At 39.8% G+C, this 144,179-nt stretch overlaps 1 protein-coding gene across 1 annotated transcript; it reads left to right on the forward strand.

Annotated features, from left to right (window-relative positions):
* Positions 1 to 15,620: 15,620 nt before the first annotated feature.
* On the forward strand, positions 15,621 to 84,587 carry TDRD6 (tudor domain containing 6). The gene is made up of 5 exons (XM_053711139.1): positions 15,621 to 21,027; positions 25,345 to 25,449; positions 30,017 to 30,100; positions 80,763 to 81,335; positions 84,286 to 84,587. Exons 1-5 carry the CDS (start codon positions 15,621 to 15,623, stop codon positions 84,585 to 84,587), a joined length of 6,471 nt encoding a protein of 2,156 aa, XP_053567114.1.
* Positions 84,588 to 144,179: the final 59,592 nt, after the last annotated feature.

Here is a 144,179-nt window from a genome sequence, read left to right on the forward strand (position 1 = left end):
ACTGGAGGGAAAGGAACTTTTTTACCACAGGATAAAAAATCTAAAGGTAAATTTAGGTCTAATAATCGTTTTCGTTCCTTTCGTCACAACAAGGAACAAAAGCCTGATCCTTCATCCTCAGGAGCGGTATCAGTTTGGAAACCATCTCCAGTCTGGAATAAATCCAAGCCTTTTAGAAAACCAAAGCCAGCTCCCAAGTCCACATGAAGGTGCGGCCCTCATTCCAGCTCAGCTGGTAGGGGGCAGATTACGTTTTTTCAAAGAAATTTGGTTCAATTCCGTTCACAATCTCTGGATTCAGAACATTGTTTCAGAAGGGTACAGAATTGGCTTCAAGATAAGGCCTCCTGCAAAGAGATTTTTTCTTTCCCGTGTCCCAGTAAACCTAGCGAAGGCTCAAGCATTTCTGAAATGTGTTTCAGATCTAGAGTTGGCTGGAGTAATTATGCCAGTTCCAGTTCTGGAACAGGGGCTGGGGTTTTATTCAAATCTCTTCATTGTACCAAAGAAGGAGAATTCCTTCAGACCAGTTCTGGATCTAAAAATATTGAATCGTTATGTAAGGATACCAACATTCAAAATGGTAACTGTAAGGACTATCCTGCCTTTTGTTCAGCAAGAGCATTATATGTCCACAATAGATTTACAGGATGCATATCTGCATATTCCGATTCATCCAGATCACTATCAGTTTCTGAGATTCTCTTTCCTAGACAAGCATTACCAGTTTGTGGCTCTACCGTTTGGCCTAGCTACAGCTCCAAGAATTTTTACAAAGGTTCTCGGTGCCCTTCTGTCTGTAATCAGAGAACAGGGTATTGTGGTATTTCCTTATTTGGACGATATCTTGGTACTTGCTCAGTCTTCACATTTAGCAGAATCTCATACGAATCGACTTGTGTTGTTTCTTCAAGATCATGGTTGGAGGATCAATTTACCAAAAAGTTAATTGATTCCTCAGACAAGGGTAACCTTTTTAGGTTTCCAGATAGATTCAGTGTCCATGACTCTGTCTTTGACAGACAAGAGACGTCTAAAGTTGATATCAGCTTGTCGAAACCTTCAGTCACAATCATTCCCTTCGGTAGCTTTATGCATGGAAATTCTAGATCTTATGACTGCAGCATCGGACGCGATCCCCTTTGCTCGTTTTCACATGCGACCTCTTCAGCTCTGTATGCTGAACCAGTGGTGCAGGGATTACACAAAGATATCTCAATTAATATCTTTAAAACCGATTGTACGACATTCTCTGACGTGGTGGACAGATCACCATCGTTTAGTTCAGGGGGCTTCTTTTGTTCTTCCGACCTGGACTGTAATTTCAACAGATGCAAGTCTGACAGGTTGGGGAGCTGTTTGGGGGTCTCTGACAGCACAAGGGGTTTGGGAATCTCAGGAGGTGAGATTACCGATCAATATTTTGGAACTCCGTGCAATTTTCAGAGCTCTTCAGTCATGGCCTCTTCTAAAGAGAGAATCGTTCATTTGTTTTCAGACAGACAATGTCACAACTGTGGCATACATCAATCATCAAGGAGGGACTCACAGTCCTCTGGCTATGAAAGAAGTATCTCGAATTCTAGTATGGGCGGAATCCAGCTCCTGTCTAGTTTCTGCGGTTCATATCCCAGGTATAGACAATTGGGAAGCGGATTATATCAGCCGCCAAACATTACATCCGGGCGAATGGTCTCTTCACCCAGAAGTATTTCTTCAGATTGTTCAAATGTGGGGTCTTCCAGAAATAGATCTGATGGCTTCTCATCTAAACAAGAAACTTCCCAGGTATCTGTCCAGATCCAGGGATCCTCCAGCGGAAGCAGTGGATGCGTTGTCACTTCCTTGGAAGTATCATCCTGCCTATATCTTTCCGCCTCTAGTTCTTCTTCCAAGAGTAATCTCCAAGATTCTGAAGGAATGCTCGTTTGTTCTGCTGGTGGCTCCAGCATGGCCTCACAGGTTTTGGTATGCGGATCTTGTCCGGATGGCCTCTTGCCAACCGTGGACTCTTCCGTTAAGACCAGACCTTCTGTCACAAGGTCCTTTTTTCCATCAGGATCTCAAATCCTTAAATTTAAAGGTATGGAGATTGAACGCTTGATTCTTAGTCAAAGAGGTTTCTCTGGCTCTGTGATTAATACTATGTTACAGGCTCGTAAATCCGTATCTAGGGAGATATATTATAGAGTCTGGAGGACTTATATTTCTTGGTGTCTTTCTCATCATTTTTCCTGGCATTCTTTTAGAATTCCGAGAATTTTACAGTTTCTTCAGGATGGTTTGGATAAAGGTTTGTCTGCAAGTTCCTTGAAAGGACAAATCTCTGCTCTTTCTGTTCTTTTTCACAGAAAGATTGCTAATCTTCCTGATATTCATTGTTTTGTACAAGCTTTTGTTCGTATAAAACCTGTCATTAAGTCAATTTCTCCTCCTTGGAGTTTGAATTTGGTTCTGGGGGCTCTTCAAGCTCCTCCGTTTGAACCTATGCATTCTTTGGACATTAAATTACTTTCTTGGAAAGTTTTGTTCCTTTTGGCCATCTCTTCTGCCAGAAGAGTTTCTGAGTTTTCTGCTCTTTTTTGTGAGTCTCCTTTTCTGATTTTTCATCAGGATAAGGCGGTGTTGCGAACTTCTTTTAAATTTTTACCTAAGGTTGTGAATTCTAACAACATTAGTAGAGAAATTGTAGTTCCTTCATTATGTCCTAATCCTAAGAATTCTAAGGAGAAATCATTGCATTTTTTGGATGTAGTTAGAGCTTTGAAATATTATGTTGAAGCTACTAAGAATTTCCGAAAGACTTCTAGTCTATTTGTTATCTTTTCCGGTTCTAGGAAAGGTCAGAAGGCTTCTGCCATTTCTTTGGCATCTTGGTTGAAATCTTTAATTCATCATGCTTATGTCGAGTCGGGTAAAACTCCGCCTCAGAGGATTACAGCTCATTTTACTAGGTCTGTTTCTACTTCCTGGGCATTTAGGAATGAAGCTTCGGTTGATCAGATTTGCAAAGCAGCAACTTGGTCTTCTTTGCATACTTTTACTAAATTCTACCATTTTGATGTGTTTTCTTCTTCTGAAGCTGTTTTTGGTAGAAAAGTACTTCAGGCAGCTGTTTCAGTTTGAATCTTCTGCTTATAATTTAAACTTTATTTTGGGTGTGGATTATTTTTCAGCGGAATTGGCTGTCTTTATTTTATCCCTCCCTCTCTAGTGACTCTTGCGTGGAAAGATCCACATCTTGGGTAGTCATTATCCCATACGTCACTAGCTCATGGACTCTTGCTAATTACATGAAAGAAAACATAATTTATGTAAGAACTTACCTGATAAATTCATTTCTTTCATATTAGCAAGAGTCCATGAGGCCCACCCTTTTTTTGTGGTGGTTATGATTTTTTTGTATAAAGCACAATTATTCCAATTCCTTATTTTTTATGCTTTCGCACTTTTTTCTTATCACCCCACTTCTTGGCTATTCGTTAAACTGATTTGTGGGTGTGGTGAGGGGTGTATTTATAGGCATTTTGAGGTTTGGGAAACTTTGTCCCTCCTGGTAGGAATGTATATCCCATACGTCACTAGCTCATGGACTCTTGCTAATATGAAAGAAATGAATTTATCAGGTAAGTTCTTACATAAATTATGTTTTTTTGAGGACGTACCCTGCACGTCCTCGGTCGTTAAGGGGTTAAACAACATTTGATTTGACTTCTATTATCTAATTCACTTCATTCTTTAGATATCCTTTGTTGAAGAAATAGCAATGCACATGGGTGAGCCAATCATAGGAGGCATCTATGTGCAGCCACCAATCAGCAGCTACTGGGCCTATCTAGATATGCTTTTCAGCAAAGGAGATAAAGAGAATAAAGCAAATTAGATAATAGAAGTAAATTAGAAAGTTGTTTAAAATTGCATGCTCTTTCTAAATCATGAAAGAAAACAAAATTGGGTTTCAGGTCCCTTTAACAAGCTTACCCAAAATATATAAATCTCTCACAGACAGTTCACCAACACTCCCCTCTTGCCAGATAAGATGTTGTGTGGAAGCAGTCGTCTCTACTAAACACTTATTTATTTGTGTATGGAATCATGAACATTTTCCTATCCATTACACATGTCCCTATAAATCTGTGGTTAAGAAAAATTTCTGCCATCAAGAATACTAAGCCAGTCCCATTACTTATTAGAAGCCAGACAACTGTGTTAATGTATGGATTTACATAGAATTCAACATGTTATGAGCCAAAAGTAGATTTAAAATCTACAGAGTGATTTGTCAATAAGACATACAAACAAATCAATATTTAAAGGGTCAGTCTACTCCTGAATTCTTACTGTTTAAAAAGTTAGATAATTCCTTTATTATCCATTTCCCAGTGTTCCATAACCTCTGAGATTACATTGTGTCTAAAGCTTCTGAAGACTGCCTCCTTATCTCGGATCTTTTGAATGACTTGCATGTCATGCAATAAATGTGCTTACTCTTAAATAACTTCATGAGCGTGAGCACAATGTTATCTTTATGACACACATGATCTGGCCCTATCTAGCAGTGAAAAGCTGTCAAATGCATTCAGTTAAATGGCGGCCTTCAATGGTTTATAAATTAGCATATGAGCCTGCCTAGGTTTAGCTTTCAACTAAGAATACCAAAAGAACAAAACAAATTAGATGATAAAAGAAAATAGGAAAATTGCATGCCCTATCTGAATCATAAGTTTTTATTCTGACTTGACTGTCCCTTTAAGTTTTGCATGTTTTCTTCTGTGCTTCAATAGGGGTGTCATATTTTGCTTAAAGGGACAGTATACTGTAAAATTGTCTTTCCCTTAATGTGTTTCCAATTCCTTTTTTTTTTTTTACCAGCTGCAGAGTATAAAATGTATCAGATTTGTTTTTTTAAGACTAATTTGTGTATATGAATTAGCTGATTTTGTGTTTTTAAGCCACAACCTAATAAAATGGGTAGGTATAATCAGATATCATTACTTTATCACATTGTGTACATATACATGCTTCTTTATCTTATATCTGTTCATAAACCAATCACCAATACTTGGAGAGAACAATGGAAAATTAACATTTTATTACCTTGTCTCTTCTATAACCCACTGGGAGTGTAATCTCTTCTACTGGCTGTGGTAACATAGTTTGGCATTGAGGCCAAAAACTTTCAGGATGGGTAGGGATACCACAGGCTAAATAAACTAATTCAAATGCCAATATAAGGTTAATGGAGATGAACAAAAAGTCTCAAACGAGTTAGTACAACTGTCCATTCTACTGGAGTCAAGCTATCAGACAGTTTAAAAATCCAAGTCAAGCTATCAGACACTGTTTTGGAGCTATCAGACAGGTTTAAAACAGTAGTCAAGCTATCAGACACTTATTTGTTAGTACTTTCTTAAGACTATTAAAGGCTGTACCATACATATATGCTAATAAGAAATGTTTTAATGAATACCACAAGCATTTTTGTTATGTCACTCAAATGTAAAAAAAAAGTCATATTCCAGCATTTCTCTAAGCGTTAAAAACAAAATTCCCCATTGTGCCACTACATTTTCACCACAGCTAGTTCAAACAATGACCCCACTAAGATATCACAAAGTATGGAAACTTTTTAGTGTGGAATTTTAAAAATATAGGGCCCCAAACGTCTAAAATTGCAAAAATCATCACTTTCAAGCAATTTCACTTAGGGATAAAAGCAAAATCTCCCATTGTGCCACTACATTTTCACCACAGCTAGCTCACACAATGACCCCTCTACGATATCATAAATTTTGGAGTGTTTTTACTGTGGAATTTTAAAAATATTGGGCCCCAAATGTCCCTCGAATTGCATAAATTGGACCTTTTCAGCAAATTCACTTAGGAATTAAAAAGAAATCTCCCATTGTGCCACTAAAATTTCACCACAGCTAGATCACACAATGACCCCTCTACGATATCACAAATTTTGGAGACTTTTTACTGTGGAATTTTAAAAATATTGGGCCCCAAATGTCCCTCAAATTGCAAAAATAGGCACTTTCCAAAAATTTCACTTTGGGATAAAAAAGAAATCTCCCATTGTGCCACTAAATTTCCACCACAGCTAGCTCACACAATGACCCCTCTACGATATCACAAAGCATTGGGTGTTTTTACTGTGGAATTTTAAAAATATTGTGCCCCAAATGTCCCTCAAATTGCATAAATAGGCCATTTTCAGCAAATTCACATAGGGATAAAAGCAAAATCTCCCATTGTGCCACTAAATTTCCACCCCAGCTAGCTCACACAATGACCCCTCTACGATATCACAAAGTATGGGGTGTTTTTACTGTGGAATTTTAAAAATATTGGGCCCCAAATGTCCCTCAAATTGCAAAAATAGGCACTTTCCAAAAATTTCACTTTGGGATAAAAAAGAAATCTCCCATTGTGCCACTAAATTTCCACCACAGCTAGCTCATACAATGACCCCTCTACGATATCACACATTTTGGAGAGTTTTTACTGTGGAATTTTAAAAATATTGGGCCCCAAATGTCCCTTGAATTTCATAAATCTTCCCTTTTCAGCAAATTCACTTAGGAATAAAAAAGAAATCTCCCATTGTTCCACTAAAATTTCACCACAGCTAGCTCACACAATGACCCCTCTACGATATCACAAAGTTTGGAGACTTTTTACTGTGGAATTTTAAAAATATTGGGACCCATATGTCCCTCGAATTGCATAAATAGGCCTTTTTCAGCAAATTAACTTAGCAATAAAAAAGAAATCTCCCATTGTGCCACTAAAATTTCACCACAGCTAGCTCACACAATGACCCCTCTACGGTATCACTAAGTTTGGACCATTTTTACTGTGGAATTTTCAAAATATTGGGCCCCAAATGTCCCTCAAATTGCAAAAATAGGCACTTTCCAAAAATTTCACTTTGGGATAAAAAAGAAATCTCCCATTGTGCCACTAAATTTCCACAACAGCTAGCTCACACAATGACCCCTCTACGATATCACACATTTTGGAGAGTTTTTACTGTGGAATATTAAAAATATTGGGCCTCAAATGTCCCTCGAATTGCATAAATCGGCCCTTTCCAAAAATTTCACTTTGGGATAAAAGCAAAATCTCTCATTGTGCCACTAAATATCCACCACAGCTAGGTCACACAATGACCCCTCTACTATATCACAAAGTTTGTAGACTTTTTACTGTGGAATTTTAAAAATATTGGGCCCCAAATGTCCCTCGAATTGCATAAATAGGCCATTTTCAGCAAATTCACTTAGGAATAAAAGCAAAATCTCCCATTGTGCCACTAAATTTCCAGCACAGCTAGCTCACACAATGACCCGTCTACGATATCACAAATTTTGGAGAGTTTTTACTGTGGAATTTTAAAAATATTGGGCCCCAAATGTCCCTCAAATTGCAAAAATAGGCACTTGGCCTATTTCTGCAAATTCATGGGACATTTGGGGCCCAATATTTTTAAAATTCAACAGTTAAAAGTACCCATACTTTTTAATAGCCTAGCGAGGACATTGTGTGAGCTAGCTGTTGTGAAAATTTAGTGGCACAATGGGAGATTTTGCTTTTATCCCTAAGTGAATTTGCTGAAAATTACCTATTTTTAAAATTCAAGGGACATTTGGGGACCAATATTTTTAAAATTCCACAGTAAAAAGTACCCATACTTTGTAATATCATAGAGGGGTCATAGTGTGAGCTAGCTGTGGTGGAATTTTAGTGGCAAAATGGGAGATTTCTTTTTTATCCCAAAGTGAATTTGCTGAAAATGCCCTATTTATGCAATTCGAGGGACATTTGGGGCCCAATATTTTTAAAATTCCACAGTAAAAAGTCTCCAAACTTTGTGATATCGTAGAAGGGTCATTGTGTGAGCTAGATGTGGTGGAAATTTAGTGGCACAATGGGAAATTTTGCTTTTATCCCTAAGTGAATTTCTGAAAATGGCCAATTTATGCAATTTGAGGGACATTTGGGGCTTTCCACAGTAAAAAGTCACCAAAATTTGTGATATTGTAGAGGGGTCATTGTGTGAGCTAGCTGTGGTGGAAATTTAGTGGCACAATGGGAAAATTTGCTTTTATCCCAAAGTGAAATTTTTGGAAAGGGCCGATTTCTGCAATTCGAGGGGCATTTGGGGCCCAATATTTTTTAAATTCCACAGTAAAAAGTCTCCAAAATTTGTGATATCCTAGAGGGGTCATTGTGTGAGCTAGCTGTGGTGGAAATTTAGTGGCACAATGGGAGATTTCTTTTTTATCCCAAAGTGAAATTTTTGGAAAGTGCCTATTTTTGCAATTTGAGGGACATTTGGGGCCCAATATTTTTAAAATTCCACAGTAAAAATGGTCCAAACTTAGTGATACCGTAGAGGGGTCATTGTGTGAGGTAGCTGTGGTGAAATTTTAGTGGCACAATGGGAGATTTCTTTTTTATTCCTAAATTCATTTGCTGAAAAGGGCCTATTTATGCAATTCGAGGGACATATGGGTCCCAATATTTTTAAAATTCCACAGTAAAAAGTCTCCAAACTTTGTGATATCGTAGAGGGGTCATTGTGTGAGCTAGCTGTGGTGAGATTTTAGTGGAACAATGGGAGATTTCTTTTTTATTCCTAAGTGAATTTAGTAAAAAGGGCCGATTTATGAAATTCAAGGGACATTTGGGGCCCAATATTTTTAAAATTTCACAGTAAAAAGTCTCCAAAATGTGTGATAGCGTAGAAGGGTCATTGTGTGAGCTAGCTGTGGTGGAAATTTAGTGGCACAATGGGAGATTTCTTTTTTATCCCAAAGTGAAATTTTTGGAAAGTGCCTATTTTTGCAATTTGAGGGACATTTGGGGCCCAATATTTTTAAAATTCCACAGTAAAAAGTCTCCAAACTTTGTGATACCGTAGAGGGTTCATTGTGTGAGTTAGCTGTTGTGAAATTTTAGTGGAACAATGGGAGATTTTTTTTTATTCCTAAGTGAATTTGCTGAAAACGGCCGATTTAAGAAATTCAAGGGACATTTGGGGCCCAATATTTTTAAAATTCCACAGTAAAAATGGTCCAAACTTTGTGATACCGTAGAGGGGTCATTGTGTGAGCTAGCTGTGGTGAAATTTTAGTGGAACAATGGGAGATTTCTTTTTTATCCCAAAGTGAAATTTTTGGAAAGTGCCTATTTTTTCAATTTGAGGGACATTTGGGGCCCTATATTTTTAAAATTCCAAAGTAAAAAGTCTTCAAACTTTGTGATATCGTAGAGGGGTCATTGGGTGAGCTAGCTGTGGTGAAATTTTAGTGGAACAATGGGAGATTTCTTTTTTATCCCAAAGTGAAATTTTTGGAAAGTGCCTATTTTTTCAATTTGAGGGACATTTGGGGCCCAATATTTTTAAAATTCCACAGTAAAAATGGTCCAAACTTAGTGATACCGTAGAGGGGTCATTGTGTGAGCTAGCTGTGGTGAAATTTTTGTGGCACAATGGGAGATTTCTTTTTTATTCCTAAGTGAATTTGCTGAAAAGGGCCGATTTATGAAATTTAAGGGACATTTGGGGCCCAATATTTTTAAAATTCCACAGTAAAAAGTCTCCAAACTTTGTGATACCGTAGAGGGGTCATTGTGTGAGTTAACTGTGGTGAAATTTTAGTGGAACAATGGGAGATTTTTTTTTATTCCTAAGTGAATTTGGTGAAAACGGCCGATTTATGAAATTCAAGGGACATTTGGGGCCCAATATTTTCAAAATTCCACAGTAAAAATGGTCCAAACTTTGTGATACCGTAGAGGGGTCATTGTGTGAGCTAGCTGTGGTGAAATTTTAGTGGCACAATGGGAGATTTCTTTTTTATTCCTAAGTTAATTTGCTAAAAAGGGCCTATTTATGCAATTTGAGGGACATATGGGTCATAGTATTTTTAAAATTCCACAGTAAAAAGTCTCCAAACCTTGTGATATCGTAGAGGGGTCATTGTGTGAGCAAGCTGTGGTGAAATTTTAGTGGAACAATGGGAGATTTCTTTTTTATTCCTAAGTGAATTTGCTGAAAAGGGCCGATTTATTAAATTTAAGGGACATTTGGGGCCCTATATTTTTAAAATTCCAAAGTAAAAAGTCTCCAAACTTTGTGATATCGTAGAGGGGTCATTGGGTGAGCTAGCTGTGGTTAAATTTTAGTGGAACAATGGGAGATTTCTTTTTTATTCCTAAATGAATTTGCTGAAAAGGGCAGATTTATGAAATTCAAGGGACATTTGGAGTCCAATATTTTTAAAATTCCACAGTAAAAAGTCTCCAAAATGTGTGATATTGCAGAGGGGTCATTGTGTGAGCTAGCTGTGGTGAAATTTTAGTGGAACAATGGGAGATTTCTTTTTTATTCCTAAGTGAATTTGCTGAAAAGGGCCGATTTATGAAATTCAAGGGACATTTGGGGCCAATATTTTTAAAATTCCACAGTAAAAAGTCTCCAAAATGTGTGATATCGTAGAGGGGTCATTGTGTGAGCTAGCTGTGGTGGAAATTTAGTGGCACAATGGGAGATTTCTTTTTTATCCCAAAGTGAAATTTTTGGAAAGTGACTATTTTTGCAATTTGAGGAACATTTGGGGCCCAATATTTTTAAAATTCCACAGTAAAAATAGTCCAAAATTAGTGATACCGTAGAGGGGTCATTGTGTGAGCTAGCTGTGGTGAAATTTTAGTGGCACAATGGGAGATTTCTTTTTTATTCCTAAGTTAATTTGCTGAAAAGGGCCTATTTATGCAATTCGAGGGACATATGGCTTCCAATATTTTTAAAATTCCACAGTAAAAAGTCTCCAAACTTTGTGATATCGTAGAGGGGTCATTGTGTGAGCTAGCTGTGGTGAAATTTTAGTGGAACAATGGGAGATTTCTTTTTTATTCCTAAGTGAATTTGCTGAAAAGGGCAGATTTATGAAATACAAGGGACATTTGGAGCCCAATATTTTTAAAATTCCACGGTAAAAAGTCTCCAAAATGTGTGATAGCGTAGAAGGGTCATTGTGTGAGCTAGCTGTGGTGGAAATTTTAGTGGAACAATGGGAGATTTCTTTTTTATCCCAAAGTGAAATTTTTGGAAAGTGTCTATTTTTTCAATTTGAGGGACATTTGGGGCCCAATATTTTTAAAATTCCACAGTAAAAATGGTCCAAACTTAGTGATACCGTAGAGGGGTCATTGTGTGAGCTAGCTGTGGTGAAATTTTTGTGGCACAATGGGAGATTTCTTTTTTATTCCTAAGTGAATTTGCTGAAAAGGGCCGATTTATGAAATTTAAGGGACATTTGGGGCCCTATATTTTTAAAATTCCACAGTAAAAAGTATCCAAACTTTGTGATATCGTAGAGGGGTCATTGGGTGAGCTAGCTGTGGTGAAATTTTAGTGGAACAATGGGAGATTTCTTTTTTATCCCAAAGTGAAATTTTTGGAAAGTGCCTATTTTTTCAATTTGAGGGACATTTGGGGCCCAATATTTTTAAAATTCCACAGTAAAAATTGTCCAAACTTAGTGATACCGTAGAGGGGTCATTGTTTGAGCTAGCTGTGGTGAAATTTTTGTGGCACAATGGGAGATTTCTTTTTTATTCCTAAGTTAATTTGCTGAAAAGGGCCTATTTATGCAATTCGAGGGACATATGGGTCCCAATATTTTTAAAATTCCACAGTAAAAAGTCTCCAAACTTTGTGATATCGTAGAGGGGTCATTGTGTGAGCTAGCTGTGGTGACGTTTTAGTGGAACAATGGGAGATTTCTTTTTTATTCCTAAATGAATTTGCTGAAAAGGGCAGATTTATGAAATTCAAGGGACATTTGGAGCCCAATATTTTTAAAATTCCACAGTAAAAAGTCTCCAAAATGTGTGATATCGTAGAGGGGTCATTGTGTGAGCTAGCTGTGGTGAAATTTTAGTGGAACAATGGGAGATTTCTTTTTTATTCCTAAGTGAATTTGCTGAAAAGGGCAGATTTATGAAATTCAAGGGACATTTGGAGCCCAATATTTTTAAAATTCCACAGTAAAAAGTCTCCAAAATGTGTGATATTGTAAAGGGGTCATTGTGTGAGCTAGCTGTGGTGAAAATTTAGTGGCACAATGGGAGATTTCTTTTTTATCCCAAAGTGAAATTTTTGGAAAGTGCCTATTTTTGCAATTTGAGGGACATTTGGGGCCCAATATTTTTAAAATTCCACAGTAAAAATAGTCCAAAATTAGTGATACCGTAGAGGGGTCATTGTGTGAGCTAGCTGTGGTGAAATTTTAGTGGAACAATGGGAGATTTCTTTTTTATTCCTAAGTGAATTTGCTGAAAAGGGCCGATTTATGAAATTCAACGGACATTTGGGGCCAATATTTTTAAAATTCCACAGTAAAAAGTCTCCAAAATGTGTGATATCGTAGAGGGGTCATTGTGTGAGCTAGCTGTGGATGAAATTTAGTGGCACAATGGGAGATTTCTTTTTTATCCCAAAGTGAAATTTTTGGAAAGTGCCTATTTTTGCAATTTGAGGGACATTTGGGGCCCAATATTTTTAAAATTCCACAGTAAAAATAGTCCAAAATTAGTGATACCGTAGAGGGGTCATTGTGTGAGCTAGCTGTGGTGAAATTTTAGTGGCACAATGGGAGATTTCTTTTTTATTCCTAAGTTAATTTGCTGAAAAGGGCCGATTTATGAAATTCAACGGACATTTGGGGCCAATATTTTTAAAATTCCACAGTAAAAAGTCTCCAAAATGTGTGATATCGTAGAGGGGTCATTGTGTGAGCTAGCTGTGGATGAAATTTAGTGGCACAATGGGAGATTTCTTTTTTATCCCAAAGTGAAATTTTTGGAAAGTGCCTATTTTTGCAATTTGAGGGACATTTGGGGCCCAATATTTTTAAAATTCCACAGTAAAAATAGTCCAAAATTAGTGATACCGTAGAGGGGTCATTGTGTGAGCTAGCTGTGGTGAAATTTTAGTGGCACAATGGGAGATTTCTTTTTTATTCCTAAGTTAATTTGCTGAAAAGGGCCTATTTATGCAATTCGAGGGACATATGGGTTCCAATATTTTTAAAATTCCACAGTAAAAAGTCTCCAAACTTTGTGATATCGTAGAGGGGTCATTGTGTGAGCTAGCTGTGGTGAAATTTTAGTGGAACAATGGGAGATTTCTTTTTTATTTCTAAGTGAATTTGCTGAAAAGGCAGATTTATGAAATTCAAGGGACATTTGGAGCCCAATATTTTTAAAATTCCACAGTAAAAAGTCTCCAAAATGTGTGATATCGTAGAGGGGTCATTGTGTGAGCTAGCTGTGATGAAAGTTTAGTGGAACAATGGGAGATTTCTTTTTTATTCCTAAGTGAATTTGCTGAAAAGGGCAGATTTACGAAATTCAAGGGACATTTGGGGCCCAATATTTTTAAAATTCCACAGTAAAAAGTCTCCAAAATATGTGATATCGTAGAGGGGTCATTGTATGAGCTAGCTGTGGTGGAAATTTAGTGGCACAATGGGAGATTTCTTTTTTATCCCAAAGTGAAATTTTTGGAAAGTGCCTATTTTTGCAATTTGAGGGACATTTGGGGCCCAATATTTTTGAAATTCCACAGTAAAAATGGTCCAAACTTAGTGATACTGTAGAGGGGTCATTGTGTGAGCTAGCTGTGGTGAAATTTTAGTGGAACAATAGGAGATTTCTTTTTTATTCCTAAGTTAATTTGCTGAAAAGGGCCTATTTATGCAATGAGGGACATTTGGGGCCCAATATTTTTAAAATTCCACAGTAAAAAGTCTCCAAACTTTGTGATATCGTAGAGGGGTCATTGTGTGAGCTAGCTGTGGTGAAATTTTAGTGGAACAATGGGAGATTTCTTTTTTATTCCTAAGTGACTTTGCTGAAAAGGGACGATTTATGAAATTCAAGGGACATTTGGGGCCCAATATTTTTCAAATTCCACAGTAAAAACTCTCCAAAATGTGTGATATCGTAGAGGGGTCATTGTGTGAGCTAGCTGTGGTTGAAATTTAGTGGCACAATTGGAGATTTCTTTTTTATCCCAAAGTGAAATTTTTGGAAAGTGCCTATTTTTACAATTTGAGGGACATTTGGGGCCCAATATTTTTAAAATTCCACAGTAAAAATAGTCCAAAATTAGTGATACCGTAGAGGGGTCATTGTGTGAGCTAGCTGTGGTGAAATTTTAGTGGCACAATGGGAGATTTCTTTTTTATCCCAAAGTGAAATTTTTGGAAAGTGCCTATTTTTGCAATTTGAGGGACATTTGGGGCCCAATATTTTTAAAATTCCACATTAAAAATGGTCCAAACTTAGTGATACCGTAGAGGGGTAACTGTGTGAGCTAGCTGTGGTGGAAATTTAGTGGCACAATGGGAGATTTTGCTTTTATCCCTATGTGAATTTGCTGAAAATGGCCTATTTATGCAATTTGAGGGACATTTGGGGCACAATATTTTTAAAATTCCACAGTAAAAACACCCCATACTTTGTGATATCGTAGAGGGGTCATTGTGTGAGCTAGTTGTGGTGGAAATTTAGTGGCACAATGGGAGATTTCTTTTTTTATCCCAAAGTCAAATTTTTGGAAAGTGCCTATTTTTGCAATTTGAGGGACATTTGGGGCCCAATATTTTTAAAATTCCACAGTAAAAAGTCTCCAAAATTTGTGAAATCGTAGAGGGGTCATTGTGTGAGCTAGCTGTGGTGAAATTGTAGTGGCACAATGGGAGATTTTGCTTTTATCCATAAGTGAAATTGCTTGAAAGTGATGATTTTTGCAATTTTAGGGACGTTTGGGGCCTTATATTTTTAAAATTTCCACACTAAAAAGTTTCCATACTTTGTGATATCTTAGTGGGGTCATTGTTTGAACTAGCTGTGGTGGAAATGTAGTGGCACAATGGAGAATTTTGTTTTTAACGCTTAGAGAAATGCTGGAATATGACTTTTTTTTTTTTTTTTACATTTGAGTGACATTTATAACAAAAATGCTTGTGGTATTCATTAAAACATTTCTTATTAGCATATATGTATGTTACAGCCTTTAATAGTCTTAAGAAAGTACTAACAAATAAGTGTCTGATAGCTTGACTACTGTTTTAAACCTGTCTGATAGCTTGACTTGGATTTTTAAACTGTCTGATAGCTTTTCTCCAGTTCCATTCTCTAGTATAAAATAAAAAACATCGTTTCAAACAAATGAACAGATATTAACCCTTTAATCTTCCAGTTTAGTTTATGCGGAGGCCTTACAGGGACAGGTAACAAATACTTTAGAAAAACAGTAAATTGGTACGAAAAATGATGACATACAAGACACCATATAAAAGTAAAACAAACCATATAGTTTTTTGTCCCTGGGATTTCTGAGAGGTTCTGATTCTAAGTAAATCAGCCGCTATCACCCAAGTGTGGGAACAAATCATAATATTCATTCAGGTCACTACTAACTAGTAACTAGAACCAGCCAGCCCTCGCGCCGCCACCTAATTAACGCGCACAGCTACGTCAGACCGTGGCGGGAATTCCACAGTCTCCAGTTTTTGCGCAGCAACGTCATCAACATGAACCGCGACACCGACTTCCCAGTACCCGGTACTGCTCTTAAGCTACAAGTGTCATTCGTTGAAGGCATTGCAGAGTTTATACTTGTGTGGGGGAGCACTGCATACCGGCGGGATGAATACCAGCGGCTGAATAGCAAGATACAAGAAATCGCGGAGCAAAAATCCGAGCCCGTTAAGGGGAAAGCTGTTCTAGGAGAATGCTGTTTGGTGAAGGTTAGCAATAATTGGTTCCGCTGCAGAGTACTACACGGTCGTGTAGGCGAATCCAGGGCGTTTCTGTTGGACAGGGGCTGCACTCTGTTAGTCGAGCCGCGCTGCCTTAGAGAGGCCTCGCCTGAACTTTTCCAACTACCCCCTCAAGTGCGGGCATTTATTCTGTGGAATCTTGTGAGCAGAGCTAGTGATAATTGGACCGCACAGACCCTGACAGTCCTAAATTCTATGAAAAACCTTGAGGTAGTTGGTACAGTCAAAACACTACTTCCGCAAGGCCTGGTGCTTTTAGACCTGCCTGCGCTTAGTACGCAGCTGTTGGAGCTTGGACTAGCCAAAGTATTACCCGAGTCATCATTCCGTGCTCTTCTTGACAAGTGTCTGTCCACAAAAGGGTACACCCTGCAGAAACCTGACAATATGTCCTTTCCACCTTTCACAAATCTTACCCATAGTGTGGAGGCACGAGTAACTCCACGCCCTTGGAACATGGATTATTTCTACCCTCAGCTGCAGATTGGAGTTACAGAGCCAGTGCTGGTCACACAGGTGACAGATCCCCAGAGGATCTTCTGCCAGTTGCGAAGTCTTTCTAATGAGGTCCAGAGACTTTCAGAAAGCATGTACCATTATTATGAACTTCAGAGCAGCTGTGGGGAGCCAGACTTCTCTCGCCAGCCCTTGGTTTTGGGTCAGCCTTATGCATCTCGTGGCTCTGATGGGCACTGGTACAGGTCACTTCTGCAGGAATATTTTCCAGACAAGCAACTTGCCTTGGTCATCTATGTAGACTGGGGTCGAAGAGATGTTGTGCCTGTGAACTCTTTGCGTTTGCTAGTGGCTGATTATTTTCGCATGCCTGTGGTGACATTCCCCTGCTCACTGTATGGTGTGTCAGATGTAGGAATTGGCTGGGAACCTTCACAGATCTTTGAACTTCGGTCTTTGTTGCAGGGGAGACACTTTAATGCTAAAATAGAGTTTTATAACCCATATGAGCATGCATATGTTATTACACTGTTTGGAGAGGATGGATTAAATTTAAATTGTTTTTACGGTATGCAAGCACAATCTTTGCGTAAAGATAACAAACCAAAAGCAGAAAATCTAGTTTCATATCCAGCAGTGGAAAACACAGCCAAGGAAGACCCATCTAAAGCAAAAATAATTCCCCCCCAAAAAATTATTCCAAACATTTCGATTGTCCAACTAAAGGTATCAACATTCTATGATGCTTTAGTAGAGTATGTGCATGATCCCTCCAATTTTTGGATCAGGACTGCAGAAAATGCTACAAAATATTGTGAAATGATGGAGGCTATTAAAAATTTGTACTCTCAAGGATCTAAGCTGGATGGCATTATAACAAAGCCTCAGAAGGGACAGTTGTGCTGCACTAAGTTCAAAGATGATCAGTATTACCGTGCTGCAGTTTTGTGCACACATGGAAAATTAGTGGACGTGTATTTTATTGACCATGGCAATACAGAGATGGTAGATTGGTATAATATTAAAGAGTTACCTGCAGCATTTAAAGAAATGCCAGGCTTGGCTATTCATTGCTGTCTGGCAGACTTGTTTCCTCTAGGAGAAAGCTGGAGTCAGGAAGCTGTCCTTGCCTTTAAAGTGGCTGTTGTAGATAAGAAACTTGTTGTTTATGTAGTTTCCAAAGAGGCTGATAAATACATCATAGACCTTCTGGATCATTCCAGAATAGAAGAGCGAAATGTAGGTAAAATATTGGCAGCTTCTGGGCATGCTAAATATGAAGAATCGGATATTGTTAGTGCTGAAGTTCAGTTTCCTCATATTGTACCCACTTCAAAAACTGGCATTACTCCAAATATTCAGACAATATTAGATCATGTTGGTGTAGATAAGAAGTCTTTTTGCAAAAACAAAGAAACTCCTGTTCATGTAATGAAAAATAATGCTGATCATGTAATGCACTCTCCATATAAAGAACAATTATTTGAGCCAGGTACTACAATAAGTGTTGTTGTGTCTTCTATAGATAGTCCTGGTGTCTTTTGGTGTCAAAATGCTTTACATATGTATGAGCTGAAATTGTTAATGGTTGATATTCAAGAGTATTGCACAATTTCAAATTGTCCTTATGAATGCAGTACCCCTGCCTGTATTGCAAAGTGTTCAAGTGACGGGAAATGGTACAGAGCATTGATAACTGGATCCCCCTCTGCTACTCCTAATCAAGAAACAGTTGAAGTTTTTTTAGTTGATTATGGAAGAAAGAAAAATGTTCCAGTACAAGATCTCCGCTCTATAAAGGGGGGTTTGTTGCAGGTAAAATCCTTTGCATTTAAGTGCAGTCTTTATAACTTAATTAGTCCACTAAATAGCAATCCTTTAAATTGGAGCAAAAGTGTAACTACTGTTTTTCAAGAATTTGTTAACAAATCTTCAAAAAATTTGCCAGAATTTTATTGCACTGTTTTTGGTCAAGCATCCTTGCATGAAGAACGGTTCAATATTGTTGACCTATTCACTCCATTTAAAAGCATTTGCTGTTTACTAGTAGAAACAGGATTTGCTTTACATTTGGCACACAAAAATTTGATACCATCGGTGCAGCTACATTCTTTCTATTATTCAATGCATGACATTAAAACAGGTAGTGAAGAAGAAATTTATATCACTCATGTTAACTCTTCTTTGGAATTTTTCTGCCAACTTTCCAAAAATGTAGACACTGTTAACTTAATTTCTTCTGCCATTGCTAAGGTATGCAAGAAAGCAAAACAGTCAAAAGCTTGTGAAAAAACTGTGCCACTGTGTCTTGCAAAGTTTACTGACAAACAGTGGTATCGTGGATTTGTTGCATCTCGAGGGCCTCAAACAGAAGTGTTTTTTGTAGATTTTGGAAATACTGAAAAAATGTTAAAGGAAGACTTAATTCCTATTCCAAGTGATGCATACGAATTGCTTCTATCTCCAATGCAAGCGATAAAATGCTCTCTTTCAGATGTTCCTCAAAATGTCCCAGATGAGGTTGTGTCTTGGTTTGAAAATACTGTCCTGGATAAAGCCTTAAAGGCTTTAGTGGTTGCCAAAGAATCGGATGGGAAGCTAATTATTGAGCTTTATGATGGTAATCTGCAAATTAATGCAAAGCTCAAAACCAAGTTGGGAGTGGATCAAAAGAATACTACAAATTCTCAGTCAGTTGTCCTGTCCAGCTTTGGTGTGAGAGATCAGAAGAAAACTGTAAATTCTCAGACATTTGACCCCTCCATCAGAATAAGAAAGGATTCAGGAAAGCATTTGAGTTATGAAAGTAAAGATTCAAAGTCTCTTGAGGTGCGCTGCCAGCAAACCAAGCAATCTACAGTTTTGCAGTCTGTTTTTCAAAGTGACCAATTGCCCCAGAAAATGGCAAAGCATAGTAATATAAGCAAAGAATTTCCTTGTGAAAGAAAGCAAAATTTGGATAGAAAAGTTACAAAGAAACCTTCAAGGTTTGAGGAGAGAAATAATCACAAGGCAATTCCTCAACTTCACAAATTAAGTGACTTGCCCAAGAGGGAGATATTTTCAGGCTCACAAGTACTGGTATATGTTTCCCACATCAACTCAATATATGACTTTTATGTTCAAGTAGCAGAAGATTCACAGCTTGATCATATCTCTGATATATTAAATAGTGATAAGAGATCATCTGAGGCACTTGATGAAAAAGATGTTAATTTGGGAGATTTGCTTTGTGCTTTTTTTGAGGACGATGAGTACTATTATCGTGCTGTTGTTACAGAAAAACTTTCCAATAGATTACGTGTTGAATACATTGATTATGGCAATACTTCAATAATAAATGCTAACAAAACCTACATGCTGGAAAGCAGTTTATTATCTATTCCTTCAATGAGTATCCATTGTTATCTAAGTGGTATTGATTGTTCAAAAAATGTGTCATGTGCAGATGAATTGCTTCAGAAGTTTAATGAAAAAACAAGAGAGAACCAGTTGAACTGTGAATTTGTAAAAGAGGATAAACTTAAATGGGAGATTATTCTTCATGATCAAGACTGCTGCATAAATAATTTATTAACTTCTTCCTTTGAAAACCCTTTAGAACAGTTTGAAAAATTGTGTTTAAATGATGCTGAAAAGACAATTAAAGAGGAAGAAATAACATGCTTTCAGTGGATGTTACCACAAATTGGTGAAACTGTAAAAGCTTATGCTAGTTCCGTTGATGGCCCTGAATACTTCTGGTGTCAGTTGGTCACATCTGAAATTGACTCATTGGCAATCAAAGTACAGGAGGCTGGGGAGCTTTCAAGTACTGATATCAATCTAGATTTGAATATTGAAATTGGCAGCCCTTGTAATGTAAAATATAGTGAGGATGATAACTGGTACAGGGCTGTTGTTACTAAAATTGAGGCAGATATTGTAACTGTGAGGTTTATTGACTATGGAAATGAGGACACTGTACATAAGGAACGTGTTCAAAAACTTCCCAATCGGCTATTGACAATACCCCCACAAGCGTTCCCCTGCTGTCTTTCTGGATTTGACTTTTTAGAAGGCTGCTGGAATTCAGAAGGACTCTCATTCTTCTGTGACAAAGTAACTGAAGATATTTTGGAGATCATGTTACTTAAAATTCAAGAAAATATAGTATGCAAAATGCCTTTGGTGTATGTTAACATACAATATAATGGAATGTCTATTAATGATGAAATGGCACAATTCTGGGAAGTAAAACAAAAAGCATCAACATTTGTAGGAGAAACGTCATCAGACCTAAAAACACCCCTTGAGGTGGATATTGGATTAGAAAAAGAATGTGTTATAAATTTGGGACAAGAGAATGGATTACAGGAATCTATAAATGCCAAAGAGGAGGTTTCAGAAGATCTAAATATTGTTGAAACTATGCCAACAGAAGAGAAATTTAATTCAAGTGAAAATTTGGAGGAACAGGTCCTGAAAATAAAAATTGATACCTTTTCTGAAAGGGCTACATTGAATTCAAGCCAGAATTCTCTGCAAAACAATGTTAGTCCTTCAGAGACAGATCATCCTGTTGCTCAGACTTCAGAAGAAAGCGGTACAAATATGGATTGTCTTGTGACCTTTGACAAGGAAATGAAAAACGGTGACTATGGAGAATTTGCTGATGAAAATTATGTTGCAGTCTCTGATGAGCTTACAGATATTTATAAAGGTGTGTAGCTTTTTTATTCACAACCGTTGCTAAGTATTGTGGTATTTTTAAAAACACTGATTTACCAAGGGCGTTAGATATTTCATTGTTGGTGAAAAAATTGTTTCTGCTTTATTATTAAATGCACACAAATGGAGTAGAATTGTAACATTCTGTTAGTCAACCCTGTAAGGATTTTAAGGGCAAAGCTAAAGCCACATTATTGCCTGATGTATGCAAAACCTTGCAGTTATTTTAAAGGGACTTTAAAACAAAATACATTTCATGCACCTTACTCTAATTTATAGCTGCCACCATTTTGGAACTTTTTTTAGATCGCAGGTACCTGGAGGAGACTTGCTGCACATTAACAAACATGCTAGCACTAGAATGCAGTGGAATCTCTTGTTTTTATCATGGCAGAATCCGTGACACGAGAGAGGTGGGGAATAACCTCAATGCTATGATTATAAAATTGACTGTTTTAATGTGATCTTATTCACATATTCAGCAGCACAAAGTGAAGCGGGTGTGTGTGTGTTTTTTTTTTATCTGCTTACGTTAAAGAGATTTCAACACAAGTTTCAATAATACAGCAAAATGTTTATACATTGTAACATTTACAATCTATTATCTTTATTACATACTGTCACTGTAATATAAATGTGCAAATTGAACCCCCAGGGAGAATGGAGGTCTGTAATATATACTGTTATCCTGAGGGGGCCCCCAGTTTCCACATTAGAGCTGCCGCTGACTGACCATAGTATAGGAAACCCAAATTTCATCAGACATTGGAAGCTCTAGTTCTCTCATTTAAAATATTTTTGTTCGTAGCCTTTTTTTTTTTTTTTGGTTTTGCTTAAAACGACAGCAAAATTAATCTTTTATGATGTGGATAGAGCATGCAATATTTAAACTATTTTCCAGTTTACTTCTGTTTTCAAATTTGCTTCCTTCTCTTGGTATCCTTTTGTTGAAGAGTAAACTTAGGTAGGTTTGGGAGCATTAAAGGGACAGTCAACACCAGAATTGTTGTTGTTTAAAAAGAAAGATAATCCCTTTATTACCCATTTCCCAGTTTTGTATAACCAACACAGTTATAATAATACACATTTTACCTCTGTGATTACCTTGTATCTAAGCTTTTGCAAACTGCCCCCTTATTTTAGTTCTTTTGACAGACATGCATTTTAGCCAATCAGTGCTGACTCCTAGGTCACTTCACGTGCATGAGCTCAATGTTATCTATATAAAACACATGAACTAATGCCCTCTAGTGGTCAAAATGCATTTAGATTAGACGCAGTCTTCAAGGTCTAAGCAATTAGCATATGAACCCCCTAGGATTAGCTTTCAACTAAGAATACCAAGGGAACAAAGCAACATTGGTGATAAATGTAAATTGGGAAGTTGTTTAAAATTACATGCTCTATTTAAATCATTAAAGTTTTTTTGGGACTTGACTGTTCCTTTAATGTACTGCTGGGAGCTAGCTGTTTGGTGGCTGCACATATATGCTTCTTGTCATTGGCTCACCTGTGTTCATCTAGCTCCCAGTAGTGCCTTTTTCCCCTTGAGCCTTCTTAGGTTTATGCTTCAGCAAAGAAATTTGATAATGGAAGTTTAAAATTGCATTCTCTATCTGAATAATGAAAGTTGGTTGTTTTTTTTTTTTTTTTTTTTTTTTTTTTAGTTTTGACTTTACTATTCCTTTTAAAGTGACAGTAAAGCAAAAATTAAACTTAAATGGGTTTGATAGGGCATGCAATCTTACAACTTTTCAGTTAAAGGGACATTCCGGTCAAAATGTAAATGCACATAGATGAATTACATCTTTGAATAGAAACATATTTACAATATACATGTATTGGCAAAAATGCTTCTAGTAAAAATTATTACTGTTTTTGTGTTAACATTTTTCTGTGCATGTGAGGCATAGCTAGATATTCTCAGTGCATCAGCTTTTAAACACTGCAGCTGTCAGTGGGACTTGTATCGTAAAATTAAAGGGACATAATACTCAAATGCTAAATCACTTGAAACTGATGCAGTATAACTGTAAAAAGCTGACAGGAAAATATCACCTGAGCATCTCTATGTAAAAAAGGAAGATATTTTATCTCACAATTTCCTCAGCTCAGCAGAGTAAGTTCTGTGTAAAAAGTTATACTTCACCTGCTCCCAGCTGCAGGTAAAAAAAAATAAAAGAAGAAATGAACAGTGGCCAATCAGCATCAGCAGTGCTGAGGTCATGAACTCTTTTACTGTGATCTCATGAGATTTGACTTAACTCTCATGAGATTTCATAGTAAGCTTCCTTTACCTGATTGGTGAAATAATATGAGAGTTCACATGGCTCATCCCCTAAGATGTCCCAGGACAGACGCACTAAAATGCTGCTTAGAAATCCTTTACAATGGGATGTGGCTACTGAGGAACTTTTGAGGTAAAATATCTTTCTTTTTTACATAGAGATGTTCAGGAGATATTTTCTAGTCGGCATTTTACACCTATTCTGCATCACTTTCAAGTGTTTAAACATTTGGGTATTATGGCCCTTTAATTAACAAATTGAGTCATTACTAGATGGTACAAGCACCTTAGGCTCTCTGAGCAAGTGCAATGTTTAAAATGCTGGTGCATGGTACACAGTGAGTGTCAATTTTGATGCTAAAGTTTTTAAAAATTCGATTAAAAACGGGGGCTCTTTAATTAATCAAAATTTACATTTCATTCCTGTTGTGAAAAAAAACTTACCTTTTAATCTTCACAGCTGCTCCAGCTTCCTCCGGTCGTCGCAAGCCATTTCTGACGTCAGTAATGATGGATAGGTCATCCTCCAATCACGGCTTCCCCCCCGGGGGAATCGGTGTTTGATTCAACGCGGTGATTGGAGGAAGTCAGATTCCTCATTTTAGACCCAGGAAGAGGCTTTGCGATGGGTGGAGGAAGCTGGATCGGCTGTCAAATTTTTTTTTTTTTTTTTTTTTTCTCCTTCACAACAGGAGTAAAATGTAAATTTTGATGAATTAAAGTGCCCCTGCTTTTAAAATTGACATTCACTTTAAATACACTTTTGAAACGGCTATAGCTTTTATTAGAAGCATTTTTGCTAATGCATGTATATTGCAAACATGCTTTTATGCAAAGCTTAATGCATTAAGCAGTAATCTTATGTGAGCTCAGGAGCGTACATGTGTCTTTATCCCATTTAAAGCATTGTTTGCAACAGTGTTTATAGCAGTGTTATACATTGTCGCCAGTACTTTGACTGCTAAAGATGTGCACGCTCTTGTCATCCTACCTAGGTTTACTTTTGGCATGTGGCACATTTCCTCCTGTTAAATGGTTTAGTGCCAGGGGTATCTGTTCACCATTGTCTGTTCTTGATTAGTAATAGTGGTGTAGGTTAGCAGGTTGCTTGTATGATAAGCAGCAGACTACATATCTTTTAGAAAATAAGTTTGCGTTAATATTATAATAGAGGAAAAACACCATATGGAATGCAAAAAAGTAAATACAATTGCGGGTCCATTTTTTACTACACACCATCTTACTATTAATGCAGAAGATTAATATTCAGAAAATGCATTAATAAAAATATTAATAGCTACATGGATCTATAAGCCCCATCTTGATAGCTATAAGAACCTCTTGTTTGAATTGTGGGACTTCTTTCAAATATGGGGTGGTACTACATATTTATATGGTGAGGCAGTAACACAAGCTGCTTTAAAAATCGCCAGAGCCTCTAAAATAGAACGAATGCTGAGAGGTTTTTCTCATGGTTAGGAAAATTAGTTAGCGGCTGAACAGGCGCAGAACCACTTAATAAGGATAACAGTTTTCAAATAGGGGGTTTCAAGTGAGTCTATGTATGGGGGGGGTACATAAGGGGATATCCCAACCCCTGATCCATTCATATGGTTCTGTCAGGTGATCACTGATAGCCACCTGGGCATATGACCCATTCCTCCTTTGATAAGTGTCACTTGCCCTGTTGTGCTCATTTTGTGTCGCTAAAATCTTTTATAGCCCAGAGGACCATACAAGGAACCTAGTATACAGGTGATTGCTATTTCTCTGGCAATAATCTGCTATTTAAAGGGGCATGGGACCACTAATTTTAAAATGCATTTGTTGGATTTTAGATAGAGATATGAGTTATATATTTTCAGACAGCCTTTGTTGATTCCTAATTAATAAATAAATAATCTTTGTTGCTTCTAAGTTTTCAAATGTGTTTCAGCTGTTGCAATAACTTTTTTTTTTTTTTTTAATTGCATTTTAACCAATTTATGTTTCTTGATGCCTTTTCTCTACGTCTCTAAACAGAGCCTAGAGACGAGTATTGTTATGAAGACGATCAGCAGGATGATCTTCAAGCCATCCCAGATCAAACACATAAAGTTCTTGATTCACAGGATGACAATTTGCAAGGTAAAGTAAAAGCAGATATTGGGGTTTGTCTCAATCTGTTAGAAAAGCTGTGCAACATGCTTTGCTCAGATTTTTGAGGTTTACAAAACAAAAGTATTGTGCATTTTTTTTTTTCCGAGTGTGGGTTTGCACCACATAAGCTCAGTCAATACTTTATATTTAGAAAATTCAATAGTGCTGATCACAATTCATCAGAAAACACTTTAAGCCTCTTTTTATGCATGCTTTTTTTAAACTAAAGGGATACTTGACCCAAATTTTTCCTTTAAAGGGATAGAAAAGTCAAAATTAAACTTCCATGATTCAGATAGAGCATGTCATTTTAAGACACTTTTAAATTCACTGCTTCGTTCTCTTAATATCCCTTGTTAAAAAAATTAATACACACATATCATATACACTAGTGGGAGCTGCTGCTAATTGGTGTCTGCACACATTTGTCTCTTGTGATTGGCTAAATAGATATTTTCAGCTTCCTGTCAGTAGTGCAATGCTGTCCCTTCAGCAATGGATATCAAGAGAATAAAGAAAATTTGATGATGGAATTAAATTGGAAAGTTGTTTAAAATTGTATGTTCTATCTGAATCATAAAATTTTTTGGGGGGGTTTACTATCCCTTTAATGATTCAGATAGAGCTAGAGCATGCAATTTTAAGCAACTTTCTAGTTTACTCCTATTAATTTTTATTTGTTCTCTTAGTATCTTTATTTAAAAAAGCAGCAATGTAAAGCTTAGGAGCAGGCCCATTTTAGGTTCAGCACCCTGGATAGTGCTTGCTTATTGGTGGCTATATTTAGCCACCAATAAGCAAGTATAAACCCAGGTTCTGAATTAACAATGGGCCGGCTCCGAAGCTTTACATTTCTGCTTTTTAAATAAAGATAGTAAGAGAACGAAGAAAAATGTATAATAGGAGTAAATTAGAAAGTTGCTTAAAATTGCATGCTCTATCTGAATAATCATTAAAGAAACAATTTGGGTTTAGTGTCCATTAAGTCTTCACTGTTTGAAAATCACAATTTGGCTTTTGAACATTTTTTTTTTTCATATGTTAAAGGTATGATATAAAACCCCAACATTTTCCTTCATTAGTGCATACAATTTTAAATAACTTTCCAATTTACTTCTATTATCTAATTTGCTTACTTCTCTTGGTATTCTTTATTGAAAATCATAACTAGCTAGGTTCAGGTGCTGGTAGCGAAATTCTGATTGGTGGCTCCACATATATGCCTCTTGTCATTGGCTTACCGATGTGTTCAGCTAGTTTCCAGTAGTGCATTGCTCCTCTTTCAATGAAGGTTTCCAAGAGAATGAAGGAAAATTAAAATTTTGCTTTGTACCTTTTCTATTCTTTGTTAAAGAGTAATTCTAGATAAGCTCAGGGGCTTGTATATCTCTTTAGCCATCTGTCAGCAGAATTTGCAACAATGTTTATAGTAATGTTATACATAGTTGCAAAAATTGCTGCTAAAGACACGTGCACACTCCTAAGTTCCTATGAGCCTACCTAGATGAACACTTCAATAAAGGATACCAAAAGAACAACACATATTTTGGTAACATAAGTAAATTGGAAAGTTGTTTTATAACTGCATGCTCTATCAGAATCCTGAAAGTTTAATTTTTACTTTACTGTCCCTTTAAAAAAATGATTAGGCAGTGAATCATTTAGCCACCATGTTTTCCTTTTACACTCACCACTTACAGCGCTTCTGTTTTGGTGTGAAGAAAAGCAGCTATAGAAAATCTTCATCTTTGTAACCGATTTGAGTGTTTCCATACATATTTTTTATTTTTTGCATTCATAATTTGGTTGGCTTAATGCGCTGTAAAAGTGCAAAAATAAAAGGCTACAATGTATTGGCATATTTTTAGTGCACTATTGCTTGCGTATAAAGTGTTACATTTCTACATATTGACTGGTTAAAAACATAAAGTCAGCTTGTAGGTAGTAATGCATTACTTGGAGATAACTGAACACATCTAGTAAGCCAAAAGGTATATGTGTGTAGCCACCAATCAACCTACTAGCTCCCAGTAGTACATTGCTGATACTGAACCTTCCTAGGTATGCTTTTCAACAAAGGCTACCAAGAGAACAAATTCTATTTGATAGTAGAAATAAATTTAATACATCTCTAAAATGTGTATACTCTATCGAAAAAATAAGTTTTAATTTTGACTTTCAAGTTTAACAAATTTAGACATTTGACTGCATTGCTAATTCTAATTTAAAGGGACAGTACACTGTAAAATTGTTTTTCCATTAATGTATTTTCAGTGACTTGTTATACCAGCTGCAGAGTATAAATATTTGAGAAATTGCATTTTCAAGTTTATTTGTGTATATGAAGTATCTTGTTTTGTGCTTAGAAACCACAGCCTATTACAATGGGATGAACTTAAAGGGACAGTTAAATTATTCCCAATGATCCTTTTTACCTGCTAGAGTGTATTAAATTGGTTGCAAGTAGCTCCTTTACTCCTATTTCAACATTTGAAATAGCTGATTTAGCTCGTGGTTTCCCAACCTATACTGAAAGTTTTGATACTGGCGTATACGCTATTGACAAGCCTAAGTAAACACAGCCAGCAGAAGAAGTTACACACTCAGTGGGATACAGGATAGTTAAGTAATAAAATGATAATTTTCCATTGTTCTCTCTATGTATTGAGCTTTGGTGTTCCAGACAAATATAAGATAAAGAAGGAAGTCTGTGTACATAAAAGTGATAATATAATGAGATCTGATATTACCTGAAGCTCAACCCATTGTAATAGGCTGTGGTTTCAAAGCACAAAACCAGCTACTTCAGGTACACAAATAAACCCAAAAAATGCAATTTCTCAAATATTTTATACTCTGCAGTTGGTATAACAAGTCATTTAAAATACATTTATGGAAAAACAATTTTACATTGTACTGTCCCTTTAAAGGTAATATCAGATCTCATTATGTTATCACTTTGTGTATACAGACTTGCTTCCTTATCTTATATTTGACTGGAACCCCAAAGCTCAATACATAGAGAGAACAATGAGAAATTATCATTTTATTGCTTAACTATCCTGCAGCCCACTGAGAGTGTAACTTCTTCTGCTGGCTGTGTTTACTTAGGCTTGTCAATAGCATATACTCCAGTATCAAAACTTTCAGTATAGGTGGCTATAACACAGACTAAATCGGCTATTTCAAATGCTTAAAAAGGAGTAAAGGAGCTAAACTATTTAATACACTCTAGCTCAGAGCTTTTCATGTTGGTGACACACTTTTTAGACCTACATCCTTTCGCGACACAGTAATTCAGCTGTACTAGCAAACAGGAGGTTAAACTAACTTGTTTTAAGAGATACGGACACAAACATAAATGTACAGTATGTGCCAGAATTAAAAAAAAAAGTTTAATAACACCAATAGCTACTTACTATTTGATGGGATGAACACAGTTTCTAAATATTTAGTGGAATATTAAAGACGCTCGCATTTCATCAAGAATTTTTAAGCTTCCACTTCATATCCATATATCAGAAGCAGGAGCAGCAATGCACTACTGGGAGCTAGCTGCAAAAAAAAAAAAAAAATACTTTGACTTCTGACTTCAGCTCAGCGTTTAAGCTGCTGCCCTCAGAGCACTGCAAGTCCGACTGACTACTGCCCGTGCTTCAAACACACTGCTGTCCCACTCACTGACTACATGTGCAGTCACGAGCAGATTGAGGAGTCTACACGTGCAGTCAGGAGCCAATATGCCACCAATGGGAATAGTTTCAGTTCCCGCTAAGCTGCGCCAATAGGTTACGATGATCTGTGACCCACTAGGTATCTATCACGTGTCAACCACGTGATAAGCGTAGCAGGCCTGTGCAAAGTCGGAACCAAAAAAAAAAAAAAAAATGTAAAAAGAATTTTAAATTTAAAAAAAAATTGTGTTGAAGCAGGGACACACCTACACACTGGTGCCGACACACTGTGTCACGACACACAGTTTGGATAGCACTGCTCTAGCAGGTAAAATAGATCATTGGGAATAATTTAAAAGGAAAGAATATTTTTGGGTGAACTGTCCCTTTAATGCTCGCTCTCTATCTTCTCAAGTAAATTTTTCTGTGAGTTTAAGGTCTGAATTGTTCTCCAATCAGCGCTCTATCTACAACAAAAGTGCCATATGTGGAGAGCGCTGAATGGACAACAGCAAAATGTAGTAGGCACGGAGAACGGGGAATTTTGAATTTCATATCTATATTAAAAAGTAAGTTATAGCGCCTCTTCATTATAACTGATGAATTAAACTCCATCTAAAATATCACTTACAGATCTGGTTTTATAACGGGGAGAGTTTACCATCACTTTAATGTATTGGCTTAGAATTATTTTCCAAAACGATATGGAATCCAGGAATAATAGTTTTAAAGCTTTTACTTTTTATACTTTTTTATAATATTATTAGAACATACAAATTCAAGATGGTGCTAATTTATTTTTGCAAAGTGTTCTATAAAGTGTATCTGATCTTTAAAAAATCATAATGGTCATTTTTGTTTATACTTTGTATATATTGTAGAGCCAGCATCTGATAATATGGATCTTTGTGACCCAGAAGATGAAATGAAAGTTGACGTAAGCAAAATTCAAAGCTGGGTTGAAGGTAAGATGCATCAAATGTTGTGCAGGAAATAGAATTTGTGTACACGCCAAATAACATTTAAAAGCAATTGTTTAATTCAAGCAGCCTACTGCAGGGTAAAGAATTTTAAATGAAAGGGACATGAGCATATATTTGCAGCCACCAATTATCAGGTAGATCCCAATAATGCAATACCAAAAAAAGAATATGTAAAAAAAAAAGTAACTTTAAGAAACCATCCAAAAGAATACTCTTATACATGATTAAATGTGCCAACGTTAAAACCTATCATTCCTGATATGCAATATTAAAACAGGAAAGAAATATAAAACCAGTTAAAACAAGGACACAACTTATCACTATACCCCTGTGTTTCTAAACTTTCCTATACATGAATATATTTATAAATCCACAACTATCACATGTGCAAGCACAAACTAGATAGTTATCCCCTTTGAGACGTGTAACAAGAGGAGCTTCATTTGACTGCACATGACCCGTCAATTATCCTACGCTTCTTTTGTTTTAATTGTTGTCTTGATGGTGTTTATCTAATGGTTTTGTGATCGTATGCTACAACAGAGTTGATATGGGCTCACACGTGAAAACCCTGGCACAGGCAAGCACAAGTGCATTGAATGGCCAATCCCAATTTCCCTTTGTGGGATTCAATAGACACTAAGGGCTCGATTTATCAAGACCTTTGCTCCTCTGCGACTGCAGGTTCTCACAAGAGAACCTGCAATAACAATTTATTTTTACTTCCTAGCCACTTCTCCACCTCTTAGGTGGAGAATTTCAGTCTTTCCGGTCTCGTCTGACCAGGAAGATTGGCGGCTTCTGCCTGCGCATGACGATTGGCTTTGCGCGGGCAGGGGCGACATTGCATGCGAGCGCAAAATGGCGCTTGCGCGCAATGTTAAATTCCGCCAGGGGAATCCAGTAAGCCAGGGGCGAGCTGTGGCATACAGGGGCATATGTACGCCTCTGTCTGCTGTAGCTTGATGAATCAAGCCCATAATAGGCAGTACAGTTAAGGATGTTTTGTTCTCATGTTACACAGGTCAATGGGGTCAATTACCTAGTTTGTGCTAGCCCATGTGAAAGTAATGGATCTATACATGAAGTACATATATTTATAAGTGTATAAGGTGACAGAGGGGAGTGGTGTGGGATTTTAGACTTGGTTTTTAACTGACTTTATATATTATTTTATTAATAAAAGTTGTTTTAACTTTGGTGTGTTTACAGCTGTGTTAGAGATGGTTTGTTTAATGCGTGCTTATGTTTATTTATTTTATTTTTTTGTGTGTGTGTTCACTATGTGTTTTACCCCTTTGCAGGGTTTAAAGGGACACTAAACCCGAAATGATTCAAATAGAGCATGCAATTTTAAGCAACTCTCTAATTTGCTCCTATTAAATTTTCTTAGTTATCTTGGTATCTTTATTTGAAAAGCAGGAATGAAAGCTTAGGAGCTGGCCCATTTTTTTTCAGCACCCTGGATAGCACATGCTAAATGTAACCACCAATTAGCAAGCGCTATTCAGGGTTCTGAACCAAAAATGGACCGACTCTTAAAGGGACAGTAAAGTCAAAACTAAACTTTCATGATTCAGATATGGCATGCAATTTTAAACAACTTTCCAATTTACTTTTATCATCAAATTTGCTTTGCTCCTTTGGTGGTATTTTTGAAAAGCTAAACCTAGCTAGGCTCAAACTGATTTCTAAACAGTTGAAAACCACCTCCTAGCTCAGAGCATTTTGAAAGCTTTTCACAGTTAGACTGTGCTAGTTCACATGTGTCAGATAACATTGTGCTCACTCCCGTGAAGTTATTTAGGAGTCTTCACTGACTACACTGCATGTCTGTCAAAGGCACTTAGATAAGGAGGCTGTCTGCAAAGGCTTAGATACAAGGTAATCACACAGGTAAAAAGTATATTAATATAACTGTGTTGGTTATGCAAAAACGGGTAATGGGTAATAAAGGGATTATCTATCTTTTTTAAATAAGAAAAATTTTGGTGTAGACTGTCCCTTTAAGCTTTCATTCCTGATTTTTTTCAAATAACGCTAGCAAGAGAATGAAGAAAAAATGATAATAGGAGTAAATTAGTATACCTTTAAGCACAGTTATTTTTAAGCAACGGTGCAGTAATACAATCTTCATATACAGTGGAGCTTTTTCTTTATACCCTATATAAATCATAGTAATTCTGAAATTAAGCAAGCATACCGACATAATCTGATAACATGATAATCTTTGAGTTAGTTTTTATGATAGTTTGTTACTAATCGGATTTAATTTTTTTTTTTTTTGTTTGCAATTGAATAATAACTGTCCATTGTATTTAGCCTCTAATCATGTGATGGTGGTATCGGAAATACACAAATAATATTTTTCAATATTTATTTTGTGTGTTGGGAGACCAAGAAAAGATACCCCACTCTGTCTATACCTTTGCAACATTTATACTTAGCTTGTGAGTATTATATTTGCTCATGTATTTCATTGGTAATTGTAAAAGTCCATTTACCTAATGGATCTTGCTATGTCATCAAGACTTTTTTTTTTAAGACTATAACATTTGTAACAGGGATATCTTTTTGAACAGTGCTGTGTTTTGTTTGTTTAACGTGCGTTTCTCTCAATTTAAAAAAAAGTGTTCCATCTGCCTAGTTTTGGTTTCGGGGGAGAGGTTACTCATTTCATTATGTGGAAGTATAACTGCATTTGGACCCAATTAAAATTTTCATTTTGTGTGTTGATCTGGATCCATTACGTATTATTGAGAGTACACAAAATGTTTAACTCTTTCAGTACTAAGCCATATTCATTCCAGTGCTGAAGAAGTTTTCAGATTTTTTTTTTTTTTGTATGTTTCTATTTAAATCTGTTTGCTTCGTTCACGAGTTACCCACAGATGACTTGTCCATTTAGTTTGCATAAATCTCCAAAAATAGGAAAAAGCCTTCAGCAAGAGTGTTTTTTTTTTTGGCAACACACTGGATTTGCACAGATCTTAGTGTGTTGAACTTTCACAAGTATAAATCTGGTTTTCGAAAAGAGCCGAATGCCTTGAGCAGCCACTTCTGCATTTGTATCCTAAAAAAGGATTGGAATGCACATTCCTATTTACAGTGCAAGAATAAGTTTCTACATTGCACAGTTACTTTGATTCCACATTTTTGCATCACCTTTAAAATAATGCAATTCTTAAGGCTGTGACACACTGCAAGCAGAGCAGCGCGTAGATGCGGCTGTGCATGCTCAGTGTGTCCTGCCTTTTCATCTCTGAGCACTCCGCTGCGTCAGGTCGCGTAGCTGAGCGCTCAGAGATGAAATATCTGAACTTCAGAAGCGATGCGACGCGGTGCGAAGCAGCTGCTTCGCCTCGCGCCACATCGTTTGCAGTGTGTAACAGTCTTTATTGAAGACAGAGGCAAACCAATTCTCTTACTCTAAAATCTGTGACACACTGCAAGCGGAGCAGCGCGCAGCGTGTAGATGCGGTTGTGCGCGCTCAGTGTGTCCTGCCTTTTCATCTCTGAGCACTCTGCTGCGTCAGGTCGCGTAGCTGAGCGCTCAGAGATGAAATAGCTGAACTTCAGATGCAATGCCCCCCCCTTCTTTTGCATATAAAGACCCTTTACACAAACGGGAGCAAGCTGGAGTAGGTATCTGACGGTATTCTCATAAAACTTTGGGGATGGTTTGGATCCTGAAAATCAGAGCAATGTTATTTAAAAATAAGCAAAACTATACATTTAAAAAAAAAAAAACAACAACTTTATGGGCTATATAAATAGATCATCTACAAAACATATATGCAAAGAAACGATGGGTGTATAATGTCCCTTTTAATTTTAACTGTTTTTTTTTTTTTTTGTTTTATAATAAAGTGCAGCAGCTGAAAATTGCATTGCTAATAAAAAAAAATGTTTCTTGAATTAATGTGTTTACTTTGCTCTTGGTCTAACATCACATAATAAGGTAAAAATGTGCATTGCTCACGAGAACCTCTTGCATTTGGTAGTCACTGCTATGCAGACTGGGAAAGAACTAAGGGGTGGGTTGAAAAATCCCAATCAATATGCTGACCCATATTTGACTGTTCCCTTTAAACAGCATGTCACTCTGGCTGCACTGTATTAAGGAAAACTTGCACAGTGCAAACAGAGCACAGCGCTGTTTGAAGTGAACAGTCTCATGTGAAAGCACTAACGTGTCCTGTTCTTTCTGCAGACATACTGCATTTTTATGTGATATCTCAGATGACAGCATGTTCTGCCTTGGGGGTGGTGGGACTCCCTTATATTCCTTAAGGGGTTTTATGATCTATCTATTTAGTTATTTCTATACAGTTGTCAGACATTCCAAAATAGGGATTTTTTTTAACCCTTTAAGGACCAAGGCCATTTTTCAATTTCTTTCCCTGAAGGACCAGGGCTATTTTTAAATTTCTGAGGTGTTTGTGTTTACGGTTATTTTCCTCTTACTCATTTACTGTACCCACACATATTATATACCATTTTTCTTGCCATTAAATGGACTTTCTAAAGATACCATTATTTTCATCATATCTTGTCATTTACTTTAAAAAAATGATAAAATATTATGAAAAAATTGAAAAAAACACACTTTTTCTAACTTTGTCCCCCACAATCTGTTACACATCTACAATCACCAAAAAACACCCATGCTAAATAGTTTCTAAATTTTGTCCTGAGTTTAGAAATACCCAATGTTTACATGTTCTTTGCTTTTTTTGCAAGTTGTAGGGTCATAAATACAAGTAGCACTTTGCTATTTCCAAACCACTTTTTTTTCAAAATTAGCGCTAGTTACATTGGAACACTGATATCTGTCAGGAATCCCTGATTAACCCTTGACATGTATATATTTTATTTTTAGAAGACATCCCAAAGTATTGATGTAGGCCCATTTTGGTATATTTCATGCCACCATTTCACCACCAAATGCAATCAAATAAAAAAAATTGTTCACTTTTCCCAAATATTTTCACAAACTTTAGGTTTTTCACTGAAATTATTTACAAACAACTTGTGCAATTATGGCATAAATGGTTGTAAATGCTTCTCTGGGATCCCCTTTGTTCAGAAATAGCAGACATATATGGCTTTGGCGTTGCTTTTTAGTAATTAAAAGGCCGCTAAATGCCGCTGAGCACCGCACGTGTATTATGCCCAGCAGTGCAGGGGTTAATTAGGTCGTTTGTAGGGAGCTTGCAGGGTTAATTTTAGCTTTAGCGTAGAGATCAGCCTCCCGCCTGACACATCACACCCCAGGATCCCTCCCAAACAGCTCTCTTCCCTCCCCCATCCCACAATTGTCCCCGCCATCTTAAGTACTGGCAGAAAGTCTGCCAGTACTAAAATAAAAGGTATATTTAATTTTTTTTTTAACAAATTGTATAGCATATTTACATATGCAGCTGTGTAGGATCCCCCCCCAAAACAGCTCTCTAGCCCTCCACCTCTACCTTACTGGGAGCCATCTTGGGTACTGGCAGCTGTCTGCCAGTACCCTGTTTGAAAATACAAATGTTGTTTTTTTTTAAAAAAAATTAATTTTTTTCTGTAGTGTAGCTTACCCCCCCCCCTCACAGACCAATCCCCCATCCGCTCCCAGATCCCTTAGATTTATATGAAATGTTTTTGCTGTAGTGTAGCGGTTCCCACCAGCTCCCTCCCCGTGCACGCGCCCACCCGCCGCCCCCCGTGCACATGCGCGCTCCCGACAACCCCGATCCCGCCCCCTCTCTCTTCAGTCTTTCATTGATGGCCGCCCACTCGCCTCCCACGGTCAGCTCCCACACACCAACGATTGCGGCCATCGATGCCGGTGCAGAGAGGGCCACAGAGTGGCTCTCTCTGCATCGGATGGGGGAAAAATGTTATTGCAGGATGTCTCGATATTGAGGCATCACTGCAATAACCGTAAAGCGGCTGGAAGCTATCAGGATCGCTTCCAGCTGCTTTAATCCCCAAAGTCGTACAGGGTACGTCGCTGGTCTTTAAAGACCAGGTTGTGTGCGACGTACCCTGTACGACTCGTGTCGTTAAGGGGCTAATTTAGTTTTTTGCTGTTATTACTGACCCGTCAGCTTGGGGGCTGGGACAAAGAAAACCTGTTTAAAACGGGGCTTTTCAAACATTCTGCTCACCACGTCTGGCACACTAAGGTTCTTTAGTAAGTATAGTAAAATGACATCCATGCCTATTTGTGACAAGTTTTTGTTTGTTTGTGTAGCCTATACTAAGTTGGGTTTTAAATGGATAGTAAACTCTAAATTAAACTTTCATGATTCAGATAGGGCATGTAATTTTAAACAACTTTCTAATGTACTTTTATCATCAAATTTGCTTTGTTCTCTTGTTAGTCTTAGTTGAAAGCTAAACCTAGCTAGACTCATATGCTAATTTCTAAGCCCTTGAAGGCTGCCTCTCATCTAAATGCATTTGACAGTTTTTTTCACAGCTAGAGGGCGTTAGTTCATGTGTTTCATATAGATAACACTTTGCTCATGCACATGAAGTTATTTAAGAGTCAGCAGTAATTGCCTGAAATGCAAGTCTGTCAAATGATCTGAGTTAAGGAGGCAGTCAGCAGAAGCTTAGATACAAGGTAATTACAGCGGTAAAAAGTATATTTCTATAACAGTGTTGGTTATGCAAAACTGGGAAATGGTAAAGGGATTATCTTTCTTTTTAAACAATAACATTTTTGGTGTTTACTATCCCTTTAAGGACTCTTCCAAATAGAAATCGGTAAAATGTCTGCTCCATGCAGAAATGTTAAAGCAGGGGTCAGCAACCTTGGGCCCCCAGATGTTTTGGAACTACATTTCCCATGATGTGCAGACAGCCTAAAGAGTATCTCAGCATCATGGGAAATGTAGTTCCAAAGCATCTGGGAGCCCAAGGTTGCTGACCCCTGCTTTAAAGGATAATTGTTTTTTTTTTTTTTTGTTTTTTTTTTTTAATATATTATTTTTTTATTGAGGTAAACCAAAATAAGTACAGACATTGTATACCAGTAAAAGACAAGCATACAAATTACAGGGCCTGTACAATGCCAGGAGAGTTATACACATAAGAAAATATGGAAATAACACGTTCAGCAGTAGTTTGAGATCTTTACGGCATACCAGACATACTACCTGTGTCCTATAACATCAATATGATCAGATGCAGAATTAAAGGGGGAAAAAAAAGCTAAACATTGAAAACCTAATTTTTTCTTATTTATCAAAGATTTCTATATTCTGTCGAATCATCCCCTAACATATACAAGAAATTAGATAAGCATACTCCAGTTAATAACTAATGGCCACTCTTGGGCCACGAATATTAAATATAAATGAGGGGTGAAGATTGGGGAATAACAGGGCCATTCTTGGACCCATTCCAAACAAAATTACTAAATAGAGGATACACAGACTACTCTTGGGCCTCAATATATATATAGTACAAAATAATAAACTAATATTTCTGTAGATTAGGATTAGATTTTAAACCTCTCGTACCTTTGCAGCTGATTATCCCTCAAGATATAGGACTCATACCCTTAATAATTGCTCCTTAACATGATTTACAACAAAGTAAGACTATATAATCTTACATGTGCAATAAATACTCTATTATACATATTATGTCAAATTAGGGACCAGAGTATGTAACTATTCACGCAGGGTTGAATGATATTTATTTCGGCACAAGGTGGCCCATAAACTAGTATATTTCCCTACACTAGCTAAATAAGTACTAAACCCAAAAGTAATAATACAATTTCACATAGAACCTCTAGGTGTTCCAAGGAGATCTAGCATTATATCATTTAAGTATCCTCTCCCCCCCCCCCCCCCCAAAGAAGAAAGAGGGGTATATATGATGATTACACTATTTTGGCCACATTTAAGCTGCTGTAAAGCTCATAAATCTATGAGGTAAAGAGGCCTAGTAGGTTGGGCTTATTTAGTTGGAACTTGTGGTGGGATTTATAAAATGGGGCATAAACCTCATGTTAGCCCATAGGACTTAACCTTATAAGCAGAGGTAAAAATATAGAAAATCTGGGTAGGACAAACTAATAGTTCTATGAACTTACTGAGATGTCAGCCAGTAGCTACACACCTAGGAAGGCTTCCAGTACCAACTAGATAATTAGTAGATGGTTATATTGGAGCTAGGAAAACATACATATGGAATCATGGTATGGGTATATGTGTAAATTCAACATTCCTGTATGACTATCCAGTCAGCAAGGCGCAAACGTTTAAACTAAACTATTTAACCCAAGCAATGTAATGAACAATATAATACCCAAAAGGCGGTGTCAAAAGCCTGAAGAATACATTTTGTATGGTGAGCTTAATATTTATCCCTAGCTTTTAGCTATGGGGGAGAACTGTAAAGATGTATATAGAGGTGTTAACAGCATAGATACTGAACTAGGTACTGAAGTCCAATCAAGACTAAAAGACTAAGAATTTGAGGTATGCCCAGTCGAAAACAGGAAATATTGCTCTACACTATACATTCTCATCAATACTTTTAAATTCACTATACAGTGCATCATATAACTGCAGGGGGTGCCAAATTCAATATGTAGGCAAAACAAAACGCCTCCTCAGGGACAGAGCACTAGAACACGTTCGAGACATCGAAGATCCTGATATATTTACGCCAGTCTCCAGACACGTTAAGTCTATGCACTTGGGAGATTCATCCCTTATGTCTATCCAGGCTATTGACCACGTCCCCGCACACAAAAGAGGAGGGGATAGGATACAGAAACTAGATTATAAGGAAGCACAATTGATTTTTTTGCTTAATACTAGAGTCCCTTTAGGAATTAACAAAGAAAGTGACGTAAATCTATTCATTTAAAAGATGGTTAAAGGGACAGTCTAGTCAAAATAAAACTTTCATGATTCAGATAGGGCATGCAATTTTAAACATCTTTCCAATTTACTTCTATTATCTAATTTGCTCAATTCTTTAGATATTCTTTGTTGAAGAAATAGCAATGCACATGTGTGAGCCAATCACACAAGGCCTCTAGGTGCAGCAACCAATCAGCAGCTACTGAGCATATCTAGATATGCTTTTCAGCAAGTGACATCAAGAGAATGAAGCAAATTAGATAATAGAAGTAAATTAGAAAGTTGTTTAAAATGACATGCTCTTTCTAAATCACAAAAGAAAAAAAAATGGCTTTCATGTCCCTTTAACCCCTTAACGACCGAGGACGTGCAGGGTACGTCCTCAAAAAAAAGGCAGTTAATGCCTGAGGACGTACCCTGCACGTCCTCGGTGTGGAAAGCAGCTGGAAGCGATCCTGCTCGCTTCCAGCTGCTTTCCGGTTATTGCAGTGATGCCTCGATATGGAGGCATCCTGCAATAACCTTAAATGGCCATCCGGTGCAGAGAGAGCCACTCTGTGGCCCTCTCTGCACCGGACATCGATGGCCGGTATCGTTGGTGGGTGGGAGCGGACTTGGGAGGCGGGTGGGCGGCCATCGATGCGCCGTGTAATGTGCAGGGGGGCGGGATCGGGGGCGGGAGCGACGGGGGCGCGCATGTGAGCGTGCACGGGGGGCGGCGGGCGGGCGCGTGCACGGGGCGGGAGCGGGAGGGAACCGCTGCACTACAGAAAAGAAAAATCTGAAATAGCTAGAATAAATAATAAAATAATAATTTTTCTAAGTGATCTGCAACTGGTGGGAGGTTGGGGGGGGGGGGGGGACAGCTACACTACAGAAAAGGGGATTTTTTAAAAAAAAAGATGTCTTTTTTTACTAAACTGGGTACTGGCAGACAGCTGCCAGTACCCAAGATGGCGCCAGCTAAGGCAGAGGGGGAGGGTTAGAGAGCTGTTTGGTGTGGGATCAGTGAGGTTGGGGGCTAAGGGGGATACTACAAAGCAGCATATGTAAATATGCTAAAAAAAAACCTAAAAAAACCCACAAATATACCTTTTAATTTAGTACTGGCAGAGTTTCTGCCAGTACTTAAGATGGCGGGGACAATTGTGAGGTGGGGGAGGGAAGAGAGCTGTTTGGGAGGGATCAGGGGGTCTGATGTTTCAGGTGGGAGGCTGAGCTCTACACTAAAGCTAAAATTAACCCTGCAAGCTCCCTACAAGCTACATAATTAACCCCTTCACTGCTAGCCATAATACACGTGTGATGCACATCGGCATTTAGTGGCCTTCTAATTAACAAAAAGCAACGCCAAAGCCATATATGTCTGCTATTTCTGAACAAAGGGGATCCCAGAGAAGCATTTACAACCATTTGTGCCATAATTGCACAAGCTGTTTGTAAATGATTTCAGTGAGAAACCTAAAATTGTGAAAAATTTCACGTTTTTTTTAATTTGATCGCATCTGGCGGTGAAATGGTGGCATGAAATATACCAAAATGGGCCTAGATCAATACTTTGGGTTGTCTACTAGACTACACTAAAGCAAAAATTAACCCTAGAAGCTCCCTACATGCTCCCTAATTAACCCCTTCACTGCGGGGCATAATACACGTGTGGTGCGCAGTGGCATTTAGCGCCCTTCTAATTACCAAAAAGCAACAACAAAAGCCATACATGTCTGCTATTTCTGAACAAAGGGGATCCCAGAGAAGAATTTACAACCATTTATGCCATAATTGCACAAGTTGTTTGTAAATAATTTCAGTGAGAAACCTAAAGTTTGTGAACAAAATTGTGAAAAAGTGAACAATTTTTTTTATTTGATTGCATTTGGCAGTGAAATGGTGGCATGAAATATACCAAAATGGGCCTAGATCAATACTTTGGGGTGTCTTCTAAAAAAAAATATATACATGTCAAGGGATATTCAGGTATTCCTGAAAGATATTAGTGTTCCAATGTAACTAGCGCTAATTTTGAAAAAAAGGGGTTTGGAAATAGCAAAGTGCTACTTGTATTTATGGCCCTATAACTTGCAAAAAAAGCAAAGAACATGTAAACATTGGGTATTTCTTAACTCAGGACAAAATTTAGAAACTATTTAGCATGGGTGTTTTTTGGTGGTTGTAGATGTGTAACAGATTTTGGGGGTCAAAGTTAGAAAAAGTGGGTTTTTTCCATTTTTTCCCTCATATTATATAATTTTTTTTATAGTTAATTATAAGATATGATGAAAATAATGGTATCTTTAGAAAGTCCACTTAATGGCGAGAAAAACGGTATATAATATGTGTGGGTACAGTAAATGAGTAAGAGGAGAATTACAGCTAAACACAAACACTGCAGAAATGTAAAAATAGCCTTGGTCCCAAACGGACAGAAAATGGAAAAATGCTGCGGTCATTAAGGGGTTAAGGGATAAGCAATAGACAGTTTAAATTCTATATTACTAGTTTATTCTATAATAAATCCAGTCTAACAAAAAAGTACAGGCTAGTATATGTGTATTTTAGCTAATCTCTTAGGGTTATTAACATTAAGGAAAAGGAATGTATCTAAATTATTATTATAATCCTTTCAAATACAAGCAAAATTATAGAAATATAAGTCACTATTATTTCATTGGCAGTCTGAGATGAATAGTTAAAGAACATATAACATATTATCGCAAAAGACTACATCTATACTGTTTTAACTTAGTAACATAGATTGGATTAGGCCTTGAAGGGGTTAATTGTTATTTTTAAAATTAAGTGTTGTTCCTTTAAATAGAGGTCCCAGTGGCGGCTAAACTCCAGCAGTGAACAAGTGTGGTAGAACCACACGAAACATGTCTGCATTAGCCGTCCTGTGACCCCTTCAAGTTCCATTTGTTGGGCTGAGGCTCCAACTTTTGTTTTTATAAGTATCTTGTATCACAATACATTTTGTATTTTTTGCATACCCCCTTTGGATGCTCATTTTATCTTTTATACTGGAAAAAGAAGGTATTGTAGCCTGGAGGCAGAAGTTATTTGTAATAGGAAAGGTAGTCTTACAAAATGTGCTGTCGAGGGAGAACAGAAGTCCCAGCATAATAGGATATAGTGCCACATTTGTCCCATACAACAATTATTTAAAGGGATGGTAAACCACAACATTTTCTTTTATGATTCAGATAGAATTTGCAATTTACTTCTATTATCAAATTTGCTTCATTCTCTTGTTATGCATTGCTGAAGGGACAGCATTGCACTACTGGCAGCTAGCTGAACACATCTAGTTATCCATTCACCAGAGACAAATGTGTGCAGGCACCAATTAGCAACAGCTCCCACTAGTGTATGATATGTGCGTATTCATTTTTTAACAAGGGATACTAAGAGAACAAAGCACATTTGAAAATAGAAATGAATTTAAAAAATAAAAATATCTTAAAATTCCTATCCCTTTAATTATTACCAGACTTTTTGTGAAGGGTTAAGCAGTTCAGCCATTGCAGGCATCATTATAAGGTTTCTCCCTCAATCTGATAAGTTTGGCAGTTGCCGTTGGGCCTGAACCGCACAATCCAGGTTCCTTACCCAACTCCCACTCTCACAGTCTGTGTATAGAGGGCTCCAAGCCCGTGGGCATTCCATCGCATTAAGCAAGTATCAATAGGCAGTAGTATTTTGTTATCTCTGTCCTCTTCCTGGTATTGCATAGGTTGAGTTCCCATGATATCCATGTCACCTTTAGGAGAGTCAGCTCCGCTTCCCATAAATGTCAAAGTGGGATCTTGCCCCTGCTGTTTACAACCAATATCTAGCAGGGCAATCTCAACATGGCTAGCGGACGGTGGTTGCTCGGCTGTAAATCTTTCCCTGGTTGTAGGCATAAAACGTTCCACTGCATGTTTTCCCAAATCAAGGCAAGGGGAGCCCTTTTGAGACCTCTCCTGTGGATCTATTGTTCTGTTCTCCTCTGTCTCATAGATTTCCAGGCTTGAGTGCCTTGAGGCTGGTACCTGATCTCTGTTCCACCATTTATCACCTAGTTGCGCAGAAGATGAAATCGCGATTCGATCAATCCTTTCACATATCTGCCTTCCCTCCATAATATAAGAGTTGTTGAGAGAATTACTTATGTTCTCTCTGCACCTGATATCCCGGAGGGGGGGAAGGATTAGTACCTTCTCTAATAGAGCCGCCAAAGTTCTCAGCGGTCCGGCCTGAAAGACTCCATCCGATGCCGTAGTCTCTCCTTTGTAGAATGGTATAGAATATAGTAGAGGATGATTTATAAAAATATGGATTACACGGCAGAATGTAGATTACTAAGCAGAGTCTTCAGTTTAGCAACCATCTTGGGCCAGAGTCCGGACACGGCCCCCAGGATAATTTTTTTATGCATAGAACTGACTATTTCAAGTAAATAACTGGTGAGCTTAATATTTTTATCATTCATAGGTTTGTTTGTTTTTTCCCTGTATTAGGTTAAAGCATAGCTCAAACTGATTAATAAGTAACTTCTTCAAATGAAGATGAACTGAACTTTGTTTGGATGTATTATTTACAGAAACATTTCACTGAAAAAAAATATTGCTATATTTATACTAACTCCAGTACCTTTAACCCTTTAAGGACACAGCTTTCAGTTTGCTCAATTGTTTTATGACAGAAAAATTCCGTCATATGTCCTTAAGAGGTTAAAACATGTCTTGTTTAGGATATTCCTGCTTGTAATTGTAGACTGGAGAGATGCCAATATTTTCTACCCTTTTCTGTAATACTCTTGTGTGTCCTGTTCTCAACTTGACTGGTTTATAGTGTCATCCTGTGGTATTTGGTGTTGCTTTACTAATGCTAATAATTCTTAGAGGTGGTGGTAACCTGCATAGTTTTGAGGGTGCCTCCTTTCTTGGGATAGGACTTTTTAGTTATCAAATTTAATATAAAAAAAGGCCATTGGGTTTGCCAGTCATGTTTTAGGCTTTCCTTTTTATGGGCAAATCTGAATTTTTTTCTCTCCTTATTTTATTAGGTCTAGTTAGTCCTGTGTGGTATAGCTTTAAGATCTGCACAGCAAGGAGTAGCTCATTCTGTCTTGGAATCCGAGTAAAAAAGATAGCTAGATTTAAGAGCTCATATCCAAAAGTGCATCTTGCACAACACATTTCTAGGAACCTTCTAACTGGTGGTAAATCCTGGTTATGGATCTTCCAAGTGCTCTTGTTCTTAGGAGACTTAATGAACGTTTTCACAGAGCATAGTGAAAAATAGAACTTCCCCCTGGTGTTACAAAATACTCTATCAGATCTCCATTCAGGTAGCTTCATATTTTTTTTTTTTTGATAACTTTCAGCCACCTGCATATCCACAGTTTTGCAAGTTAGCTATATGATCTTGCTTGTACACATTTAGTTAGTGATTTTTTTTTTTGCCTCTCTATTTCCTCACATATAGAGGCCGGCAGCACTCCCTTAGACGGCTTTTTTTTTCCCACAGCCAAGCCTTCGTAATAATTTTCATTCACAATTAAAATATCACTAATTTAAGGATTGCCCAGTGAGTGGTTTGTGTGTCTGCTCTGTTTCCGGGAGCTGTGTTTTGGGCAGTCACCTCTGATACACTTGTTTTTTTGTCTCCTCTTTCCCTCTTTTCTCTCTGTCCTAGTTTGGCAGTACATTACAGATACCAGCGAGGGGAGGGGATGAGTGTATGTTTGAACAATAGGCAATATGACCATGTTGGGCAGGCTTCTACATATTCCAAGAAGACAGAAGACTATATACCCACTTATTTAGAATGTTTCTTTGAACATGACAAAAATATGTTTAAATGTCATCAGTGGTGCTTTATAAAGTAGAACATCTATCTTAAATACTTTAGGTTATTTGTTCACCTGTTGTCAACTTAAACTTGTTAATTTTTTTTTTCCACATTATAATTTTTATATTTGATAAAAGCTGTATTTGAAATGTTGTTTTTTTTTTTTTTCCCTTCTGCATTTCAATGGCAAATTGTATTCTCTGTGTAGACCCTGAATTCGAATCTGAACTATGTCCCAGAGAAGATATCACTGACCATGTGGCGCTTCACAATACATCTGAATAAAGTTGTCTTATTGATGCACATTCTGTTTCCATGGATAGTTCCATGTGAGACTTGATATGCTAACACAGCCTTTTTATTCTATACTTGTCAATTGTAAATGTGTACAAATACCTTTAAAAAAAACAAACAAACAAAAAAAACCTTTATTAATGTGTGTTTTGTATTTTGTAAAACTGTAAAATAAAATGTAAGATGTTTTGCAAGTCTTAACTTTTTTTTTTTTGTCTGGAAACCAGATTTCTTTTCAAATTTCTAGAACAGAAACATAATTTTATAAACTTAGTGGTGAACTAAAAAAAGGCATCAGTGCTTTGATATCTCCTTGGTTTTAACAAAGGAATATTTTTTGTTTTCCGTTCATGATTCAGATAGAGCAGGGGTGTCCAAACTTTGCTCTCCAGAGGTTTTGGAACTACATTTCCCATGATGCTCAGCTAGATAAAATGCTGGCTAAGCATCATTGGAAATGTAGTTCCAAAACCTCTGGAGAGCAAAGTTTGGACACCCCTGAGATAGAGCATATCAATTTTAAACAACTTCCCAATTTATTTATATTATCAAATTTGCTTCATTCTCTTGGTATCCCTTGTTGAAGGAGCAGCAATGTACTACTGGGAGCTATCTGAACCAATGAGAAGACATGTGCAGTCAGCAGCTAGCGCACAATAATGCATTGCTGCTCCCGAGCCTGCCTGTGTATTCTTTTCAACAAAGGATACCAAGCGAACGATGCAAATTAGATAAAAGAAGTAAATTGAAAAGTTTTGTGAAATTGCATGCTGTCTGAATAATGAAAGGAAAAATGTTCGGTTTTATGTCCTGTTAAGATTACATTGAATTCCAAGAGCTGCTCTCTAAATGAACATTCTCTGTTGGGAAAGGAGAAGCCACCTTTAACAAGCGTATCAGGTGTTCTTGTAAATTTTAAGACATAATGAAGGGAAAAAAACTCACTATGAAACCTTTTTTGGTTGTTCTACCTTATTATGAGATGTGAAACCGTTGCATTACCATAAAGTAGTGACATTCATTCATTAGTATGTTGTTAGCCTTTATAGGGACATGAAACGGAAAAAAATTCCTTCATGGTTCATTACAATTTACTCCTGTTATCAACTTTGGGTCATTCTCTTGGTATCCATTTGAAAGGGTAGCAATGCACTACTGGGAGCTAGCTGATCAGATCGGTAAGCCAATGACAAGAGGCATATATGTGTAGCCACCAATCAGCAGCTTGCTCTCAGCTCTTGAGCCTACCTAGGTATGCTTTTCAACAAAGGACACACAAAAGAACAAAGCCAAAAAGGTAATCTAAGTAAGTTGGAAAGTTATTTAAAATTGTATTCTTTGTGTGACCCATTAAAGAGACGGTCTACTTGAACATTATTGTTTAAAAAGATAGATAATTCCTTCATTGCTCATTCAATATTTTTGCATAACACTGTTATATCAATATCATTTTTACCTCTGATTACCTTGCACCTAAGCCTTTGCAGACTGCCCCTTAGCCACTCAGTGCTGTTTCTTGCATAACTATTATCATACTCCACGGGAATAAGCACAATGTTCTCTATGTGACACGTTAGCTAGCACTGTCTAGCTGTTGTGAAACATTTAAAAAGCATTGTGATAAGGCACAACTTAGAGGTTATAAAGTATATTAAAGGGATACTAAACTCAATTTATTTTCTTTCATGGTTCAGATAGAGCATGCAATTTTTAAGCAGCTTTCTAATTTACTCCTACTATCAATTTTCTTCGTTCTCTTGCTATCTTTATTTGAAAAGCAAGAATGTAAGCTTAGGAACCGCCCCATTTTAGGTTCAGCAGGAGTAAATTAGAAAGTTGCTTATAATTGCATGCTCTATCTGTATCATTAAATAAAAAAAATTGGGTTTAGTATCCCTTTAATTTAACAATGTTTAGCAAAGCTGGAGACTGGCATTAAAGGCATTATCTATCTCTTTAAACAATAAAATAAAAAATAAAGTAGACTGTCCCGTTTAAGTTTGAATGGAACATTATTTATATAAGGAAATTAATTGTGGCAGATACATCTAAATTAACTTTAGTGTGGTGGACAGGAGGAACCTCCATCTGTAAAATTAAAAACATTATTTTAACTAAATTTGGAGATGAGTGTAATGTTTTCTGATATGGCATTGTTACTGTAGTCCCTTTAGTTTGACACCCCTCGAGTTTTAGGAAGTATAGAACTTGGTGTCAAGTGATCTTGCACACACATGAATGTGTATGTTGAGTTCTTAGAAATGGAAAACCTTTTTTATACTTAAAGGGACAGTCTAATCCAAAAAAAACTTTCATGATTCAGATAGGGCATGTAATTTTAAACAATTTTCCAATTTACTTGTATCACCAAATTTTCTTTGTTCTCTTGGTATGCTTAGTTGAAAGCTTATCCTAGGAGGTTCATATGCTAATTTCTTAGACCTTGAAGGCGCCTCTTAAGAATGCATTTTTTTTTATTTGCTTTAAAAACACATACAAAATCAATTACTCATACATACATAAATAATATGAATCACCTATCTGCTATCAGCAAAAAAAAGAAAGAAAAACATGCCAAGAATGTTCTCATCCCTTTACCCGTTACACCGAGAGAGATGGAGGGTCCCTTATTAACTTTTCCCAAACAACCTTTGCTTCCTTAGGGATTTCATAATTATTATTATATAAATAAAAATATTCTTCGTTCAACAAATTTTCATTAACTTTTTTGATCCAATCTTCTTTTGTGGGGTTTTCTATTTACTTAAAGTTAAACTCTTTGCACTATTGAGAGCAATTTGGTATAAGTATCTTCTGGGCTTACTGCCTTTAAAATCCAAGTTATTTAATATTGCTGTGAGGAAATTATTCAATTTCTTCCTATCTTCCTTACTATCTATTACTTGTAATATGTTAGTCCAAAAAAGCTTGATTCTTGGACAGAACCACATAATGTGAGATAATGTACCCCTATCTCCACAGATTCTCCAACAACTATCTTGAGTATGTGGATAGATTTTTTTAATCTTGTTAAGATCTTTAGATTTTGTTCTAGCATTCTAGCTGATATGGAAGATTTAGCTGTACCCTGAAATATATTTGCCCATATATTGGGGTCAATATCCATATTTAATTCTGTTTGCCAATTCTTAACATAAGGGGGGAGGGAATCCATACTATCCTGTAAGATACCATATGCTTTAGAGAGGACATGTTAAATATTTGCCCTAGAATTACATAGCATCTCCAATTTTGTTAATGGGCTGAGTATCTTATTTCCTTATTAGTTAATACATAATGGCATAATTGTGTGTACTTAAACCAATCAGTTACTTCAGAATATCCCTTAGCCTGTAAATCTTTCTGAGTCATTATTTTCCCCTCTTCGGTTAGGTCTATTATTCAATATTTATTATCTTTTTCATCCCCTTTAAAATGTCCCGCTAAAAATGCTTTATTCTATACTAAGGCTAGTAGTGGGGATGGGATTGATGAAATCTCCTTTCCAGATCGGCTTATCCCATATTTTAAAATTTTCTTTCAGAATACTATAATTCTCTATCCATGTGGATCTGTCCCTTGGTTTTAACCAACATTGATTACTTATCTCTTTACTATCTAAGAGGTCTCCTTCTATTTTCACCCAGATTTTAGAATTCTTTTTGGTATGCCACTCTATTATCCTTTGCAACATGGATGCCTGTCTATATTTAACTAGGTTAGGCAGGCCCATTCCTCCTGCTTGTCTTTTCCTGAACATAGTCACTGTGCCTATTCTAGGATGGATTTTACCCCAAACATAATTATTAATCATTTTTTGGACTTCTTCCATATATTTGGAAGGGAGAGGAATAGGCAAATCCTGCAATAAATACAGGAATCTTGGTAAAACATTCATCTGAATAATGTTTATTCTCCCCAACCATGAAATTCTTTTAGGGTACCAAGATAATAAATCATTTGTTATAGTTTTTTTAAGGCTTATATAGTTAAGATCATACATTTTACTCACTGATTTAGTAAAAAAAATCCTAGATATTTCAATACTTCTGTCCTTTTAAAAGGTGAGATCCTATATGTTTTCTTGTAACTTGTCATCTATTTCCACATGCATTATTTCAGACTTATTCATATTAACTAGAAAATTAGACATTATCCCAAATACCTTAAGTTCTTTCATCAGTGCTGCAATTGATGCCACAGGTTCGGATTGAGACAGGAGGATATCATCTGCAAATAAAGATACTTTTTATTCATTATCTCCTAAATTAATCCCCTTTATAAATTTATTTTGTCTAATGTGGGCTGCTTCTATAGTTAAAGTAAATAATGTTGGTGATAGTGGGCAGCCTTGTCTTGTCCCATTATAAATTCTTAAGAATGCATTTTAACAGGTCTTTCACCACTAGAGGGAGTTAGTTCATGTTTTTCATATAGATAACACTGTGCTCGTGCACGTGAAGTTACCTGGGAGACATCACTGATTGGCTAAACTGCAAGTCTGTCAAAGAACTGAAATAAAGGGGCAGTCTGCAGAGGCTTAGATACAAGATAATCACAGAGGTAAAACATATATAAATATAACTGTGATTATGTAAAACTAGGGAATGTGTAAAAAAAAGGGATTATCTTTTAAAACAATAACAATTCTGGTGTAGACTGTCCCTTTAACAATAAAAAGGAGGAAAATAAATAATGAAATTATATTCCAGAGCTGTTGTACCATACATAATTAATTTTAGGCTATAATAATGAATAAAATATTTAGCATATATCATTTTAAAATTGCCATGGGGAGTTAGTTTTTGAAGTCATATATAGTATTCTAAAAAAGACTTTAATAAACTCTTACTCCGTGTAGAGGCCAAAAAGCAAATTCTGTTGCACCTGCAAATCAGCTGGTATAGAAAATGTGTGTCATTTTGGAAACCTAGATTACAGATTTAGTTTTTGACTTCTGTAGAAAGCCCAGGGCAAAGTACAATTTTTATAACAAAGCAAAAGGTGTTTTGTTTTTGGTCCTGTTTAAGAATACTTAACTAGAGGTGTTGTCCTTTTAAATTCTCTCTTCTATCATTAAACGGGGGGCATGGTCTAGAGCTGTGTGTAAGAGTTGGTTGAGACGGTGTCTAGTATTAACTGGTAATTGAGGACCCAATAAAAATGGAAAAAGTTGTATGTAGATTTATTTTAAAAAGTCATATTTGCCAGTTCAGATTGTGTGTGTGTATGCGTTGTTTCACTTCACTCCGGTTAGCTTTTCACACTAAATAGTGTATACTTTTTATGTATGGACTAGAAAACAAAGTTTACATTTTTTTTTTTTTTTTTTTTTTAACCGGCTTAACATGGAAAAGGCATGTCTCAATAACTTGCCTCTTTCTTAAAGGGACATGAAACTTCCCCCCCCTTTTTTCACCATATCATATAGATAGAAATTTAAATTTTAAGCAACTTTCCAATTTACTTCTATTTTGTTACTTTGTTTTCTTGGTATCCTTTGTTGAAAACTGTCTGGATAGGCTCATCCCTTGTCCAGCTAGCTCCCAATAGTGCATGACTGCTTCTTAAACAAAGGATACCAAGCGAATGAAGCAAATTAGGTGATAGAAGTAAATTGAAACGTTGCTTAAAATTCTAGTCTATCTGAATCATGAATGAAACATTTTTGATTTCATGTCCCTTTAAATCTGCTCTCCCAAATGTGAGCGTTTTTATATGAAACCTTACACTTACATTTTTCAGTGCACTCAAAATAAAAACTAGTCTTTGATTCTATGGCACAACAATGTATTTTGTTCTGAAGAGACCAAATAGTTGGAAAGGAGTTTCCTACCTTCTGGACAGCGCCCTCGGGAGATGTCATTCTGCAAGATTGAGGTGGATTTGGCATAGTGTCAGTACATATTTTATCATCATTTCTGTAACATTCTATTTTCTTCCTATGAAGCACTAGAATGTTGCTTTTGTTAGGGCTACTTGTCTGTATTTTATTAAACAATACTACACATGTGGCATTTGGCGGTTGTTGATGAAACATGTACCAGTGGTCCAGTAGACTATATGAAAACCATCTTTCGCTGGGCAAAGTATAACCAAAGGGTAGATCAAGAAGTTGTAATATGAGAAGTAGATGGACCTTTATGTTAGCGTTATGGTATTTTCTGAAGGCAGTATCTGTCAACTCGCTCAAAGATCTTCACAGTGTGCAACCATTGCTTGTTTAATTAAAGGGACATAAAATCCAAATTAGTTTCTTTCATGATTCAAATAGAGAATACAATTTAAAAAAAGTTTTCAATTTACTTCTATTATCAAATTTTTGTGTCATTTTCATGTTTTCTTGTTGAAGAGAAATCTAGATAGGTAGCGTGCACATATGTCTGCAGCACTACATGAAAGGAAATATTGCTGCCATTTAGTGCTTTTGCTAATTGTATAAAATTGTTGTCAAACTGCTATCATATAGTGCTGCAGACACATGCGCACACTCCTAAACTTACCTTTCTGCTTTTCAACAAAGGATAACAAGAAAGTGAAGGACATTTGATAATTGAAGTACTTCGGAAAGCTGTTTAAAATTCTATGTCCTATCTAAATCATGAAGGAACATTTTGTGGATTTATGTCCCTTTAAGGTCTATTGACTAAACAAAATGATAGTGACTATTTTGCCTTATATTTTAACAAATATAAGGTTATGTAACATGATATTCATGAAGACTACGTGGAAAGCTGTTGTCCAAGATGTCTTATTTTCTATTTAATATAGTCTTTTGATTAATGGAGCTTTATACATTTGTAACAGAATTTATATTTATGGTTTAAATTACTTTTATTTGTAAGTGCTATTTAACGGTTAACAGTGACCTACATTACAATTTGGTTAATCTTTTTTCTTATATGCAACATTCTTCTCTCTTACACTAAAGCACATCCTGTTTATATTCCACCACCTCAACGCGTATTTATTCGTTCTTGATTTTGCTGTGCCAAGAAGCCTCAATTCTCTGACTCAGATGAGGACCAAAGTAGGAAACAGAAATATAAAACGGAACCTGATGCAGCTTATAAGCATCAGTGTCTCACACTTTCAAAATCTTCTTCTCTGGCTCTTATATAAACTTTGTCGTATTAAGCAGTAATATTACTGGACATCTGGTATCTCCAGAAAGTCATCTGTAGTAGTGTTATGCACTAGGAAATTAAACTCATAAAACAATCCCTTGTAACTTTCTTTTCTTGTTAATATATCACTTTTTAATTTATTTTATTATATATTCACCAGTTACTGTAAATTACCTCTAAAATTTCTTACTCTTGCTCAATAGATGTTGAAGTGCATCCAGCAAGCATTGCACCATAATATTTTCTTCCCCTTAATGTGTTTCAAATGATTACGTTTGCCTCCTGGAGTGTATTAAATTGTTTACAGATAATTCCTTACATTAACTTTGTAATTTTGAAATAGCTTTCTTGTATGTTGGAGTCGCAATCTATACTTTTTCAGTGCTGCAGTATTTGCTATATAAATGTTTTGTAAACATCCACCTCCCAGAAGTTCAACAGGCTTGCTGTGTCAGTCACCTGCTGCATGCAAAGGTTCCATCAGTCCCAACTGAACCCTCTGTGATGCCATCACCACAGTAGTAAATATCTGCCGCACCTAACACCCTCTGTGGTGTACTTCCAACAACCCAGAATCTCCAGAATCACTGTACCTCAACTTTTCTCCTAACTGTTTAGATGAAACTCTCATCAATTGCCTTCGTCTCTCAATAACCTTTTAAGCAGGAGATCAGTAGTGGTAGCATTTATTCATCACTTTTGGTTAAAGAACCTAATGATGTCTTTAGATGCTTAGTGACATGAGGACAAACACACACTAATATGTGATACAGAATGCCAGAAAATAAACTCTTCTAGTAAATGTCCTGTAACTTGAGCACTTGTTTGTGTGGGTGAAGATGGCAACCTTTAGTAAGTGTTTTATTACTCTGTGAACTTCCTTAAAGGGACAGTACACTGTAAAATTGTTTTTCCATAAATGTATTTTAAATGACTTGTTATACTAACTGCAGAGTATAAAATATTTGAGAAATTGCATTTTCGGGTTTATTTGTGTATATGAAGTAGCTGGTTTTGTGCTTTTAAACCACAGTCTATTACAATGGATTGAGCTTCAGGTAATATCAGATCTCATTATGTTATCACTTTTATGTACACAGACTTGCTTCCTTATCTTATATTTGTCTGGAACACCAAAGCTCAATACATAGAGAGAACAATGGAAAATTATCATTTTATTACTTAACTATCATGCCCCCCACTGAGGGTGTAATCTCTTCTGCTGGCTGTGTTTACTTAGGCTTGTCAATAGCGTATACGCCAGTATCAAAACTTTCAGTATAGGTTGGGAAACAACAAGCTAAATCAGCTATTTCAAATGCTGAAATAGGAGTAAAGGAGCCACTTGCAACCAATTTAATACACTCTAGCAGGTAAAAAGGATCATTGGGAATAATTTAAAGGGGAGAAAGTTTTACATAGGGCTAGATTATGAGTGAAGTGCTAACTGTTGCACATGAGCAATAAAGGGGTGTTTGTGTGCATCGGAAGTAGCGTGCGTTTTACAATTTTAGAGTAAACTTTGTTTGCTCAAGTGCAATTTAATTTAACACACGTAGGGATAACGTGATTTCATAGCAATGGTTAACTGTTATGCAACACAAAAAGCATTACAATTGCATTTAAAAGTACTGTTACACTCATAATAACACTATCTAATAAAATTATTTAAAAAATTGCAATAAAAAGTTTTATGAGGTTAAAGATATGAGGTTAAAAAAAAAAGCTGCAAAGGGCTTTAACGTATGCAAAAATATCTTTAAATATGGATATGTATATGTTATATAGGAATATATGTCTAAATATTGATATGTATGTGTGAGATATCTAAAGAGCTGCAACAACTAATCGTTATAATCGATTATGAAAATAGTTGTCAATAAATCTCAATCGATTAGTTGCTTTGCAATTAGATTGTCAGTGCACAACACCAGCTGCTTAACGCCAATGAGCTTATGTACATGGTATTGTGTGTTTTGGTTATGTCCTTAGCCTAAAGGACATCTACAGACATTTACTTTTCACTTTTTCAGGACAGTATGTTTACAATTACTTCTGGCTTATGTTAAACCCAGAAATAATAGGAGTAGTCATCATCATTTGGATTGTTTATATTAAAGGGATACTGAACCCAATTTCCTTCTTAATATGAGGAGAGTCCACGGCTTCATTCCTTACTTGTGGGAAATACAGAACCTGGCCACCAGGAGGAGGCAAAGACACCCCAGCCAAAGGCTTAAATAGCTCCCCCACTTCCCTCATATCCTAGCCATTCTTCGCCTTTCGTTACAGGAGGTTGTCAGAAAAGTGTCAGAAGATACGGAGTAGTTCCTTATGGAGGGTAGTACCCTTCGGAATGGGACTGGAGTTTTAAGTAGTCTTGTCAGCCTCTCAGTGAGAGCATTGACGTATCTTAGGGTCTGGAGATGCAGGAAGAGTCTTTCTGCGAACCCATCCAGACTCGTATTAACAGCTCCTAAGCAGTCAGTGTTGACGAGTTTCACTGCCTGCTTCTATCACTCACTATCAAGTCCATGTCGGGAGCGATGCTACAAGTCTGTCAAACTTGAGAGGCTGTGTGTCTTTTCCACGGCAGAGATTACGATACGATTGTTTCATTTTTATACATATACTACGCGAGAAGATAGGGTCACAGTGTGACTCCTTTTATCTGTATGGAATCAAAGGTTAATATCTCTGGAAGGGGATTATTGAACGGGGGGATTTATAGCATAATTTACTTTATTATGTTTTATGCTGTGACATGTGTGAGATGAGGCTCAGGCAGATGTTGGAACATTCAAGTTTTACTTTTGTTTTGGATAGCTGCACAGCCTGTTAAGTTTGGCACGCTTTTTCCTGTAGCAGGGGCAGTCCTGCATGGTGCACCACGTGACCGGGTGTGGTCCAACTGATTTCCTCTTTCCTGACCGTGCGGTTTACAGGAGACAAAGCGGTTTCTCTGTGGGGCCTGGGTCCTAGGAGGTGGTGAGTGCACAAGCAAAAATGGTAATGAACGGCGCTAGCCAGCTAAAGATATCGGGGTACACTCGTTAATGGTAAAATAATTAAAACATTTATTAAAAAAACATATATCTGATTATCTCAATATATTCATCAAAGGGATGAAATAGAAAGTATATAAACAGTGATACAATAGATCTAAGAAATGTATACAAACAATACGAACAGAAAAAGTAAAAGTTGTATCCAGTTCACAGTTACTTGTTAGTAACTCTTAAATTCCCAGTAAAAGTTCAGAAATGCCAGATAGCATTAGTGCTTTAAACTTTTAATTTTAGCTTTTGCCGTTTTAGCATATACCACCAAATGATCTTATACTTTACTTGATTATTCAGTTCTCGAAAATTAGCTGATATTTACTTGATATTTACTAGATCTTAGACAGTCCCCACAAAAGACAGGATGATAAAGTATATATGTTTACCACCAAAAGGTTTGACTCCTCTTAGACACAGTCTCTGTGAAATAATTAATACCTGTACTCCTTGGCTATAATATGATTCTGTGAGTGTGATCCACTCCGTGGCTCCTTCAGAGATTCACTTTGTTGCTCCTTCAGAGATTTTTGCGGCCGCAAGTTCACCCCACGTGACCGATGACGTCTGACGTCACGGGTGACATTCGCAAATCGTTTGTTTCTGCAGATGAATTAAAGTGATAACATAGGGAGTAACCTGCTATTGCTGATTTCAACAATAGTGATCCAGAGATCCAACTTAGCTCCTGCACTTAGGGCCTCGCACGTAGGAAAGGGCTAATATTTTACTGTAGTATATCGAATTAATTAACCAGGGTTAAAAACAGTTCCAAAATAGAAGTTAAAAATAAAAACAATTATTGTGATGTCACACAATACTGGTTGCCACAGCTTTCAATGCATTTCACCCTTTTCAGGGCTTTATCAAGATAAGTGTGGCATGTTGAATGTTTCCTTATAAGTGATCCTCTTGTATCTTATTGGTTGAATGTTCATTAGTGGATTGCTGATTGATCATTGATTGTCTGAGATAAAGGTGGTATTGGCACTTTATGAGTTAAGGTGGTATACAAATAGTTCTAAATGGTGAATTACAGATTCTCACATGAATACAATGTTTGAACAGGATTATGTAATCTAAAAGGAAGTACTGTATACATATAACAGAGCATATAAAAACTTATAAAAGTGCATCGACAACATTAATCTAATCAGTGAAATAAAAATAAAATTATTAAAAAAGAAAAGGTGATAGGTCAAATTAAGAGTTAAGACCATTGGGAAATAAAGTGTCAAATTTATATATTAACTCAGCTTCCTTGATGAGTAGTGTCTTCTCTATATTCCCTCCTCAACCAGTGACCCTTTACCCTGTGAACACCCCAATACAGAATATCTTTGGTTCTGCCTTTGTGAACTTCTTTAAAATGTTTATTTAAGTTTGTGTCCTCTTTGTTATTTTCAATATTCCATAAGTGTTCCCTCACTCGATCTTGGAGGCACCTTTTGGTTTCACCAATATAAAATTTATTTCATGTAATTAGCAAGAGTCCATGAGCTAGTGACGTATGGGATATACATTCCTACCAGGAGGGGCAAAGTTTCCCAAACCTCAAATGCCTATAAATACACCCCTCACCACACCCACAAATCAGTTTTACAAACTTTGCCTCCTATGGAGGTGGTGAAGTAAGTTTGTGCTAGATTCTGCCTTTTTATGGTCACTGATAGCATTATTTGTTTTCATTAGATACAATAAATGCATATTTTTTAATTTTTCTGTTTTCATTCAGATTATTTCCTGAGGATGCGGAATCTCATATGATTCACTTTGCTCTTCAGGACATAGTTAGAGGATCTTTTTTTCAAAAGTCCTTGATTCCTCACATAAGGGTCACCTTTTTTAGGTTTCCAGATGGTTTATGTCACTGTCTTTGTCTCTATCGGACAAGAGACAATTTGTATTGGGTTCCGTCTGTCGGTACCTTTAGTCTCTATTATTTCCTTCAGTTGCTATATATGCATAGAAGTTTTAACAGCATTGGATTCAATTCCCTTTGCTCATTTTCAATGGAAAGATCCTTTCCAGCTTTTTATAAGTGTTGTTTCAAGAACATGGTTGGAGGATCAATTAACCAATCAGTTTGTTGATTCATCAGACAAGAGTAACCTTTTTAGGTTTCCAGATAGATTCAGTGTCCATGTCTCTGTCGGACAAGAGACGTCTGAATTTGGTTTCAGCTTATCGAAACCTTCAGTCTCAATCATTCCCTTCGGTAGCTTTATGCATGGAAATTCTAGGTTCTTATGACTGCTGCATTGGACGTGTTCCCCTTTGCTCATTTTCACATGCGACCTCTTCAGCTCTGTATGCTGAACCAGTGGTGCAAGGATTATACAAAGATATCTCATTTAATATCTTTAAAACCGATTGTTCGACACCCTCTGACGTGGTACAGACCACCATCTTTTAGTTCAGGGGGCTTCTTTTGTTCTTCCAACCTGGACTGTGATCTCAACAGATGCAAGTCTGACAGGTTGGGGAGCTGTATGGGGGTTTCTGACAGCACAAGGGGTTTGGGAATCTCAGGAGGTGAGATTTCCAATCAACATTTTGGAACTCCGTGCAATTTTCAGAGCTCTTCAGTCGTGGCCTCTTCTAAAGAGAGAGTCGTTCATTTGTTTACAGACGGACAATGTCACAACTGTGGCATATGTCAATCATCAAGAGGGACTCACAGTCCTCTTTCTATAAAGGAAGTATCTTGAATACTTGTATGGGCGAAATCCAGCTCCTGTCTAATTTCTGCGGTTCATATCCCAGGTATAGATAATTGGGAAGCGGATTATCTCAGTCGCCAAATGCTACATCCGGGCGAATGGTCTTCACCCAGAGGTATTTCTTCAGATTGTTCAAATATGGGGACTTCCAGAAATAGATCTGATGGCTTCTCATCTAAACAAGAAGCTTCCCAGGTATCTGTCCAGATCCAGGGATCCTCAGACGGAAGCAGTGGATGCATTGTCACTTCCTTGGAAATATCATCCTGCTATATCTTTCCGCCTCTAGTTCTTCTTTCAAGAGTGATTTCCAAAATTCTAAAGGAGCATTCGTTTATTCTGCTTGTGGCTCCAGCATGGCCTCACAGGTTTTGGTATGCGGATCTTGTCCGGATGGCTCCTTGCCATCCGTGGACTCTTCCGTTAAGTCCAGACCTTCTATCACAAGGTCCTTTTTTTCCATCAGGATCTCAAATCCTTAAATTGAAGGTATGGAGATTGAACGCTTGATTCTCAGTCATAGAGGTTTCTCTGACTCCGTAATTAATACTATGTTGCAGGCTCGTAAATCTGAATCTAGGATGATATATTATCGAGTCTGGAAGACTTGCATTTTTTGGTGTTTTTCTCATCTTTTTTCTTGGCATTCTTTTAGAATTCCTAGAATTTTACAGTTTCTTCAGGATAGTTTGGATAAGTTTTGTCTGCAAGTTCCTTAAAAGGACAAATCTTTGCTCTTTCTGTTCTTTTTCACAGAAAGATTGCTAGTTTTCCTGATTTTTATTGTTTTGTACAAGCTTTGGTTCGTATAAAACTTGTTATTAAGTCAATCTCTCCTCCTTGGAGTTTGAATTTGGTTCTTTCTTGTGAGTCTCCTTTTCTGATTTTTCATCAGGATAAGGCGGTGTTGCGAACTTCTTTTAAATTTTTACCTAAGGTTGTGAATTCTAACAACATTAGTAGAGAAATTGTAGTTCCTTCATTATGTCCTAATCCTAAGAATTCTAAGGAGAGATCTTTGCATTCTTTGGATGTATTTAGAGCTTTGAAATATTATGTTGAAGCCACTAAGAATTTCCGAAAGACTTCTAGTCTTTTTGTTATCTTTTCCAGTTCTAGGAAAGGTCAGAAGGCCTCTGCCATTTCTTTGGCATCTTGGTTGAAATCTTTAATTCATCATGCTTATGTCGAGTCGGGTAAAACTCTGCCTCAAAGGATTACAGCTCATTCTACTAGGTCAGTTTCTACTTCCTGGGCATTTAGGAATGAAGCTTCGGTTTATCAGATTTGCAAAGCAGCAACTTGATCTTCTTTGCATATTTTTACTAAATTCTACCATTTTGATGTGTTTTCTTCTTCTGAAGCAGTTTTTGGTAGAAAAATACTTCAGGCAGCTGTTTCAGTTTATTTCTTCTGCTTATAATTTCAGTTTTTTTCATTATAAGATTAAACTTTGTTTTGGGTGTGGATTATTTTCAGCGGAATTGGCTGTCTTTATTTTATCCCTCCCTCTCTAGTGACTCTTGCGTGGAAGATCCACATCTTGGGTAGTCATTATCCCATACGTCACTAGCTCATGGACTCTTGCTAATTACATGAAAGAAAACATAATTTATGTAAGAACTTACCTGATAAATTCATTTCTTTCATATTAGCAAGAGTCCATGAGGCCCACCCTTTTTGTGGTGGTTATGATTTTTTTTGTATAAAGCACAATTATTCCAATTCCTTATTTTTTATGCTTTCGCACTTTTGTCTTATCACCCCACTTCTTGGCTATTCGTTAAACTGATTTGTGGGTGTGGTGAGGGGTGTATTTATAGGCATTTGAGGTTTGGGAAACTTTGCCCCTCCTGGTAGGAATGTATATCCCATACGTCACTAGCTCATGGACTCTTGCTAATATGAAAGAAATGAATTTATCAGGTAAGTTCTTACATAAATTATGTTTTTTTTCAAGTGCATTCCAAAATATACAGTATATTACATGTTCCTGTGTGCATCTAATTATTTCTCTTATTGTATATTCTTCTTCTGATTTTTTTATCCTTAAACTCTTGATTTTAGTGCTGTGTTTACAAGCATTGCAGCTATAACGAGGAAAGAAACCAGCTATTTTATTTCCATCCAGATCAATTTGTGTTTTTGTTTTTTCTTTTCTTTTTAGCTCACTAGGGGCCAATATTGTTTTAAAGTTTTTAGCCTTTTTAAAGACCAAATTCGGGGTAGTTGATAATTTGTCTCCTATAATTGAATCTTCCTTTTAAGAGGTGCCAATTTTTATTTATGATCTTTTATTTATGATCTTTTTAATTAGACCATGATCAGCATTATAGTTTGTAATAAATGGGACCTTGATAGTATCTGTTTCCTCTTTGTTTTTCATTCTATAGTTCAAAAGTGTTTCCCTTTCTACATTCTTAGCTTTAGTTATGGCCTTATTGATATTTTCTTCATTGTAACCCCTTATATTAAATTTATCTGCCAATACTGTTATTTGGCTCTCAAAGTCTTCTATTCTCGAAAACAATTTTTTCGTATACGTAGGCATTGTCCTACTGGGATGTTATCCTTCCATACATTGAGGTGACAGCTGTCAGCATGTATATACTTATTACAGTCCACATTTTTAAAATGTGTTTTTGTCTCTAATTTATCATCTATCACCATTATCTCAAGATCAAGGAGGATGTCCTGGTTTTTACTGTAATTTTAGGTAAAACCATTATCATTTCTATTAATTTTTTCAAACATTTGCACAAGTTCAGTTTCAGGGCCTTTCCAGAACATTAATAAATCATCAATATATCTTATAGAGTACGAGGTTTGCACCATAGCTGCCATCTCTGAGAAAATTCTCTTCCCAGACACCCATAAAAAGATTGGCATAGCTAGGTGCAAACCTCGTACCCATTGTGGTCCCCTCAATTTGTAGTAAGAATTTCCCATCAAATGAGAAATAGTTGTGTTCTAGTATGTATTTGATACTATTTAGAATAAACATGTTATGTGTATGTTTCATCTCCCTATCTTTTTGAAGAAAATAGTCTACTGCTTGGATCCCTTTTTTATGATTTATCACGGTGTACAAAGATGTGTCCAAAATCATATCTTCTTGCCATTTCAATGAATTCAAGATATTTAACACTTCTGAGGAATCTCTTAATTGTGAGTCCAATTTCTGTACATGTTGTTGTAGAAATCTGTCTACATACTGTGATAAATTGGCAGATATGGAATCAATGCCAGAAATTATCGGCCTTCCAGGGGGATTATGAAGACATTTGTGAATTTTAGGAAGGAAAAAAAAAAAAAAAGGTATTTTGAGGAATTTCAGTGTTATAAAAGCAAATTCTTTATCATTCAGGACTCCTGATTTTTTTCCCATCACTTAGAATTGTATTAACTATTGTTGTAAATCTACTAGTGGGGGTTATGTTCTAATTTCTTATAAGTGTTATCGTTATTTAACAATCTATATGTTTCAGACATATATTTGTCTGTATCCATCACAACAATCCCCCCACAGTTGTCCGTTGGCTTGATGGTGACTTGTGTATTAGTTTGTAGATCACTTACAATTTTTATTTCCTTTTTACTTATATTTTGGCTCATGGGTTTAGGGAGGTTACATCTTTTTATATCCTTTAGGACTAATTTCTCAAATGTTTCCAAATAATTCCCTTTGGCATGAATAGGATAAAAATGTAGATTTAGGTTTTAAATCTGTATGTTGACCAGTATCCACTGTTTTGGGCAAGGGGTTTAATTGTCTTTCCAGAGGGTTTTTCATAAGAAATAGTTTGTGTTAAATTTCCAACCATTTTTATTTTTTACATAGATACGAGTATTGAACGTATTCATTCTAACTATTGGTGCATAGGACAAGCCCAAATTTAGTAGCTTCTCCTCTAGAGGCCGATAATTTCTGGCATTGATTCCATATCTGTCAATTTATCACAGTATGTAGACAGATTTCTACAACAACATGTACAGAAATTGGACTCCCAATTAAGAGATTCCTCACAAGTGTTAAATAGCTTGAATTAATTGACATGGCAAGAAGATAGGATTTTGGCCACATGTGATGTAACATCTTTGTACACCGTGATAAATCATAAAAAAGGGATCCAAGCAGTAGACTATTTTCTTCAAAAAGATAGGGAGATGACACGTACACATAACATGTTTATTCTAAATAGTATCAAATACATACTAGAACACAACTGTTTCTCATTTGATAGGAAATTCTTCCTACAAATTGAGGGGACCGCAATGGGCACGAGGTTTGCACCTAGCTATGCCAATCTTTTTATGGGTGTCTGGGAAGAGCATTTTCTCAGAAAGGGCTGCTATGGTGCAAACCTCATACTCTATAAGAGATATATTGATGATTTATTAATGGTCTGGAAAGGCCCTGAAACTGAACTTGTGCAAATGTTTGAAAAAATGAATGGAAATGATTATGGTTTACATTTTACTTACAATCACAGTAAAAACCAGGCCGCCTTCCTTGATCTTGAGATAATGGTGATAGATGATAAATTAGAGACGAAAACACATTTTAAAAATGTGGACTGTAATAATTATATACATGCTGACAGCTGTCACCTCAAGGTATGGAAGGATAGCATCCCAGTAGGACAATGCCTACGTATACGAAAACATTGTTCGAGAATAGAAGACTTTAAAAAGCCAAATAACAGTATTGGCAGATAAATTTAATATAAGGGGTTACAATGAAGAAAATATCAATGAGACCATAACTAAAGCTAAGAATGTAGAAAGGGAAACACTTTTGAACTATAGAATGAAAAACAAAGAGGAAACAGATACTATCAAGGTCCCATTTATTACAGATTATAATGCTGATCATGGTCTAATTAAAAAGATCATAAATAAACATTGGCACCTCTTAAAGGTAGACAATTATAGGAGAAACATTATCAACTACCCGGAATTTTGTCTTTAAAAAGGCTAAAAACTTTAAAACAATATTGACCCCTAGTGAGCTAAAAAGGAAAGAAAAAACAAAAACACAAATAGATCTGGATGGAAATAAAATAGCTGGTTTCTTTCCTAGTTATACCTGCAGTGCTTGTAAACACAGCACTAAAATCAAGAGTTTAAGGATAAAAAATTCAGAAGAAGAATATACAATAAGAGAAATAATTAGATGCACACAGGAAAATGTAATATATATTTTGAAATGCACTTGCAATGTTTTTCCAAATTGGTGAAACCAAAAGGTGCCTCCGAGATCGAGCGAGGGATCACTTATGGAATATTGAAAATAACAGAGGGCACACACTTATATAAACATTTTAAAGAAGTTTGCAAACGCAGAACCAAAGATATTCTGTATCAGGGTGTTCACAGGGTAAAGGGTCACTGGAGAGGAGGGAATATAGAGAAGACACTACTCATCAAGGAAATAAATAAAAATAAATTTGACACTTTATTTCCCAAGGGTCTTGACTCTTAATTTGACCTATCACCTTTTCTTTTTGAATAATTTTATTTTTATTTTACTGATTAGATTAATGTTGTCGATGCACTTACACTTTTATAAGTTTTTATATGCTCTGTTATATGTATACTTTCTTTTGGATTACATAATCCTGTTCAAACATTGTATTCATGTGAGAATCTGTAATTCACCATTTAGAACTATTTGTATACCACCTTAACTCCTAAAGTGCCGATACCACCTTTATCTCAGACAATCAATGATCAATCAGCAATCCACCTATGAACATTCAACCAATAAGATACAAGGATCACTTATAAGGAAACATTCAACATGCCACACTTATCTTGATAAAGCCCTAAAAAGGGTGAAACGCGTCGAAAGTTGTGGCAACCAGTATTGCGTGACATCACAATAATTGTTTTTATTTTTAACTTCTATTTTGGAACTGTTTTTAACCCGGGTTAAAGGGACGTTCCAGTCAAAATTTAAATGCACATAGATTAATTACATCTTTGAATAGAAACATTTGCAATATACATGTATTATCAAATATTCTTCTAGTAAATGTTATCACTGTTTTAGTGTTAACATATTTCTCTGCATGTGCATGTGATGCATAGCTAGATATTGTTACTGCACCCACATTTTAAATACTGCCGCTGTTCAGATCATCACCGGGGTTTGTATAATGTCAGCAATTAACAAATTGAGTCATTACCTGATGGTACAAGCACCTTAGGCTCCCTGAGCAAGTGCTTTGTTTTAAATGCTGGTGCACGGTGCATACTTAAATACACTTTTGAAACAGTTATAGCTTTTATTAGAAGCATTTTTGCTAATGCATGTATTTTACAAAAATTCTTCTGTTCAATACCGAAACGTGGTATTGGCAACCATGTGGTTTCCAATTTTGGCTGGAATATCCCTTTAATTTATTCAATGTACTACAAGTAAAATCTTAGCCCTTTCCTGCTTGCGAGGCACTATAAGTGCAGGAGCTAAGTTGCATCTCTGGATCACTATTGTTAAAAACAGCAATAGCAGGTTACTCCCTATGTTATCACTTTAATTCATCTGCAGAAACAAACTATTTGCGAGTGTCACCCGTGACGTCAGACGCCATCGGTCACGTGGGGTGACTTGCGGCCGCAACAATCTCTTAAGGAGCAACAAAGTGAATCTCTGATGGAGCATACGGAGTGGATCACACTCCCGGAATCATATCATATAGCCAAAGAGTACAGGTACTAATTATTTCACAGTGACTGTGTCTAAGAGAAGTTGAACCTTTTGGAGGTAAACATATATCCTTTATCATCCTGTCTTTTGTGGTGACTGTCTAAGATCAAGTACATTTTCGAGAACTGAATAATCGAGTAAAGTATAAGATCATTTGGTGGTATATGCTAAAACGGCAAAAGCTGAGATTAAAAGTTTAAAGCACTAAAGCTATCTGGCACTTCTGAACTTTTACTGGGAATTTAAGAGTTACTTACAAGTAACTGTGAACTGGATACAACTTTTACTTTTTCTGTCTGTATTGTTTGTATACATTTCTTCGATCCATTGTATCACTGTTTATATGCTTTCAAGGAAGGCGTCCCTATTTCTTTGATGAATATATTGAGATAATTAGATTATGTTTTTTTAATAAATGTTTTAATTATTTTACCATTAACGAGTGTACCCTGATATCTTTAGCTGGCTAGCGCCCTTACTACCATTTTTATTTGCTAGCGCACTACTTTACTTCATACACCATTTGAGGTGGTGAGTGCCCCAGCCATTGGGGGTATAAAGGTACCATTTATCTTTTTCGATAGTCCATCTTACAAGCGCAAGCTATGAAGGACTCTGATCCGTTTAGGGGGTACTCCCTCTTTACCTAAGTCTAATACCTGTCTATATTGTAAGGAGACTACAGTATATCCGCCTGCTCAATTATGTTCCACATGCCTTGATAAAGTAATTATATTTAAGAAAACCAAGAAGTTTAGTACCACTGAGGAGTCTCGGGCCCGTGAGGTGCGTTCCCTGCAGGATTAGCAGTGCTTCCCATTGCACTGCTAATCCTCTTACCGTCAGACTTTACTGAACAGCTACAAATGGCAGTGTCTGCGGCCTTCAGTGCTTTACCTCGCCCTGCTAAGCGAAAGGTCAAATATTGCTATCCTTCCCAGGGGTCATGTACTAACTTGTTGATTTTATCTGATACACGATTATCCGCTGATGAAGATGTTGGGGTACACTTTTCCTCCTTAGCACTGGCTGATAGGATCTATCACACGATTCTTCCAGAGCCCTGGGGAGACCAGCAAGAAAAAAATCACACAGGCACAAATGGTGTTTCTCACTAGTTTCCAATTATTATGAACATTCACAGCAGTTATATAGCATTTTCACATCTGTATGAGGGCACAGGAAATGGAGGAATGCAAGAATGCAGTTAGGGAAAGTAACAGAAAATGTCCATATAAGTACATGTATGAGAAACATGTATGAGAAACATATGTTTGTGGAATGCTGCTTGGTGTATTATAGACATTCATATAAGTTTCAAGCTCCCCTCATGTGTCTGTTTCAAGTCACCCACTTAACATAATATAGCCATCATTCCCCTCTTTGATCACAACGTGATCATATAACCTTTAATGTTCCTACAACACGGAGACTGGAACATCACGTGGAGTCCATTATACAAATAACAAGGGTGTTATAAATAACGTTGTAAAGTTCTTACAATATAAACTATGTAGGTCTACCTTTAATTAAATTTTGGAGTTGTACCTTTTCTGCATCTTGTATCATACCTGATATTTTCTTTCGTAGAGTACAGGACATGTAACAGTTAAACAATGTTAGTAATAGTAAGCAAATTACAATAATGAGCAGAGGATAAAAGGCAAATTTAGCCATTTTTGTGCAAGTGGGGGACCATCCTGTCAGGAAGTCATACCAGTGGTGGCTTAAATCTTGCTGTATTTTTGAAGAAACAGTTAGTAATTTATTTTTAACAAAATGGGTCTGTATTTCCCCATGAGAGACAGCTTTAGCATGTTTTTGTAGGTGAGTAAACATTTCTTTTTGACCTTGCATTAATTGAAGGACAGTAGAAACAAGTAATTGATAAGAAGAAATAGGTAGGGCATGAGGCGGAAATAAGGTGTGTTTGTGAATAGTAAGTACAGGGTGCAGAAAGTAACTAGTACCATTCCATGTCAAAAAGCTAACATTAAACACACAGCCAGAAAATGGTAGCTGGCTGTCGACTACAGGAATGCCAACTGGCACAGAAATGGAGATACAAACAGTTTGTGGAGCTATCTTCAGCATAACAGAAAAATTCTCAGGATATATCTGCCATGTACAAGAATTAATCTCGGATGCTAATAAACAGGGTTCAAAAATTGGAGAGGCATGTCTACAAGCTAAACCATGATCAGTTCTATCACAATGCTCAAGTGATGTGGTGGAGTTTTCAGCAGGGATTATATATTTACCAATATATGTAGTTTTCCACCACGTCCAATTGGAATGCAAGAGATTAAAAATCGAGTGAGGTGATACAGAAAATTTACAAGCTAATTTAACAGCATCAGGTGTGTAGGCAGTAATTGATACTAAACAATAGTGTTTTGAAACAATACCATTATGTTCCGATTCAACGCACTTTACACTAGAAGTGTCAATATTCAACCATACATTATTCTTGGGGTTATCTAATTTTAACAAGGTGCGTAGTTTATCACTCTTAGGGAGCATAAGAATATTTTCCAAATCTAAACGTTGTTGACTCATATACCCATAACGTAAACCACAAAGGCTCCAACTACTACCTGAGACTAAATTCTCCACGGCCATTGTGATGTTATTCAAATATTTATACATACTAGATTCAAGTTGTAAACCCTTTCTTTGAGGTTCATATATAGTAGGGGCCCATTGCCCTGTCAAATGTAATGCTGATCCAATATCTGCACCAGCGGCTGATTTTTTGTTTAATTTCACTATCAATACCATAAAGAACACCTAAGTTTACACCAGTTCCCCCTAACAAAGTATCATACCACTCACGTCGTCTGCGTGAAGGGCGACATAAAGAGACATCTGGGGTAGAAATATTCAGGAAAATGTGTACCATATGGGAGAATGTTGTAGTATTTACACAACTGTTGGGGAGGGGCATTGTATGTAACTGTGTAATACTGGGTGTTGTGTATGGATTACAGAATTGTATAAAACCACCACGCACAATTATATACCCACTCATATACTGTTTATTCTCAAATACAAGGTATGTATTCTGAGGCCATGTAATCACTGAAGTTTGATTTCCACCATGTTGTATAGTTGTTGTGTTACACGTTGATAGATTGTTACGTTTAAGAAAAGATAGAAAATATTGTATGTTATTGAATATTGTATTATCTGAATTTGAATGTTTATTCACTTTGAATCTAAAATCATTCGTCATCCCCACAAAACGGGGGGGAGGTCCGACAAGAGGTGGCTTGTATAGTTGATATAAGAAGTAACTTGCATGCTACATTGTTGTGTATCATTGTGTGGGGTTAATGTTAATATATTCAAAATGTTATTGTAACATAGATCTTTAGATGTAGATTCCAAAATAAATACCTCACAGCTTTGTTCGATAATACACCATTTTGGATCCTTACCTTCTAGGTTTATGCTATAATTATGTGAAGCATAACCGTAGCAAGCAAACAAATTTATAACATTTTACAGATACACGGGGTGTCATATGTAATGGTGCAGACCTTTTTGGTCTTTCTAAAGGAATAGAGTTGTTATTTGTGTTAAATAGTTCACAAACAGGTGTAAAATGTCCACCGTCCTCAGGTGAGTAATAACATGCCGTTATTAGCACTATTGGGATATACACAAAAATCAATATCCCCATCAGGAAAAGGAAGATCTTGCAGGAATGTTTTGGATCCATGATTGAGATCACCATCCTGGTCTTTGTGAGGAGTGATCGATACCTTATCACCCGCTTCTCATTTGTGAGGGGTGACTGATACCTTGTTACCCGCTTCTCCCCTCTTTGGACAGAGTTTCACTCGTGAAGCATATATCCAGATGTCCTTGTTGTCAGTTAATACTGCAGTCCTGGTCACAGCGATCACAGTAACAGGCTTTCTAAACGGGAAACCTCCTTTGCTGTATTCCGCTGGCGGATGCAGACAAGATCTCCAGGCTTGAAAGGATGGGTTGGTTCCTGTGAGGGAAGAGGTAAACTGGAAGACACATCACCACAGATGCCATTCAACTTATCAATCAATTCCTTTACATATTGTTCATTAATACAATCTAAATCACCATTTTTAATGATAAGCGGGCCTTTTACCCATGGAGTCGGGAATGGTCTACCCATTAGGACCTCAAATGGAGACAACCTGGTTGTCCAATTTGGGGTCATTCGGATCTCTGCTAAAATCGCAGGTAAATAGTTTTACCATTTAACCCATGTACCTGCTGTTGCCTTTAAAAGTTTTTCCTTGATATTGCAATTCATTCTTTCTACAATCCCTGAGCTTTGAGGGTGGTATGGAATATGAAAGTTCCAATTAATCTGTAACCATTGTACTAACTTATGTGTGATTTTACTAATGAACGCTGGACTGTTATCAGAATTAATCTGATCACCTTCCCCTCTTTGGAAAATAATCCTTTCTCATCTAAAGTTAACCCATTAGTTGTCCAGAAAGATTTGTCACTAGGAGTAACATGCCCCTGGAGTTCAAAAAGCATATGTCAGTAGGACATGAAGGTGGGGATAAAACAGCATACATACGGACGGGTGGTCCGGGTGTATGAGAAGCATAAGCAGCTTCTTAAGCAGTGTTATCTGCAAGTGCATTACCCGAGGAAATGGGGTTAAACTTGTGTGTATGTGCATGAAAATGTATGATCGCTATGTCCTTTGGGAGTTGTATGGCCTCTAAAAGGTCATTAATCAGGTCTGTATGAGAGATGGTCTTACCATCTTCTGAAACAAAACCACGTTGTTTCCATATCATACCAAAATCATGCACAACCCCAAAGGCATAGCGAGAGTCAGTGTAAATGTTAACAGATTTATCCTTAAACAATTTACATGCTTTTGTGAGTGCTATTAATTCAGCAGCTTGTGCAGAAGGATAAGGAATGGAGCCTGCATCTAGTACAATGTCTGGTAGCTGCACAACCGCATAGCCTGTCTTATAAATACCGTCACTGGGCCGGGAGCAAGAGCCATTAACAAACACATTATCAGCATGGTCAAAAGGTTTGTCCATCAGGTCAGGTCTTGGTGTGGTAATGTAGTGTATTACCTCTATGCAGTCATGGTTTGTAGGAAAGTCTGGTGAGCCTGTGCGTAAGGCACTAAGTATTTGGGCTGGCCCTGAGGATACACTACTATATTTAATAATCAGACTTGTATTATTCAGTAATATACTTTCATAACCAGAAAGTCTTTGAAAAGTCATATGTTGGGTAGTGACATTTTTTACAAGATGTAAGACTTTTTGACTAGTGTGTAGTACTATTGGGTGGCCTAGTGTGATTGTTTCAACCATTTTTACAGCCATGGCGCAAGCCGGCAATGCTCGGAGACACGCCGGCATCCCTTGTACCGGTATTGGAACTACTTTGCAAAAGAAAGCTACGGGACGCATATTGCCTCCACCATGCTCTTGGGCACAGACTGCAGCCATGGTTTTACAATTGTCCCTCGCATACAAGTGAAATGGTTTACAATAATCAGGTAGTCCTAAAGCAGGGGCACTAATAATGCTAGTCTTTAGAGCTATGTAGGAAATAGTCATGTCTGTGGTCCATTGTATACGTTCTGGGCTATCCCCTTTTGTGGCTTGCCTTAGAATGGAATCGTGATGGGAGCACTCAGGAATCCATTGTCTGCAATAGTTAATCATACCTAGAAAGGTGAGCATGTCCTTTCTAGTGGCTGGCTTTGGGATCTGTTGAATCATTTGGATTCGTTTGGGACTGATGTACCGGTGGCCGTGGGAAAGCACAAAACCAAGGTAATCCACTTTTGTCACTCCTACTTGTAGCTTATGTTTTGCTATTTTGTGACCTTCGGCAGCAAGGTGTTTTAACAGACTAATTGTATCTGCTATATTTGCCTCCTGGTTAGGACTACACAACAGTAGGTCATCGACGTACTGAAGGAGGACGGAACCTTGGCTGGGTGTCCATGACCACAAGGTACGTTTGAGCACCAGCGAATAGACCTCGGGTGAGGCCACGTAGCCTTGAGGGAGGCGGGTCCAGGTAAGCTGACGCCCATCATAACAAAAAGCCATAAGTAGCTGTGTCTCAGGGTCCAATCGAAAAGAATGCATTAGCTAAATCAATGACTGTAAATATACGGGCATGATGTGGAATGGCTGTAAGGTTGTAACATCTGGGACTATTGGGCAATTGGGATCACTATTTCATTAATCGCCCTTAGGTCTTGTACTAACCTATATTCATTGTCTTTCTTTGGGGCCGGATTTATAGGAGTATTATAGGGAGAAATTACTGGACGGAGGATTCCTTGTTTAAGGAATTCCTCTATCATGGGCCTTATCCCCTCTTTTCTCTGGACAATGGATATTGTTTAATAAACACTGGAGTGGTGTTAGGTTTTAATCTGGCTTTATACGGGGTACACTGAACTAAACCAACGTCAAGTTTTGAAGATGCCCATACAGAGGATGGGACATCTGTCAATATGTTGTTATAAAAACACAGGTTAGTGGACCCTAGACTCACGTCCAACCCACCCCGTCTAGTGACAGCTATTTTTACTCCAAGGGGACCCATAAGATCATGACCCAAAAGGTTAAGGGGACACGAAATGGGTGCAAAAGGTGTTGACCAGTACAGGGTACCCTAACTTCAAGTGGTGGTGTGATGCAAGTCTGAGTCAGCACTACATTAATCCCTAGAGAAGGTTCAGATTTTCCAGTAGTGCCATCATACATATCTGAGCACATGTCGGAGCATGGAGCTCCGATGTCTACTAGAAATGGTAGGGGTTCTCCCTCCACCTCTAGGACCAAGTATGGTCTCTCGTGATAACTTGTTGACACCACTGGAAAAGTTGGAGTGCTACCTTCTGGGCACCCCTCTGGCCATTGTATGTTATGTTTGGGTGCCTCCACGGGTTCAGGGGTTATGTAAGGCTGTCGGTTATACTGTCGGGGATTGTAAGGCGGACCAGAATTATTAGGGGGTTTTGGGCATTCATTTTTCCAATGTCTCTGTTCCCCGCAGTTAAAACAATGTGTTCTGTTTGAAGTATAATTTCCCCTAGCTCTTCCTCTCCCTCTACTTCTCGCATACATTCTATTACTCCCTGTATTATCCCTTTTCCTGGCCTGGAATGGGTCACAATGTTGTAAACCCTGCTTTTGATAAAAAGCAACTTTTTCCCCTCTAATTTCTTGATGTCAAAACAACCTGCCCCTTCCTTTTCATGAATTATTTTCAAGAAATCTGCTGGAGTCAACTCCGGCCATTCAGAGACAAGTTGTTTCACCAACAAAGAAAGCTGAGGTTGCATATTACTAATGCAAGTCTGGACCTTCAGAGAGCCCATTGCATCTCCGGATTCCATTCCAGCCTCTTCCTTCCAGCATTTATAAAAACGCCTAACAAATTCTACTACTGTTTCCTTTGTATTCTGCTTGCACGCTAGTGCAATTGACATACTTTGTTTATCCTTCCATACTCTATCCATTTCTACGCTTAATTCTCTCCACATTTCGTCAAGTCCCTCACGTGTGTTTAGGGCATAGCTAATTGTTGGATCACAACACAATTTACTAATAGTCTGTACATTGTCCCAGTCCCAACCTGAATCGGGGTCATCGTCTAGACGTGCGTCAATGATAATTCTTATGTCTGTCTGGGTCATATTTTGTCCTTGTAACATTCTTTTTAAATACATAATACAAGCTGATGGATGTTGACGGGGGTTTGAGGCTCCCTTAGTAATTTCCCTTAATTCACCCGGGGACAAAGGTTTTATAATTAATTGTTCTCCCACAGTGAGAAATGGCATATTAGTTTCTGGTTTTAAATCTGGCATGGTTGCTTCCTCTCCTCCCCACTCTTTTTCCCTCTTATATTGGCGGGTCAAGGTCGAGGGATGGGTTGTCGATGGTTCAACCTTAATCGGGGTAAAATGTTGGGGTTTGGGCTTAATTGGGGGTTTTGTGACCTGGTATTGGGGAGTTACAGAAGGTTCCTGCATGATCCATCCCTGGGGTACCTGAGTAGAGGCAATAGCAATGGTCTCTAGTTCCATATCACTAGGGGATGGAAGGCTAGGATATAATTTGTTATATGGTGGCAAAGGTGGATGAGGGGTGTTATGTGGGGCAGGGGGTGCTGAAAATGTTGTCTGTCTTTGCTTCCTACCTTTACCCTTCTTTTTATTCCCGTCCACATCGATATATTGCCAGTGTGGAGCAACTATCAGCCAATTTTCACCAACCTTTCTCATATTTTTCATATCCCACCCTGGGTCACCCTTTTACCATGGAAATGCTTCTTCATCACCTAGACACAATCCTTTTATCATATTCATATGAAATTTATCATTATCCCCTTCTCTGGGGAATGGGTCAGAGCTTCTCATGGCTTCTGTCCATCCGCTATATTATCAACCCAGGGAACAACATATGCGTATCCCTCGGGCGATACCCTCCCCACATAATCTTTACATGTCTCTCCCGGTGTAGGTGGTGGAAATTGTTTAGACTGGGATTTGTCCATTCTCAACTCCTAACGGCTGTACTGAATCGAAGGGCTCCGATAATCCGCTACCAGTTATTGTGCTTGAGTACTTAAATTTGCAACAAGATAAAATATCACTATACTGTTTCCTTCAGTTGTCACTTGCGTTCACCTTTTCTGGGTCAAAGGGTTACCTCTCGCCAGAGAGATGGGGCGTCTTACAACGTTCAGAAACCTAACAGCAATACATATTAGCAGCAGTTTACTTTCTTAACACTTTATACAATAAGCAACATTTTGCCATACAGCGTATTTAAAAAGCAAGCAGTGCGAGAATCATTGTGGTTTTACCCTCAGCCAGACTTTAACTTATATAACCTGATTTCTACCAAAGAAATCTATATTTTTCTCTTTTAGTCTACCAAAGACTGAATAAATTAGAATCTACCAAAAATTCACATATATATATTTCCCAACTATTTCTATGTGGATGGGACTTTAGGCATCCCGGGGTAAGAGAAAATGTCAGAAAAAAAGGACTCAGTTAACTTACCTTACGGGGTCCACTGTCCCATCCCACTTCTGACCACAGTTTGTTGGGGTACACTTTTCCTCCTTAGCACTGGCTGATAGGATCCACAAAACGATTCTTCCAGAGCCCTGGGGAGACCAGCAAGAAAAAATCACACAGGCACAAATGGTGTTTCTCACTAGTTTCCGTTTATTATGAACATTCACAGCAGTTATATAGCAGTTTCACATCTGCATGAGGCCACAGGAAATGGAGGAATGCAAGAATGCAGTTAGGGAAAGTAACAGAAAATCTCCATATAAGTACATATGACAAACATATATGAGAAACATATGTTTGTGGAATGATGCTTGCTGTATTATAGACATTCATATAAGTTTCAAGCTCCCTTAATGTGTCTGTTTCAAGTCATCCACTTAACATAATATACCCATCAGAAAACGCCTCTGATACTTCAGAGGATGCTCTTTCTGGGTCAGAATCTGCTGCCTCTAAGCCTCCGGCTGCGGAGGAACCAGACTTTGGATTTAGGTTCGAACACTACGCTTTCTCTTAAAGGAGCAACCCAAGAACCTACACTAGTAAACTATCTACTCAGATCTCAAGATAAACCAGTGATCATGCTATGTAATGAAACATTAAACTATAGATAAGTCTATCACTATAGTTCATAACTCATATGTTACAAGCTTAGTCCTATTGAGAATTCACCTAATAAAGAAAACAATCTCAACAGCAGATGATAATTTTAAAAGTTTTTGTCTTTGTGTGTTTGTAATATATTTTAATAATTTTGAATAAAAGTTAAATTTTAATATTCTAGCTCTGAACTCCACCTAGGAGTCTCATCTAAGTCAATATCCACAAAAATTCTATCTCAGGAATGTGAGTGCTAATCAGATGTACAGTTTTTGTCAGTATAATACTGATTTGTCCTAGTTTGAAATTAAAGTACATAGCACCCCACCTCTCTCTTTACTATATAACCCAGCGACAATACTTAGCTGGCTTATTCAGAGAAAATAAAATTCCTGTATCATAATAATAGTAGTGCCTTAGTACACCTCTTTTTCTCGTTGTTTGATATATGAGAAACATATGTTTGTGGAATGATGCTTGCTGTATTATAGACATTCATATAAGTTTCAAGCTCCCTTAATGTGTCTGTTTCAAGTCATCCACTTAACATAATATACCCATCAGAAAACGCCTCTGATACTTCCGAGGATGCTCTTTCTGGGTCAGAATCTGCTGCCTCTAAGCCTCCGGCTGCGGAGGAACCAGACTTTGGATTTAGGTTCGAACACTACGCTTTCTCTTAAAGGAAGTTTCTCTTGTAAGGTGTATCCAGTCCACGGATTCATCCATTACTTGTGGGATATTCTCCTTCCCAACAGGAAGCTGCAAGAGGATCACCTACAGCAGAGCTGTCTATATAGCTCCTCCCCTAACTGCCACCTCCAGTCATTCTCTTGCAGCTCTCGACAAGGGAAGTAGCTAGAGATATGTGGTGACTTAATGTAGTTTATCTTCAATCAAAAGTTTGTTATTTTTAAATGGTACCGGCGTTGTACTGTTTTTACCTCAGGCAGAAATTAGAAGAAGAGTTTTGCCTGAGGTTTTTGATGATCTTAGCAGGTTGTAACTAAGATCCACTGCTGTTCTGACACATAACTGAAGAGTATGGGAAAACTTCAGCTGGGGGAACGGCCTGCAGAATTAACTGCCCTGAGGTATGTTCAGTATATTTTTTTCTAGAGAGATAAGTAGTCTAGAAAATGCTGACAGTGCCTGATATATTTAAGGTAAGCCTGATTGCAGTGATTTTAACAACGACTGGCATCATGCTTGCAGTAAAGGGTAATATTCATGTTACTTGCTCTTATGGCTTAGCATGTTAAACGTTTACAGGATTTATAAAGAACGTTTTTTACTAAGGGTGATAAATCTTTATTTGGAGCTAGTTTTCCACATGGCTGTTATTTTACTCCTAGGAATAGTTTTTTAAGGCCCTCTGACTTTGAGTGCATGGTGAGAGGGGCCTATTTTCGCGCTCTAATTGCGCAATAGTTTTTACATTCTGAGACATCCAGCTTCCCTGAAGGAGTCCCCTGACATATTGGACCTCTGTAAAGGGTTTTTGTGCCTACAAAAGTCATTTCTCCTGTTAAGTGTAGTCAGTCCACGGGTCATCCATTACTTATGGAATATTTCTCTTCCTAACAGGAAACTGCAAGAGAATTACCCAGCAGAGCTTGCTATATAGCTCCTCCCCTCACCTATCATACTCAGTCATTCTCTTGCAGCCTAACTAAAAAGGAAGCTGTGAGAGATCTGTGGTGTTTTTTAACTTAGTTTATATCTACAATCAAAAGTTTGTTATTTTTAAATGGCACCGGAGTGTGCTGTTTATTCTCAGGCAGCATTAGAAGAAGAATCTGCCTGGGTTTTTTTCTATGGTCTTAGCAGACGTAACTAAGATCCACTGGCTGTTTCTCATCTGAGGCGTGAGGTAACTTCAGAGAAGGGGAATAGCATGCAGGGCTCCCCTGCAACAAATGAGGTATGCGCAGTAATTTATTTTCTGAGGAATGGAATTGACTGAGAAAATACTGCTGATACCATTGTAAAGTAAGTTCAGCCTTAAATGCAGCGATAGCGACTGGTATCAGGCTGATGTGTGTGTGCACTGAATGTATTTTCTAAGGAATGGAATTGACTCTGAAAATACTGTAAATACTGAAATAATGTATGAGCCTTAACTGCAGTAAAAGCAACTGGTAGCAGGCTTGTAAATAATAATACATAACTTTTAAATGTATGTTTAAAACGTTTTACTGGCTTGTTAATCGTTTTTGTGAGGTACTTGGTGATAAAACTTATTAGGGCATGATTTTTACCACATGGCCATTTTTGTTTTCTGCATAGAAACAGTTTCTGAGCTTCCCCACTGTTGTAATATGAGTGGGAGGGGCCTATTTTAGCGCTTTTTTACACAGTAAAAATTCAGTCACAATCTGTCTACTTCATCCTCCATGATCCAGATTGTCTCTAGAGAGCTCAGGGGTCTTCAAAATCCATTTTGAGGGAGGTAATCAGTCACAGTAGTCCTGTGACAGTGTATTTGACTGTGAGAAAAACGTTAATTATATAATTGTTATCCGTTTTTGGGTACTAAGGGGTTAATCATCTATTTGCTGGTGGGTGCAATCCTTTGCTAACTTAATACATTTACTGTGAAAATTTGGTTGCTATAACTATTTTTGATCATTGTTATTTCAACTGTGTTAGTTTTTCTGTGCTTCTTAAAGGCACAGTAACATTTTTTATTTTGCTTGTAAATTAATTTTGAAAAGTATTTCCAAGTTTGCTAGTCTCATTGCTAGTTTGTTTAAACATGTCTGACTCAGATGAATCTCTTTGTTCACTATGTTTAAAGGCCAATGTGGAGCCCAATAGAAATTTGTGCACTAGATAGATGTCACTTTAAATAAAAGTCAAACTTTATATGTTAAGAAATTATCACCAGACAACGAGGGGGAAGTTATGCCGACTAACTCTCCTCACGTGTCAGTACCTTCGCCTCCCACTCAGGAGGTGCGTGATATTGTGGCGCCAAGTACATCAGGGCGGCCCATACAAATCACTTTGCAAGACATGGCTACTGTTATGACAGAAGTACTGTCTAAATTGCCAGAATTAAGAGGTAAGCGCGATCACTCTGGAGTTAGAACAGAGCGCGCTGATAATGGTAGAGCCATGTCTGATACTGCGTCACAATTTGCAGAACATGAGGACGGAGAGCTTCATTCTGTGGGTGACGGATCTGATCCGGGTAAACTGGATTCAGAGATTTCAAATTTTAAATTTAAGCTTGAGAACCTCCGCGTATTGCTAGGGGAGGTATTAGTGGCTCTGAATGATTGTAACACGGTTGCAATTCCAGAGAAAGTATGTAGGCTGGATAAATATTTTGCGGTACCGGTGTGTACTGACGTTTTTCCTATACCTAAAAGGCTTACAGAAATTGTTAACAAGGAGTGGGATAGACCCGGTGTGCCCTTTTCACCACCTCCTATATATAGAAAAATGTTTCCAATAGACGCCACCACACGGGACTTATGGCAGACGGTCCCTAAGGTGGAGGGAGCAGTTTCTACTTTGGCTAAGCGCACCACTATCCTGGTGGAGGATAGCTGTGCTTTTTCAGATCCAATGGATAAAAAGTTAGAGGGTTACCTTAAGAAAATGTTTGTTCAACAAGGTTTTATATTACAACCCCTTGCATGCATTGCGCCTGTTACTGCTGCGGCGGCGGCATTCTGGTTTGAGTCTCTGGAAGAGACCATTCGCACAGCTCCATTGGATGAAATTATGAACAAGCTTAAAACCCTTAAGCTAGCTAACTCATTTGTTTCTGATGCCGTCGTACACTTAACCAAACTTACGGCTAAGAACTCCGGATTCGCCATTCAAGCGCGCAGAGCGCTGTGGCTTAAATCCTGGTCAGCTGACGTGACTTCTAAATCCAAATTGCTTAATATTCCTTTCAAAGGGCAGACCTTATTCGGGCCCGGCTTGAAAGAAATTATTGCTGACATTACGGGAGGTAAGGGCCATGCTCTACCTCAGGACAGGGCCAAATCAAAGGCCAAACAGTCTAATTTTCGTGCCTTTCGTAACTTCAAGGCAGGAGCAGCATCAACTTCCTCCGCTCCAAAACAGGAAGGAGCTGTTGCTCGTTACAGGCAGGGCTGGAAAGTTAACCAGTCCTGGAACAGGGGCAAGCAGGCCAAGAAACCTGCTGCTGCCCCCAAGACAGCATGAAGAGAGGGCCCCCTATCCGGAAACGGATCTAGTGGGGGGCAGACTTTCTCTCTTCGCCCAGGCTTGGGCAAGAGATGTCCAGGATCCCTGGGCGTTGAAGATCATATCTCAGGGATATCTCCTGGACTTCAAAACTTCTCCACGGGGGAGATTTCATCTTTCAAGGTTATCAGCAAAGCAAACAAAGAAAGAGGCGTTTCTACGCTGTGTACAAGACCTCTTACTAATGGGGGTAATCCACCCAGTTCCGCGGACGGAACACGGGCAGGGATTCTATTCAAATCTATTTGTGGTTCCCAAAAAAGAGGGAACCTTCAGACCAATCTTGGACTTAAAAATCCTAAACAAATTTCTAAGAGTTCCATCATTCAAAATGGAAACTATTCGAACCATCCTTCCCATGATCCAAGAGGGTCAGTACATGACCACGGTGGACTTAAAGGATGCCTACCTTCACATACCGATTCACAAGGACCATTACCGGTATCTGAGATTTGCCTTCCTAGACAGGCATTACCAGTTTGTAGCTCTTCCCTTCGGATTAGCTAGGGCCCCAAGAATCTTTACAAAAATTCTAGGATCACTTCTGGTGGTACTAAGACCGCGAGGCATAGCGGTGACTCCGTACCTAGACGACATTCTGATACAAGCGTCAAGTTTTCAAACTGCCAAGTCTCATACAGAGATAGTTCTGGCATTTCTGAGGTCGCATGGGTGGAAGGTGAACGTGGAAAAGAGTTCTCTATTACCACTTACAAGAGTTCCCTTTCTAGGGACTCTTATAGATTCTGTAGAGATGAAAATTTACCTGACAGAGGCCAGGTTATTAAAACTTCTAAATGCGGGGGGCGGAGCCGGCAGCCAAACTGGTAGGAAGTGTGGAGACAGAGCTCTGGCCACTAAAGTGTTATTTTAGCTCATATAACCTGCTAAATACAGCGAAATTGCCCAAAACATATCTAGGGCAGCTACTACAACCACCCGGCACTGTTTCTTGCTCGTTTTTGCAAAAATCTACGATCCCAAATAACACCCGCTTGGGAGCTCCAGACCATTTTACAGGAAAGGCCGTGGTCGCGGCCTACACCGGCACACGCAGTTAAGCCTTCACTGGCGGAATTACACCTGATTACTGCAGGACCATCTCCTTGAACTACCGGACTACCAAGCACACTGGGAGAGGTGAATATACTGGTTAACAACCAGTTTTTTATGGTACTAGAAACCCAACACTCCTAACGGCATCCCACGTGGCAGTTTGTAAGTAACCAACAACTTGCTTTTTTTTCTTTCTTTCACTAAGAGACATTCAATTCAGGTTCCTTAGATTTGGCTTTATAGCCATCATTCTACCTTCTGTTGGAGCATTGTATATAACTGCTACCTCACTGCGATTTTATTTGAATAAGCCTTACTTTAAATCTTTACACACTCTACTGCCGCTCTTTATAATGTGAAAATCCTCTAATTACCAGTGTGTAGACTGCAATATACCTCATTTATTTGGCCTTCATATTTGGACACTTTGCTCTATACTGACCCTCCACACGCCTAAATCAGATAACATTAGCCTCTGTGCAGCAAAAGCTCTCTTACTGACATTAAGAACTGTGGCCTTTTTTTTTTTTTTTTAACAAGCTACTGTACAAGCTGTGTATTTTTCTTTTTGGATAAGACCCTCAGTGCCAAAATTGATGGTGAACATTATTCTAAAGTACTGCTGTAATACCAGACTTCATTGATTCCCAGGACCAGATTTGACACCCTCCTCCCTTTCCCGCTATCCTCAGTGGTGACGGGTCATACCCCATCTCCTTTTTCCTGCTTCGCCCAAAAGGGGGCATTCCCTCAGGAGGGTGCCATACATGATACCTGACCCTGAGTGACAACTACCCCAGCGGAGGTCTGGAAATCCTATATTACACCAACAGCAACATAGGTGAAACACAAGAAACGCCTTAAGAGAATCAACAGCACTCCTCTACCTTAAAATGTGCTGCTAATTGTATTGCCTAAGGGGAGGGGAGGCCCCTCAGGCTCCGGATCCTACTACATATACACATTACTCTGGCTCACTCTGCAACATCAGTTTATAAAAATTTTGATCTTCTAGCTGTGTCCTGTGCTCTTAATTGTCAGGTGTGCCATTTGAAGTCCTGAAGATGGCACAATCCAACAAACGGAAACCAAAGCCGGTAGGTGGCCCTAAAAGGACTGTGGTGGACCATTTCAATCCTATGATATTATCTACAAATGAAGATTCACAAGATAGCACTAATACCTCAACACATGGATCAGATTTAGTATCCAATACCCTCCAAGCCCTCCAAGATGCTGCCCCAACAACTGTGACACCTTCGTTTATTTTATCATCTTTGCAAACTTTGCTTGAGGCACATCACTCCTCTTTTCAGTCCCAAATAACTGCCTCGCTGGCTGAGATGCGGCGAGATTTGACATCTACTTCTGAAAGAGTGGACACAATTGAGAGGAAACAGGAAGACATGATAGTTGAACAGGGTAATGTCCTAGCATATGCCCAGAGTTTGGCGGAACAACTTATTATGCTAGAAGTGGCGGATGCTGAAAACCGATCCCGCCGGAATAATCTACGCCTCAGGGGGATCCCTGAAAGCATATCCTCTAGTGACTTGGTCACCCACCTTTCTGAATTTTTCAATCATCTGGCACCACCGGCAAATCCAAATGAGGGTCTCATTGATAGGGCACACAGGGCTCTACGCCCTAGAAGCCTAGCAACTGATAAACCAAGAGATGTCATTGTTCGGCTACACTTCTACACATACAAAGAGAGGTTAGTGAGAGCCTCTATGTCCAAACCCACCTTGCCTGAACAGTTTCAGGACATTAACATCTTTGCCGATCTCTCTCACCACACCCTCCAGCAGCGAAAGTCTTTTGGAAGTTTCACCAAGTTTCTTAGGACAAACAACATAAAGTACAGATGGGGTCATCCGACCAGACTTTTTGTTCTCAAGGACAACCAGCAGTATATTGTTACCACTCTTGAACAAAGTCACAACCTTCTGCAAAAATGGAGTGCCACATCTTCATCTTCACCTGACTCTCCACTACAAAGCTCTTTGAACCCTATGGTCCCACAATGGGGTCCTTTACCCCAAAGACCATCCAGTGACTTAGCTACAACTACTCAGGCACGAGCAGATGACGATGACTGCACATGAGGTATAGGGGTGGTGGAGCATCTCCACCTCCCCACTGCTCACTAACCATCTGTCAATATAATTTACAAGTGACTTTCCATTGCTCAATGTTTTCTCCTTTTTTTCCTCCTCCTTAGGTTTGATATATGCAAAGTATTTTATTTTAAAGTGTATATGTGTCTACTCTCTATACTACTCACTATCTTTTTGTTCTTTCTTTCCTTCTTTTATCCACTTTTTTTTTTTTCTCTCTCTCTTTTTCCTCTCTCTTTTCCTTCTCTTTTTCTTCTCTCTTCTCTCCAAGTCTCACCTCCTACTGGGGATAACTTTTCCTATTTGCTATGGGAGCCCGGGAAACACCTGAGCATATTTCTACTCTCTTATTGTTAGTATGCTTTGTTTATCTAGAGCGTGAGATGGCCGCATAATGGAGATGCAACACTGAATGCACCTTTTTGTGGTGACCTCGCTTTCATATGCATTGTTCTCTCAGACTTGTCATTTACTTTCTAATCCACCTAAATTACAGATGATGTATGCTGTGTTGTATATGCCACTTGTGCTTCACGGTACCTCTTTCGGTGACATCCTCCCCCATCTATCTTACAATGGGTTCGGGCATTGTCTGCCGCCCGCAACACCGGGAAGTATCGTGCTTTCCAACTGGCATAATAGTTCTCTAGTATTTAATTGATAGTGCTTGAAGATGCCGTGAACTTACTGCAATGTACAGATTATATGTTGTTTTTACCATAGCGGTTATTTTATTGTTGGGTACTACAAAAGTCTACTCGGTTGGCGGGGCGGATACATTCCGCCAGCTGATGGCCTAATATATCAATACTGTTGATGTTTTCTTACATTGTATTACCCTTTATATGTTGTATGGTTATGTGGAGCCACATCTTGGCTGATATATTTTGCAATGCCTGGGCCATCCTGTCCTGCATGCTTCCTCCACCATTAGCATACTATCAGTCCCATCTTCTACTAGATGGGTTGGCGAACGACCTGCGATTTTCGGGATGTGGAGGTGGGGTGCTGAACAGGGGGCTGGTTTACCCTTTTGCTTTAGATTCTCACTGTTATGTTGATGTTTAACATTCACTATTATTGCATTAATAGATTTGGTCCGAAATTGATGCTATTTCCCCCCACTCTCCCCCTCTTCTCTTCCCCCCTTTTTTTTTTTTTTTCTTCTTTTCTTCTCTCTCTTCCTTTTATCCCATCTTGACCCTCTCTTTTCTTTTCTACCCACTCTGTCAATCTTTCCCCCCTGGATCCGGGGCCTGTGTGTGTACTTATCCCTCCCTCTTCTCTTCCATTCACACTTTACTCTTTCTTTCCCCTGTCAAGCTCTCCCAATGATGTGGATTTAATAACTAAATTGCCAGCTGGCACTGGCTACCACTCCCCCCACTTAAAGTACTCTGGAAACGTATTCTAGAGACTGCATACGCGGTTTACCTTGTTTATATACCGCACCTTGTACTCTTATTTGACTGTTTGTACGTTTTAACTTGAATATTGTTTGTACCAGTATTATTTTCTTTTATTTATGAGACTGTGTTGAATTGTATTTATCCTAAGCAATCCTTTTTTTTTTTTTTTTTTTTTCCCTTCTCTTCTTTTCCTCCCCTTTTCCTCTCGTGTCCTCCGCCCTTTTTGTCCCTTCCCCAACTACCCACTACTGTCCTGACAATCCACCTGACCCCAGTCTATAGCGAGAGGACGCACATTTGTAACTATGCCATACTGTTGTGTCACTCACAATGTGAGAGGACTCAACTCTCCGACTAAGCGCAGTCTCTGCCTTAGATCTTTAGCCAAGGCTCGGGCTCACCTGGTTTTCCTTCAAGAGACCCACTGGGTAAAAGGTACAAAGACACCCATCCAGTCTAAATTGTATCCGATAGTTGAAACTGCCAGTTTCTCTCAGAAATCAAGAGGAACGGCTATCCTCATACATAAAGATGTCTCTTACGAGAAAATTTTTGTCGACTCTGACCCTCAGGGACGATACCTGATTCTAGTCTGTAAACTGGACGGTGCGCTGTATACGCTAGCCTCTTATTTTGGACCTAATAAGCAACACATTCGGTCTCTACGCAAGTTTCTCCAGAAACTGGAGACTCTGCGTCAGGGCCTTTTGCTTCTCGCCGGGGATTTCAATCTCATATGGGACCCCAACCTGGATAGACGATCGGACACCCCCCGCAAATTCCCTAAGCCAATGGCTGAATTATCGCACCAATTTCGACACTTAATCTACCGCTTCAACCTATTTGACATCTGGCGTGCCCTTAACTCGACTGCTCGGGATTATACTTATTTCTCTCCAGTACATCGCTCATATTCGCGGTTAGATTTTTTTTTCTGTGACCCGGGTCTTCTGGATGGTGTGACTCGTACTTGGATTCCTCAATGCCCATGGTCCGACCATGATCCTGTATATATTAATTTACGATCCTCCATAGAACTTCAACGAGCGGCAACATGGCGCTTGCATCCTCACTTGTTTTCCAATCCTGGAACGGAGGCTTCCATTACTGAAGACATTACCGAGTTTCTAGCTTCTAATGACAATGGTGAAGTTGACGACTTCACTTTATGGGCTGCACTGAAAGCATATATCCGAGGGTCGTTTATAAAAATAGCAGCAGCCGAGAAAAAGCGAAAAGGAGAAACCCTTGCACAACTTACTATGAGCCTCCGAAAGATTTCTGGGGAACATAAAATGAACCCCACAGATACTGTCCAAGCAACTAGTGGATCTTAAGGCCCGTATAGTACAGTTGCAGTCCGAGAGGACAGCCGTGAGACTTCTACGGCTTAAAGAAATATACTACCATAAGGGTAATAAAGCTGATAGATTATTGGCCAATAGGTTACGCCAGAAAACGGCGGCAGCGCGCATCCCCATGCTGAAGATAGATGGACGGTGTGTTATAAAACCCACAGATATTGGCAATGCTTTTGCAGATTACTATGCTGCCCTCTATAATCTACAACAGGACGGCTCAATTAGCCCTCCAACATCTGAGAATATTGAGACATTTTTAGCCTTGCTGAACCTACCTTCGGCCCCACAAGACTGCATCGACTCTTTGCAGAATCCCATTTCACTAATAGAAATTAAAAAAGCTATCAAATCTCTTAAGGCCTTTAAATCACCAGGACCAGACGGCTTCTCTGATCTATTTTCTAAAAAGTTTCAAACCCAACTACTTCCCATTCTAGGACGTTTCTTTGCGCTAGCAAGCGAACGGGGCACCTTTTCGGCCGAATTTTTACAGGCCACTATCATTACTCTCCCAAAGCAGGGAAAGGACTTGACCCTTTGTGGCAGCTATAGGCCGATTTCACTGTTGAACCTAGACGTTAAGTTGTACGCTAAGATTTTAGCCTCGCGCCTCAATTCTTTACTACCAGCGCTGGTCAAACCAGATCAGGTGGGCTTTGTCCTACATCGGCAAGGCCCAGACAATACAAGACGTCTCCTGAATGTCTACCTTGAAGCTCATGGTTCCCACTTGCCCTGTGTCACCCTGTCGTTGGACGCTGAGAAGGCCTTCGACAGGGTGAACTGGAAATATATGTTTGCTGTGCTGCGGCGCTTTGGTCTTCCGGAGCCCTTCATCACGGCAATCGCGGCTCTTTACTCTACCCCGTCGGCAGTAGTCAGGGGTCTGGGGTTTTGCTCCAGAACTTTCTCAATAACGAACGGCACGAGACAAGGATGTCCAATGTCCCCACTTATTTTTGCCCTCATGATGGAACCCTTAGCCGAGGCCATCCGGTCATGCCCCTTAATCCGAGGGGTATGTATCCATCACACGGAGCAGAAGACTGCTTTGTTTGCAGACGATCTAACAGTGCTTGTGTCGGATCCTATTACTTCTCTTCCCCATCTATTTTCCCTACTGAATAAATTCTCCTTAGTCAGTTACTACAAGCTAAATGTCCTCAAGACTGAGGCATATGCTATTAACATTTCAGACGGGACTCTTAATGAACTGAAACGCACTTATAAGTTCGTGTGGTCTACGACTCATATCAAACATCTCGGGGTTTATCTCTCACATAGTATTCCGAAGATGATAGAATTGAATTTCAATCCCTTATTGTCAACTATTGAAAAATCGACCGACACTTGAAATGTCCCGTCACTGTCATGGCTGGGTCGAATCGCGGCCTTCAAAATGAGCCTCCTACCAAAGCTTACCTATCTATTCCGCTCCCTACCCATTCCGATTCCTATATCTACAATTTACAAATTCCAACAACTATGTAACAAATTCATTTGGCGCAATAAGGTTCCGAGACTTGCTACTAATATTCTACAACAACCTCTTCTGGCAGGTGGGGCGGCTGCCCCCAATATCCTAAAATACCATGAGGCTGCCAGACTCTCTCATGTAACCCAATGGAAGCTGCCGTTGGAGAGTCGATGGGCAGAGATTCAACAAGCATCCCTCCCGGCTGGATTCACCCTACAAGACCTAGTGTGGATCCCTAGACACTCTAGGACGCCAGCCCTTTTGACTAATCCTATTGTCATATCAAATTTGCAGTTCTGGGATAAGGTTCGCAACCTTTCGACCGTAGCGCCGCATCCCTCGCCATCGCATTCCCTTAGGGGGCTGCTATTGTCATTGCCAGACTCCCATCCCAACTTATGGCTCGCTTTGGGGTTGACTAGAATAGCAGATTTCTATGCAGGGGATAAGCTACTAAACTACCAGGACTTTCTTCGGAAGTTTAATCCGCCTCATCGATTGCACTTTGAATTCTGGAGACTACGTAGCCTTCTCCTCTCGTGGGGCTTTGGTGCGGGCCCACTAAGGTCTAAAACCGCTTGGGAAGTTCACTGGGACTCTATGACATCCCCCGGTAAACTTCTGTCCATCTCGTATCTTACGCTCATGAAGCCTCCAGTTTTCTATAAATCCCCTCCAGTACGGCGATGGGAATCTTCCCTGATGGTTTCAAACGAACCACAACAATGGCGGATAGCTGTCCAATTAACCAAGAAAGCTATACACTGCATAACCCTGTACGAGTTATTTCTCAAGGTTATGCTACAATGGCATATGACTCCTATCCGCTTGTTTAAAATCTCGGCAGTCAATTCACCCAAATGTTGGAGGGGCTGCGAGGAGTTGGGAACGCCCCAACATATTTGGTGGTCTTGCAGTCAGATTCAGCCGCTTTGGCAAAAATCAATCCGATACTGCTCTTCAGGGAATATCCACTTACCTCTGTCCCCTAGTTCATGCCTGTTCCACATCTTGCCTAGGAAATTGACTCTACCTCAGAAACTATTCTGTATTTACCTATTTCTAGCTGTTAAATTAGCTGTAGCGCGTATGTGGCTGCAACGCACTGTCCCTTCGTGGGAACAAGTGAAGGACATACTGGATTTTGTTAAAAGAATGGAGTCCTATGTCTCCCATGTCCACGGATCCACAGACCTTCAGTCCCAAATTTGGGCACTTCGCCCAAAGTAATTCCCCCTACAAACACTTTGGGGACTTTAGGTTCCTCGGGTTAGCTGCAACCGGTGCTACTAATGTCCTCCTGCCCATTCCCCCTTTCTTCCCCTTATCTGAACCCTCCCAATCTCCCCCGCTCCTATCCCTTGTCGGTGTATACCCCCCTCTTTTTTTTTTTTTTTTTTTTTCTTTTTTTTTTTTTCACCTTTTTGGATAGCTTGACACAGTTTCTTTTTTTTTCTTTTTTCTATGTATAATCTGGTTAACATTTCTGATTGTCATATTCTATGTTTAAGCTATAATTTTGGTATGAACATTTATGATGATGAAACCTCTGTACACTAAGGAGTTTGCTGACTTATATGGGTTATTAATAATATGGGTCTTTTTTCCACAACAAATGGACTTTTGCACCCTCCCATGGAGAGGTGGGAATAAGATCATTGACCAACAGACACCGAACATGGACTTAAACATCCAGCATTCTCTCTCCTGTGCTCCTTATTTTATGTGATTGTTTTATATAATACTACCTCTGGTTAATCTTGTTATTCCTGTTGTATGTACTATTGATATGTATGTACATGCTTTTGATGCTCTTATGTTCATTTATCTTTTAAAACAATAAAAACTATTTAAAAACAAACAAAAAAAAAAAAAACTTCTAAATGCTTGCCGTGTCCTTCACTCCATTCCACACCCGTCAGTAGCTCAGTGCATGGAAGTAATCGGCTTAATGGTAGCGGCAATGGACATAGTACCATTTGCGCGCCTGCATCTCAGACCGCTGCAATTGTGCATGCTAAGTCAGTGGAACGGGGATTACTCAGATTTGTCCCCCCTACTAAATCTGGATCAAAAGACCAGAGATTCTCTTCTATGGTGGCTCTCTCGGCCACATCTGTCCAAGGGGATGACCTTTCGCAGGCCAGATTGGACGATTGTAACAACAGACGCCAGCCTTCTAGGCTGGGGAGCAGTCTGGAATTCCCTGAAAGCTCAGGGATTATGGACTCAGGAGGAGAATCTCCTCCCAATAAATATTCTGGAGTTAAGAGCAATATTCAATGCTCTCCTAGCTTGGCCTCAGTTAGCAACTCTGAGGTTCATCAGATTTCAGTCGGACAACATCACGACTGTGGCTTACATCAACCATCAAGGGGGAACCAGAAGTTCCCTAGCGATGTTGGAAGTCTCAAAGATAATTCGCTGGGCAGAGTCTCACTCTTGCCACCTGTCAGCGATCTACATCCCAGGCGTGGAGAACTGGGACGCGGATTTTCTAAGTCGCCAGACTTTTCATCCGGGAGAGTGGGAGCTCCATCCGGAGGTCTTTGCTCAACTGATTCGTCGTTGGGGCAAACCAGATCTGGATCTCATGGCGTCTCGTCAGAACGCCAAGCTTCCTTGTTACGGATCCAGGTCCAGGGACCCGGGAGCGGTGCTGATAGATGCTCTGACAGCCCCTTGGGTCTTCAACATGGCTTATGTGTTTCCACCATTCCCAATGCTTCCTCGTTTGATTGCCAAGATCAAACAGGAGAGAGCTTCGGTGATTCTGATAGCGCCTGCGTGGCCACGCAGGACCTGGTATGCAGACCTAGTGGACATGTCGTCCTGTCCACCGTGGTCTCTGCCTCTGAGACAGGACCTTCTAATTCAGGGTCCTTTCAAACATCCAAATCTAATTTCTCTGAGGCTGACTGCATGGAGATTGAACGCTTGATTCTATCAAAGCGTGGTTTCTCGGAGTCGGTTATTGATACCTTAATACAGGCTAGGAAGCCTGTTACCAGAAAAATTTACCATAAAATATGGCGTAAATATTTACGTTGGTGCGAATCCAAGAGTTACTCATGGAGTAAGGTTAGGATTCCTAGGATATTGTCCTTTCTACAAGAGGGTTTAGAAAAGGGCTTATCTACTAGTTCGTTAAAGGGACAGATTTCTGCTCTGTCTATTCTTCTACACAAACGTCTGGCTGAAGTTCCAGACGTTCAGGCTTTCTGTCAGGCTTTGACTAGGATTAAGCCTGTGTTTAAGTCTGTTGCTCCGCCGTGGAGCTTAAACTTAGTTCTTAATGTTCTTCAAGGCGTTCCATTTGAACCCCTTCATTCCATTGATATCAAGTTGTTATCTTGGAAAGTTCTGTTTTTGATGGCTATTTCCTCGGCTCGAAGAGTCTCTGAGTTATCTGCCTTACATTGTGATTCTCCTTATCTGATTTTTCATTCAGACAAGGTAGTCCTGCATACTAAACCTGGGTTCTTACCTAAGGTAGTTACTATCAGGAATATCAATCAAGATATTGTTGTTCCATCTCTGTGTCCTAACCCTTCTTCAAAGAAGGAACGACTTTTGCATAATCTGGACGTAGTCTGTGCCCTGAAATTCTATTTGCAGGCAACTAAGGATTTTCGTCAAACTTCTTCCCTGTTTGTCGTTTACTCTGGACAGAGGAGAGGTCAAAAGGCTTCGGCTACCTCTCTCTCTTTTTGGCTTCGTAGCATAATACGCTTAGCCTATGAGACTGCTGGACAGCAGCCTCCTGAAAGGATTACAGCTCATTCTACTAGAGCTGTGGCTTCCACCTGGGCCTTTAAAAATGAGGCCTCTGTTGAACAGATTTGCAAGGCTGCGACTTGGTCTTCGCTTCACACTTTTTCAAAATTTTACAAATTTGACACTTTTGCTTCCTCGGAGGCTATTTTTGGGAGAAAGGTACTTCAGGCAGTGGTTGCTTCTGTTTAATGTTCCTGCCTTGTCCCTCCCTTCATCCGTGTACTTTAGCTTTGGTATTGGTATTCCATAAGTAATGGATGACCCGTGGACTGACTACACTTAACAGGAGAAAACATAATTTATGCTTACCTGATAAATTCCTTTCTCCTGTAGTGTAGTCAGTCCACGGCCCGCCCTGTTTTTACGGCAGGTCTAAATTTTAATTAAACTCCAGTCACCACTGTACCCTATGGTTCCTCCTTTCTCGTCTGCCTTGGTCGAATGACTGAGTATGATAGGTGAGGGGAGGAGCTATATAGCAAGCTCTGCTGGGTAATTCTCTTGCAGTTTCCTGTTAGGAAGAGAAATATTCCATAAGTAATGGATGACCCGTGGACTGACTACACTACAGGAGAAAGGAATTTATCAGGTAAGCATAAATTATGTTTTTATGGGAAGGTAGGAGTCACAGTAGAGCTGTGGCAGTTTGCTTGTGACTGTTATAACGGTTTTTACCGTTTTTTTTGCTCCGTTTTTTAACCTGAGGCGTTAATCATCCATTTGCAAGTGGGTGCAATGCTATTTTAGTCTATTATATACACTGTAAAAATTTCATAGTTAACTGCTTTTTTCACTGTTTTGCAGTTTTTGTGTTTGTTTTTTTCCCTTAAAGGCACAGTACCGTTTTTTATATTCTGCTTTTTCACATTAATTAAAGTGTTTTCAAAGCTTGCTGGTCTCATTACTAGTCTGTTAAACATGTCTGACATAGAGGAAACTCCTTGTTCATTATGTTTAGAAGCCATTGTGGAACCCCCTCTTAGAATGTGTACCAAATGCACTGATCTTACTATAAGTTATAAAGACCATATTCTGGCTTTAAAAGATTTATCACCAGAGGAAACTGACAAGGGGGAAGTTATGCCGACTAACTCTCCCCACGTTTCAGAACCTATAACTCCCGCTCAAGGGGCGCCAAGTACATCTAGCACGCCCATTGTGTATACTTTACAAGACATGGCGGCAGTTATGAATCATACCCTTACAGAGGTATTGTCCAAACTGCCAGGGTTGCAAGGAAAGCGAGACAGCTCTGGGGCTAGTAAAAATACAGAGCTCTCTGACGCTTTAGTAGCTATGTCTGATATACCCTCACAATGTACAGAAGCCGAGGCAGGAAAGCTTCTATCTGTGGGTGATTTTTCTGACTCAGGGAAGACACTTCAACCTGATTCTGATATGTCTACATTTAAATTTAAGCTTGAACACCTCCGCATGTTGCTCAGGGAGGTTTTAGCAACTCTGAATGACTGTGACGCCATTATAGTCCCAGAGAAATTGTGTAGATTGGATCAATACTATGCAGTGCCTGTTTACACTGATGTTTTTCCAATACCTAAGAGGTTTTCAGAAATTATTACTAAGGAATGGGATAGACCAGGTGTACCGTTCTCTCCCCCTCCTGTTTTTAAAAAGATGTTTCCCATAGATGCCGCTACACAGGACTTGTGGCAAACGGTCCCTAAGGTGGAGGGAGCAGTCTCTACCCTAGCGAAGCGTACAACTATCCCTGTCGAGGACAGTTGTGCTTTTCTAGATCCAATGGACAAAAAATTAGAGGGTTACCTTAAGAAAATTTTTATTCAACAAGGTTTTATTCTCCAGCCCCTTGCATGCATTGCCCCTGTCACTGCTGCTGCGGCCTTCTGGTTTGAGTCTCTAGAAGAGGCTCTTCAGGTAGAAACCCCATTGGATGATATCCTTGACAAGCTTAAAGCTCTTAAGCTAGCCAATTCATTTGTTTCTGACACCGTTGTTCATTTAACCAAACTAACGGCTAAGAACTCAGGTTTTGCTATTCAGGTGCGTAGGGAGCTATGGCTTAAATCCTGGTCAGCTGATGTTACTTCAAAGTCTAAGCTTCTCAACATTCCCTTCAAGGGGCAGACCCTATTCTGGCCTGGACTGAAGGAGATAATTTCTGATATTACTGGAGGAAAAGGTCACGCCCTTCCTCAGGATAGGTCCAACAAATTAAGGACCAAACAGACTAATTTTCGTGCCTTTCGAAACTTCAAGAGTGGCGCAGCTTCAACTTCCTCTAATACAAAACAAGAGGGGAATTTTGCCCAGTCCAAGCCGGTCTGGAGACCTAACCAGGCTCGTCGTTTAAGGAGCTCAAGGATAAGAAGCTAGAAACTCTGTTGACAGATTTGTTTCAACTGGCAGCGGCTGGAGCCTCTACCTATAGGTGCAACTTTTTATCCAATTTGATCGAGGTGGAAGGTCCCCTTGACGCGATTCAGGAAAGAACTAAGGCCTTGAGGGTAACTAATTCTTTTATTTGTGATGCAAATATGCAGATTATTAACCTGAATGCCAAGGCATCAGGTTTTTCTGTACTAGCCCGTAGGGCACTCTGGCTGAAGTCTTGGTCTGGGGACATGACCTCAAAATCTAGACTTCTTTCCCTTCCAATTAAGGGGAAGATTCTTTTTAGTCCAGACCTGGACTCAATCATATCCACGGTCACTTTAGGCAAAGGTGCCTTTTTACCGCAGGATAAGAAGAACAAACCTAAGGTAGAGCAGTAGCACCATACTTAGACGACATCCTGGTTCAGGCACCATCCTCTCGGCTGGCAGAGGACTATTCAAAAGCTCTTCTTCTTCGCAACAGATTTCTCTGGACAACTGGTCGAGAGAATCGCTCTCTTGTTGGCTCGGACAACCGGTTGAGAGAATCGCTCTCTTGGTGGCTCTGTCCAGATCATCTGTCCCAAGGGACATCCTTCTTGAGGCCATCTTGGGATATTGACTATGCATGCAAGTCTATCAGGATGGGGAGCTGTTTGGGGTGCCAGGAAGGCACAGGGCCTGTAGAATCGAGAGGAATCTCTCCTCCCGATCCACATTTTGGAACTTTGATATATCTTCAATGCTCTGAAGGCTTGGCCTCTTCTGGGTTCGTCCCAGTTTATCAGATTCCAATCAGACAACATAACCTCGGTGGCTTACATCAACCATCAGGTGGGAAGGAGGAGCTCCCTAGCAATGAGGGAAGTATCTCGGATTCTGGAATGGGCGGAGGCTCACAACTGCTTGCTGTAAGTAATCCACATTCCGGGTGTGGATAACCAGGAAGCGGATTTCCTCAGCAGACAATCCTTTCATCCGGGGGAATGGTCTCTCCATTCCGAGGTGTTTGCGTAGATTTGCATCAGATGGGGGACGCCGAAGATAGATCTCATTGTCGGCCCTGCTCAATACCAAGCTACCCAGATACAGGTCGCGATCAAGGGATCCTCAGGCTCAGATAGATGCATTAGCAGTGCCTTGGAGGTTTAATCTAGTTTACATTTTTCCACCGTTGCCACTTCTCCCTCGGGTAGTGGCATGCATCAGACAGGAGCAAGCTTCAGCAATACTAATTCCTCCATCATGGCCGTGAAGTATGTGGTTTGCAGACCTGGCGGGGATGTCTTCATCTCCTCCATGGAGGTTACCGTCTCGCAGGGATCTGCTGGAACAGGGTACTTTTGTTCATCAAAATCTAGATTCTCTGAGGCTGACTGCGTGGGGATTGAACGCTTAGTCCTAACCAAGAGAGGTTTTCCAGAGAGAGTGATTGATACTCTAATTCAAGCACAAAGGCCTGTCACTCGTCGCATCTATCATAAGGTGTGGAGGACCTACGTGGATTCCCCTGGCATAAGGTCAAGGTTTCCAGGATTCTTTCCTTTCTCCAGGATGGTCTGGAGAAGGGCCTTTCTGCTAGTTCCCTAAAGGGACAGATTTCAGCTCTATCTGTTTTATTGTACAAGAGGCTCGCTGAGCTTCCTGATGTTCAGTCTTTTGTTCAGGCTCTGGCTAGAATCAGGCCTGTGTTTAGATCTACTGCTCCTCCTTGGAGTTTAAATCTAGTTCTTAAAGTTCTTAAACTTTTGCAGAGGGCTTTGTTTGAGCCTATGCATGTGGTTGACATTAAATTACTGTCTTGGAAGGTTCTTTTTCTATTGGCTATTGCTTCGGCTATTGCCATCTCTGATGGCTGCCCTGCAATGTGAGCCTCCTTACCTAGTTTTTCAGGCTGATAAGGCTGTTCTTCGTACTGGGTTAGGTTTTCTCCCTAAGGTCGTCTCTGATTGCAACATTAATCAGGAGATTGTGGTTCTTTGTGTCCTAATCCTCCTCCTTCGAAGGATCGGTTACTTCATAATTTGGATGTGGTTCGGGCTTTGAAGTTCTATCTTCAAGCTACGTAGGAATTTAGACAGACTTCTTCTTTGTCTGTTGTTTATTCTGGGAAGCGTAGAGGGCAGAAGTCTTCTTCCACTTCCTTATCTTTTTGGTTGAGGAGTCGTATTCCCTTAGCATATGAGACAGCGGGACATAAGCCTCCTCATAGGATTAATGCTCATTCAACTAGAGCTGTGGCTTCCTCTTGGGCCTTTAAAAATGAGGCCTCTATGGAGCAGATTTGTAGGGCGTCTACCTGGTCCTCCTTACATACCTTTCTTTCATGTAATTGGCAAGAGTCCATGAGCTAGTGACATATGGGATATACAATCCTACCAGGAGGGGCAAAGTTTCCCAAACCTTAAAATGCCTATAAATACACCCCTCACCACACCCACAATTCAGTTTTATAAACTTTCCCTCCTATGGAGGTGGTGAAGTAAGTTTGTGCTAAGATTTCTACGTTGATATGCGCTTCTCAGCATTGTTGAAGCCCGATTCCTCTCAGAGTACAGCGAATGTCAGAGGGACGTGAAGGGAGTATCACTTATTTGAATACAATGATTTCCCTAACGGGGGTCTATTTCATAGGTTTTCTGTTATTGGTCGTAGAGATTCATCTCCGACCTCCCTTTTCAGATCGACGATATACGCTCAATTTAGCATTACCTCTACTAATAACTGTTTTAGTACTGGTTTGGCTATCTGCTATATGTGGATGGGTGTCTTTTGGTAAGTATGTTTTCATTACTTAAGACACTCTCAGCTATGGTTTGGCACTTTATGCATTTATATGAAGTTCTAAATATATGTACTTATATTTGCCATGAGTCAGGTTCATGTATTTACTTCTGCAGACTGTCAGTTTCATATTTGGGAATGTAAACATTTTTAAGAAATTTATTTCTTACCTGGGGTTTAGTCTTTTTTCAAATGACTACTTCTTGTAATTGCGGGTATTAGGCCTGCGGGTGCGTCAAATGCTAAACTTTATTGCTTCATTCTTGGCGCGAAATTTTTTTTGGCGCGAAAAAGTATGTTTATGATGCAACTTCGTCATTTCTGGCGTCATACGTGACGCCCAGACCTTTCACACGACGGCGTCATTAGTGACGCAAGTGTGTCATTTCCGGTCATTTTTGGCGCCAAAAAAGACTTTACGTTATGTTGTGCGTCATACTTGGCGCCAAATTTTTTTCATTATTTCAATACCCCTTGTTTGTTTGCCTCTTGCTTTTTGCTTTCAGAGACCTATGCTATTGCATTTTTTCCCATTCCTGAAACTGTCATATAAGGAAATAGATAATTTTGCTTTATATGTTGTTTTTTCTCTTACATTGTGCAAGATGTCTGATCCTGCCTCAGAAGTTTCTGCTGGGTCATTGCTGCCTGACATCGGTTCTACCAAAGCTAAGTGCATTTGTTGTAAAGTTGTAGAAATTATTCCATCGAATGTCATTTGTAATAGTTGTCATGATAAACTTTTACATGCAGATAGTGTTTCCATCAGTAATAGTACATTGCCAGTTGCAGTTCCTTCAACTTCTAATGTGCATGATATACCTGTAAATTTTAAAGAATTTGTTTCTGATTCTATTATGAAGGCTTTGTCTGCATTTCCACCTTCTAATAAACGTAAAAGGTCTTTTAAAACTTCTCATTTAGCTGATGAAATTTCAAATGACCAACAACATAATAATTCATCCTCTTCTGATGAGGATCTATCTGAAACAGAAGATCCTTCCTCAGACATTGACACTGACAAATCTACTTATTTATTTAAAATAGAGTATATGCGTTCTTTATTAAAAGAAGTGTTAATTACTTTGGATATTGAGGTAACCAGTCCTATTGACATTCAGTCTAATAAACGTTTAAATGCTGTTTTTAAACCTCCTGTGGTTTCCCCAGGGGTTTTTCCCATTCCTGAAGCTATTTCTGATATGATTTCTAGGGAGTGGAATAAGCCAGGTACTTCTTTTATTCCTTCTTCAAGGTTTAAAAAATTGTATCCATTACCAGCAAAATCTATAGAGTTTTGGGAAAAAATCCCCAAAGTTGATGGGGCTATTTCTACTCTTGCTAAATGTACCACTATTCCTATGGAAGATAGCACTTCCTTTAAGGATCCTTTAGATAGGAAGCTTGAATCTTATCTAAGGAAGGCCTATTTATATTCAGGTCATCTTCTCAGACCTGCTATTTCTTTGGCTGATCTTGCGGCTGCATCAACTTTCTGGTTGGAAAATTTAGCGCAACACAAATTGGATTCTGACATATCTAGCGTTGTTCGCTTACTGCAACATGCTAATCATTTTATTTGTGATGCCATTTTTGATATTATCAAAATTGATGTTAGATCCATGTCTTTAGCTGTTTTAGCTAGAAGAGCTTTGTGGCTTAAATCTTGGAATGCTGATATGACATCTAAATCTAGATCACTATCTCTTTCTTTCCAAGGTAATAATTTATTTGGTTCTCAGTTGGATTCTATTATTTCAACTATCACTGGGGGAAAAGGAGTTTTTTTGCCTCAGGATAAACCTAAGGGTAAATCTAAGGCTTCTAACCGTTTTCGTTCCTTTCGTCAGAATAAAGAACAAAAACTCAATCCTTCCCCCAAGGAATCTGCTTCCAATTGGAAGCCTTCCTCAAATTGGATTAAATCCAAGCCATTTAGGAAACCAAAGTCAGCCCCTAAATCCGCATGAAGGTGCGGCCCTCATGCCAGCTCAACTGGTAGGGGGCAGATTAAGGTTTTTCAAAGATTTTTGGATAAAATCTGTCCAAAATCATTGGATTCAGAGCATTGTCTCTCAAGAGTATCGCATAGGATTCAAAGTAAGACCTCCTGTGAGAAGATTTTTTCTCTCATGCATCCCTGTAAATCCAGTAAAAGCTCAGGCTTTTCTGAAGTGTGTTTCAGATCTGGAGTCTTCAGGGGTAATCATGCCAGTTCCTCCTCAGGAACAAGGTTTGGGGTTTTATTCAAACCTATTCATTGTACCGAAGAAAGAAAATTTATTCAGACCAGTTCTGGATCTAAAAATTTTGAATCGTTATGTAAGAGTACCAACTTTCAAGATGGTGACTATAAGGACTATTCTGCCTTTTGTTCAGCGAGGACATTATATGTCCACAATAGACTTGCAGGATGCATACCTTCATATTCCGATTCATCCAGAACACTTTCAGTTTCTGAGATTCTCTTTTCTAGACAAGCATTACCAATTTGTTGCTCTTCCATTTGGCCTAGCAACAGCTCCAAGAATCTTTTCAAAGGTTCTGGGTGCTCTACTATCTGTAATCAGAGAACAGGGTATTGCAGTGTTTCCTTATTTGGACGATATCTTGGTACTAGCTCAGTCTTTACATACTGCAGAATCTCAAACGAATCAACTAGTGTTGTTTCTTCGGAAACATGGTTGGAGGATCAATTTACCAAAATGTTTCTTGATTCCTCAGACAAGGGTCACCTTTTTTAGGCTTCCAGATAGATTCAGTGTCCATGACTCTGTCTCTAACAGACGAGAGACGTTTAAAATTGGTCACAGCATGTCGGCTCCTTCAGTCTCAGTCATTCCCTTCAGTGGCTATGTGCATGGAAGTTTTAGGTCTCATGACTGCAGCATGGGACGCAATCCGCTTGGCTCGTTTTCACATGAGACCTCTACAGCTTTGTATGCTGAATCAATGGTGCAGGGATTATACAAAGCTATCACAATTAATATCCTTGAATCCCAATGTACGACACTCTCTGACATGATGGATAGATCACCATCGTTTGGTTCAAGGGGCTTCTTTTGTTCGCCCAACCTGGACTGTGATCATAACAGATGCGAGTCTTTCAGGTTGGGGAGCTGTTTGGGGATCTCTGACAGCACAAGGGGTTTGGAAATCTCAAGAGGCGAGATTACCAATAAATATTTTAGAACTCCGTGCAATTCTCAGGGCTCTTCAGTTCTGGCCTCTGCTAAAGAGAGAACCGTTCATTTGTTTTCAGACAGACAATATCACAACTGTGGCTTATGTCAATCATCAGGGTGGGACTCACAGTCCCCAAGCTATGAAAGAAGTATATCGGATACTTGCCTGGGCGGAATCCAGCTCTTGTCTAATCTCTGCGGTGCATATCCCAGGCGTAAACAATTGGGAGGCGGATTATCTCAGCCTCCAGACTTTACATCCAGGGGAGTGGTCTCTCCATCCAGATGTGTTTTCTCAGATTGTTCAGATGTGGGGGCTTCCAGAGAGAGATCTCATGGCCTCTCATCTAAATAAGAAACTTCCCAGATACCTGTCCAGGTCCAGGGATGTTCAGGCGGAAGCAGTGGATGCGCTGACACTTCTTTGGTATTATCAACCTGCTTACATCTTCCCGCCTCTAGTTCTCCTTCCAAGAGTAATCTCCAAAATCATCATTGAACAGTCTTTTGTGTTGCTGGTGGCTCCAGCATGGCCACACAGGTTTTTGTATGCGGATCTGGTTCGGATGTCCAGTTGCCCGCCTTGGCCACTTCCGTTACGGCCGGATCTACTATCTCAAGGCCCGTTTTTCCATCAGGATCTCAAATCATTAAATTTGAAGGTATGGAAATTGAACGCTTAGTTCTAAGTCATAGAGGTTTCCCTGACTCAGTGATTAATACTATGTTACAAGCTCGTAAATCTGTCTCTAGAAAGATTTATTATAGAGTTTGGAAGACTTACATTTCATGGTGTTCTTCTCATAAATTCTCCTGGCATTCTTTTAGAATTCCTAGAATTTTACAGTTCCTTCAAGATGGTTTGGATAAGGGTTTGTGTGCAAGTTCCTTGAAAGGACAAATCTCCGCTCTTTCTGTTTTATTTCACAGAAAGATTGCTATACTTCCTGATATTCATTGTTTTGTACAGGCTTTAGTTCGTATTAAGCCTGTCATTAAATCAATTTCTCCTCCTTGGAGTCTTAGTTTGGTTCTGAAGGCTTTACAGGCTCCTCCATTTGAGCCTATGCCTTCTTTGGACATTAAACTACTTTCCTGGAAAGATTCCACATCTTGGGTATTGATATCCCATATGTCACTAGCTCATGGACTCTTGCCAATTACATGAAAGAAAACATAATTTATGTAAGAACTTACCTGATAAATTTATTTCTTTCATATTGGCAAGAATCCATGAGACCCACCCTTTTTATGGTGGTTAAGTTTTTTTTGTATAAAGCACAATTATTTCCAAATTCCTTTGTTGATGCTTTCTACTCCTTTCTTTATCACCCCACTGCTTGGCTATTCGTTAAACTGAATTGTGGGTATGTTGAGGGGTGTATTTATAGGCATTTTAAGGTTTGGGAAACTTTGCCCCTCCTGGTAGGATTGTATATCTCATATGTAACTAGCTCATGGACTCTTGCCAATATGAAAGAAATGAATTTATCAGGTAAGTTCTTACATAAATTATGTTTTCTCTTACAAGGTGTATCCAGTCCAAGGATTCATCCTTGTGGGATATTCTCATTCCCTACAGGAAGTGGCAAAGAGAGCACACAGCAGAGCTGTCCATATAGCTCCCCCTCGGGCTCCGCCCCCCCAGTCATTCTCTTTGCCGCTCTAACAAGTAGCATCTCCACGGGAGGGTAAAGTGAATGTGGTGTTAGATTTGTAGTTTTTATTTCTTCAATCAAGAGTTTGTTATTTTCAAATAGTGCTGGTTTGTACTATTTACTCTGTGGCAGAAAGTGATGAAGATTTCTGCTGAGAGGAAAACGATTTTAGCATGTTGTAACTAAAATCCATTGCTGTTCCCACACAGGACTGGGGAGTACCAGAAAACTTCAGTTGGGGGGAACAGTTTGCAGGCTTAACTGCTATAAGGTTTGCTCAGTCATTTTTTCTAATAAGACTTAGTAATGCTAGAAGACTGACAAGAATCCCCATGTGGGGAAGGTAAGCCATATTCTGAGACTTAGTATAGAAGGAAGGCTTATTTAAAAGGGCTCAAAACACTGGTGGACACTGTTAAGGGGCAATCGATTATTTTATAACAAGAATCTGATCTTTTTACAAGTTTTTATTACATTTGGAAACGTTTTTATGGGGTTTATTTCACATGGCATATATTTAGACACCTATTTAGGCTTGTGAAGGCCCCACAACTCCAGAGTGGAGAGGGAGGGGGCCTAAATTTCGCGCCTCAATTGCGCAGTTGTTATTGCAGACAGCTTCATGCAGCTTCACGTGGAGGGTCCAAAGATTACTTGAGGACTTCATAGAGGCTTATTTTCGATCAAAACTAATCCCCAAGGAAGGTAGGGCCACAGCAGATTGCTGTGGCATGGTGCTGTAGTTTGCTAACCGATTGCCAGCTTTACTTTGCTCCGGTTTGGCCAGTAAGGGGTTAATTGACTTGAAATTCACTGTGCAGTCATTTCAAAGCATTAGGAACATATGGTGAAAATTTCATAAAGATTGGGTTATTTTTTGAGATTTAGTAAAAAAAGTGTGCGCTTTTTATTATTTAAAGGCACAGTACTGTTTTTTCTAAAATTGTTTTTTTCTGTATTTGAGTGCTGTCTCAGTCTGTTTAAAATGTCAGAGCCTTCAGATAGACGTTGTTCTATGTGTTTAATAGCCATGGCGGAACCCCCTTTACATTTGTGTTTAAAGTGTGCTAAGGTATCTAAGCATTTTAAAGACCATGTAGTGACACTTAAAAATGCTGCACAAGATGATTCTTTAACGGAAAGTAATGAGGATAGTCCACCTTCCTCTCCTCATGTGTCGACACCAGTTACGCCCGCGCAAGCGATGCCTAGTACCTCTAGCGCATTGGCCCCTATTACATTACAACAATTAGCAGCAGTCATGGATAATTCCCTTGTGGCCTTTCTATCCAAACTGCCAGTATTTCCTAAAAAGCGTGATAGCTCAGTTTTAAGAACAGAGGATGAGCAATCAGAAGCTTTGGATGATTTATCCGTTGTACCCTCACAACACTCTGAAGTGGCAGTGAGGGATGTGCTGTCCGAGGGAGAAATTTCTGACACAGGAAAGGTTTCTCAGCGGGCAGAATCAGATTCCTTAGCGTTTAAATTTAAGCTGGAACACCTCCGCGTGCTGCTTAAGGAGGTTTTAGCTACGCTGGATGATTGCGACCCCATGGTGGTCCCAGAAAAATTGTGTAAAATGGACAAGTTTTTAGAAGTCCCTGTATACACTGATGCGTTTCCGATCCCGAAGAGGGTGGCGGATATTGTAACTAGGGAGTGGGAGAGACCAGCTGTACCTTTTGTTCCCCCCCCCCCCCATCTTTAAGAAAATGTTCCCCATAACTGACCCCAGGCGGGATGCGTGGCAGACGGTCCCTAAGGTAGAGGGAGCAGTTTCAACACTAGCCAAGCGCACAACCATACCAATAGAAGACAGTTGTGTTTTCAAAGATCCTATGGATAAAAAATTAGAAGGTTTACTAAAGAAAATATTTGTTCAACAAGGTTTCCTTCTTCAACCGATTGCCTGCATTATTCCTGTAACTACTGCAGCGGCTTTTTGGTTTGAGGCGCTGGAGGAGTCGCTCCAGAGGGAGACTTCATATGACGAAGTCATGGATAGAATTCATGCCCTAAAGCTGGCTAATTCTTTTATCACAGATGCCGCTTTAGAATTAGCTAAGTTAGTGGCAAAAAATTCTGGTTTTGCCATTATGGCGCGGAGAACGCTTTGGCTCAAATCGTGGTCGGCTGACGTGTCGTCCAAAACAAAATTACTAAATATTCCTTTCAAGGGTAAGACCCTTTTCGTCCCCGAGTTGAAAGAAATTATTTCGGATATCACTGGGGGAAAGGGCCATGCCCTCCCGCAAGATAGACCGTTTAAGGCCAAAAACAAGGCTAATTTTCGCTCCTTTCGCAACTTCAGGAGCGGCCCTGCTTCAACCTCTGCAAACGCAAAGCAAGAGGGTAACGCTTCACAGCCCAAAGCAACCTGGAAACCCTTGCAGGGCTGGAACAAAGGTAAACAGGCCAAGAAGCCTGCGGCTGCTACTAAGACAGCATGAAGGGGTGGCCCCCGATCCGGGACCGGATCTGGTAGGGGGCAGACACTCTCTCTTCGCTCAGGCCTGGGCAAGAGATGTTCACGATCCCTGGGCTTTAGAGATTGTTACCCAGGGATATCTTCTAGAATTCAAGGACTCTCCTCCAACGGGAAGGTTCCACATTTCTCATTTGTCTTCAGACCAGACAAAGAAACAGGCGTTCTTACGCTACGTAGAAGATCTACTAAAGATGGGAGTGATATATCCAGTTCCGATTGCAGAACAAGGACTGGGTTTTTACTCACCTGTTTGTAGTTCCCAAAAAGGAAGGAACTTTCAGGCCAATCCTGGATCTAAAAATTCTAAACAAATTCCTCAGAGTTCCATCTTTCAAAATGGAAACCATTCGGACAATTTTGCCGATGATCCAGGAAGGTCAATATATGACTGCCGTGGATCTAACGGATGCATACCTACATATTCCTATCCACAAAGATCACCATCAGTTCCTAAGGTTCGCCTTTCTGGACAAGCATTACCAGTTTGTGGCCCTTCCCTTCGGGTTGGCCACTGCTCCCAGAATTTTTACAAAGGTGCTAGGGTCCCTCCTAGCGGTACTAAGACCGCGGGGCATTGCAGTAGCACCTTACCTAGACAACATCTTAATACAGGCGTCGTCTTTTCACAGAGCCAAGGCTCATACGGACATTGTTCTGGCCTTTCTAAGGTCTCACGGGTGGAAGGTGAACGTCGAAAAAAGTTCTCTGTCCCCGCTCACAAGGGTTCCCTTCCTGGGAACACTAATAGACTCGGTAGAAATGAAAATATTTCTGACGGAGGTCAGGAAGTTAAAGCTTTTAACTACTTGCAGAGTTCTTCATTCCATTCCTCGGCCTTCTGTAGCTCAGTGCATGGAGGTAATCGGATTAATGGTTGCGGCAATGGACATGGTCCCTTTTGCCCGAATTCAACTCAGACCACTGCAACTGTGCATGCTCAAACAGTGGAATGGGGATTATGCAGATTTGTCTCCTCAAATACTACTGGACCAGAAAACCAGAGATTCTCTTCTCTGGTGGTTTTCTCAGGATCACCTGTCTCAGGGAATGTGCTTCCGCAGACCGGAGTGGATCATTGTCACGACCGATGCCAGTCTGTTAGGCTGGGGTGCGGTCTGTGACTCCCTGAAAGCTCAGGGCCTATGGTCTCGGGAAGAGTCTCTTCTCCCGATAAACATTTTGGAACTGAGAGCGATATTCAACACGCTCCAGCCATGGCCTCAACTAGCGGCGGCCAAATTCATCAGATTTCAGTCGGACAACATCACGACTGTAGCGTACATCAATCATCAGGGAGGAACAAAGAGCTCCCTAGCGATGAAGGAAGTAACCAAGATCATCAAATGGGCGGAGGATCACTCCTGCCACCTATCTGCAATTCACATCCCAGGAGTAGACAACTGGGAGGCGGATTTTCTAAATCGTCAGACTTTTCACCTGGGGGAGTGGGAACTCCACCCGGAGGTTTTTTGCTCAGCTGACCCAGCTATGGGGCATTCCAGAATTGGATCTTATGGCGTCCCGTCAGAACACCACACTTCCTCTTTACGGATCCAGGTCCAGGGACCCCAAGGTGGCACTGATAGATGCTCTAGTAGTGCCTTGGTCCTTTAATCTGGCTTATGTCTTTCCACCGTTTCCCCTTCTCCCTCGGCTGGTAGCCAGAATCAAACAGGAGAAGGCTTTGGTAATTCTGATAGCGCCTGCGTGGCCACGCAGGACTTGGTATGCAGACCTAGTGGACATGTCATCTGTTCCACCTTGGACACTGCCATTGAGGCAGGATCTTCTAATTCAGGGTCCATTCAAGCATCCAAATCTAGTTTCTCTGCAACTGACTGCTTGGAGATTGAACGCTTAATTCTATCTAAGCGTGGGTTCTCTGAATCGGTTATAGATACTCTGATCCTGGCTAGAAAGCCTGTCACCAGGAAGATTTACCATAAGATATGGCAGAAAAATCTTTGTTGGTGTGAATCCAAGGGTTACTCGTGGAGTAAGATTAGGATTCCCAGGATATTGTCTTTTCTCCAAGGATTGGAGAAAGGTTTGTCAGCTAGTTCCTTAAAGGGACAGATATCTGCTCTGTCTATCCTGTTACACAAGCGTCTGGCGGAAGTGCCAGACGTTCAAGCGTTTGCACAGGCTTTAGTCAGAATTAAGCCTGTCTATAAACCTGTGGCTCCTCCATGGAGTCTTAATTTAGTTCTTTCAGTTCTTCAAGGGGTTCCGTTTGAACCTTTACATTCCATAGATATTAAGTTATTATCTTGGAAAGTTTTGTTTTTGGTAGCTATTTCTTCTGCTCGAAGAGTTTCAGAATTGTCTGCTTTGCAGTGTAATTCACCCTATCTGGTGTTCCATGCAGATAAGGTTGTTTTGCGTACCAAACCTGGTTTTCTTCCAAAAGTGGTTTCTAATAAGAATATTAACCAGGAAATCATTGTTCCTTCTCTGTGTCCTAATCCAGTTTCTAAGAAGGAACGACTATTACACAATCTTGATGTGGTTCGTGCTTTAAAATTCTATTCTTAAGCAACTAAAGATTTCAGACAAATATCATCCTTGTTTTTTGTCTATTCTGGTAAGAGGAGAGGTCAGAAAGCGACTGCTACCTCTCTTCTGGCTGAAAAGCATCATCCGATTGGCTTATGAGACTGCTGGACAGCAGCCTCCTGAACGAATTACAGCTCATTCCACCAGAGCTGTGGCTTCCACATGGGCTTTCAAGAATGAGGCTTCTGTTGAACAGATTTGTAAGGCAGCGACTTTTACAAATTCGATACTTTTGCTTCTTCGGAGGCTATTTTTGGGAGAAAGGTTTTGCAAGCAGTGGTGCCTTCCGTTTAGGTTACCTGACTTGTTCCCTCCCTTCATCCGTGTCCTAAAGCTTTGGTATTGGTATCCCACAAGTAAGGATAAATCCGTGGACTGGATACACCTTGTAAGAGAAAACAGAATTTATGCTTACCTGATAAATTACTTTCTCTTACGGTGTATCCAGTCCACGGCCCGCCCTGGCATTTAAGTCAGGATAAAAAAATTTTTCGTTTAAAACTACAGTCACCACTGCACCCTATGGTTTCTCCTTTTTCTCCTAACCGTCGGTCGAATGACTGGGGGGCGGAGCCTGAGGGGGAGCTATATGGACAGCTCTGCTGTGTGCTCTCTTTGCCACTTCCTGTAGGGAATGAGAATATCCCACAAGTAAGGATGAATCCGTGGACTGGATACACCGTAAGCGAAAGTAATTTATCAGGTAAGCATAAATTCTGTTTTTTCAAAATTTTACAAGTCTTGACATTTTTTGCTTCGGCTGAAGCAGCTTTTGAGAGAGAGGTTTTGCAGGCTGTGGTGCCCTCAGAATAGGATCCGCCTCTCTTTTTACCCTCCCGTTTTCATTCAGTGTCCTCTAGAGCTTGGGTATATGTTTTCCACAAGTAAGGAATGAAGCCGTGAACTCTTTTCATATTAAGAAGGAAACCATAAATTATGCTTACCAGATAATTTTCTTTCCTTCTGTATAAGGAGAGTCCACGGCCCCCGCCTGTATTCTCTGTTGGGCAGACCAACATTTTTGTTAATTCTTCTGGCACCATTTATACCCTGATATTTCTCCTACTGTTCCTTGTTCCCTTGGCAGAATGACTGGGATATGACGGAAGTGGGGGAGGTATTTAAGCCTTTGGCTGGGGTGTCTTTGCCTCCTCCTGGTGGCCAGGTTCTGTATTTCCCACAAGTAAGGAATGAAGCCATGGACTCTCCTCATACAGAAGGAAAGGAAATTATCTGGTAAGCATAATTTATGTTCTTAGCAATGCACTGTGACTGACTTTCTTTTTTGCTCATAATAAATATTCCTTTATTAAGTTTTTGCCTTTGTCTAATATTTGAACCGCGTTACTGAAAGAGACTGGTAGTATTAATACTGTGTTTTTTAGACCCCCCCCAAATTGTATTCTGGGATTTAAATTGTTAGTCTGGGCTTTCCTTAAAATTTCCCATACAATAAATCTTAAGTGGTGGCAGCAGCTTAGAGATTGCTTAGTGTGGGTGGCATTAAAGGGGAGTTTGGGGCATTTTTTCTAAGTCTAGAACAGACTAGAGACTGAGTGTTGTTAACTCCTGCACCTACTGAACTAAGTCACAGGCTTGCCTGGAGTGGCTTGACTGTGACAAATTGGTTAAAGGGACAGTAAAGTCATAATTAGACATTCATGACTCAGACTGAGCATACAATTTTAAACAACTTTCAAATTTACTTCTATTATTTAATTTGCTCCCTTCTCTTGTTATCCTTTACTGAAAGGTTTATCTAGGTAAGCTCAGGAGCAGCAAATTACCTAGGTTCTAGCTGCTGATTGGTGGCTGTATGTATATATATATATACACCGATTGTCATTTGCTCACCCATATGCTCATTTTTAAATGAAGTATTAGCAGTAGTGCATTGCTGCTTTTTCAACAAATGATACCAAGAGAATGAAACAAATTTGGTAATAGAAGTAAACTGGAAAATTGTTTAAAATTGTAAGTATGTCCAAATCATGAAATAATTTTTTTGGGTTTCATGTCTCTTTAAGGTGGAAAGGGTCTGTAAACCCTTTCGGTGCCAAACAAGTGACTAGATTTTTGTTACACATACACACAAAGATATTTTATATCAAATATAGATTTATCTATATACTGTCTTAGTTATATGCATAAAAATATAAATACCAACACTTTTCCACTTACTAGAAAAAAGAGCTGAGTTTCTGGAGCTCATTCTTCCTACAATATGTCGTATTGACTCTGAAAGTGTGACAACAGAGGGTTAAATCAACCATCAATCAGGCATGCACAGCATCTATTTAATTAAAAAAAATGCATAGGATTGCTCTTGGTCCTGATGAAGTGGCTTTCTTTTGGGCCTTGAAATAATTTCCTGCTTCTCTAGTTGTTTTTGAATTTATTTCATTGTTTTCAGAATTGTCTTTTAAGATATTGGGTGGCTTTGTCTTCAGCTAGATATGTTTCGGAGGTGAGTACTGAGCTCCTCCCCGTCTGTTAAGATACTTTTTAAGATACTTTTTAAGATGAATCTAAGGGCTCCATTTATTAAGAAGGTGATGCTGCTTCAGAGGCCTATCGTTTCAGGCTTGCTCCTTAACCTGTCTAGATTGAAATCACCCTGATCCAATTTGGATGATTAACAGCCCCTGCTAGCTGCTGATTGACCACCAGTGTGCAGGGGGCAGCATTGCACAAGCATTTCACCAGAAATGCTTGTGTAATGTTAATGTCGCATTTAGCAATGTAGAGCGGACATTTAATAAATCTACCCCATAGGCTCCATTTTTGACTTCTCCTTTTCAATCTAAGATTATCAGAACACCATATTTATTTTTTGTAATGTATTTTTTCCCATTTTTATCATATGATATTTTGCTTGTGGATTGAGAAAGAAATTGATTCATTTTAAGGTGTAAACACATTCTACTAGAGGTATAAGTTCTCCAAAGCTCAGGTTGATTGGCTTTCCAAGGAATTTATATGTTTTTACTTCTGTTCTATCAGTTTTAAGCAGGGCTCGTCAAACATGTTCAAAATCTAGGAACCAGCCCATAAAGGGCTAGATTATGAGTGATGCTCATAATATATATATTACAGGTTGAAAGAAAATGCGTTCACTTGAGCACAAGTGAATTTAACGTGTGTCAGGATAGCGGGACTTCAGAGCACTGGTTAACTCTTACAGCAAACAAAAAAGTAGGGCAAAATGCATCACAAATACATTTAATAGTACAGTTACAATAATAACTCTGATAAAAATTATAAAAAAATATATGTAGTAATGGCGAAAAATATTGGCACCCCTGCATTTCTGTTAGATAATGCACCACTTCCCCAGAAAATGGTTGCAATTACAAATGTTTAGGCATTCTCATCTTTATTTATTTTGTTTGTATTGGTATGACACAAAAAAGTTGAGAATAAAAGCCAAACCTGACAAGTTCCACACAAAATAAAATTATTGGCACCCTCAATATAATATTTAGTAGTACACCCCTTGGAAAAAATAACTGAAATCAATCGCTTCCTGTAACCATCAGTGAGTTTCATATACCTCTCTACTAGAGTTTTGGACCACTCTTCTTTCGCCAACTGCTCCAGGTCTCTCAGATTGGAAGGGTTCCTTTTCCCAACTGCGGTTTTAAGATCTCTCCGAAGGTGCTCTATGGGATTGAGATCTGGACTCATTGGTGGCCAGTTCAGTACTCTCCAGCGCTTTGTCTTAAACCATTTCTGGGTGCTTTTTGACGTGTGCTTTGGGTCATTGACCTGCTGTAAGACCCATGAGCTCTGACGGAGACCCAACTTTCTGACATAATGCCATGCACACAGTCAAGACATCCAGTGCCTGAAGCAGCAAAGCAACCCCATAACAACTGCTCCAGGTCTCTCAGATTGGAAGGGTTCCTTTTCCCAACTGCGGTTTTAAAATCTCTCCGAAGGTGCTCTATGGGATTGAGATCTGGACTCATTGCTGGCTAGTTCAGTACTCTCCAGCACTTTGTCTTAAACCATTTCTAGGTGCTTTTTGACGTGTGCTTTGGGTCATTGACCTGCTGTAAGACCCATGAGCTCTGACAGAGACCCAACTTTCTGACATAATGCCATGCACACAGTCAAGACATCCAGTGCCTGAAGCAGCAAAGCAACCCCAAAACATCAGTGAACCTCCACCATGTTTGACTGTAGGGACTGTGTTCTTTTCTTTAAAAGCCTCATTTCTTTTTCTGAAAACAGTAGAAATGGGCTTTACCAAAAAGATGTAATTCTGTTTCATGTGTCCACAGCACATTCTCCCAAAAAGGATTTTGGCTTCCTTAGGTAAGTTTTGGCAAACTCCAATCTGGCTTTCTTTTACAAGATATGACGAGTCCACGGATTTAATCCTCATGGGATATCGCCTCCTGGTCAGCAGGAGGAGGCAAAGAGCTCCACAGCAGAGCTACATAAATAGCTCCTCGCTTCCCCCAACACAGTCATTCTCTTTGCCTGTGTTAGTGATAGGAAGAGGTAAAGTGAGGTGTTAGTTTAGAATTCTTCAATCAAGAGTTTTTTTATTTTAAATGGTGCCAGTGTGTTCTATTTTTTCTGTAGAGCAGCATCTGGAGTGATAGCCTTTTAGGCTGTGGGAACTGGTGGAGTTTTAACTTCACTGCGCCTCCCTTGCTTGTGCTGTTTTCTATGTATGGTCTTAGAGAATGCTATCTAAGACTTTGCTAGCTTCACAGCACCTCAGGAGGAAGAGTGGACCTCTTGACACTGTGGGATCATCATGCTGTTCCTCAGCATGGAGTTAAGTGCAGTCTTTTCTCTCTGGGGCTTTACAGCTTATCTCAGACTTGACTGTGCTATTCCTCTGTCTGTGAAGGGTTTTTGGGCTCGGGTAAAGGGCTTTCCCTTCTTACAGGTGTGGGTTATCATTTGTAGGAAAATGGGACACCGACACATTTAACATTCCCAACTCTCTCTGACATACATAAAGTCTACGCTAGAAGCGCTGGGAACTGTTTGCAATTCATTTAGGTAACGATATGGGCGATTCGTTTATATTACGGCTTGATCTCAGTTAACATGTGAAACAGGAGGCTGACGCTGGGAGTAACACTGGAGTCGGAGGGAGATTTGCAAAATTCTTTTTGTCGGACTCCGGTGTATGGCGGTACTTTGTTGTTTTGATGGTTTCCCGGGGTTCGATTAGTACGCCCACAAAGGGCGGAGCCTAGACTTTGCGCGCTTCAGCCGCGCAGTTTATCTACTGGGGTTCAGGCAGTATTTCATTATGGCTCCTAAGTCCGCTTGTGTCTGTATATACAAGCGTTCTTAGGCTCACCGTTTTCGCTGGCAGCTGGTCCGTGGAGGTCAGGTAGGAGCCGCAGCAGAGCTGCGGCGAGGTGTCTGTTGTTCTAGGGGGCAAATTAACATTCTTTTATTGGGTTAAGTAGTAAACGGGATAAAAGACTTGTTACGCAACTGTTTTCTTGATCATTCAGTATCATTCTGTGAAACCCTAAGATAGTTTATATTTAAAGACACAGTACACAGGTTTTTAGTTACTAGAGTCACGACCAGGCTGGCCTTTATTTTTTGTAACATGGAGGATCTGGAACACACTATATGTGCTATGTGTTTAGATGCCATTGTGGAACCCCCGGTTACACTTTGTCCCTCATGTATTGAGAGAGCCTTACAATGTAAAGAATTTTTTTTTGTAAAGATATGTCTCAAGAATGTTCTCAGACTGATGAGATTGAGGGTATGCTGCATCTTTCTTCCCAAGCGTCACAGCCTTTAATGCCTGCTCAAGCGACACCGTGTTCGTCCACTGCGTCTGCTTCATTTACTCTGCAAGATATGGCGCTCAGAGCCTTATGGTTAAAATCTTGATCTGCGGATGTGTCCTCTAAATCCAAGCTTTTGGCTATTCCTTTCAAAGGAAAGACCCTGTTCGGGCCTGAATTGAAAGAGATCATTTCTGACATTACGGGTGGTAAGGGTCACCTCCTCCCTCAGGATAAGACATCTAAATAAAGGGGGAGAGTAATTTTCGTTCCTTTCGAAATTTCAAGGGAGCCCCCTCTTCCGCTAAACAGGAAGGGAAATTTGCACAAGCCAAGTCCATCTGGAGACCCAACCAGACTTGGAACAAGAGTAAACAACCCAAGAATCCCTCTGCTGCCCCCAAAACAGCATGAAGGGGCTGCCCCCGATCCGGGACCGGATCTAGTAGGGGGCAGACTTTCTCTCTTTGTCCAGGCTTGGATAAGAGATGTTCAGGAGCCCTGGACACTAGAAATTGTGTCCCAAGGGTATCAACTGGAGTTCAAAAATTCCCTCCCAAGGGGAAGGTTTCTTCTTTCACGATAGTCTGTAGACCAGATAAAAAGAGAGGCGTTCTTACGTTGCGTAAAAGACCTCTCCACTATGGGAGTAATTTGTCCCGTTCCAATACAGGAACAGGGGCAGGGGTTTTACTCAAATCTTTTTATGGTTCCCAAAAAAGAGGGAACGTTCCGACCCATTTTAGATCTCAATAGTCTAAACAAGTTTCTCAGAGTTCCATCCTTCAAGATGGAGACTATTCGAAAAATTCTTCCATTGATCCAGGAGGGTCAATATATGACTACCATGGACTTAAAGGATGCATATCTTCATATTCCTATCCACAGAGATCATCACCAGTTCCTGAGGTTTGCCTTTCTGGACAAACATTTTCAGTTTATGGCCCTTCCTTTCGGGTTGGCCACGGCACCCAGGATCTTCACGAAGGTTCTAGGGTCTCTGCTGGCGGTTCTCAGACCGCGGGGCATTGCAGTGGCGCCTTATCTGGACGATATTCTGATCCAGGCGTCGTCTTATCAACTGACATAGTCTCATACCGTCATGGTTCTGTCCTTTCTAAGGACTCACGGGTGGAAGGTGAATCTAGAAAAGAGTTCACTAATTCCACAGACAAGGGTTCCTTTCCTGGGAACTCTAATAGACTCTATATCCATGAAAATCTTTTTGACAGAAGTCAGAAAGTTAAAGATTCTGAATACATGCCGAGCCCTTCAGCCCAATCCTCGGCCATCAGTGGCTCAGTGCATGGAGGTAATTGGATTGATGGTGGCGGCAATGGACATCATTCCGTTTGCTCGTTTTCATCTCAGACCTCTACAACTGAGCATGCTCAGACAGTGGAATGGAGATTATGCAAATTTGTCTCCTCAGATAGATCTGGACAAGGAGACAAGAGACTCTCTTCTTTGGTGGTTGTCGCTGGATCATCTGCCCCAAGGGACGTGCTTCCGCAGACCTTCATGGGTGATAGTTACAACGGACGCCAGTCTACTAGGATGGGGTGCAGTCTGGAATTCCCTGAAGGCTCAAGGTGTGTGGATTCGGTCGGAGTCTCTACTTCCAATCAATATTCTGGAATTGAGAGCAATATTCAATGCACTTCAGGCTTGGTCTCAGTTGGCTTCGGCCAAATTAATCCGATTTCAGTCGGACAACATCACGACTGTGGCTTACATAAATCATCAGGGAGGAACAAGGAGTTCCTTAGCGATGACAGAAGTATCCAAGATAATTCGGTGGGCGGAGGCTCACTCTTGTTATCTGTCAGCAATCTACATCCCAGGAGTGGACAACTGGGAGGCGGATTTTTTGAGCAGACGTTTCATCTGGGGGAATGGGAACTCCATCCGGAGGTCTTTGCCACCCTGATTCTCAGGTGGGGCAGACTGGAATTGGATCTGATGGCGTCTCGTCAGAATGCCAAGCTCCCAAGATACGGATCCAGGTCCAGGGATCCTCAGGCCGAACTGATAGATGCCTTGGCAGTGCCTTGGTAGTTCAACCTAGCTTATGTGTTTCCACCGTTTGCTCTCCTTCCTCGGGTGATTGCACGAATCAAACAGGAGAGGGCTTTGGTGATTCTTATCGCTCCTGCGTGGCCTCGCAGGACTTGGTATGCCGATCTGGTGGACATGTCCTCTCTGCCGCCGTGGAAGCTTCCATTGGGGCAGGACCTTCTCATTCAGGGCCCCTTCCATCATCCAAATCTAATTTCTCTGCAGCTGACTGCTTGGAGATTGAACGCTTGATTTTATCTAAGCGGGGGTTCTCTGATGCGGTCATTGATACCTTGATTCAGGCACGCGAGCCTGTTACTAGAAAAATTTACCATAAAATATGGCGTAAATATCTTTATTGGTGCCAATCCAAGGGCTACTCATGGAGTAGGCTTAGGATTCCCAGGATTTTATCTTTTCTCCAAGATGGATTGGAGAAAGTGTTGTCAGCAAGTTCCTTAAAGGAACAGATTTCTGCTTTGTCTGTTTTGCTACACAAGCGTCTGGCAGATTTTCCAGATGTTCAATCTTTATGTCAGGCCCTGACTAGAATCCGTCCTGTGTTTAGACCAATTGCTCCTTCTTGGAGTTTGAATTTAGTTCTTAATGTTCTTCAAGGGGTTCTGTTTGAACCTATGCATTCCATAGATGTTAAGTTATTATCTTGGAAAGTTTTATTTTTGGTTGCTATTTCTTCTGCTCGCAGAGTTTCTGAGCTTTCGGCATTACAATGTGATTCTCCTTATCTTATTTTCCATTCTGATAAGGTGGTGTTACGTACCAAACCTGGTTTTCTTCCTAAGGTTGTTTGTAACAAAAATATTAATCAGGAAACTGTTGTTCCTTCCTTGTGTCCTAACCCTTCTTCTAAGGAGCGTCTGTTACATAATTTGGACGTAGTCCGTGCCTTGAAGTTCTACTTGCAGGCGACTAAGGATTTTCGTCAAACATCTTCATTATTTGTTGTTTTTCCTGGGAAACGTAGGGGTCAGAAAGCTACGGCTACCTCTCCTTCTCTTTGGCTGAAGAGTATCATCCGTGTTGCATATGAGACTGCTGGACAGCAGCCTCCAGAACGAATTACGGCTCATCCTACTAGGGCTGTGGCTTCCTCATGGGCATTTAAAAATGATGCTTCTGTTGAACAGATTTGCAAGGCTGAAACTTGGTCGTGTCTTCACACTTTTTCCAAATTTCATACTTTTGCCTTGTCTGAGGCTGTTTTTGAGAGAAAGGTTCTTCAAGCAGTGGTGCCTTCCGTTTAGGTTCCTGTCTTGTCCCTCCCTTTCATCCGTGTCCTATAGCTTTGGTATTGTATCCCATAAGTAAGGATGAAATCCGTGGATTCGTCATATCTTGTAAAAGAAAAGGAAATTTATGCTTACCTGATAAATTTATTTCTTTTACGATATGACGAGTCCACGGCCCACCCTGTCATTTTTTTAAGACCGGTCTTTATTTTTTCTTAAACTTCAGTCACCTCTGCTCCTTGGCTTTTCTTTTCTCTTCCTAACTTTGGTCGAATGACTGGGTTGGGGGGGAAGGGAGGAGCTATTTATGTAGCTCTGCTGTGGAGCTCTTTGCCTCCTCCTGCTGACCAGGAGGCGATATCCCATAAGTAAGGATGAAATCCGTGGACTCGTCATATCGTAAAAGAAATAAATTTATCAGGTAAGCATAAATTTCCTTTTTTTATGTTTCTGTGTAAGCAGTGGGTCCTCCTGGGTCTCCTACCATAGCGTCCCTTTTCATTCAGACGGTGACATATAGTGCGAGCTGACACATTTGTACCCTGTGCCTGAAGGTCAGCTTGAATTTGTCTGAAAGTGGAGCAAGGTTCTTTATCCACCATTCAAACAATCCTTTGTTGCAATCTTTGATCAATTTTTCTCTTTTGTCCACATTCAGGGAGATTAGCTACAGTGCCATGGGCTTTAAGCTTCTTGACAATGTTGCGCACAGTGGACACAGGAACATTAAGATCTCTGGATATGGACTTGTAACCTTGAGATTGTCCATGTTTTTCCACAATTTTTGTTCTCAAATCCTCAGACAATTCTTTGTTGCTCTTTCTCTTCTCCATGCTCAGTGTGGCACACAGAGACCCAACAGAAAGGTTGAGTAACATTTTCACCATTTTAACTGGTTGACGGTGTGACTTCTATATTGTCAGCACCTGTTAATTGATACAGTTTAGTTTAATTACAAATTACAGGAGCATCACAAACTTGGAAAGCAATTATTTCTTACCATTTTCAGAAGGTGTCAATAATTTTGCGTGGAATGTGTCAGATTTGGCTTTTTTTCCTCCACTTTTTTTGTGCTATACCAATACAAACAAAAGAAATAAACATGGGAATGTCAAAACATTTGTAATTGCAATAATTTTCTCGGCGAAGTGGTGCATTATCTGACGCGATATTCCCAGTTAGGCTTTTTGCACGCGTCTGGTAACCTCTAGTGTAAAAAACGTTTTACTTATAATATTCGTGCTATGCTGTGCATGCAAAGAAGCTTACTTCTAGCGGAGTTAACGAGGGAGTGATAACGCTAAACTTGTAATCTGGCCTATACTTAGGAGCCAGAAACTTTTGACCATCCCTATGAGATTATTTAAATGTTTGTATTTCACAGATGCGAGGCCTAGAAAGTATTAGGTGTGGCTGGGGAATATGAGTGTGTCTTGAGGACTCTTAAACCAGGGTGGCAGGGACTAATTTTAAGGCGTCAGTGGCTCCTTGGCATCTGGGTTTGTTAAGATCTGGTTTAAAAGGCATGATACCCAAATGTTCAAACACTTAAAAGGGATGCAGCATAGCTGTTAAAAGCTGAAATATCACCTGAACAGCTCTATGGAAAAAAGGAAGATATTTTACCTCAAAAAGTCCTCAGTAGCAACATACCATTGTACTGGGCAAGCCCATCAGGATGCTAGTCCCAGGACTTGCAAGGGAACGTGCATCTGGCATGTGCAGGCAAAGTCATGTTTTTTCCCTCCTCGGGTTAAAGAAGTTTGCTATGAAATCTCGTGATCACAGTAAAGCAAAGTGTGACATCAGCACTGATAAAGCTGTTGGGCTCATTTTTTCCCCAACTTGCAACTAAAAGTAGATAAAAGATAACTGTTCACTGAGCAGTCTCTATTATAACATAAAGATGTTCAGGTGATTTTTTTTCTTGTCCCCTTATTACAGTTATGCTGCAACACTTTCAATTGATTTAGGATATTGGTATTATGTCCCTTTAAAGAGACATTAAACGGTGAGTGTATTTTATGCCCCTCCCTCTAATTCTGAGTGCCACAATTTTTGAACTTTGGAAAGGTTTCACTGCAAGTAACTGAAATAGAGTTTTTGCAAATGTGCAAACACGACGGCACTTGAATGCATGGAAAGCTAGATTTCAAAATGTTGGCACCCATGACTAGATGAAGACAGTGAATAATCTCAGTAATATGCTTATAAAATATATTTAGTGTTTAATGTCCTTGTAATGTGTTAATGATCAAGTCACAATAAGCTTTTCAGTGGAAAGACTTAGTTGTGGATTTTCAAAGAACAGATGGAAGAGTAGCTGAGAAATGTTTGCTTCTATGTATGCATATACTGTTAAAAAAAAAAAAAGTGTTTAGAAGAATTTTAAAAAATTATTTGTGAAACACTAAACTGGTCAGTAGGATGAAATTACAACATATTAAATGGTTTATGGCCAAAAAGAGACAGGTGTAGTGGAGTAACCTTTTCTTTTCCTATGGACTTGCATATAACTGGAATCCTCTTAGAAGCTGTAGCCATAGTGAGAACGGTTTCCCAAGTGATTCACTGTACACTTGTAGTAACGTTTTTGTTGCAGCTTCACCAGCGTTCATAACAGGTCAAACAACAATGAGCAGCACAGAGGGATTGAACTAGAAAGAAATTAATTTGGCAAATTATGTTGGTCTGGATACATCAGAAATGTAAAGGTGAACTATCATAGCAACCATGACAGTCAACTGAAATCCTCTTGGAGCCTCATGCAGTCACTACTCTAACAGCTTTCCAAAGAATTTACTGTACAGTCATATTTGTGATAACATTTACTTTTTGTTGCAGCTTCACCAGAGTACTTGGCAAACCAATCATCAGTGGACATCATAGAGGATACATGCATGAGTGAAATTAATTTGCCAGAGGATGTTGGTATGGAAATATCAGAAACTCAAGGTATGCTATCACAGCTACTATGACCATCAACTAAAATCTTATTAGATCCCCTTGCAGCCGTAGCCCCAAACTATTTTCCAAGTTATTTACTGTACACTGTTATTTGGGATGACATTTACTTTTGTTGCAGCTTTACCAGAGTACATAGCAGATCAAGCAGCAATGAACAGCACAGAGGAAGTGTTCCAGAGAGAATTTCATTTGCCAGAAGTCATTGGTCAGGAAACCTCAGAAATTCAAGGTGAGCAATCACATCAACCATAAGAGTCATCTTAAAATCTTATCAGATCCTCCTGCAGTCATAACTCCAAGTGATTTACTGTACTTAAAGGGACACTGAACCCAATTTTTTTCTTTTGTGATTCAGATAGAGCATGCAATTTTAAGCAACTTTCTCTTGTAAGATGTATCAAGTCCACGGATTCATCCATACTTGTGGGGATATTCTCCTTCCCTTCAGGAAGTGGCAAAGAGAGCACCCACAGCAGAGCTGTCTATATAGCTCCTCCGTTAGCTCCTCCCCCCAGTCATTCTCTTTGCCTGCTTAACTGCTAGGAAGGGTAAAGTGAGTGTGGTGACAAAAATGTTAGTTTTTATTTTCTCAAGCAAAAGTTTGTTATTTTAAATGGTACCGGTGTTTACTATTTACTCTCTGGCAGAAAAGGGATGAAGATTTCTGCAAGGAGGATGATGATCTTAGCATTTTGTAACTAACATCCACTGCTGTTCTCACAAGGGCTGAAGAGTACAGGAAAACTTCAGTTCGGGGAACAGTTTGCAGTCTAAACTGTATTAAGGTATGTTCAGTCTTTTTTTTTCTAGACAGACTGTGTTATTTCTAGAAAAGGCTGGCAATATCCCCATGAGGGAATGGTAAGCTGTATTCAGTAAAAGAGGAATCCAAGCTTGCATAAAGGGCTCATAGTTACTGGTGACACTAATAGGAAAAAACGTTTTGGTTTAATTACAAATATATCGTTTTTTTGAGGGACTTTAAGGGGTCTTTGTGGCTTGTTTAAGGGTTATTAACCCACATGGCTAGTTTAAGAAACACTCTGTAGTGTTTCTTTTAGGCCCCATAACATCGAGTGAGGTGGGAGGGGCCTATTTTCAGTTGCACAGTTTATTTACCTCAGAAGCATCCAGCTACTTCTCCAGAGATTCCTGCTGTATTTGAGGGCTGTAAAGAGGTTTTTTCCCCCCACAAATCGTTCCTAAAGGGCAGGTAGGCGCCACAGCAGAGCTGTGGCAAGGTGCTGAACGTTATTTTACCGGTTTTGAAGTTTTTTCAATCCGGTTTTTACATTAAGGGGTTCATTTTTAATTTGCTTAGTGGTGCAAAGTTACTAAGGCTTTATGATGCTACTGTAAAAATTTCGTTTTGTTTACTGCTTTTTTACACTGTTTTGCAGAGTTTGTGCATCTTTTTTTCTCTTAAAGGCACAGTACCGTTTTTGATTAAAGTGTTATTTTCTTTGATTAAAGTGTTTTCCAAGCGTGTTTGTTTCATTACTAGCCTGTTTAACATGTCTGACACCAAGGAAAATCCTTGTTCTATGTGTTTAGAAGCCATTGTGGAACCCCCTCTTAGAATGTGTCCCACTTTCACTAATATGTCTATAAATTATAAGGAGCATATTTTAGCACCTAAATATATTGCAATAGATGATTCTCAGTTAGAAGGAAATGAGGGTTTAGCATCTAGCTCTCCCTAAGTGTCACAACCAGTAACGCCCGCACAAGTGACGCCAAGTACCTCCTAATGCGTCAAATTCATTTACTTTACAAGACATGGCCATAGTTATGAATAAAACCCTCACAGAGGTTTTCTCTAAACTGCCTGGTTTACAAGGAAAGTGTGACAGCTCTGGGTTAAGAACAAATGCTGAGCCGTCTGACGCTTTAGTAGCCGTATCCGATATACCCTCACAATGTTCTGAAGTAGGGGTAAGGGATTTGTTATCTGAGGGAGAGATTTCTGATTCAGGAAAGATGCTCCCTCAGACAGATTCTGATATAACAGCCTTTAAATTTAAGCTTGAACACCTCCGCTTATTGCTCAAGGAGGTATTAGCTACTCTAGACGATTGTAACCCTATAGTGGTCCCAGAGAAATTGTGTAAAATGGACAGATACTTAGAGGTTCCTGTTTACACTGATGTTTTTCCACTCCCTAAGAGGATTGTGACTATTGTTACTAAGGAGTTGGATAGACCAGGTATTCCGTTCGCTCCCCCTCCTGTTTTTAAGAAAATGTTTCCCATATCTGACACCATACAGGACTCGTGGCAGACTGTTCCTAAGGTGGAGGGAGCTATTTCTACTCTTGCTAAGCGTACAACTATACCTATCGAAGACAGTTGTGCTTTCAAAGATGCTATGGATAAAAAATTAGAGGGTCTCCTAAAGAAATTTTTTGTTCATCAAGGTTTTCTTCTCCAACCTATTGCATGCATTGTTCCTGTAACTACTGCAGCTGCTTTCTGGTTTGAGGCTCTAGAAGAGGCTCTCCAGGTGGAGACTCCATTAGAGGATTTTATGGATAGAATTAAGGCCCTTAAGTTGGCTAATTCTTTCATTACAGATGCCGCTTTCCAAATGGCTAAATTAGCGGCAAATAATTCAGGTTTTGCCATTTTAGCACGCAGGGCGTTATGGCTTATGTCCTGGTCTGCTGATGTGTCATCAAAATCTAAGTTGTTGAACATCCCTTTCAAAGGAAAGACCCTATTCGGGCCTACACTGAAAGAGATTATTTCAGACATCACTGGAGGGAAAGGCCATGCCCTCCCTCAGGATAAAACAAATAAGATGAGGACCAAACAAAATAATTTTCGTTCCTTTCGGAACTTCAAAGGTCCCGCTTCAGCTTCCCCTGCAGCAAAGCAAGAGGGGAATTCTGTCCAATCCAAGTCAGTCTGGAGACCTAACCAGGCTTGGAACAAAGGTAAACAGGCCAAGAAGCCTGCTGCTGCCTCTAAGACAGCAGGAAGGGGTAGCCCCCGATCCGGTACCGGATCTAGTAGGGGGCAGACTCTCTCTCTTCGCTCAGGCTTGGGCAAGAGATGTTCATGATTCCTGGGCTTTACAAATTGTGTCCCAAGGATATCTTCTGGACTTCAAAGAATCCCCCCCAAGGGGGAGATTTCTCAATTGTCTGCAAACCAGACAAAGAGAGAGGCGTTCTTACGCTGTGTAGAAGACCTACATACCATGGGAGTGATCCGCCCAGTTCCAAGAGCGTAACAAGGGCTAGGTTTTTACTCCAACCTGTTTGTGGTTCCCAAAAAAGAGGGAACTTTCACACCAAACTTGGATCTCAAAATTCTAAACAAATTCCTCAGAGTACCATCTTTCAAGATGGAGACTATTTGGACTATTCTTCCTCTGATCCAGGAGGGTCAATATATGACTACCGTGGATTTAAAGGATGCGTATCTACACATCCCTATTCACAGAGATCATCATGAATTCCTCAGATTCGCCTTTCTGGACAGGCATTACCAGTTTGTGGCCCTTCCTTTCGGGTTGGCCACGGCTCCCAGAATTTTCACAAAGGTGCTAGGGTCCCTTTTGGCGGTTCTAAGACCGCGGGTATAGCAGTGGCGCCTTATCTAGTCGACATCTTAATTCAGGCGTCGACTTTCCAGCTAGCCAAGTCTCACACGGACATCATGTTGGCTTTTCTGAGATCTCACGGATGGAAGGTGAACATAAATAAAGAGTTCTCTCGTCCCTCTCACAAGAGTTTCCCTCCTAGGGACTCTGATAGACTCGGTAGAAATGAAAATATTTCTGACGGAGGTCAGAAAATCAAAACTTTTAATCACTTGCCGAGCTATTCATTCCATTCCTCGGCCATCAGTCGCTCAGTGTATGGAGGTAATCAGACTCATGGTAGCGGCAATGGACATAGTTCCTTATGCCGGCCTACACCTCAGACCACTGCAACTATGCATGCTACAAACAGTGGAATGGGGATTATGCAGATTTATCTCCTCAACTGCATCTGGACCAAGAGACCAGAGATTCTCTTCTCTGGTGGTTGTCTCAGGACCACCTGTCTCAGGGAATATGTTTCCACAGGCCAGAGTGGCTCATAGTAACGACAGATGCCAGCCTGCTAGGCTGGGGTGCAGTCTGGAAATCCCTGAAAGCACAGGGCTTATGGTCTCGGGAGGAATCTCTCCTCCCTATAAACATTCTAGAACTGAGAGCGATATTCAATGCGCTTCAGGCATGGCCTCAGCTAGCTGCGGCCAAATTCATCAGATTTCAGTCGGACAACATCACGACTGTAGCCTATATCAATCATCAAGGAGGAACACGGAGTTCTCTAGCGATGATGGAGGTAACCAAAATAATCCGATGGGCGGAGGATCACTCTTGCCATCTCTCAGCAATCCATATCCCAGGGGTAGAGACTTTTCATCCTGGGGAGTGGGAGCTCCATCCGGAGGTATTTGCCCAGCTGACTCAGCTATGGGGCACACCAGAATTGGATCTAATGGCGTCCCGACAGAACGCCAAACTTCCTTGTTACGGGTCCAGGTCCCGGGATCCCCAGGCGGTACTGATAGATGCTCTAGCAGTGCCCTGGTCCTTCAATCTGGCTTATGTATTTCCACCGTTTCCTCTCCTCCCACGTCTGGTTGCCAGAATCAAGCAGGAGAGAGCTATTCTGATGGCGCCTGCGTGGCCACGCAGGACTTGATATGCAGACCTGGTGGACATGTCATCTGTTCCACCATGGACTCTGCCAATGAGGCAGGACCTTCTAATCCAAGATCCATTCAAGCATCCAAATCTAATTTCTCTGCGTCTGACTGCTTGGAGATTGAACGCCTGATTCTATCAAAGCGTCGTTTCTCTGAGTCGGTCATTGATACCCTGATTCAGGCTAGAAAGCCTGTCACCAGGAAAATCTATCATAAGATTTGGCGCAGATATCTTTGTTGGTGTGAATCCAAGGGTTACTCATGGAGTCAGATTAGGATTCCTAGAATTTTGTCCTTCCTCCAAGAAGGATTGGAGAAGGGATTATCAGCTAGTTCCTTAAAAGGACAAATATCTGCTTTGTCTATTCTTTTACACAAACGTCTGGCAGATGTCCCAGACGTTCAAGCGTTTAGTCAAGCCTTGGTCAGGATCAAGCCTGTATTTAAACCTGTTGCTCCACCATGGAGCCTAAATTTGGTTCTTAATGTACTTCAAGGGGTTCCGTTTGAACTAATGCATTCCATAGATATTAAGCTTCTATCTTGGAAAGTTTTGTTTTTAGGAGCTATTTCTTCGGCTCGAAGAGTTTCTGAGTTATCTACTTTACAGTGTGACTCACCTTACCTTGTTTCCATGCAGATAAGGTGGTTTTGCGTACCAAACCTGGATTTCTTCCTAAGGTTGTTTCTAATAGGAATATCAATCAGGAGATTGTTGTTCCTTCTCTGTGTCCTAATCCTTCATCAAAGAAGGAACGTCTGTTGCACAATCTTGATGTGGTTCGTGCTTTAAAAAAGCAACTAAAGATTTCCGTCAAACATCTTCATTGTTTGTTGTTTATTCTGGTAAACGGAGAGGTCAAAAGGCTACGGCTACCTCTCTTTCCTTTTGGCTGAAAAGCATCATCCGTTTGGCTTATGAGACTGATGCCAGCAGCATCCTGAAAGAATTACTGCTCATTCTACTAGAGCAGTGGCTTCCACATGGGCTTTTAAAAATGAGGCTTCTTTTGAACAGATTTGTAAGGCGGCGACTTGGTCTTCGCTTCATACTTTTTCCAGATTTTACAAATTCGATACTTTTGCTTCTTCGGAGGCCATTTTTGGGAGAAAGGTTTTACAAGCAGTGGTGCCTTCCGTTTAGGGTACCTGTCTTGTCCCTCCCTTCATCCGTGTCCTAAAGCTTTGGTATTGGTATCCCACAAGTATGGATGAATCCGTGGACTCGATACATCTTACAAGAGAAAACAGAATTTATGCTTACCTGATAAATTTCTTTCTCTTGTGATGTATCGAGTCCACGGCCCACCCTGTCTATTTAAGACAGGTAGTATATTTTTAATTAAAAAACTTCAGTCACCACTGCACCCTATAGTTTCTCCTTTTTCTTCCTAGCCTTTGGTCGAATGACTGAGGGGCGGAGCTAAGGGAGGAGCTATATAGACAGCTCTGCTGTGGGTGCTCTCTTTGCCACTTCCTGTAGGGAAGGAGAATATCCCCACAAGTATGGATGAATCCGTGGACTCGATACATCACAAGAGAAAGAAATTTATCAGGTAAGCATAAATTCTGTTTTCTAATTTACTCCTATTATCAATTTTTCTTCGTTCTCTTGCTATCTTTATTTGAAAAAGAGGGCATCTAAGCTTTTTTTCGGTTCAGAATTATGGACAGCACATTTTTATTGGTGGATGAATTTATTCACCTATTAGCTAGAACAACCCAGGTTGTTCACCAAAAATGGGCCAGCATCTAAACTTACATTCTTGCATTTCAAATAAAGATACCAAGAGAATGAAGAAAATTTGATAATAGGAGTAAATTAGAAAGTTGCTTAAAATGTCTATCTGAATCACGAAAGAAAAAATTTGGGTTCAGTGTCCCTTTAAACGTAACAGATCAAGCAAAAACTGACAGCGCAGAGGAAATGTACCAGAGAGAAATTCAGTTGCCAGAGGACGCTAGTTGGGAAACATCAGAAATTCAAGGTGTGTAATCACATCAACTATAAGAGTCATCTAAAATCTTATCAGATCCTCCTGCAGCCATAACCCCAACTGTTTTCCAAGTGTTTTACTCTACAGACATTTGTGATGACATTTACTTTGTTTACAGTTTTACCAGAGAGCGTAGCATATCAAACAAAAACTGACAGCGCAGACGAAGTCTACAAGAATGAAATTCAGTTCCCAGAGGACGTTGGTCTGGAAACATTAGGAATTCAACGTGAGCTAACACAGCTACCCTGACAACGACTAGAATCCTGATTTTCTGTGCACTATTATTTGTGATATTTACTTATTTTTGCAGCTTCACCAGAGAACATAGCAGATCAAGCAACAGCTGACGGCACAAAGGAAGTGTACCAGAGAGAAATTAATTTGCCAGAGGACTTTGGTCTGGAATCATCAGAGGATCAAGGTGAGCTATCATGACAGCTAAAATTTGATTAGATCCTCATGCAACCATTTCACCAATAATTTCCCAAGGAGTTTACCGCACAATGATATTTGTGATGACATTTACTTTTGTTGCAGCTTCTTTTGTGTACAAGATTGATACTAATCTTCCAGATGATATTGGTCTGGAAACATCAGAAGCCCAAGGTGAGCTATCACAGTTACCATGACAGTCATCTAAAATCTTATTAGATCCTCCAGCAGACATAATAGATTTCCAAGTGATTTACTGTACACAGTTATCTGTGATAACATATATACTTCTGTTGCAGCTTCACCAAAGTATGTAGCTGATCAAGCAAATACGGGCAGTGAAATTAATTTGCCTGATGATGTTGGGCTGGAAACTTCAGAAATTCAAGGTTGGCGATTTCAGCTACCATGAGAACAAACTAATTTTTTGTTAGATCCTAGTGCAGTTTTTCCAAGTGTTTTATTGTACACTGTTATTTTTGATGACATTTATTTATTCACCAGAGTACGTAGCAGATCACGTAGGAATCGGCAGCGTAGAGAAAGTGTACCAGCGAGAAATGAATTTGCCAAATGATGTTGGTTTTGGAAAATCAGAAATTCAAGGTGAGCTATCCCAGCAATCATGACCGTTATCTAAAGTTGCATTAGACCTTCCTACCACCATAACTGTACAGAAATTTGTGACATTTACTTGTGTTACAGCTTCCTCAGAGTACGTTGCAGATCACGCAAAAACTGACAGTGAAATTAATTTGCCTGATGTTTTTTATCTGGAAACATCAGAAATTCAAGGTTAGAAATCACAGCTGTCATGAGAATCAACTATAATCGTATTAGATTGTTCTGCAGCCATAGCCCCAATGGTTTTCCAAATGATTTACTGTACAAGGATATTTGTAATACCATTTATTCTGTTGCAGCGTCACCAGAGTACATAACAAACAAATCATTGATGGACATCACAGATGATGAATGCAAAAATGAAATTAATTTTCCAGAGGATGTTTGTCTGGAATCATCAGAAACTCAAGGTTAGATATCATGAGAATCAACAATAATCGCATTAGATCCTCCTGCAGCCATAGCCCCAACAGTTTTCCAAGTGATTTAATTTATATTGTTATTTGTGATGGCATTTACTTTCGTTGCAGCTTTACAAGAGTACATAGAAGATCAAGCAGCAATGGACAAAGCAGAGGAAGTGTACCAGAGAGAAATGTATTTGCCAGGTGATGTTGGTCTGGAAACATCAGAAATTCAAGGTGAGCTAGTGCAGCAACCATGAGTCATCTAAAATCTTATTAGATCTCCTGCAGCTATAATCCCAACAGTTTTCCAAAGGGTTTACTGCACAGAAATCTGTGATAAAATGTATTTCTGTTGCAGCTTTACCAGAGTACGTTGCAGATCAAGCAAAAACTGACAGTGAAATTAATTTGCCTGCTGACGTTGGTCTGGAAACATCAGAAATCGAAGGTTAGGAATCACAGCTACCATGAGAATCAAATCTTATGAGATTGTTCTGCAGCCATAGCCCCTACAGTTTTCCAAAGGATTTACTTTACACTTTTATTTGTGATACCATTTTTTTCTTTTGCAGCTTCACCAGAAAACATAACAGATCAAGCGAAAACTGACAGCGCAAAGGAAGTGTACCAGAGAGAAATTGAGGATGTGTGGCTGGAAACATCAGAAATCGAAGGTTCGGAATCACAGCTACCATGACAATAGTTTTCCAAGGGTTTTATTGTACACTGTTATTTGTGATGACATTTATTTTTGTTGCAGCTTCACCAGAGTACGAAGCAGAAATTAATTTGCTTGTTGGTCTGGAAAAATCAGAAATTCAAGGTGAGCTATCACAGCAACCATGACAGTCATCTAAAATCATATTAGATCCTCCTACAGCCATAGCGTCAACTAATTTGCAAGTGATTTACTGTACAGAAATTTGATGACATTTACATCTGTTATATCTTTTCCAGAGTACATAGCAGATCAAGCAAAAACTGACAGTGAAATTAATTTGCCTGATGACAATGGTCTGAAAATCTCAGAAATTCAAGGTGAGCTATCGCAATAATTATCACAGTTAACTTAAATCTTATTATACCGTCCTGTAGCCATAGCCACAACAGTTTTTCAAGTGATTTACTGTACACTTTTATTTGTGATGGCATTTACTTCTGTTGCACCTTTACCAGAATATGTAACAGATCAAGCAAATACAGACAGTGAAATTATTTCTCTTGTTAAGTGTATCCAGTCCACGGATCATCCATTACTTGTGGGATATTCTCCTTCCCAACAGGAAGTTGCAAGAGGATCACCCACTGCAGAGCTGCTATATAGCTCCTCCCCTCACTGCCATACCTTGGAGGTAGTAAGAGGAGAGTGGTGTATTATAGTTAGTTTTTTAACTTCAATCAAAAGTTTGTTATTTTTAAATGGTACCGGAGTGTACTGTTTTATCTCAGGCAGCATTAGAAGAAGAATCTGCCTGCGGTTTCTATGATCTTAGCAGAAGTAACTAGATCCACTGCCGTTCTCACATATTCTGAGGAGTGAGGTAACTTCAGATGGGGAATGGCGTGCAGGTTATCCTGCAATAAGGTATGTGCAGTTAACATTTCTCTTGTTAAGTGTGTTCAGTCCACGGGTCATCCATTACTTATGGGATATATTCTCCTTCCCAACAGGAAGTTGCAAGAGGATCACCCAAGCAGAGCTGCTATATAGCTCCTCCCCTCACATGTCATATCCAGTCATTCTCTTGCAACCCTCAACAAAGAAGGAGGTCGCGAGAGGAGTTGGAGTTTTTTTTACTTAATTATTCTTCAATCAAAAGTTTGTTATTTTAAATGGCACCGGAGTGTACTGTTTTTCTATCTCAGGCAGTATTTGGAAGAACAATCTGCCTGCGTTTTCTATGATCTTAGCAGACGTAACTAAGATCCACTGGCTGTTCTCGACATTCTGAGGAGTGGGGTAACTTCAGATAATGGGAATAGCATGCGGGGACCCCCGCAAATGAGGTATGTGCAGTATAATATTTTCTGGGAATGGAATTGACTAAGAAAACACTGCTGTTACCCGTATGATGTAAGTACAGCCTTAAATGCAGTAGTAGCGACTGGTATCAGGCTGATAAATGTATGCGCAGTTGAGTTATTTTCTAGGGACTAGAGTTTGACTGAGAAAATACTGTTAATACTGAAATAATGCTTAAGCCTTTATCTGCAGTAGAAGCGACTGGTAGCAGGCTTACTGATAACTTTGCATGACATTGAAAAAGTTTTTTTTTAAAACGTTTACTGGCATGTTATTCGTTTTGTGAGGTACTTTGGTGATAAATCTTTTTGGGCATGATTTTTTTCCACATGGCTAACGTATTTTTCTGCATAGAAACCGTTATATCAGGTCTCCCACTGTTGTAATATGAGTGGGAGGGGCCTTTTTTTAGCGCCTTGTTGCGCAGTTAAAATTCTAGCACAGTCTTCCTGCTTCTTCCTCCTTGATCCAGGACGTCTCTAGAGAGCTCAGGGGTCTTCAAAATTCGTTTTTGAGGGAGGTAATCAGTCACAGCAGACCTGTGACAGTGTGTTTGACTGTGATAAAAGCGTTAAATCTTAATTTGATTATCCGTTTTTGGGTATTGAGGGGTTAATCATCCTTTTGCTAATGGGTGCAATCCTCTGCTAATTAATACATTTACTGTTAAAGATTGTTGACTATAACTGAATTAGTTCTTTGTTATTCAACTGTGTTTTTGAAAAGCGCTGCAGCGTTTTTTATATTGTAAACTTATTGAAAGTGATTTCCAAGCTTGCTAGCTTCATTGCTAGTCTGTTTAAACATGTATGATACAGAGGAATCTGCTTGTTCATTATGTTTAAAAGCCAATGTGGAGCCCAATAGAAATATGTGTACCAATTGTATTGATATTACTTTAAATAAAAGTCAGTTTTTACCGATAAAAAAATTATCACCAGACAACGAGGGGGAAGTTATGCCGTCTAACTCTCCTCACGTGTCAGTACCTTCGTCTGATTGAGGCGCCAAGTACATCAAGGCCCTTACAAATCACTTTACATGATATGGCTAATGTTATGAAAGAAGTATTATACAATATGCCCGAGTTAAGAGGCAAGCGCGATAGCTCTGGGTTAAGGACAGAGCGCGCCGATGACACGAGAGCCATGTCTGATACTGCGTCACAATTTGCAGAACATGAGGACGGAGAGCTTCATTCTGTGGGTGACGGTTCTGATTCGGGGAGACCGGATTCAGAAATTTCAAATTTTAAATTTAAGCTTGAGAACCTCCGCGTGTTGCTAGGGGAGGTGTTAGCGGCTCTGAATGATTGTGACACGGTGGCAATCCCAGAGAAATTATGTAGGCTGGATAAATACTATGCAGTACCGGTGTATACTGACGTTTTTCCTATACCAAAAAGGCTTACAGAGATTATTAGCAAGGAGTGGGATAGACCCGGTGTGCCCTTTTCCCCTCCTCCGATATTTAGAAAAATGTTCCCTATAGACACCACCACACGAGACTTATGGCAGACGGTCCCTAAGGTGGAGGGAGCAGTTTCTACTTTAGCCAAGCGTACCACTATCCCGGTGGAGGATAGCTGTGCTTTCTCAGATCCAATGGATAAAAAATTAGAGGGTTACCTTAAGAAAATGTTTGTTCAAAAAGGTTTTATATTACAGCCTCTTGCATGCATTGCGCCTGTCACTGCTGCAGCGGCATTCTGGTTTGAGTCTCTGGAAGAGGCGTTTCGCACAGCACCATTGGATGAGACTTTGAGCAAGCTTAGAACGCTTAAGCTGGCTAATGCGTTTGTTTCGGATGCCGTAGTGCATTTAACCAAACTTACGGCTAAGAATTCCGGATTCGCCATACAGGCGCGCAGAGCGCTATGGCTTAAATCCTGGTCAGCAGATGTAACTTCTAAGTCTAAACTACTGAACATTCCTTTCAAAGGGCAGACCTTATTCGGGCCCGGCTTGAAGGAAATTATTGCTGACATTACTGGAGGTAAGGGCCACACCCTTCCTCAGGACAGGGCCAAATCAAAGGCCAAACAGTCTAATTTTCGTGCCTTTCGTAATTTCAAGGCAGGAGCAGCATCAACTTCCTCCGCTCCAAAACAGGAAGGAACTACTGCTCGTTACAGACAGGGTTGGAAAGGCAACCAGTCATGGAACAAGGGCAAGCAGGCCAGAAAGCCTACTCCCGCCCCTAATACAGCATGAAGACAGGGCCCCCTTTCCGGAGACGGATCTAGTGGGGGGCAGACTTTCTCTCTTCGCCCAGGCTTGGGCAAGAGATGTACAGGATCCCTGGACGTTGGAGATTATATCTCAGGGATACCTTCTGGATTTCAAAACTTCTCCCCCACAAGGGAGGTTTCATCTGTCAAGGTTATCAACAAACCTAGTAAAGAAAGAGGCATTTCTACAATGTGTACAAGACCTCTTAGTGATGGGAGTGATCCACCCAGTTCCGCGAACGGAACAAGGGCAAGGGTTTTACTCAAATCTGTTTGTGGTTCTCAAAAAAGAGGGAACCTTCAGACCAATCTTAGACTTAAAAATCTTAAACAAATTCCTAAGGGTTCCATCGTTCAAGATGGAAACCATTCGAACCATCCTACCCATGATCCAAGAGGGTCAATATATGACCACAGTGGACTTAAAGGATGCCTACCTTCACATACCGATTCACAAACATCATTATCGGTACCTAAGGTTTGCCTTTCTAGACAGGCATTACCAGTTTGTAGCTCTTCCCTTCGGGTTAGCTACGGCCCCGAAAATTTTTACAAAGGTTCTGGGCTCACTTCTGGCGGTACTAAGACAACGAGGCATAGCGGTGGCTCCGTACCTAGACGACATTCTGATACAAGCGTCAAGTTTTCAAAATGCAAAGTCTCATACAGAGATAGTTCTAGCATTTCTGAGGTCGCATGGGTGGAAAGTGAACGTGGAAAAGAGTTCTCTGTTACCACTCACAAGGGTTCCTTTTCTAGGGACTCTTATAGATTCTGTAGAGATGAAGATTTACCTGACGGAGTCCAGGTTATCAAAGATTCTCAATGCTTGCCGTGTCCTTCACTCCATTCCAAGCCTATCAGTAGCTCAATGCATGGAATTAATCGGCTTAATGGTCGCGGCAATGGACATAGTGCCATTTGCGCGCCTGCATCTCAGACCACTGCAACTATGCATGCTAAGTCAGTGGAATGGGGATTACTCAGATCTGTCCCCTTTGCTAAATCTGGACCAGGAGACCAGAGATTCTCTTCTCTGGTGGTTGTCACGGGTTAATCTGTCCGAAGGAATGACCTTTCGCAGACCAGATTGGACGATTGTAACAACAGATGCCAGCCTACTAGGCTGGGGAGCAGTCTGGAACTCCCTGAAGGCTCAGGGATCGTGGACTCAGGAGGAGAATTTCCTCCCAATAAACATTCTAGAATTAAGAGCAATATTCAATGCTCTTCTAGCTTGGCCTCAGCTAGCAACACTGAGGTTCATCAGATTTCAGTCGGACAACATCACGACTGTGGCTTACATCAATCATCAAGGGGGAACCAGGAGTTCCCTAGCGATGGTGGAAGTCTCGAAGATAATTTGCTGGGCAGAGTCTCACTCTTGCCACCTGTCAGCGATCTACATCCCAGGCGTGGAGAACTGGGAGGCGGATTTTCTAAGTCGCCAGACTTTTCATCCGGGGGAGTGGGAACTTCACCCGGAGGTATTTGCTCAACTGATTCGTCGTTGGGGCAAACCGGATCTGGATCTCATGGCATCTCGCCAGAACGCCAAGCTTCCTTGTTACGGATCCAGGTCCAGGGACCCGGGAGCGGTGCTGGTAGATGCACTAGCAGCCCCTTGGGTTTTCAACATAGCTTATGTGTTTCCACCTTTTCCGTTGCTACCTCGACTGATTGCCAGGATCAAACAGGAGAGAGCATCAGTGATTCTGATAGCGCCTGCGTGGCCACGCAGGACCTGGTATGCAGACCTAGTGGACATGTCGTCCTGTCCACCATGGTCTCTACCCCTGAGGCAGGACCTTCTAATTCAGGGTCCTTTCAACCATCCAAACCTAATTTCTCTGAGGCTGACTGCTTGGAAATTGAACGCTTGATTCTATCAAAGCGTGGGTTTTCGGATTCGGTTATTGATACATTAATACAGGCTCGGAAACCTGTTACCAGAAAAATTTACCATAAGATATGGCGTAAATATTTATATTGGTGTGAATCCAAGAATTACTCATGGAGTAAGGTTAGGATTCCTAGGATATTGTCCTTTCTACAAGAGGGTTTAGAAAAGGGCTTATCCGCTAGTTCACTAAAGGGACAGATTTCTGCTCTGTCTATTCTTTTTCACAAGCGTCTGGCAGAGAATCCAGACGTCCAGGCCTTTTGTCAGGCTTTGGCTAGAATTAAGCCTGTGTGTAAAACTGTTGCTCCTCCTTGGAGCTTAAACTTGGTTCTTAAAGTTCTTCAGGGTGTTCCGTTTGAACCCCTTCATTCCATTGATATTAAACTTTTATCTTGGAAAGTTCTGTTTTTGATGGCTAGTTCCTCGGCTCGGAGAGTCTCTGAGTTATCGGCCTTACATTGTGATTCCCCTTATCTGATCTTTCATTCAGACAAGGTAGTCCTGCGTACTAAACCTGGGTTTTTACCTAAGGTTGTTTCTAACAGGAATATCAATCAAGAGATTGTTGTTCCATCTTTATGTCCTAATCCTTCTTCAAAGAAGGAACGTCTTTTGCATAATCTAGACGTGGTCCGTGCCCTGAAGTTCTACTTACAGGCAACTAAAGATTTTCGACAAACTTCTTCTCTGTTTGTCGTTTACTCTGGACAGAGGAGAGGTCAAAAGGCTTCGGCTACCTCTCTCTCTTTTTGGCTTCGTAGCATAATACGTTTAGCCTATGAGACTGCTGGACAGCAGCCTCCTGAAAGAATTACAGCTCATTCCACTAGAGCTGTGGCTTCCACCTGGGCCTTTAAGAATGAGGCCTCTGTTGAACAGATTTGCAAGGCTGCAACTTGTTCTTCACTTCATACTTTTTACAAATTTTACAAATTTGACACTTTTGCTTCTTCGGAGGCTGTTTTTGGGAGAAAGGTTCTACAGGCAGTGGTTCCTTCTGTGTAATGTTCCTGCCTTGTACCTCCCATCATCCGTGTACTTTAGCTTTGGTATTGGTATCCCATAAGTAATGGATGACCCGTGGACTGAACACACTTAACAAGAGAAAACATAATTTATGCTTACCTGATAAATTTATTTCTCTTGTAGTGTGTTCAGTCCACGGCCCGCCCTGTCTTTTTTGAGGCAGGTTCTAAATTTTTTTTTTTTTTTTTTTTTAAATATTTTTTTATTGAGGTAATAAACAGTTACAGCAGAATAGTAAATACGTCTATGTAAAATCAAACATAAAGAGTACATTTTAACAACTCCCTTGTAGGAAATAGATTTGGTCGAGAGCCTAAGGAGGCGATATTGCAATGATTATTGTCATGGTAAGTGTCATCACTTCTATGTATATGAGTACATAAGGGTTATAGCCTACTATGGTAACAAGATCGACAAGAGAGTTATGACAGCTAGAGATGGGTAGAGGAGTATGTGTACAAGTATGTAGCTATAAATGTGTACTGTAAAGGGTAGGAGTGACATGATGAATCTACATGTGAGGGAGAAGAGTGATTAGGACGTATGAGTATGAAACCTCTTTTGTAATCTTTGAATAAAAAGGCATGGTAAATGGTCCCTATATTACTATGGTGAAGTAGCAAGGTGTGTATTCTAATGAGTTAGAGTAATAAAGGGGTTAGTATATTGATTTTTGTCAGGGGAAGGGATACTCAGCGGGCCAAAGCCACTCTAAAGGGGGGAGAATATGTGGGGGGACGGAGGTTAGAAAGCTGCGAGACTGGGATGGATGCAGGAGTTCTAAATGTACCAATTTATGAAGCTTTTAGGGTAATTCCTTAGAGAGGTTACTTAAAATATATTAATGTACACTGTGGGTAATCTAGTGTAGATGTTTAGTCAGATGTGGGGCCAGCGATTTGTGCGGGAGTAGGAGAGTGTAGGGAATATGTAGAGGGGTTATTGGTCGGATGGTAATCTCCCTATGATGTTATTTCAACTAGCATTAGACCGTAATAGCGGGGGTCCTAGGTATGCAGATGGGTCAGATTGTCTGTGAGTATGCAGATACTAGGAGCTAAGAGGGATATGGAGTTGATGGTGTTGTATAGAAAATGATGTATAATAACAGTTATGATATGTATAGCGAGGTAATATTATAGTATCCGAGTGATAGGATGACAGAGAACAACTCTTAACAAAAACAGCAAACATACAGTCATCCAGTCAGTGATTGAAAGGGATATTATTTCGCTCTGAGTAGATATAGTAAAAAAAAAAAAAAATGTGACCATATTCGCATATAAAGGCAAGTTAGATGCCAGAAAAATATTATAGAAAGCTCTGAAAACATATATTTAGTAGCAACATGTTGTTATAACAACCTAGCTAATATATCAGGCACATGGTCATATAGGGTTAAATATATGTAGATGAGCATATTACAGAAATAGTTTATCCCATTCTCTCACCAGCAGGGACAGGGCGGTGCATAAAGCATTCGGAAATGTACATAACAAGTAAAGTTGAACATATTGGACATAAATAACCTTTCACACAGTATGTTGAATAGGAGCAGTCACGCACACTAAAGCATACAACCCCTCTGGAATTATTGGTCTGTGTGAGAGCTATTTGTGCTGTAGGAGAGAGCAGCAAGTAGAATAAATGCCTTCCACTTGATATAAACAGAAACTACTGTATAACAACATCTTTTCAAAAATTCAACTAAGAAGGGGGTAGTATCAATAATAAGGAGAGTGTTCAAGAAAGAGTCAATAAGTAATAAATTAAAAGAGAAACTTTGGGAAAAGTAGTCTATGGCTCACTGGAGTTCAAGATTTGGGGAGATATTCAGCAATCACTCTCAAGGTCCAGAAAGAAAAGTTATAGACTAAGAACAAATAACATAGTTTTGGACTATTAAACTATATATAACTGTGGGGAGAGTGTGAAAGTACATACCAATAGTAGAGACAGGAGGGATTTAAGAATGTGTATCATTACTCTATCAAAAGGCAATAAATATACAGATAATCCCCAGTGTATATGTATAATGTAATTAATTATTATCCCTGTATTAAGGGAACATGACTGCATAGTGTCTATTGAGAATCAGGACACAAGGACAGTGAGTAGGTAAGAAGGTGCCCCGTAGTATAATGACATCTGGAGGGGCGAAGTTAACCTACACCTCTCCTCAGCAAGCAATGAGTTCCAGCAGCACAGTTCAAGGACAAAGGAGCAAAGAATAATTCCTTCTCCATATACAGCGTATCAGAAGCAGATGGAGGATCAGATGGTTGCGATATGGTGGGTGTCTCCTGGAGTATAGTTAAGCCCCATGTCGTCTCGGCTAGGGCTCTTTGAGGATGTTTAGTGGCCGACAGTTCAGTGGTGCACACCGCGTGCATCTGAACCTCTCCTCTCAGCCCTTGTTCAGCGGGTTGTATAGCTGGCATAATACTGGAAATAATAAATTGTGGCTGCGTGAGTAACTGCAAGTCAGTGGTACAAGGGGCCTGTGTGAGCTTAGCTGTGTAAGGTGGTATCTGAGGATCGCTAACTATCTCACCCAGGTCCACAGCGCTGTTAGGTTCCACAGCCAGGTCAGCTACAGTTGAGGTCAGTCTGTTATCAGTAATCCCACTCCCGATGGGAGGATGTAATAGGGTTCCGGGTAGGAAGGCTAATGTTCTTACTGTAGAGCGGGAGGTCTCGGGGGCTGTCGGTAGCGATACCAACCTCCTCCTATTCCGGTGTAAGCCAGAACCAGCCTGCGGATCATTGTGAGCAATCCGATCCCAAGTTTCACTGTGTAGGTCTCTGCCCCATGGGCCGGCCGCATCCCCTGAGGCCCGAGTAAGCGGAGAGGTTGTGGGATCTGAAAGTTTGAATGGTTCCGGTGGCTGAACAATTCCACTGCATCTGAGTGACAGAGGAGCTGCCTCCATTTTGGGTTTCTGCCTCCTTTCAAATGGACCCTCCATAGCTGTGTCGCTGGGTTCGTTCGGCACAGGGTCCGTGCGCCTAGGCTCCAGCTGTGCTAGAGAAGTGAGCAGTGATAGTATGTCATCGGACATTCTCTGGAAGTGTTCCTGCAGTAGGCAATGAACGCGGTGCTCCCAGGCTTGTAAGGCCTCCATTTTAGCCGTATTTATAGAGAATATGATGTGCGGCAGCTCCACGTGGCATGTCTAGAGGAGTAAAATCAATATCCTCCCTACGGAATTCTTCTCTTCTCCCCAAAGCTTATGGTAGATAATATTGATGTCATATGTGTGAATGGAAGAAGTTCGGGCGCATTATGTATATATTAGTCCCTACATTACTAGCTTAAAGCCCGGAGCTTCAGAAAAACACCTCTAGTTGCGTTGGTAGCTGGCTCCGCCCCCGCCAGGTTCTAAATTTTAAATTATAACTCCAGTCACCACTGCACCCTATAGTTTCTCCTTTCTCGTCTTGTTTCGCTCGAATGACTGGATATGACATGTGAGGGGAGGAGCTATATAGCAGCTCTGCTTGGGTGATCCTCTTGCAACTTCCTGTTGGGAAGGAGAATATATCCCATAAGTAATGGATGACCCGTGGACTGAACACACTACAAGAGAAATAAATTTATCAGGTAATCATAAATTGTTATTTCTAGGGATGGAATTTGCTTGAAAAATGCTGCTGATACCGGATTAATGTAAGTTAAGCCTAAATACAGTGATTTAATAGCGACTGGTATCAGGCTTATTACCAGAGATGCATACTCTTATAAAAGTGCAATATAAAACGTTTGCTGGCATGTTTAATCGTTTTTATATATGCTTGGTGATAAAACTTATTGCGGCCTAGTTTTCTCCTGTTAAGTGTAGTCAGTCCACGGGTCATCCATTACTTATGGGATTATATCTCCTCCCTAACAGGAAGTGCAAGAGGATCACCCAAGCAGAGCTGCTATATAGCTCCTCCCCTCTACGTCATACCCAGTCATTCTCTTGCACCTAACTAATAGATAGGACGTGTGAGAGGACTGTGGTTGTTAAACTTAGTTTTTATTTCTTCAATCAAAAGTTTGTTATTTTAAACAGCACCGGAGTGTGTTGTTTTTTCTCAGGCAGCATTAGAAGAAGAATCTACCTGAGTTTGTGTATGTCGTAACTAAGATCCACTTGCTGTTCTCGGCCATTCTGAGGAGTGAGGTAGCTTCAGAACAGGGGACAGCAGGCAGGGTTCACCTGCAAGGAGGTATGTTGCAGTATATTATTTTCTAAGGAATGGAATTGACTGAGAAAATACTGCTAATACCGATGTAATGTAAGTGCAGCCTTAAATGCAGTAGTAGCGACTGGTATCAGGCTGATATGTATGTATATTTACACTGAGGTATTTCTGGGGAATGGAACTTCACTAAGAAAATACTGTATACATTTAAGTTATATTTGAGCCTCCACTGCAGTGAAAGCGACTAGCAGCAGGCTTATTAATAACATTTCATAATTTTATTTTTAAAACGTTTACTGGCATGTTAATCGTTTTTTTCTGAGGTACTTGGTGATAAAACTTTATGGGCATGATTTTTACCACATGGCTGTCGTTTGTTTATGAATAAAATCAGTTTACTGAGCTTCCCCACTGTTGTATTATGAGTGGGAGGGGCCTATTTTAGCGCTTTATTGCGCAGTAAAAATTCAGTCACAGTCTTCCTATTTCTTCCTCCATGATCCAGGACGTCTCTACAGAGCCCAGGGGTCTCCAAAACTAGTTTTGAGGGAGGTAATCACTCACAGCAGACCTGTGAGAGTGTGTTTTGACTGTGATAAAAACGTTTATATTAAATTGTTATCCGTTTTTGGGTACTAAGGGGTTAATCATCCATTTGCTGGTGGGTGCAATCCTTTGATAACTTAATGCATTTACTGTGAAAATTTGGTTGCTATAACTAATTTGGTTCATTGTTATTTCAACTGTGACAGTTTTTTTGTGCTTCTTAAAGGCACAGTAACGTTTTTTATATTGCTTGTAAATTTATTTGAAAAGTATTTTCCAAGCTTGCTAGTCTCATTGCTAGTCTGTTTAAACATGTCTGACACAGATGAATCTCCTTGTTCAATATGTTTAAAGGCCAATGTGGAGCCCAATAGAAATTTGTGTACTAATTGCATTGATGCTACTTTAAATAAAAGCCAATCTGTACATGTAAAGAAAATTTCACCAGACAACGAGGGGGAAGTTATGCCGACTAACTCTCCTCACGTGTCAGTACCTTCGCCTCCCGCTCAGGAGGTGCGTGATATTGTGGCGCCAAGTACATCAGGGCGGCCCTTACAAATCACTTTGCAAGACATGGCTAATGTTATGACTGAAGTACTATCTAAATTGCCAGAATTTAGGGGTAAACGCGATCACTCTGGGGTAAGAACAGAGTGCGCTGATAATAATAGAGCCATGTCTGATACTGCGTCACAATTTGCAGAACATGAGGACGGAGAGCTTCATTCTGTGGGTGACGGATCTGATCCAAGTAAACTGGACTCAGACATTTCAAATTTTAAATTTAAGCTTGAGAACCTCCGTGTATTACTAGGGGAGGTATTAGCGGCTCTGAATGATTGTAACACGGTTGCAATTCCAGAGAAATTATGTAGGCTGGATAGATACTATGCGGTACCGGTGTGTACTGACGTTTTTCCTATACCTAAGAGGCTTACAGAAATTATTAACAAGGAGTGGGATAGACCCGGTGTGCCTTTTCTCCAACATAGGTGTGTCCGGTCCACGGCGTCATCCTTACTTGTGGGAATATTCTCTTCCCCAACAGGAAATGGCAAAGAGTCCCAGCAAAGCTGGTCACATGATCCCTCCTAGGCTCCGCCTACCCCAGTCATTCTCTTTGCCGTTGCACAGGCAACATCTCCACGGAGATGGTTAAGAGTTTTTTGGTGTTTAAATGTAGTTTTTATTCTTCAATCAAGTGTTTGTTATTTTAAAATAGTGCTGGTATGTACTATTTACTGTGAAACAGAAAAAAGATGAAGATTTCTGTTTGTAAGAGGAAGATGATTTTAGCAGACGTTACTAAAATCGATTGCTGTTTCCACACAGGACTGTTGAGATGAAGTAACTTCAGTTGGGGGAAACAGTTGGCAGACTTTTCTGCTTAAGGTATGACTGGCCATATTTCTAACAAGACTATGTAATGCTGGAAGGCTGTCATTTCCCCTTATGGGGACCGGTAAGCCATTTTCTTAGTTAAGTAAAAGAATAAAGGGCTTCATAAGGGCTTAAAAAACTGGTAGACATTTTTCTGGGCTAAAACGATTGCTTTGCTAAGCATATTTTGCAGATTCTAACTCTTAATGGTTATTATAATCTTGGGGATTGTTTAGAAAAACTGCAGGCACTGTGTTGGACACCTTTTTCAGATGGGGGCCTTTTCTAGTTATAGACAGAGCCTCATTTTCGCGCCACTAATGCGCAGTTGTTTTTGGAGAGCAAGGCATGCAGACGCATGTGTGAGGAGCTAAGAATCACTGAAAAAGCTTATAGAAGGCGTCATTTGGTATCGTATTCCCCTCTGGGCTTGGTTGGGTCTCAGCAAAGCATATAGCTGGGACTGTATAGGGGTTAAATGTAAAAACGGCTCCGGTTCCGTTAATTTAAGGGTTAAAGCTCTGAAATTTGGTGTGCAATACTTTTAAGGCTTTAAGACACTGTGGTGAAATTTTGGTGAATTTTGAACAATTCCTTCATACTTTTTCACATATTCAGTAATAAAGTGTTTTCAGTTTGAAATTTAAAGTGACAGTAACGGTTTTATTTTAAAACGTTTTTTGTGCTTTGTTGACAAGTTTAAGCCTGTTTAACATGTCTGTACCATCAGATAAGCTATGTTCTATATGTATGAAAACCAAGGTGTCTCCCCATTTAAATTTATGTGATAATTGTGCCATAGTGTCCAAACAAAGTAGGGACAACAATGCCACAGATAATGATATTGCCCAAGATGATTCCTCAAATGAGGGGAGTAAACATGATATTACATCATCCCCTTCTGTGTCTACACCAGTTTTGCCCACACAAGAGGCCCCTAGTACATCTAGTGCGCCAATTCTTATTACCATGCAACAATTAACGGCTGTAATGGATAACTCTATAGCAAACATTTTATCCAAAATGCCTACTTATCAGAGAAAGCGCGATTGCTCTGTTTTAAACACTGAAGAGCAAGAGGACGCTGATGATAACTGTTCTAACATACCCTCACACCAATCTGAAGGGGCCAGGAGGGAGGTTTTGTCTGAGGGAGAAATTTCAGATTCAGGAAAAATTTCTCAACAAGCTGAACCTGATGTTGTAACATTTAAATTTAAATTAGAACATCTCCGCGCACTGCTTAAGGAGGTATTATCTACTCTGGATGATTGTGACAATTTGGTCATTCCAGAGAAATTATGTAAGATGGACAAGTTCCTAGAGGTTCCGGTGCCCCCCGACGCTTTTCCTTTACCCAAGCGGGTGGCGGACATAGTAAATAAGGAGTGGGAAAGGCCCGGCATACCTTTTGTTCCCCCCCCCCCCCCTATATTTAAGAAATTATTTCCTATAGTCGACCCCAGAAAGGACTTATGGCAGACAGTCCCCAAGGTCGAGGGGGCGGTTTCTACTCTAAACAAACGCACTACTATTCCTATCGAAGATAGTTGTGCTTTCAAAGATCCTATGGATAAAAAATTAGAGGGTTTGCTTAAAAAGATTTTTGTTCAGCAAGGTTACCTTCTACAACCAATTTCATGCATTGTTCCTGTCACTACGGCAGCGTGTTTCTGGTTCGAGGAACTAGAAAAGTCGCTCAATAAAGAATCTTCGTATGAGGAGGTTATGGACAGAGTTCAAGCACTTAAATTGGCTAACTCTTTTATTTTAGATGCCGCTTTGCAATTAGCTAGATTAGCGGCGAAAAATTCAGGGTTTGCTATTGTGGCGCGCAGAGCGCTTTGGCTAAAGTCTTGGTCAGCGGATGTGTCTTCCAAGACAAAATTGCTTAACATCCCTTTCAAGGGTAAAACACTATTTGGACCTGATTTGAAAGAGATTATTTTCAGACATCACCGGGGATCTGGTGGGGGGCAGGCTTTCTCTCTTTGTTCAGGCTTGGGCAAGAGATGTTCAGGATCCTTGGGCGCTAGAAATAGTTTTTCAAGGTTATCTCCTGGAATTCAAGGAACTACCCCCAAGGGGAAGGTTCCACAGGTCTCAATTATCTTCAAACCAAATAAAAAGACAGGCATTCTTACATTGTGTAGAAGACCTGTTAAAGATGGGAGTGATTCATCCAGTTCCAATAAGAGAACAAGGGATGGGTTTTTATTCCAACCTGTTCATAGTTCCCAAAAAAGAGGGAACATTCAGACCAATTTTGGATCTCAAGATCCTAAACAAATTTCTCAAGGTTCCATCGTTCAAAATGGAAACTATTCGAACGATCCTACCTACTATCCAGGAAAATCAATTTATGACTACCGTGGATTTAAAGGATGTGTACCTACATATTCCTATCCACAAGGAACATCATCAGTTCCTAAGGTTCGCTTTCCTGGACAAGCATTATCAGTTTGTGGCACTTCCATTCGGATTAGACACTGCTCCAAGGATTTTCACAAAGGTACTAGGGTCCCTTATAGCGGTTCTATGACCAAGGGGCATTGCAGTAGTACCTTACTTGGACGACATCCTGATTCAAGCGTCGTCTCTGTCAAAAGCAAAGGCTCATACGGACATCGTCCTAGCCTTTCTCAGATCTCACGGATGGAAGGTGAACAAAGAAAAGAGTTCTCTGTCCCCGTCAACAAGAGTTCCCTTCTTGGGAACGATAATAGATTCCTTAGAAATGAGGATTTTTCTGACAGAGGTCAGAAAATCAAAAATTCTAAGCTCTTGTCAGGTACTTCATTCTGTTCTTCGTCCTTCCATAGCTCAGTGCATGGAAGTAATAGGATTGATGGTTGCAGCAATGGACATAGTTCCTTTTGCACGAATTCATCTAAGACCATTACAACTGTGCATGCTCAGACAGTGGAATGGGGATTATACAAACTTGTCTCCGACGATTCAAGTAGATCAAAAGACCAGAGATTCACTCCGTTGGTGGCTGACCCTGGACAATCTGTCACAGGGAATGAGCTTCCGCAGACCAGAGTGGATCATTGTCACAACCGACGCCAGCCTGGTGGGCTGGGGTGCGGTCTAGGAACCCCTGAAAGCTCAGGGTCTATGGTCTCGGGAAGAATCTCTTCTCCCGATAAACATTCTGGAACTGAGAGCGATATTCAATGCTCTCAAAGCTTGGCCTCAACTAGCAAAGGCCAAATTCATAAGGTTTCAATCAGACAACATGACAACTGTTGCATATATCAATCATCAGGGGGGAACAAGGAGTTCCCTGGCGATGGAAGAAGTGACCAAAATAATTCAATGGGCGGAGGATCACTCCTGCCACCTGTCTGCAATCCACATCCCAGGAGTGGAAAATTGGGAAGCGGATTTTCTGAGTCGTCAGACATTCCATTCGGGGGAGTGGGAACTCCATCCGGAAATCTTTGCCCAAATAACTCAATTATGGGGCATTCCAGACATGGATCTGATGGCGTCTCTTCAGAACTTCAAGGTTCCTTGCTACGGGTCCAGATCCAGGGATCCCAAGGCGACTCTAGTAGATGCACTAGTAGCACCTTGGACCTTCAGCCTAGCTTATGTATTCCCACCGTTTCCTCTCATTCCCAGGCTGGTAGCCAGGATCAATCAGGAGAGGGCTTCTGTAATCTTGATAGCTCCTGCGTGGCCACGCAGGACTTGGTATGCAGACCTGGTGAATATGTCATCGGCTACACCATGGAAGCTACCTTTGAGACAGGACCTTCTTGTTCAAGGTCCATTCGAACATCCGAATCTGGTTTCCCTCCAACTGACGGCTTGGAGATTGAACGCTTGATTTTATCAAAGCGTGGGTTTTCAGATTCTGTAATAGATACTCTGATTCAGGCTAGAAAGCCTGTAACTAGAAAAATTTACCATAAAATATGGAAAAAATATATCTATTGGTGTGAATCTAAAGGATTCCCATGGAACAAGATAAAAATTCCTAAGATTCTATCCTTTCTACAAGAAGGTTTGGAGAAAGGATTATCTGCAAGTTCTCTGAAGGGACAGATCTCTGCTTTATCTGTTTTACTTCACAAAAGACTGGCAGCTGTGCCAGATGTTCAAGCATTTGTTCAGGCTCTGGTTAGGATCAAGCCTGTTTACAGACCTTTGACTCCTCCCTGGAGTCTAAATCTAGTTCTTTCAGTTCTTCAAGGGGTTCCGTTTGAACCCTTACATTCCGTAGATATTAAGTTATTATCTTGGAAAGTTTTGTTTTTGGTTGCAATTTCTTCTGCTAGAAGAGTGTCAGAGTTATCTGCTCTGCAGTGTTCTCCTCCTTATCTGGTGTTCCATGCAGATAAGGTGGTTTTGCGTACTAAGCCTGGTTTTCTTCCTAAAGTTGTTTCTAACAAAAATATTAACCAGGAGATAGTTGTTCCTTCTTTGTGTCTGAATCCAGTTTCAAAGAAGGAACGTTTGTTACACAATTTGGACGTAGTCCGTGCTCTAAAATTCTATTTAGAGGCTACTAAAGATTTCAGACAAACATCTTCCTTGTTTGTTGTTTATTCTGGTAAAAGGAGAGGTCAAAAAGCGACTTCTACCTCTCTTTCCTTTTGGCTTAAAAGCATTATCCGATTGGCTTATGAGACTGCCGGACGGCAGCCTCCTGAAAGAATCACAGCTCACTCTACTAGGGTTGTGGCTTCCACATGGGCCTTCAAGAACGAGGCTTCTGTTGACCAGATATGTAAGGCAGCGACTTGGTCTTCACTGCACACTTTTGCCAAATTTTACAAATTTGATACTTTTGCTTCTTCAGAGGCTATTTTTGGGAGAAAGGTTTTGCAAGCTGTGGTGCCTTCCGTTTAGGTGACCTGATTTGCTCCCTCCCTTCATCCGTGTCCTAAACCTTTGGTATTAGTTCCCACAAGTAAGGATGACGCCGTGGACCGGACACACCTATGTTGGAGAAAACAGAATTTATGCTTACCTGATAAATTACTTTCTCCAACGGTGTGTCCGGTCCACGGCCCGCCCTGGTTTTTTAATCAGGTCTGATGAATTATTTTCTCTAACTACAGTCACCACGGTATCATATGATTTCTCCTATATATATTTCCTCCTGTCCGTCGGTCGAATGACTGGGGTAGGCGGAGCCTAGGAGGGATCATGTGACCAGCTTTGCTGGGACTCTTTGCCATTTCCTGTTGGGGAAGAGAATATTCCCACAAGTAAGGATGACGCCGTGGACCGGACACACCGTTGGAGAAAGTAATTTATCAGGTAAGCATAAATTCTGTTTTTCACCCCCTCCTATATTTAGAAAAATGTTTCCAATAGACGCCACCACACGGGACTTATGGCAGACGGTCCCTAAGGTGGAGGGAGCAGTTTCTACTCTGGCTAAGCGCACCACTATCCCGGTGGAGGATAGCTGTGCTTTTTCAGATCCAATGGATAAAAAGTTAGAGGGTTACCTTAAGAAAATGTTTGTTCAACAAGGTTTTATATTACAACCCCTTGCATACATTGCGCCTGTCACGGCTGCGGCGGCATTCTGGTTTGAGTCTCTGGAAGAGACCATTAGCTCAGCTCCATTGGATGAGATTATAGACAAGCTTAAAGTCCTTAAGCTAGCTAATTCATTTATTTCTGATGCCGTAGTACACTTAACTAAGCTTACGGCTAAGAACTCCGGATTCGCCATTCAAGCGCGTAGAGCGCTGTGGCTTAAATCCTGGTCAGCCGATGTGACTTCTAAATCTAAAT

The sequence above is a fragment of the Bombina bombina genome, chromosome 4 (assembly GCF_027579735.1).
Source record: "Bombina bombina isolate aBomBom1 chromosome 4, aBomBom1.pri, whole genome shotgun sequence".
Classification (NCBI taxonomy): Eukaryota; Metazoa; Chordata; class Amphibia; order Anura; family Bombinatoridae; genus Bombina; species Bombina bombina.

What these genes read in the sequence shown, in the direction of transcription:
- TDRD6 (XM_053711139.1), top strand. Translation starts at nt 15,621, where the DNA reads ATGAACCGCGACACCGACTTCCCAGTACCCGGTACTGCTCTTAAGCTA. An exon ending in GCTTACAGATATTTATAAAG is followed by an intron (nt 21,028 to 25,344) that starts GTGTGTAGCTTT and finishes GTCTCTAAACAG; the next exon opens with AGCCTAGAGACGAGTATTGT. An exon ending in ACCGGCAAATCCAAATGAGG is followed by an intron (nt 81,336 to 84,285) that starts GTCTCATTGATA and finishes GATCCTCCATAG; the next exon opens with AACTTCAACGAGCGGCAACA.